The sequence below is a fragment of the Natrix helvetica genome, assembly GCF_964273705.1.
Source record: "Natrix helvetica genome assembly, chromosome: 1".
NCBI lineage: Eukaryota > Metazoa > Chordata > Lepidosauria > Squamata > Natricidae > Natrix > Natrix helvetica.
Window position 1 is genome coordinate 196,939,038 of NC_138548.1, and position 131,403 is coordinate 197,070,440.

The window sequence follows — 131,403 nt, forward strand, 5'->3', positions numbered from 1 at the left end:
TGAGTGTTCCAATCACATTTCAAATGTGATTGGAACACTCAACAAGGTGACCACAGTGTGTGTGTGTGTGTGTGTGTGTGTGTGAGAATGAGACAGACAGACAGAGAGAGGAACAGAGAGGGAGTGAGGGAGGGAATCAGAGAGAGACTGACAGACACACACACACACACACACAGAGGGGGAGGGAGGGAGAGAAAGATAGACAGACAGAGAGAGAGACGCACACAGAGTGAGTGATTAAGTGAATGAGTGAGAGACAGACACACCCACATACACAGAGTGACAGAGAGAGAGGGAGGGGAGAGAGACAGAGGGAGAGACAGAGACAGACACACACACACACAGAGTGAGTGAGAGACAGACACACACACACACACACACACACACACACACAGAGTGACAGAGATGGGGGAAGGAGGAGAGACAGAGATACAGAGAGAGAGAGACAGACAGATAGACACCCAGAGAAAATGACAGAGGGAGACAGAGAGGGAGGGAGGGAGAGAGAGACAAAGAGCCGGAGAGAGAGAGAGAAAGAAAAAGAAAAAAAGAAAGAAAGTGGGAGAGGGAGATGAAATTAAAAGCAACAACATACAAACCTGACTTACTCAAACTATCCAAGGAAATGCAAGGCCAATGTTCACATTAGTGGTTGTGACTTTGTCAGTCATTGTCAGGATGTAATTTTCTCTACATTGTAAGGCAAATTTTACGGAATTTAACGTTATCGATAAATAATATCGTTCTAAAGTTTTTATTTTATTAGTTGTGTTATTTGTATCCTCCCCACCTATGTGGATACTTGCATGCGGAATATTCTCAATAAAAACTTATTGAAACTAAAAACAGTGTACCATCCTATGTATTTTCGGTTTTAAAAATGCGGCTCTCCAAATAAATTTCAATCGTGGTTTTGGCGAGATTTGGCTCAGTTGAAAAAAAAGGTTGCCCACCACTGGTCTAGATCATGGGTGTCAAACTCGATCACGTCATGTGACGTATGACCTTTGCAGGGGGGCATTAAATTATGGGGGTGGGCACGGGAGTGAGTGCGACAGCACGCACAGGTGTGTTTTTGGCATCCGAGGCAAAAAAAGGTTTGCCATCAATGGTCTAGATATTGGTTACTTGTGTTCACTGATCAAAGAAATTTATCCTGCTAGTTTCAGTATCGATCGTTGGTATAGCTGCCATTATTAGATATCAAACTGATCGATTTAATTCAGTTTTTAACTTCTGTCATTTCCCTTTTCCTCAAAGATGATACGACAATAAGGATATTATAATTTCTGGAAGGGCTGAAATGGGTACCAGACAATTAGTGATTCCCTACCTTATGAACAGCATTCCGTCTGCCTCATCATATAGGTAGGCTGGCCACATGACCCAGAGACAACTCTGGCTCCCTCTACTATGAAACGGAGATGAGCATTGCCGTAGGGCCGGACACGAAAGGACAGAGGAAACCTTTACGTTATGAACAAATAGAGGCTCAGTTTCATGCGAAATAGCAGGGTTCATATTTCGAAATGCTCCCATTCAGATGGAATTGTAATAATGGTAGCTGGCTGTGCCTAGGTGCTTTACCATCTAGAATAGCTTTCTTTAAACATGACATTTATGATATGTTTGACTTTTGTGACAAAAGTGCTTGAGACACAGAACCCTCCTTTTAATAAAAGAAAGAGGGCAAGTGTGCGTTCACACAAATATGAAATGATGTGTGCAGTGAACCAAAAAAAGTCTGTAAAATGCAAGAGGCAGCAGTCAGGTTGCTAGGCTCAGGAATTTATTTCTTCCTAAGTAAATCTGCCCTCTGTACCTAATGGCATACTGAGTGGCCATCAGATAGAAATGTCTTACAGCCCATGAAGCCTGCACTACAATATATTTGTTAGCTTTCTGGTGCTTCATGGTTTTGTTTTTAATTACACAATTCTCCCCCCCCCCCCCCATTTTTAACTTTAAAAAAAATATCCTCCAGAATGGGCTTTTCACTCCCCTCTTTCCTGCCCTACCTCTTCACAGCTATTAACATCTGAAGCACAAAGTCTTGAACAGTGGGAGATGATAAGATGCCACTAAAGGAGCTGCCTGCATTTGTTTTATGAATATTCTCGTTTGCAGGAGCTGCAAGGCCTGGCCCAGGTTACAAAAACCTCAGAATGCATTATGGCGACAGTGCAACGGAGACATGAACAGCAAAAGTTCTGGAATGAAAGCACTCTAGCCACGTTACGTAAGTCTTTTTGGCCCGTTCTTTCCTACAAATGTCAGCTCCTCTTCCTATACTGCTTTTTGTGAAACTCCCTTTCTGGTCTTTAAACGTTGAGTTGTGGCAACTGGACCGAACTTCGTTTATCTGAGGCGTTTCGTTGCTCATCCCAGCAACTTCATCAGTCAGAGGAAAATTAGTGGGGCAGGTGTTCAGAGAGCATCTGATTTTTCTGACTTATGAGTTGGGTGCTTTCTTAAGTGACCTACCTTAATCCTGGGGATGGGGGAGGTCTTTTCTTCAGGGAGTGAAATTTAGGGATGATGAGTAGCTAGGAAAGAAGGGCATGTAAATGTGTAGAGAGAATTTGGTTTAGCTTGAGCATGTTAATGAAAGGCCGAAAGGCTCTCACCTTTCGCTCTAGCAAACTGATCTTTTACTTTTTCAGCCTCAAAGCTTGAAGAATTGCAGCAGAAATACAAAACCATCTATGCCACCCTTAAGGGCTGCCAGAGATCCTAAAGATGAAAGGACTGCAAATTGTAAAGTATTTTTGGATGAAGGAAAAAAATGCTTCTTCCTGGGATGTAAATGAGAACTGATTTATTTATTTATTTTCCAAATGTAAATATATTTTCTGAAGTCGTCTGTGAAAATTTTAAAAATAAAGTCCTTTAGCATGAATATTCTCACTCACACTTCTTGGTTGTTACTGTTTTTTCATCTTAAACTTTTCAACAAGTTTACATCTCCTTTAATTCCTAGTTTCCAAATAGCACAAGTTGGATCAGAAAGGCACTTCTCCCTTTTTTGTACATCTCCATCCCTATATCTAGCATCTTGTGAAATAGACTTCTATCTCTCTCTCTTTAAAACTACATGCCAGGTATTTCCGTATGGCTGAAGACCCCTTTTTTTTTTTTTTTGCCAAATCCCTTGAAGGACAATTTTTAAAATTTCCAATCTGCTCTAAAGAGATCATTACCTCCTAATGTTTTGATTTGTTGAGAACTTTGCAGGATTAAAACAGTGCAGTTAATGGATTGAAAAGCATTTCAAATATCTCTGGAGAATTTTCCTGCTTCTGGAGTATCATTCTGTTGAAACTCCAGTTGAACTGTAGAATAGGGAGATTACTTGGACAATTGACATAATTGCTCCTAATTGCCTTCTCTTGGATGGATGAGAGTTCTCTTGGTTTTCTGTGATCTAGACTTAGAGCAATGAAGCATTTGGGTAAATGACTCCAAGGATGGTGAATATCATGGGGCCAATGTGATCAAACACAGAGCCCATTTGAATGTGAGAGGACAATAAATTGTTGCTCTCTTCTTTTTCCTTCCTATCAATATATCAGGCTAGTGGCAATGTTCTAGGTCAGGGGTGTTAAACTTGAGATGTCACGTTGCCATCACATGGTGTATCTTGACTTTTCCCCCTTTACTAAACCAGGAGTGGGCATGGCCAGAACATGACACACCCAGCCCCTGGGCCGTGAGTGTGTGACACCCCTGCTCTAGGTGATTAAAAGGCTAAGGTTGATTGTAGAAAGCCTCTAAAATTCTGATTTATTTTCCATACTCTAATTTTTATGAACGTTTTAGCTTTCTCAGCCAAAGAATAGAGCATGTTTGGAGTGCGTTTTTCTAAGCAATTTGTTTTGAGTTGTATCCATCTGGGTTTGTTAGAATTGTAAACATGGTTTATAAATCTTGGTTTAAATGCAGCTGGAAGAATTGGTGGTGTGGTTTAGAAACACTTTGTGCAAGAGGAAAATGATCTTAAGATTTTTTAAGATATGCTAGTCTTTAGGAAGCCTTCAGTGGTGTGATACTGTTTATATTTTCATCTTATAGAATGCCCATAAAGAGTTGCAGTGAAAACGTATCATGGCTTCCATAATGCCCTCCCTAAATGTAGGTTGCTGCTTTTTATCTTATCTCATAGCAACTGTCAGCCTCTAGGATTTTTTTCCCATTAAAGGAATCACTACTTTTAAATACAGTTTCTGCAATTAATAGGTTACAGGGAGTGTGCAAGATGCTGTGAAATCTGCTCCAAAGTATTCTTCCTGCTAAGGAAAATAGCCGTGTAATAACCTCACATAAAAATATTACCAATATATCCTTTCTCTTATTTGCCATTAAAGATCATCTTACTGACATATTCTGCAGACATGACTTTACCTTTAAGATTTTAAATGCTCCACATACTACAGAGCACTCCTCAAGACAGGATTGTTAATTGAATAATATGGGTCCCGATTTGGACAATGAGTTACTGGATCTTGGGGGATGGGGTGAGGCTGGGATTTGCTAGGTTGTTATAATTCATCTTTAAATGTTCCAGAATTAATTCAATATTATAAGGGGGGGACAGGGACGGTGCTCGCTTAGCAGGCAGGGTAATTTTTTCTAGAAGCAATATTTTTGATTGGTTGGGTGTATACAGGACGATTGATATTTGTACTGCTGTAACTTTGCAGTTTAACAAAGTAGAAAACTCTTCAGAAAAATCTTATGAATGGCAGCGCAACCTATGTATTAAATTATATGCCTCTTTCCATTCAGTAACTTCAAAGTAGGGCAGATAGGTCTTGCAACCCCACTTTTTTATTAGCAATATTATGATATTCTCATAGTCAAGTATCTACACTTTGTGTAAAAAATCTCTGCCCTCCTTGACCCCACACTTCAATTACACAATTTTCAACTATACTGACTTTATTCCCAAAATCTTTTCTTAAATATGCACAATCAGTGTATTCCCCATTTTCCTTTTTGGATTCTTTTCTGTACGATTGTATGAAAATGACTTGCCCATCAGCCAAAAAATTACTTTAATGTGCCAAATTTTAAATTACATGTCTTTCAACAAATATCCAAATAAACAAGAGCTAGCAAATAATACAAATACATATATTCTGAGTGTGATGTGTGAATTAACAGAATCTTCAAAGCCCTTACAACCCCATGGATCTCTAACATTTCAGGGAGGATGGAGGATGGCAGCAAACTGAAGAAGAGCGTAGAGTATGCAGGTTTGTTGTGAAGATGTCTCTCTCCTGAGCATAAACTACAATCTGGAGAAAAGGATATAATTGATTAGACATAGGAAAATGGATAATAATGATGGACTTTATGTTACAACTAAGCTACTGCCTAGGTTGATTGCATAGGTTCTTCAGGTAGGTGGAATCTATATAAAGAAATAAATAAAAGCTCTAGAGTGAGCTAGCTCTACTCTGAGCTGTATTTCATTCCCCACTAATTTTGAGTAGGGCAAATGCAGGATACTCCTGTAGAAATTATGACACAGAAAAACGTGGTAAGTGCTTTAGCTTTTTCTACCGGTAACAACAAAAAGGGTCCCAAATTAGCTTATGGCCTTCAATGGTGGACATCTAAGAACAGAGGTATATGATTCTTTCACAGATTTCCCAGGAATATTGCATAGCATAACCTCTGATTATGCTCTGAAGTCTGAGCACAGACTTCTAGATTTTGATTTCTAAAGGAGTCGCAAATACATATGGATGCTTGGGATTCAAGGATATTGTAATGTTGTTTCATGTAGCTTAATAAATTATGATACCATTTTTAGCCAATGATCAAAACTGAAAATAGGACATTGGTAATAGTCCTCAAGTAGAGCCCCCATTATCTTCATAAATTGCTGTGCTAATTACTAGGCAAACAGAAAGCTGGCTGATAGCCCAAAGCTTAAGACAGGTCCCCCAAACCCTGGGCCACAGCCCACTACCAGCCTATTCACAACAGGGCTGTGGACCAATGCACACGCACTCACACCAAAGTCAGGCAAGTGGCGGGTCTGCGGCACAGGTGCACGCAGCTCAACTCATGCAAGTGGGGTGGCACACATGTCCTTGTGCACACAGCTCAACTTGCAGTCGAGTTAGTATGTGTGTATATGTGTCCCGGCCCACCACTTGTGTGGCTCGGTTTCCCTCTCCAGCCGGGCCACCAAGTTGCAAAGATTGTGGACTGTTGGTTTAAGACATAGAACATTCTAAGGATGAAGTTTATAATCAAAACGTGCTAGATGTAAAATGTATTTCGTATTAGTGGCTAAAATTCCAGCATAGAAAGGAAATCACGAGAATGAAGAATTGGGTGTGGAGGAATTTGGAGAAGTACTCCTGGGTGTGGGGAAAATATTTAGGGTCAGGGTTTATAAGAATCCTCTACTTACAAGCAATATGTGCTGTATACACTAATACTTGCAGAATATAAATTTCACACATCTATATGTTACTGTGAAAGTCCGAAATCTGGTGAATGTCGACATTCACCGGTGAATGAAAGTCCGAAATCTGGTGAATGTCAACATTCACCGGTGAATGTCGACATTCACATAGTCGCTTGGTGTATGTCCTTATCCTCTCGACACCCTTACCCTAATACCCTTAACCTAATACCTCGGCTCCTCGCTTCCTTTTAAGCGTCTTCTATTCGCGGACTTTTTTTAAAAAAAACCTGCGATCCTGCGCGGTTAGAACACCGCTGTTAGAACGCCGCGAATTGAAAAGCAAAAGTAAAGCGTTACGCTGACTCGTTATATATGTCACCGTGAAAGACCGAAATTGGTATGTGTCGACATTCACCGGTGAATGTCGACATTCACCAATTTCGGTCTTTCACGGTGACATATATACATGTCTCATTTGGCACAGAATTTTCCAAGGGGAAGACAAGGTACAATCCCACCAACTGCAGAAAAGAAGGAATGGACATAATTTAGTCTTAATTTAAAAATCTGAAATATGGGGGATGGTGCAATTTTGTTCGTATGTATGCCCTTTTACCTACTGAATGGGTCTCATTGAGGAAGAACAGGTTGGCAGTCGTCTTAATTTGGTGTATTATGAATGAACAATAGGATTCAAAAGGTGGCTTGTTTCACATTTTCTCCCGTGTTCTTTTTTTTTTTTTAGCCTATGCAATAATTGTTTGCTATAAGCAAATATCTTGTGTTGTTTTGGATAGAGTAAATGCAAAATATAGCCTCAAAGTTATAAAAATGGGTGAAATAATACAAACATAAAGCATAATCATGAATATAAAATGCAGTACAATTGCATTTTAAAAAACCTTTGTGAAACAATAGACAGGACACTGTCTTTCAGAAAATCTGAAACTGACGCATCAGATAAGAATGTAGTGTATATCTTATCGTTCAATAGAAGCAGCAAGGAAAGCAACTTCTCAGATTGAGCCAGCAGAGGGCGCCGAGACACTGAGAATTTGTTTTGCATTGCAACTTATGCAGTAAAAATATCCCTTGTACCCTGAACTCTTTCCTAGGTCATCAAGTTATAAGATATTTCTCCTTGGCTCTTCATTCTTTCTCTCTCCCTTAAAAAAAAAAAAACAATGGTGGTTGACTGTTTTTGGAAGCCCACTCCTCTGATTCCCTTTAAAGCTTTTCAACTCAAGACTTCCCCGTCTCATCCACCCCATTTAAGAGTTCAGGAATGCAGGCCTGGAGCTGAGTCACCTAGGCTGAGTGTAAACACAGCCCTAAAGTGGAGTGGTAACCTTATAGGGGAGAGATTCCAGTGCCCGCCCTCCCTGCTTCCATCAGCCAGGAACAGGTCTGAATAGATCTGGACCTACCCCACCCCCATTCTGGCTTCACACTCCTGTTCCTATCTTAAGAGCTGGGGGGGGGGGGGAACCTACCTCCCTTTTCTGTAAAACCAGGAATTAGGCAATGATGCCCTTGTGTAGGAGGCAAGTCTATGTGTAACTGATAACTAAAAGGCTTTTAACTCCCTTAGTTGTGTACAATTTATGGCTGTTTATTTCTTCCTAGTTTTGCTGCATTTTTGAATGCCAGCTAACGGCCTAGGATCTCTAACCCCATCACGCAAGCAAGCGAGAGCACAAGCACAGCTGACTGGCTGCCTCACCCTTCCTTTCCAAGTGCCCATTGCTCAACCACCCTTCTTGACCCCAAGGCAACAACCCATCCCATTAATAGGAAGTCTCTTCTATTGATGCTGCAATCTTCCGAGCAAGAAAGAAAGCCATTCAGGGACAAGAGGAGTTGGCAGGCATTCTTACAATACATCTGTCCCTGAAGTCATGCTTGCCTGCCTTTCTTTTCAGAGCCAGAAGTGCTGCTTCTGTTGGCTTTGATGTAATGCTCTTTCTGCAATAAGGGGAAAGAAATCTTGAAGTCTAGCCAACCCCCCAACTTTACTTCAACAAGACCACCCCGCTGTATCCCTCCCTCACCCCAGCAGCCCTAGAGAACGGATCCTAGAGAAGCTCTGTCTCGCAAGCCTCCCGTTCTAAGGAAGAGACGCCCTCTCCCACCCAGCTGGGAATTCTCAAGGACTCCTGGGTCTATCTCCATCCCTCTCTCATTCCCCCCCACCCCCAGCCTCCCGCCCCCAGCTTTCATCCTTGCAAGGCCAGATTCCTGAGGGGCTGAGGTAATGGCTCTGGGTGGGAGGCGAGGGAGTGGGAGGGCCTGGCTGCCCTGCTCACCCCGTTGTTGCTATCATCATCCGGCAATAAGCCAAGCCTGGTCTTCAGCATCCGGCTCTCAGTTCCTCTGGGCCAAAGCCAACGCCCTAGGCCTGCAAGAGACCCAACAACTCTTCAAGCTGCTCGGCAGGCTCTGTGTTAGCGGTGAAGGAGAACTGGGGGGGGGGGGAAACGGAGCCTCTTCATGCTCTCCAGCCTATTCTTTCACTCAGAGGAATCCACTTCCCTTTCTTACAATTGCACTTAAGAAGGGCTGTTGTCAAACTTGCTTTGGCCAACTTGTTGGAGGCCTGTCGGGAGCACCTCCCCTCCTTCACAGTTTTAAGAACCGACAGGAGAACAGGTCAATGGTAAGACTCATGGGCAGCAAACTGTTCCTTTGCTTCAGAATTTTCTACTCGGATTACTCGTGCAAGCTAGCCAATCTGTACCACTCGCTAAACCAGCATTTATGAATTACCAACATTCTGCCTGCTATACAAGGGCTGTCGTTCTCTAGAGCAGTGTTTCCCAACCTTGGCGACTTTAAGTCCTGTGGACTTCAACTCCCAGAATCCCCCAGCCAGCATAGCTGGCTGGGGAATTCTGGGAGTTGAAGTCCACAGGACTTAAAGTCGCCAAGGTTGGGAAACACTGCTCTAGAATCACTGCCTTGTCTAGCTGCTTCTTACATTTTTCAGTGGGTCTCCTTGCTCAAGGGCCCTAATTATCCAATTTCCCCAAGGCCAGCACTGCCATTTGTAGAAAAAGCAGCTACATCTGTCAGGGCATACCCTACGCCAGTAAAGAAAACGCAGGGGCCGATCTCTCAGGGCTGCTGTGAAATTACAATATGGATGAGAAAAGTGGAAGACCATGAATGCCGGGTTAAACCTCTGGAGAAAAGGTGAACTACCACTGTAACCAGGGTGTAAATAAAATAAGACCATGGCTAGTTTGATGCAAGGAATAGGCAGGGCGAAGGAAAGCATGATTCCTATTGCCTAAGGCTGCAAAGGGAGCAAAAAAGAGGCGGCCCCTCCCACCATTCAAGTTTGAGGTGAGTCAGTTTCCAGCCTTTCTAAGATGAGCTGGCCTTCTTTAGCTCCCGCTTGTTACCAAAGGCTGATGACGAAAACGGAAAGCGTTGCTGTTTGCTCAAATTGAGAACTCCCCTATTGCAGCGTCACTGCAGCTGTAAGTAGAACCGGAGTCAGCCCCTTTTTCCAGCCACCTTCAACCCTGATGAACTTTGCTGGAAAGTGCAGCCGTCTGTAGGCCATGCGATGAACTCCCAGCCTCATTGGACTGCTCTGTACGGGCCCAGCCACAAGACCTGTATGGAAAGCTGGAACCAAACCTCCAATAACAGAGAAAGAAGGCCCTTCGGCCATTTGTAGTAGGAGAGGCTGCAGGATTTGGGGGGGGGGGGGTCAGGGGGGGTCAGGGAGCAATAGGGGTGCACGCACAAAATGTATCTTTCCCTCAGTCAGTTGCAGCAGGGTGTGCCCTTGACGTCTCCTTCCCCGCTTCGCCCTCCCACCCCTTGCAATCTGCTTCCTCCAGGGCAAAGGAACATTATTTATTTATTTTTTTAGCCTTTCAATCTAGACATTCAACCGCAGGTCAGCCTTTGTGTGACACGTCTCTTAACAAGAAGCCCTGACATCCTGTCCGGACATGGGGTACAAATGAACTGCTCTTTCCCTTCCTCCCTAGCCCTGCGGTTAACAATATTCTCCAGAGTCAGAGAAGGGAAGTATGCAGGGCCTCCAAGGATTGAGACAAACCCAAAGGATCGCTGTATGGCTAGGCTCGTAGGGAGGTTATTTAACAGCCATTGGGGGTGGGTGCGGGTGGGGAGTTGACCTTCCGCTGGAATTGTCTGGATTGATTTTTATTCTTATTTTATTTTCAGAATCATCTAAACTACTGTTTCCCAACCTTGGCAATTCTCAAATTTTGTGGACTTCCTGTCCCAGAATTCCATAGCCGTCATGGCCATAGATCCAGGATGGCGAACCTATGGCCATGGAGACATTTGTCAGGGCATGCGAGGCGTTTCCCTGTCAGCTGGCCAGCGCACGCATGCTGAGTTCAGCCTTTTTTAAAGCCATTTTTCACTCTTCCCCAGGCTCCAGAGGCTTTATAGGAGCCCGGGGAGGGCCAAAAGACCCCCCCCCCCGCCCCCCTGGAGGCTTCAAACAAAAAAAGTTGGGAACGGACTTCTGGTTTGCTCATAGTGTCGGTTTAAGCCCTCCGGAGGCTTCAGGGACCTAAACCGGCCCTACGAGCAAACCGGAAGTGACTTCCGGTTTGCTCGTAGGGTCCTTTTTAGTCCTCCGGAGGCTTCAGGGAAGCCTCCTGAAGGTCCCTGAAGCCCCCGGAGGGCCTCCGGGGGGGGGAGGCTCTGGAGCCTGGGGAGGGCGAATAAAGCATGCAAAAAATGGGAGCACCTCTCACACGTGCATGCGCACTGGGGGGATATCACATGTTGCATTATGGGTGCGGCACACACACCCGCGCACGACCCCCCTGCGCTCCACCCACTTATGGCATGCGGGCCAAAAAAGTTTCGCTATCACTGCCTCAGGAGCCTGGGAGGGCAAAAAACAGGCCCAACGGGGCAACCGGAAGTTCGGCAACAAACTTCAGGTTGACCCGTTGGGCCTGTTTTTCGCTTTCTCTAGGCTCTGGAGGCTTTCCTGAAGCCAGGGGAGGGCGAAAACAGCCTCCCTCAGCCCTCCGGAAGTCCTAAAATCAGCTGGAGTTCATGGCTGCCAAGGGCTGCCATGCCAGCAAATATGGCTCCACGTGTCACCTGTGGCACGCGTGCTATAGGTTCGCCATCACAGACCTAGAAGTTGCCAAAGTCATATAACATTGATCTTCATGCACCATAATGCCAAAACAGTTAAATTCATTGAAGCAAGCTATTGTTTTCTTTCTGTGGGTTGCTGAGCAGATTACAATGGGCCAAGTTCACACAATGGGATGCATTGCATTATCTGAAGGACCGTCTCTTGCGGGTCACATCCACCTGACCCACTAGAGTGGGGAGGCAAGGAATGTTGCAGGTCCCACCCCCTGAGGAGATACATCATTCCACAGTGTGCAGTTAGTACCATGCAATGTGATTATGCAAGGCTTACATCACAGACTGCTAGCTGTGTTAAGCTCTTTTAGCATTAGCTGATTTGCTGTGTTAGCAGTATTAAAGGATTCACCACCACTTTACCGAAAACAATAGTAAAATCAATGTTTTAAGTTACAAAAACAAAAGGAACACACGCAATGGTTGGATCACTGCTATGTCCAAACACGAGAAACATTCAAAACTGTTTTAAGTTTTTATCATCTTGAAAATCAGCTTAGTTGAAACATAGATAATATAGTATTAAATTATAAATGAAGGGGAATTAAGGAGTAACATTTGGAATGAAATAAGGGTAGTCCTCAACTTACAACAGGTCGCTTAGGGACTAATCAAAGTTACAACAGCACTGAAAAAGTGACTTATGACCATTTTTCACACTTAGGATCGATGCAATATCCCCATGGTCATATGATTTACATTCAGATGCCTCATAACTGAGTCACCTTTATGATGCTTGCCTGGTCTCTGGGTCATATGATCCCCTTTCGAGACATTAAGACAAGCCAAGGCAACAGAGAAGCCAGATTCACTTAACAACCGTGTTACTAATTCAACAACTGCAGTGACTCACTTAACAAATGTGGAAAGAAAAGTCTAGAAATGGGGCAAAACTCACTTAACAGATTTCTCACTTAGAAACATAAATTTTGAGCTCAATTGTGGCTGTAAGTTGAGGACTACCTGTTAGATATTAACATATATAGGAGGAAGTCTCCTCTCTGGTCCGCTGCTACAGCGGGAAACAGGTATTACTCTGATTGGTCGAGAGGCGTACCCGAGTACTATAAAAGGGGAACCCTCCGACCACAGAGCAAGCTGGATCACTACTACTACTAATAAAGAGCTGTTAAGTCACTTCGTGTCCGCAGTCTGTTCTCTTGCTGCCCAGATCTAACATTGGCGACGAGGATGGGATTGAGAGACAGATAGGACGAAGAACGCTACCTCCAGAATCTCCGGTTTTGATCCAGCCCAGGAATTCGGCAGAAATTCCGGCAGCCATCTCAAGCCACCGCAGCGCGGCAAATTCAAACGAGAGAAGATGGCGATGCATGCTCCCCCCGCTCCATTCGACCCAGCGAATGACGAATGGGAAGCCTTCATGATTCGTTTCGAGCGTTTTCTCGAAGCGAATGAATACACGGGAATCACCGACGCCCGGAAGAAAAACATTTTCCTCGGCTACTGCGGAAAAGAAGTATTCAACACGGCCAGAGACCTCACCGCGCCTACTCCAATACAGGCAGTATCATGGGCGGCGTTGCAACAGGCTCTACAGACTCATTACGCGCCAAAACCTTCCCGCCATGTTTGCCGCCAAGCGTTCAACACGAGGAACCAGAAGGCGGGAGAATCTATCAACCAATATGTTGCAGCCCTACATAAAGCAGCCACACATTGTGGATTCAGAGACCTGGATGAGCAGATTATGGATCGACTCGTTAGCGGGCTGAGAGACATTTCCCTACAAAAGCGGCTGTTAGCAAAAACCAATTTAAGCCTACAGATTGTACCCGAGGAGGCAAGAGCTTCAGAAGCAGCAGACAGATCAGCGGAGACAATTCAACGCGGGTTCAACACTGGCCAGCCAGCGCCAAGACACACCAAAGTTCACTATGAGGACACAAGCCCCGACTACGAGGATCCCGAGTTCGAGGACAGTCACCTGATGCGGAGCAGTCACGTGAGGCCTGGGGGGAGACCCGGATTCCGTTTGCCGCCCTGCGCAAGCTGCGGAGGGAATCACCCCAGGTCTACTTGTAGGTTCAGGAACGTTGTTTGTTCGCACTGCAACAAACTTGGGCACATCGCACGAGTGTGCCGGAGCGAAGTCCCTGCCTCACGGCAGCCACCCATGTACCGCCAACAGAAGCCCAACCCAGGGGCTTGGCGAAACCAAAAAGGGCGCCCAGAGAGAAATCCACAAGTGTTTACCCAGAGAGAAAATTCCCAAAGAGCTGAGCGAGCGTATCCCCAGAGAGATTACACACAAGGAGCTGAGCGAGCGTATCCCCAGAGAGATTACTCACAAAGAGCTGAAAGAGCGTTCTATCAAGACGCTCAACGAGAGTATTTTCAGGATACAGATACTGAGATAGAGTTGACCCAGAGAGAGGAGTTGCGAACGTATCTCACCACGATAAGTCAGGTCCGCCCCAAGCGGCCAAAAAGGCTGAGAGTCACAGTCCTCTTGGAGGGCTCACCTTGCGAGCTAGATGTTGACACAGGATCGACCCTGACGATCATTTCATGGGCATCCATGAAACAGGCTATCCCTAGCCTCAGAAAGAGCCAACTACGCGTTCCAGACGTCCTGCTGCGAGACTACCAGGGGAACCAAGTCCCCATCGTGGGCCAAGGCACATTCCAAATCCGTTTCAAGGACATCGTAGCCCAGCTGCCCGTGACCATCGCCAGCGCGCCATTACAGAACCTTCTGGGGCTTGATTGGTTTGAAGCCCTGGGGTTAGAAGTCGCCGGAATCAACGCCGTGGAAAACAGCAGCGCTGAACAGATTTTTAAGGAGTTCGAGGATGTGTTCAGCCCCGGTCTTGGTAAGTATGTGGGTAAACCAATATCATTTAATTTAGACCCCAAAGTGGCGCCAATCCGACTTAAGCCGAGACGAGTGCCTTTTGCACTCCGCCCAAAAATAGACAAGGAAATAGATAAATTAGTAGAGCAAGGAGTCCTTGAGCCGGTGGATCACGCGCGTTGGGAAACTCCCATTGTGACCCCAGTCAAACCAGACGGATCAGTCCTCATCTGCGCGGACTATAAATGCACAATTAATGTCGCGCTACAACAAAGCGCGTATCCTGTGCCTGTAGTACAGCACTTATTGCACTCGTTGGGGCCAGGAAAGGTATTTGCTAAATTAGACATGGCACAAGCTTACCAGCAGCTGCCCGTAGATAGCGCCACAGCGGAGGCCCAAACTATAGTGACGCATAGAGGGGCATTCAAATGCAACCGGCTGCAATTCGGTGTGAGTGTTGCTCCAGGTTTGTTCCAGAGCGTCAAGGGATACCGGGAGTCGTCCCCTATTTCGACGACATCTTGGTGTCCGCTGCAAACAAGGAGCAATTAAATAAAAGAGTCAGAACTGTTTTGGCCAGAATCAGAGAGAAGGGTCTCCGCCTTAAAAAGGAAAAATGCCAAATTAACGTGCCTAGCGTAGAATTCCTGGGATATAGAATCGATGGTCAGGGAATACACTCCACTTCAAAGAAAATTAAGGCGATCCAGGACGCCCCCACACCACGTAACCAGACCGAGCTGCAGGCCTTCCTTGGACTACTTAACTTCTACAGCGTTTTTCTGAGACAGAAGGCGACCGTTGCTGAGCCGCTACATCGACTACTCCAGCGAAACGCACCATGGAGATGGGGACGATCCGAAGCAGCAGCTTTTGCCGGGGTAAAGCGCCTGCTCACCACTGACTCGCTGTTAGTCCAATACAGCCAGACACTACCGCTAGTATTGACCTGCGACGCATCACCTTTTGGAGTCGGCGCAGTCCTTAGCCACAGGATGCCAGACAGAAAAGAAGCACCCATCGCGTTCTACTCTAGAACTCTTTCATCGGCCGAGAGGAACTACAGCCAGATGGACAGGGAAGCGTTAGCTGCAGTAGCTGGAGTAAAACGTTTCCATGAATACCTCTACGGCCGCGATTTTGAACTAATTACTGATCACAAACCGCTGTTGGGACTTTTGGCGGGAAACCGCCCCACCCCGGTCTCCCTTTCTCCACGCATGACCAGGTGGACTGTTTTCCTGGCTGCGTACTCCTACAAGTTAATTCATCGACCGGGCTCCACTCTAGGACACGCAGATGCACTCAGCCGTTGCCCACTACCGGACCTTTTGCCAGACCCCACTCCCGAAGTACCGGTGTTGCTCATTGACTGTTTGGACTCAGGACCGGTTTCTTCCTGCGACGTTGCAAGGTTCTCCTCTAAAGACAGTTTAATAAAGCAAGTTCAAACTTGGGTTTGGAGGGGGTGGCCGAAGGGAAACGTGGGCCCAGAATTCAAAGTGTTCTGGTCAAAACGGGACGAACTCTCAGTGTTACAAGGTTGTTTATTGTGGGGGGATCGAGTTGTTATTCCTTATGCTTTACAAAAAAATGTGTTAGATGCATTACATGTCGGGCATCCGGGGATCGTTAGAATGAAGGCTTTAGCGAGAAGTTACGTTTGGTGGCCAAACATGGACAAAGAGATAGAGGAGTGGGTGGCCACTTGCGATCCATGCCAAGAATCGAGACCAGCACCCCCGGAAGCACCCGCCACGGAATGGGAAAAGCCGAAAGCACCCTGGTCGAGAATACACATCGACTTCGCAGGGCCAGTTCAAGGTCAGACTTTCCTTATAGTTGTGGATGCATATTCCAAATGGCTAGAGGTAGTCCTAATGACTTCAACCACGGCAGAGGCAGTCATTAAGGTTCTACGGCGACTTTTCGCCACTCATGGCCTGCCCGACCTCCTAGTCTCCGATAACGGGCCCCAATTCACGGCCATGCATTTCGAAACGTTTTTAGCAGGTCAGGGAATTCGGCATGCCCTCGTCACGCCATTCCATCCGGCATCAAACAGACAGGCGGAGAGAATGGTGCGATTCGCAAAAGAGGCCCTCGCTAGGATGGGTCCAGGTGATTGGCAAACACGCATTGACCATTACCTCTTAATTCAGCATATTACCCCAAGCGCAACGACGGGTAGGAGCCCCGCTGAACTACTCATGGGCCACCGTCTACGGTCTCACCTGGACCGTCTTCACCCAAATTACTCTGCCACAGCTCCCCCAGACTCCACAAGCAAAATTCGGTCTTTCAGCATAGGGGATTCAGTATACGCCCACAACTATGCAGGGGGAACATTGTGGATGCCGGCCAAGGTCATTGGCATCACGGGTCCACGATCGTATCTGCTGGAGCTGGAAGATGGGCGGAACTGGAAAAGGCACATCGATCAACTTCGGGGTCGCCTAGCACATTCAGACCTTCGAACCGAAGACGAGAGTTTCCAGCCAACGGAAAGTCAGCCGCTCAAGAGCCCCGTCATAGAGAACTACGACACCTGCGAACCCAGGTCGGAACAAGAGAGCGAGCACGAAGCAGAGCAAACCCCAGACAACGCAACCGAGCAGACTCCGGAACGCCCTAGCAACGAAGGCACAAAACCTCCCGAACGTGAAACAGGAAAAGCACCCGATCCTGCAACCACTTCTAACCAACCCGAACTACGACGCTCCTCCCGAGCAAGACAAACACCAACGTATCTAAAGGACTATGTTACTAACCGCAACGTTCCATCTAGGAGGGGAGGGGTGTTAGATATTAACATATATAGGAGGAAGTCTCCTCTCTGGTCCGCTGCTACAGCGGGAAACAGGTATTACTCTGATTGGTCGAGAGGCGTACCCGAGTACTATAAAAGGGGAACCCTCCGACCACAGAGCAAGTTGGATCACTACTACTACTAATAAAGAGCTGTTAAGTCACTTCATGTCCGCAGTCTGTTCTCTCGCTGCCCAGATCTAACACTACCTGTAGAGACTCCTAATGTCAAATTCAATGAGAGAAGAAACTGTGTCTGTGTTGGTATTGTTTTTTTTCCTGCTAGATGGCAAAAATACAATTTTGATCACTACTGGCCATCTCGAGTGGCCATATGGGTGCAATTATAATATTGCAAACAGGTCAGACAGTTGTAATTCTGTATTTGCAGCCTCCCACAGGGCAATATTTGGCTTTTCCTTCTATCTAGAGTTCCCATTGAAGCCTCAAAACATCTGTTAGAACTCTTATAGAAAAGGACCTTATTTCTTAGATGAAAGGTGAGACATAAATCTAATATACATCTGGAGGCATGAAGAAAACCTGTTTGGTCTGGTGATTAAGGCACCGGGCGAGAAACTGGGAGACAGTGTGTTCTAATTCTGTCTTAGGTATGAAAGCTGGGTGACTTTGAGTTGGTCACTTTCTCTCAGCCCAACTCACCTTACAGGATTATTGTTGTAGGGAAAATAGGAGGAGAAAGGTATATTAGTTATGTTAGCCACCTTGAGATACTTATAAAAACAATAAACATGAGAAATAAAAACAGACAGAGAAAAGTTTCTAAAAGTTTCTGCCATATGACAAGGGGAGTAACATTCCTTTGTTGGCAGCCAACATTCAACCCTACAGCAAAAAGAAGAAATAAAGTAGATGGAATTATTTTGACAATAACTTTTTTTGCAGAAGTAGCTGAAACCCATCAGTTCTGGGTTGGTGGAAAGCAGAAATCCACAGAAGAAATAGCAAGAAGGAATAGGAAATTAAAAGTAAAAAGCAGTAACTCCAGCATCTTTCATTTGGCATTAAGGTAAATACTGCAATTGCCTCATGGGGGAAAAACCAACAAAAAAGTTTTTTTGGCTTCAGGTATTTCATTAAGTCATGGGTTTTTTTTTTTGAATAAATCCCAACTGATTAGCTTCCACTTTTCTCTGGTCTGCTGGCTTTTCTTCCTGATCCTGCCCCAGAGAACAGTTCCTGACACAAAGCACTAATGAACAAGTCCCTCGGCCTCAAAATAGTGATTCACTCTTGTGTTACATATTGGCAACCCAGAAAAAAAATACTGCACATTGACATCAGCAAATAGCAGGTCAGTAACCGACAGAATTGTGCATGTTTCTTGTGGCTATTCTTTTGCGCTTTTTATATGCTTTTCACTTTATTAGTTTTGATTACTTTGTGATTCAGCAAGATGAGATCAAGATCCACAGCAGAATATCAAGTCTCACCCCCTAACCACACCCTTTATTTTGTGTAAATTGTGGACTCTGGAGGCCTTGAAGTCTTGGCCACAATTCTGTGCACTTGGTTGGTTAGTTAACTTTAGATCATTCTCTTTCTATGGAGATTCTTCTCTAATTTCTTCCACACACCTTAAAAGGCTGTAGGTTTGGGGCGAAAACTACTGGCAGTGTTCCCTCTGCTGGGCCGAACACCCTTGGCAGTTTCTCAGGCAGTTAAGGCCATCCCTGCAGAGGCCTGGGATTTGATTGGCTCCCCCATCTCCAAGCAATTTAAGTTAGAGATCTAACTCTGTGTGCATGGGAAGAAAGTTGACTTATGCACAATTGATACAGTCTGAATATGATCCATCAGCCTTTACTTGCTCTGCTCTCTTCTCAGTGTCCTATTCCATGGAGCTGTCAAGTACATAAACAAGGGGTCCCCAAACTTGGCCAGCATAGCTGGCTGGAGAATTCTGGGAGTTGAAGTCCACAAGTCTTAAAGTTGCCAAGTTTGAAGACCTGTGACATAAACTATTGCCTTTGGCCCAGCCCAGGCAAATAAAGTACCTGTTAGCATGCCACAATGTGAAATAATGACAGGCCGACACCATTGCACTATGGTTATAAACTTGATGTAGCAGAGAAATGGATGTATAAGATCTTTCTCCACACCATGAATTTCTGCCTCTTTTCCATTCAGGTCACAATATACTACCTCCAGTCCTCACTCTAGATTATTAGAAAGGGTGTGGCGGGCTGTGTTGTTTCCCTTAATAGTTCTGAAAGTTAACCTTAAATTCCTCACTTAACATTCCTTTTTTTCCTTCTCATTACCAAAATGGAGCCCTTCCTCATTTTAGTAAAAGATACCATGTATGAAACTGGGAGAAGCCCTATTCATGTATTTCTTCAGGCTCTGATGTATAGAGGTAGAATATAGACTAACAGAGTTGGAAGGGACCTTGGAGGTCTTCTAGTCCAACCTCCTGCTTTGGCAGGAAACCCTGCACCACTTCAGACAAATGGTTATCCAACATCTTCTTAAAGACTTCCAGTGGTGGGGCATTCACAACTTCTGGAGGCAACTTCTGTTCCACTGATTAATTGTTCTAACTGTCAGAAAAATTCTCCTCAGTTCTAGGTTGCTTCTCTCCTTAATTAGTTTCCACCCATTGCTTCTTGTTCTGCCCTCAGGTGCCTTGGGGAATAGTTTGACTCCCTCTTCTTTGTGGCAACCCCTGAGATACTGGAACACTGCTATCATGTCTCCCCTAGTCCTTCTTTCTATTAAACTAGACATACCCAGTTCCTGCAACCATTCTTCATATGTTTTAGTCTCCAGTCCCCTAATCATCTTTGTTGCTCTTCTCTGCACTCTTTCTAGAATCTCCACATCTTTTCTACATCGTGGAAACCAAAACTGAGTGCAGTATTCCAAGTGTGGCCTTACCAAGGCGTTATAAAGAGGTATTAGCACTTCACGTGATCTTGATTCTATCCCTCTGTTGATGCAGCCTAGAACTGTGTTGGCTTTTTTGGCAGCTGCTGCACACTGCTGGCTCATATTTAAATGATTGTTAAATGATGCAAAACAGTCTGATTCGCATCCTCAGTGGGATGAAAGCTGGGCTCAGGTAGATGCTAAGGTGTCTCCAAATCCTCTTTTAGAAATGTCAAACTGGCAGCCTTGCTCTAATGTCTTTACTGTCATTGCTATTTATACTAGAAGAATGTACGAGGGGATTTCAGAGGTGTATGGATGACCAAGACACAGTTTAGCAATAGCACTTAGACTTGTATATCTCTTCCTAGTGCTTTATGGCCCTCTCAAAGTCAGCATATTGCCCCCAACAATCTGGGTCCTCCTTTTACGGACCTTGGAAGGATGGAGTCACCTTGAGCCGGGGGAAATCGATGTTTGGGGTTTATGCTCACTACTGTGAAAAACAAGAGTTTTTCAGTTGCTGCAGCTCCATTAAATTCATTGCTGCTTTTATCCAGAACTAAAATATGTGATTATCTTTAAATTATTTATCCACATAATTCCAAAGAGAAAGCAATTTGGGGGTAGAACATCACTTACCTGAACTGGGTGTCCATCTGCCAAATGCAGCCTCCTTTTTCTCCTTTCCTCCTTTGGGGCCATCTTTTCCATTCTCAAACTGGCTGTGACATAGAGAGAAGCTTAAGGGTAGCTTAAGCTGAATGACTCAGGCAAGCCATCCCAAAGTGATTTATGTAGGCAATAATGTGGGACTACAGTAAAGGCTGCCAGTGTGACCCTAAAATATTATTCAAGCCATTCCCAGCATGCAAATATGGTAATGCTGGTGATGGCAAAGAATGTTACCAATCACACTTTGTACCATTTACGTTCTTGCATGCCTACATTCCTTTAAACTGACTGGTAAACTATTAAGCCTTCAGTTGGATTTGCAGCTTATAGTCTGAGATTCAGAACCCCATTTAACTATGCAATTCTTGACAGCCTTGGGGCAAGTAACTCTAGCTCAGTGACTTTGCCTGTGATATCCATACTAACATATTGCCACTACAGGTAGTCCTCAATTTACAACCGCTATTGGGACCAGAACATCCATTGCTAGCTAGTTGGTCATTAAGTGAGTTGTGCCTGGTTTTAATTTGCTGCTATTGTTAAGCAAATGGAAGCATTTATTAACCAAACCACACAGTCACTGAACAAATCCAGCTCTCCTCATTGACTATGCTTGCTGGAAGCTGGCTGGAAAAGTCACAAATGGCAATCACATGACTCTAGGACACCACAACCATTGTAAATCCATGCTGGTTGCCAAATTTTTATTATGTGACCAGAAGGACACTGCAACGGTCATAAGTGCGAGGACTGGTAGTAAGTTACTTTTTTCAGTGCTGTCATAACTTCAAACTGTCATTAGTTGAATGGCTGTAAGCAGGGGTGGGCTTCAAAAATTTCAGCAACGGGTTCTCTGACCGGTTGTTGAAACCGCTGAGCAGATGCGCACCAGCCAGCTGGTCTTTGGGTTTCCGGCATGTGCATGCACGCTGGCCAGCTGGTATTCGCACATGCCGGAGCACCAGAAACCCGAAGACCAGGTGGCTGGCGCGCGTATGCCCACAAAGAGGGCTCTGTGTGCCACCTCTAATATGCATATCATAGGTTCGTCACAGTGGTGGGTTTCAAATTTTTTTAGGTGTGGCCTGCTTTGTGGGAGTGGCTTGCCAGCCACGTGATTGGGTGGGAGGGGCTTGCCAGTCATGTGACTGGGTGGGCATGGCCAACTTGTAAAATGTGGTGAAACTCACTTAACAATGCTCTTGCTTAGCAACCAAAATGTTGGCTCAGAAACTCTGGCATTTGAAACACGCAAGTCTTATAGCTGTCAAGTTACAAGATCCTTGCACCCCTAACCCTTTAGAAAAAAAAAAACCCAGGGGTGTTCAAAATTGGCAGCTTTCAGACTTGTGGACTTCAACTCCCAGAATTCCTCCTCTCGCTCATCATCATAAACGGCACTGTAGATTTGTGGAACCTCTTCTATAGAAGAGGTTAGAACTGGCAGGAACCTATCCCTGGTTCGTCATCACAGACCTAGGCCAAGGTAGAGTTTTCAACCCTGTTCCCATGTCTCCCAAGTAAATGCAGGTAATCCTCACAATTGGCAACTCTAAGTTCCCCAGTCACAGAAGATCACATGATGTCACTTCCCATTCAGTCATTAAGCGAGAGATTGTATGACTGTGACTTGCAATGTTACTTTCGCAGTCTCCGCTAATTCTGCTTGTTGTAAGTTGGTTGTGAAGCAAATGGTGATTAGGTGACCACGGGACATTGTGATGGTTGTAAGTGCAAGGATTGGTTGCAAATGTGTGTTCTTTTACATTATTATAACTCTGAATTAAATGAGTTAAATGAGGGAATTGGTAAGCTAGGACTACTTGTAAGTACGGCAAGAAAATAGCAATCTGCCAGCGAGTGTTTGTATTTTCTATTTATTGATGTCTTTTTATTTGACTGTACACTGCCCCGAGTCCCTTTGGGGAGAGGGGGCGGTATAAAAATCTAAATAAAAGTTTAAAAAAAAGTAAAGTAAAAGAGTGGCTGTGATAACCAGCATCAAGATGTAGCCCGTGTAGCACCCCAAACGGCATGGGAATTTTAAGAAAAAAATGACATCAACCACTGGTAATCAATAGATAGTACAGCCAGAAAGAAGCAGTGGGAAACTAGCAAGTATATTCATTAAGAAATATCAATAAACACTTGGCAGAATCTACCACTCTCTCCTACTTTAAATCTGATTGATTTAAAGTAAATGTTTAAATTAAATGTTCTTGTATTAGTGTATTTTTGAAGACAGAACTGGTGCTCTTGCAGAAGGCCAGTAAAATTGTGCCTCTAAGGAACCTGGGTAATATTGAGAGACACATTATGCAGGCAACTGGGTCTCTCAGGCAGCATGAGCTAGCATGGGCATGGAGAGCAGTGGCCGTCTAGCAGAAAGAAAGGGACCATGCTTGCCGCAGCCTAAAATGGCAGGGCAGATGCCAGCTACATCATCTTCAGCATCATTAATGAGCTGTTGTAGTTCATTTATATGGTGTGATATGTCAGAGGATGAGGGGGAACACTACTTTAAAACAGGAACTGGTAAAGATGGATTTAACTGATTCTGTAGTAGCTGACTAGGGATATATGTCTTGTAAAAAAAAGTTAGAGACACTCTTTTTGCCATGGATAATGGGATGTCAGGATGAGCCACAGATACAATGATGGGCTGCTGCTGGTTCGGACCGGTTTGGCCGAACCGGTAGCTCCAAGCACTATCCCTGCCCACCCAACACTATTCAGTCCTAGATATCTTACTTTCCTGCTCGCGCTCCCCACCCCACAGCCTAGTTGTGCGCCTCTCCTATTCTACTAACAGTTGCTGTCCTCAGAGATGTGCAGGTAGCCCCCATCAAGAAAGCCTTGTTTTAGGTGTTGCACGCTAGCTCAAATGGGCACACATTTTCAGCGACCCAGTTGTTAAAGTATGTGCAGCCCACCTCTGCACAGATAACTAGATGACTTATCCTGCCACTAATATTGAAATCAGATTCAGATATCAGTCTGTCACCTTCCATATTGGACACTTCTTTTTATGTATAAGAAAGCTTCATTTTATTGTTCACCTCCAGTGACAAAATCAATGGAATTTCAGATGGGAATGGCAGATTGGAAACCTGACACATGCGGTGGGCACAGTCCGTTGGAATTGAGTGGATTTATCACACACTCAGTTAGGAAGCTGTTTCATTCGGAACCAGATCATGGGTTTCTCTAGAGTCTAGTTCATTGTTTCTCAACCTTGATCACTTAAAGATGGGTGGACTTCAACTCCCAGAAATCCTCAAATAGCTTGCCTGGCTGGGGAATTCTGGGAGTTGATGTCTACCCATCTTCAAGTGACCAAGGTTGAGAAGCACTGTTCTAACCTTATAGGGGTACCATAGGAGGGGTTTTTGAAGATGCCCAGAGTATTATTTTGTGAGAAGATGGAATGAAAATTTAATGAATAAATAAAAGTCATTCACCTAAATTGTAATCTGAAATACTAACCAGTGTGCATGCATACATAATGCTCTCTGGCAATGGCATAAACTCAAGCATGCTGACTTCAGAATATGCGTGCTCAACGATGTATGTATGGTAAGGCTAGTTTCACCCATTTAACGTGCAATGGCTGTTTTTCTGATATCAATATTGTTGCCTTATTTGGTACAAACAGTATTAAAACCAACAGAGGTTCTGTGCCAAGCCTTTATCAACCAAGACAGCACTCAACAGCTCTGGTTATGGTTGCCTCAGTGGCAACTTATCATCCACCTCACAACCCCACTTCCTATTACTTATTTTTGGTCTCTGAATTCCTACCCTGGGTTCCGCATTTCTCATCTGTTGGTCTTCTCACCCCCTTCTTGTGCAAATGAGTCATCCCAAGGCAAGAATATTGGGGACATCATGATTAAGTCAAAGAATTCTTGAGTTCATAGTGGCCAAGTGGGGCAATCAAACTGTACTCTTGCCCTTTTCATGGTCAATGGGGAGATTATAAACTTTCCCAATATCAAGGAAGAAGGTCTGTAGACTGGAGTCTTCTCATCCAAGGTATCTGGGTGCTTGATGTAGATAACATCATCCTATTCATGAACTGAACTGACAGGGCTGGTCCACGTCCACAGAGCAGTTGTCCCATGCAAGCTTGGTCGAAATGAAAGGAGCTGAGCTGTTCAAGACCTGACCAGCTCCTTGCAGTTCCTGCCCCAGGATCTGAACTTTTCTGCTCTTCTGGCCTTTCAGGAGCATTCAGAAAACCATAAGTTGGAGGTGGCCACCTTACCTGGTGTCACCTTTGCTATCCGCCACCAACCGTGTATCCCCAGTTCCTGTGAAGTTTGTCCTGGGTGGAGCTGGTGTGGTTAATTTACTACCTTGTCCAGTCTCTAATTGGAGTTGGCGCCCCTGGAAGGATTGTCGCAACTCCCCGCCCCTATTACTTCGGATCAGGGGCCGCACCTCTACGGGAGGGAGGTTTTCTACCCCGGATTTGTCTTGCTCTGAGCTCATCCCGGGGGCGGCGTCTGTCTCCCTCCTCCCTGCGACTCCCTCCATTTGTTGCCGTCGCCCCCTCCCTGCTCTCTCTTTCCTCCAGCCGACTCTGCTCTTTACCAATTAAGGCTTGCTGAGCCGCCCGCCCGGCCGGTGTCCTCCCGCCACCCCCCATCGCTCGGCCATTCCGTGCCGAACTCCGGCCCGAGACGTACCGTCCGTCCGCTCCTCCATCCGTCCGTGGCGGCGGGGCAGACGCCTAAGCCACAATCCCTGAGGATCCGTCGATCCGAAGAGGTGAGGAGGCACCACGGGACGGAAGGCGGGGGAAGGCGGAGGGACGAGGGAACTGGGGATCGCCGCAAGGTTGGGGATGTAGCAAGGCAGACGGCGCGGGAAGAGGAAGCAGAGCAGGGATGGACGGAGGGGAGCGAGAAGCAGAATGGGAAGGAAAGCGCAGGGGCGAGAAAGGCAGGGACTGGATGGCGGACCGAAGGGAAAGGATGGGGCGAACGCGGGCCGGGCAGAAAAAAGACGGGCATCCAAACGGAGCAGAAGAAGGAAGGAAGGAAGGCGAGAAGGAAGGAAGGAAGGGAGATGGTAATGAGGGGACAGCAGAATAACTAGCATATCTAGGCAGAGAGGATGTGGGAGTTCTGGGAAGAGTGAATGTGGAAAGAGGATAAGAAGCTATTCCAGCTTCTAACTCAAATTTAAAAGATTGGAGCTATATTGCCTCTCTTCCTGGACACTCTGCGCACAGTTGTATGGTCCCTACTGGAGAGAGCAGGATCCCAGAACTTGATATGTATGCACATTGGCAGATGTCTTTCCCCTCTTTATGGGCAAATGTAAGCATTGGAAAGTGCAATTCAAGACCATGGCAATATAAAAGTTCTTGCACACATTGTTCCATCTGTATCATTTTGCCAAGGGGCTAGAAAATCACATCATAAGTAAGTCAGAACTTGTGGTCAACCCCACATATTGAGTCTCCTGCTGAATGTGGTAGCACGTCACAATTGCCATAGCCACTTGAAAGGAAGATATGGTTAATCGGGTGATTAAGCACACATTCCCTGATAAATCAAAGATTCTCTTCTCGTCATGGATAGCCAGCCTGGAACTGTATGTGTATCTGTTTAGAAAAACAAGTCAGGAAGACTAGCTGGGCATTTGGGAGCCTGTAATTGTTGTAATGCGGTTGCAAGATTGCTCTCTGAATTAGTAGCTGAGAATATTGCTCAACAGACAAAGTTAGCAATCGGCAAAGGAGGTTACAGTTTTTACCTCACTGGATAAGCATGGCTTTGAAATCAGACAACGCTAAGAGATGTTGATGCTGAACAAGTAAAATGAAAATAGCTGCTCCACCACTATCACCATAGCCTTAGGTTAGATGCAATCTGCCAAGAAACTCTTCTCCCAAAATTCAGTTGAAACTGTACTCTTGTCCATCAGAGCTTGTAGAGAATTCCCTAAAGGCTTGTGAATTCCTGGGTCAATACTGTCTATTGCTTATCTTCACTGTCCTTGATGGACCCCTTAGGTTTTCCAGATAGGAGAAATAAATATTTGGAATAGTTTCTAGACTACAAAAGGAGTGTTAAAATATATCAAACTAAACTTATTTGTCATAAGTAATTTCTAATAATGTGTCCATTGTGCTTGACTGCATGACATAAAGCCCAAATTTCTGGTTGCTTTTTCTTATATGGCCATACATTTTCTCCTGAGAAAATTTCTGAGACTGAAGAAATGTCACCCACAATGTCACAATATTAGTCATAAAGTGCCACTTATCAAGTGTCAGCTACAAATGTGTGGAGATGGTGAAGACAAGGGTGAGGAACATATTTCAAAGCAAATTCACTCTCGGTGAACATCTTGCTATACCATTTGAGAAATTCTTCACCTTTCTTACCCTCATAACAACCCCTAGCAATAAGGATAGGCTGAGAGACCAAAATCTATAAACAGCCAGTAAACATTGCTCAGAATCCAAGAAGCCATAATTCCAGCAAACATGAAATGCTTGAACAGCCAAGTGAAAATCCTAATGCACCTTAGCAAATGTACCTAAAGCATGTGTGGTTATGAAAGAAAAAACGGAAGTGTTTTATGTATGGCATGAGATATGAATGCCTATCATTTAGAGCCTGTACTTATGGACAAATTAGTCCTTACTTTTTCCAGTTCTCCAAATGCCATATTCAAGTTACCATACAAGGAAAACCAGTGGCTCTGATGCATATGTATTCAAAATCAAATCCTACTGCAATTCAAACATGATTACCTCACACTAAGTCCCATTAAAGTGAATGATGGCTGAGAACTGTGGAAACAGTAGTAACTATGTACCTGGAAGTTAGCACGTTTTAAAAGGGTGTATTAAGTCTTTTGAACACCATTAGCCCTAAGTGACATAGCCGGGTACCCATAGAATAGAGAAGCAGGAAGATGATAGAGATTCTCCCCCTCCCCTTCACACATACACATCAATTAGAAAGAAATGAATTTCATAGTTGGGTTGAGACCTTAAAACTCAAGAAATCTAATCAGTCCAGCTACGTTAAATTATTTCAAGGAAGTCCACCTCCTAAGCCTTACATGCATTGAATGACAATTCTCACCACTCCTAATGAACATGGTATCTCTAGTCCATTCTGAATTATATGATCCAGGGCATCCTAATTTTTTGCTGATGCTCTTCAGGAATAAAGATGGATCCACCCTCGGTTTTGGTTATTTGTGGTGAAGGTAAAGCTTTATTGACCACATTAATAGGCCTGAGAAATGTAACTCAGTGACAAAAACTGGTCTTTGATGATACCTTCTGGTGAACATCCTGGCAGTTTGGATGCATTTTTATCTTTTATTCTCTCTCCCCTCCCTCCCCTCCTCAGAGAGGAGACAAAGTGTCACTGTGAAGTAAGGCAGTTTCCCCTATTTGGTGCCTTCCAGAACTCTCCGAATGACAGCTTCCAGAATCCCCAGCCAACATTCGGGAGAAGCAGGCTTAAGATGTCTTTGCTTAGATCACTGAAGCCAAAATTCAAATCCCCATTCAGACAGGAAGCTGATTAGGTGTCTCTGATCAGTGGCTACCTCTCAGGCCTGCTTTAAAAAACAAACGGTAAGGCAGACCCTACATGCTGCTCTGAACTGGCTGGAGATAAAGTCAGATTAAAGTATAATAAGAAAGGTGGGTCTGACTTTCTATACCATTATGCAGGGAATTGCAGATGGAAGGAGTGACTTTTTTTTGTGCCCAAAACAAGACCCCAATTCATTCTAGATGATCCACCTGCCATGACTATGGGCAGAATTCCATTACAAAACCTGAACAGAGATGATCCAAGATTTATGGAATCATGCAAGTGCTCTGTAATGGATCCTCCCTGACATCCTAACTTTGTCCTTTGAGGCACTTTCCTGAAATAACTTTAGGGTTCATCCTTCCTGCAATTTTAATCACTGTTCCGCCATTCTACTGTAGGCAAAGGTAAACCATATCTTGTTTTGGCTTTGGGAAATACCACCAGAGTGGCTCAAGAAACTGAACCAAGCTAACCCACCTAAAATGGATAAGGCAGCAGTCAGTTTTATATATCAAGCAACCTCATTGTAGTGTGAGAGAAAGTCGCTTTGAGAAACTTAAAATCATGGCTATCACAGGTTCAGAATGCTTGTGTAAATAGTCCTTTAGCTTTATCTGTGGCAGGGAAAAATGTAGAATGCTTAATCATTTCTCTCTAGGGAATGTTATTTTTCAAGGCTATCAGTTGCCCTTTAATACCCATAAGCTATATTATTATATCCACATGCCTGGAAATTAAAAGTAAAGCAATGCATTCCCAGCACAGCCATTTCCCCCACCCTTCTATTTTATGCTTATAAATGGAGAGTCCTAACATGGAATTAAATACAGAATCAGAAGCTGTGAATTATTCCAGGTTAAATTAACTAGAAATTTGGAAATTGTTTTTTCCTTTCTTAAACTTTGAGGACTAGCTCACCATCTTTGACCCACCCTTCACGCACACCATCCCTCCCCATCATAGCTGTTAAAAATCTCCCCTTTCTTAGCTGTAACCACACATACATTTTGTATCTACACACACAATTTGATTGTGCCTCCTTCTTCTGTGGAGGCCCTTCAGTCTTGCCTTCTTGCCCACTGCTACATCTCCAACCCCAACCCCCAGGCCCCTGGGGAGGGTCTGTCTAGTTATTTTAAAAACCAAAAGAAATGAAACTCTCCAAATAAGGGGAAAATATGAAGACGGGTCCCTAAGCTTGGAGCTCTAGAAGGAGGGGGGCACATTGAGAAAGGAGGCAAGCCTACCACCTATTGATGAAACCTTGGAACTGCAGGCATCTGTTTTATAACACACCCTCCCAATCACACACAGACACACCTTTTTTAAAAGAATCCAATTGCTGGGCTGCCACTGCCTCCAAACACAATAGTCCTGGAGGAGGGAGAAATGAAAACTCCTCTTTGTTTATTTTCTGTAGCATAACAAGTCCATATTTTCCCCTCACTCATCATGAATGACGGACACTCCCAATTGCTGAGGAGGCTGCGTGGCAATCAGACAGAGGGAAAGAGTCACAATTTCATGTGTTATTACTGAATTCCCACTATTGGAGTGGGATCCTTGTGTCTTTCTGATATACTAAATAAAGAAATTTGGCTCCCGGGAGCAGAGCAAGAATGACAGCCTGCTCTCCCACGAGCTACCACAGCCAAGGTCTGCAAAAAATGCTGCAAACTGAGGCAGGAAATCTAGTGAAAAAGAAAAAGCAGCACTAATTAATTAAATGTGCTGCCCTTCCTTAATTGCATTAAACCTGATGTTGAGGGGAAAAAACCTCTGCTCTGCTTCCACCTCTATGCTTAGCTGAGAATATCCTACTCGCAGTATCCACTCGTGCTCCAGCTGCAAGAATAACTTCAGCTGGTGTTTTTTATTTTATTTTTTGGTTAGCAGACTTCTTAAGAGTTACAAAAAGTCACTCTGTCTCTGAGAGGGCAGCTCACACTCTTTTGGAATAATAGGAAGGATGTTAGACTCTAAATCTCAATATTGCAGAAGCTTCACACAGCCTAAATGTGGACCCCCAGTGGCCTCTGCATTTCTTAACAATTCTGCAATTGTTGGAGACAGCAAAATGTCTCTGGATGCTGTTGCATATTTTAGATATTTGCCTGGAACTCACTTTTCCCAGAGTTTCACAATCTCGGCAACTTTAAGATGTGTGGACTTCAACTCCCAGAGTTCCCTGGCCTATATGCCACAATTTCCCAGCCAGCAGAATTTGGGGAATTGGAAGTCCACTCATCTCAAGGTTTCTAAGGGTGAGAAAGATTATCCTAGACCTTTATGAGAACTCCAACGAGACCTCAGTGTGTAACTTCTCTAATACAAGTAGGTAGCAGGAAAAGCTTCCATGCAAAGAAAAACAGCTTTTTAAACGATGGCATAATTTGAAGGGCATGTTTCAAGGGCAAGACAAGCTGTCAGATTTTTTGCTTTATAGATAGGATACTACAAATGTCAGGGAGCAGAATCCATCAGAAAGTTCTCCAATTTAGACTGATAGTTGATTAGAGTAAATAATACATGGGATGCTTGGAATCATTAGAGTGGTGTATAGTGGAAGTCAGGGGGGGGGTTGAGTGGGAGGTGGGGGTGGGTTAGGGTGGAGGGTGGGGTAATATATATGTATAAATATACTAGAAGATGGGATTAATGAAATATTATTTTAAGAGAAATTTATATTATGATTTATATATGTTAAATTAGTTTAGAAGAAGGGATTGATGGGTTATTATTATTCCAAGAGAAATTTATATTGTGATTGTTGGGAAGAGAGGGGGTACAATATGTGTATGAGTAATCTACTTTTAGACAGGGGGAGGGGAGGGGGTAAAATAATTGGTATAATATTTGAATTTCCTTTCTTTAGGGGGGGCTGGGGGGAGGGGAGGGGTATAGTATCTGTATGGGATTTATACTGTATGGTGGGGGGTTTAAAGGGGGAAAATATGTTTGAATAAAACTTTTTCAATAAAAAAAAAAAAGAAAGTTCTCCAATTAAAGTTACTCATTTCAATGAGACTGATACAAAAAAAACTTTATGAGAAAATTATTCATATGATCTTGAGTGGTCATAGCATTGGTGGAACTAATTTTATTTATTATAATTTAAATTATGAACTAGCTTTGTGCAGTGGTTAAGGCATCAGGCTAGAAACCAGTAATCCGTGAGTTCTATCCCCCCTTAGGCATGAAGCCAGCCTGCGTGACCTTGGGCCAGTCCCTCCCTCCTAGGAAGTAGGCAAGGACAAACCACTTCCAAAAGACCTTGCCAAGAAAATTGCAGGGATTGGTTCATGCAGTTGCCAGGAGTCAACCCTATCTTGAAGGCACCAAAAAAACAAAGTGCCACTTTCTCCCGAAGCTCCCAAAAGCTTGCCATAGTTTAATGATTGGCCTTTAGCAGATTGATCTAAAAGTATGTGACAATAAGAGCAAGGTGCTGCTATCATCTTCTGGATGGAATCTCTTTAGTGAACAAATAAATAGATGAGCTGTTTTAAAATATAGCAGTGTAATAATTGTTTTCCACAGTGTGCTGCTTGGGAATGATCATTCAAAGGCACTAGTTTCATAAAGGTTAAAGGCTACTGCAAGGCATTTTTTTGCTTCTTGAGAAAAAGAGATTTTCAGGACTTCTAGATTATTTTCTTCATTAAAAAGAATGGATTGGATGGAGATATGCACATGAAAGGGTAGAATTATACTGATAGGGAATGCTTGATTCCTGAAGGCTTCCATTTAGTTCTTTGAAGAATATAAAAGACTTAAGAAAGAAAGTAGATTGCAGTTGGGAATATATGTGTTGCTCTGTTAAATCTACTTCAGATTCTATAGATTTATATTCTGTTCCATAGGCAGAGCTTTTTTGCACCATCGCTTAAAATGGCAGCCATGCCATTGATATCCAAGCAATGCTACTTTCCATACATTTCAGTCCTTCTATTCAAATATTCACAGAAAGGACAATGTGTTATTTAGGTAAAATTCACACATAGCTCTACATGCAGTATGGATACTGTAAAAAAGGAGTGTCAAACTTGCATCATCATGACGGCATCATGTGACAGTGTCACGTGACGTATTGGGACTTCCCCCCCCTTTGGTAAACTGGGTGGGGGAGGAGCCAGCATGTGACACATCCGGCCCACAGCCCATGAGTTTGACACCCCTGCCTTAAATCCAGACAAATGACTGTGTGCATGGGGAATTGCCTAATCCAATATATTTGTGTAGCAGTCTCTATGGGGAATGGTACACATTTATGGCAATGGCTACATAGGTGTTTCAGGTGTATTCAGTATAGAAATTGAATCTTTCCTTTATTGGATCATTACTTCCACATTGATTGGAAGGAACAATTCTTTAACCATATCTGAACTATTCACAACTGCAACGGTGGTGGGTTGCAGGTGGTACGCCCCGGTACGGGCGTACTGGAGCCTGCCCGGAGCACCAGATACCGTTCCGATATGATCCTCCGGAGGGCCCATCCGCCTGCCTGAGTTCCTTACAGGTCTTTTAAGTCTTTGGCGCTTCTGCGCACGTGCATGCACATGGCACATACAGCACCTGCGCGATGCTCCACTGACCAGCTGGATCGTCATGGAGGCTCACAGAAGCGGTAAGACGCATGCTGCATGTGGATGACACCAGGCCCGTTCCAACCATACCGGTTGGAACAGGATCTGGAACCCACCACTGAACTGCAAGCGCTATGTGTATGCTGTTACTTAGCCTGTCATTTAATATGTGCTTACTTGGCAGTAAGTCCCAAAGAACTCAGGGAAGTGTGAACATTTTTACAGTATTGCCCTGCTGTACAGAATATTTGGCCCCACAATAATACACCCAGTCTCTCATAAACAGAAAAAAGCATTTGAATCTGTATAGTGGGAGACAGGAAAACAAACTTGCTTTTCTTTTGGTGTGATGCATGTATATTCATTCCACCTCCCTCATTATAACCAGGTGCTATAATAATCATAATGTTTTTGCAGCAGGCTTATAATCTGTTAAAAGGGACCTGCCAAATGTAAGACTCCCCCCCCCCAGTACTGTAGCCTCTGTTACTTTGCTAAACTAGTGGTTTTAGCGACTATGACCTCCTATCCCAAGTATATTTTGATAGTTGGTATAGTATGATTAACTGTTGAACAGAGGTAAACATTCAGTTATTTGGTTGTACTGCATTGTGTCTTATCAATAATTTTACCAAGAAAATTACTTTATATTTATCTTTGATTTACAACCAGCATTTCTTAATGGGCAATAGTATATTATGAGAAGCTGTGTCGCTTCCTTTTCTGGAGCCATCTTGACTCCAATACAGGTGGTCCTCTACTTACAACAGTTCATTTAGTGATGCTCAAAGTTATAATGGCACTGAAAAAAGTGACCTATGACTGTTTTTCACACTTACAGCCATTGCAGCATCCCCATAGTCGCATGATCAAAATTCAAACACTTGACAACTGACTTACATGATGGTTGCAGTGTCCTGGGGTCATGTGATCACCTTTTGCAAACTTATGAAAATAGCAATAGCACTTAAGACTTATGTACCGCTTCACAATGCTCTGAGCGGTTTACCGAGTCAGCCTATTTCCCCCAACAATCTGGGTCCTCATTTTACCCAATTCGGAAGGAGGGAAGGCTGAGTCAACCTTGATCCTGGGGAGATTTGAACTGCCAAATTGCAGGCAGCTGGCAGTCAGCAGAAGTAGCCTGCAGTACTGCATTCTAACCACTGTGCCACCACAGCTCTTCAAGCAAAGTCAATGGGCAAGCCAGATTCACTTAACAACCATGTTACTAACCTAACAACTGCAGAGATTCACTTAACAAAAGGGGCAAGCAAGGTCGTAAAATGGTTGTATAATGTCTCACTTTAACAACAGAAATTTTGGGCTCAATTGTGGTTGTAAGTCGAGGACTACCTGTAGCTGGAGTAAGGAGGAGGAACTATCACCTAGAAAAGCAAGATGCACAGCTTGTATAACCCCAGTTGGAGTGTCAAAACAGCCTGCTTCACCTTCTTCAGCTGCTTAGTGTCAAGAGGAGTAGCCTCTGAGCATGCAAAGTCAGTAAATGAGTTGCTTTAGTGCAGGAGAGTGATTCCAATGTGGTGTCTAGAAGCAGAAGCCACAATAAAAGAGTACTTCTAAAGGTTTGGCTAACCCAGGGTTTCTCAACCATAGCAACTTTAAGACAGGTGGACTTCATCTCCCAGAATTCTTCAGTTAGCCAATTCTGGGAGTTGAAGTCTACTCGTCTGAAAGTTGTAAAGCATTATTTGAGGTTTCACCTACAGCTAACAAGCAAATCACTAATACTTTAGTGTAGGGGTGTCAAACTCGCAGAGTCACATTGTCAACACATGATGTATCGTAACTTTTTTCCCCTTCACTAAAGGAGGTGGGTGGGCAGGCGTGGCCATCATGTGCCACATCCAGCCCGTGGGCCATGAGTTTGACACCCCTCCCTTAGTGTCACTTCCATCTTATGCACGAACACGTATCTCCATACATAGTTGCAGGATAGGAATAATAGTATCTTACAAGACTGCAATCCTGTGAAAACATTAACACTTGATTACTTAAAATATGGTCTGTAAGCACTAAATAGTAATGAAAGACCAGTGGAATTTGGAGTCATTGTCTGCAAAGACATTGCTGGGTGTGGGTTTTATGTCTCAGGCCTTTGGGAGGGGGGAGGGGGGAGGCATGCATAAAGATATTCACTCACGTTTGCGCAGCACATCCCTGAGTGAACCGGCAGTAGCGGCTGCTGGAACCCACCACTGGTTTGCTGCCTTGAGTTATTGTGTGGGTAATCTACAATTATATTGACAGCCTAATAGTGGTGAAGACTTAATTCAAGAAAACTTAATTAAGAGTGAATTATTAAGATAGCGTCTAAGAATATAGGCAGAGCTGAGCAGGATGAATTCGTTTTGTAGAATTAGGATGTTCAGTTCTGATAAATTCAATATTTCCAGATATCGAAAGGGTCATTTAGATATTATTCTGAGATTTCCAATCATGATTGGTGTAATAACAGATTTCTTTTTCCATAAACATTCAGCTTCATCTGCAATTCCCAGTATTTTGTAATTTTTTTCCTCAATCCTAGCATCACTTCATATAGAATAGAATAACAGAGTTGGAAGGGATCTTGGAGGTCTTCTAGTCCAACCCCCTCCTCAGGCAGGAAACCCTACACCACTTCAGACAAACGGTTATCCAACATCTTCCTAAAAATTTCCAGTGTTGGAGCATTTACAACTTCTGGAGGCAAGTTGTTCCACTGATTAATTGTTTTAACTGTCAGGAGATTTCTCCTTAGCTTTAAGTTGCTTCTCTCCTTGATTAGTTTCCACCCATTGCTTCTTGTTCTACCCACAGATGCCTTGGAAAATAGTTTGACTCCCTCTTCTTTGGGGCAACCCCTGGGATATTGGAAGACTGCTATCATGTCTCCCCTAGTCCTTCTTTTCATTAAACTAGACATACCCAGTTCCTGCAACCGTTCTTCATATGTTTCATATGTATACATTCTATATGTGTATACATGATGATGATGATGATGATGATAGTAATAATAATGATTGTCAGTCTAGCATTGAAGGTAGAGCAAAGTTTGCCAGGGTCTATTTTCCTAGTAACCAGACATCTGAAAATTATAAAAATGTCACTGGGTGACCACTTATTTCTGTGTCTGTTACTCCACTGAGTAACATCTCTAATGGCAGAGATGCCATAATCCAAAGTTTAGAGCAGAGATGGGGACTTTGTGGCCTTCTAGATGCCTTAGATTAAAATAAACCTATTTTGTCAACTCCAGCTAATATAGCCAGTATCTGGAAGAATTGGAAAGCTACAAGGTCTCACTCCTACTTTAGAAGGTCTCACTTTTGTGTCTGATTATATTGAATCAAGATTTTTCTATATTAATTTGTGTGCTTTGCTTTGCCCACCACCCACCCTTCAATATAGTCCTTTCACTTAAAGGAAGTGCCAGGATGAAATGGGGAAAGGCAAGGCTGCAACCCAAAATTAAGACATTCCGAAACTCATCTCAGAGTTGGGTGTGGTTTCTATCAACCCAACGCAGCCGCTTTGCTGAATCATGACTATATAAAGAATAAGTAGAAGAACCAAATAGATGCCAGTAGAGGGCATTCCTGGGCAGCACTTCATTCTTTCTTCAAAAATCTCGCTGATTCAACAATGAGTTCTTGTACTTTCTTGCCAACTAACAATTTGTTGGCTGTCAAAATCCTGCCAAAGTTCTGGAAATATTCTATCAGTAATATGTTGAGTTGAAGCTGGTATCTCCTAGGCATTTCTTTGTCCTCCAAAGAACATCATTCCATTCTGGTGGACACAGGTTCAGACATGTTTTGGTGGAAAATGCTAATCCCTCCATATGTTCAACAAATTAACATGAACACAATCTACCAGAAAAGCTTTAATCTTTGGCAGCCTAGAAATAAGGGACAGGCCTGGGCCTCAGGCATCAACCATTAGCAATAGAGCGGCAGGTTTTTTTTTTTTTTTGCAAGCAATAGCGCCTGTACATGCAAATCAAGACATTGTTACAGCTTGGATGTTCTAATCCAGTCGTTCCCCCCTCTCAAAAGTTGGTACCTTCAATGTGTTAAAACTACAATAACCAGAATTCCTTTGGCCCTGATTTTTGAGAATGCAGGAGATGATCATTCATCACATCTGCAGGGGATCAGCATGTGCAGGCTGCCCTAATCTGTGCATGTCTGGGTGTGTGCTTTAAAGGACTGCACACATTCAGAGGCGCCCTGTTGCACAATTAGAGCTTTGAACAAAACCAGATACTTCTTCCGAGAGGTTCCTTAGTCATTGCCCTTAGCTACACAAGTCTTCCGGCCTGCTTGCAGATTAATTGTATACATTTGTGTGTCTAAGTGAGAGAAAGCCTCCAGAAGGGTGGTGATGACAAGACGAGACTGGCCCTGTTGCAGTTTTGTGGAAAGAGGGAGGAGGGCAAGGCAGAAAGACAGCTACTTCTTCTTACTCAGGTATATTCGACTCAGCTGAAGGAGACACACAGCCAGACTGAGACAGGTAGATTCTTCAGCTCACACCTGAATTGGGTTTTCATTGCTGGGGGGGGGGGAAACAGGTGGGGACAGGAATCATGTTTGGTGAGGAAAAAATGAGGTAGCTCCTATTTGGTCAGTTAGTATATAGGAATTTGGGAGAGGCACTACCGGTAGCACAGAAGGGTTCCTCCAAGCACTTTTCTTGGTTTGGGGTAGGAAATGGTCTGCCCCAAACCCACCTAAATGCTTAATCTCTTGGCTTCAAGCCTGTCTCCCTAGCTGGCAAGTTCGGGTATCAATGTACCATGGTCACAGATCGCAGATGCTGTGTTTCATCTCTGTTTCGTAGTTGAACAATAGAACAAGCTTTTCTGGTAGACTGTTCTGCCATATTCCTTGGTATTTGATCCCCCTCTTCTCCCTTCCCCTCCCCCCTATCTCCCGGCCTTCAAAAATCCCCGGATCATTTGAAGGGTGGGGGAAGATGACTAAATTTGCTATTCCTTCCCCATCCCGCCCCCTCCCACCCTCTTTCCCCCTGCCCTTTCAGTTGTTTCCCAGAGTGCAAGAAAAAGTGAAGGTGGGGTGGCTGGATTGCGTCTGGCTCGTTGAGTCACCTTGTCTGGCTCAGGCTGGAATTCCCGCCACTCTTCCTCGTCCCCCACTACCCCAGCATACTTTGCCCCCCCCCCAAAAAAAAAACCTCCACAAACCTTAATGTTACAGAAGGGGCTTGTTCGGCTTCTCCCAAAACTTTACAGCATTGTCTTCCTAATCTATACTATAGCCGGCTGTCCCGCCCACTCGTTTTCAGAACACCTTTTAAGTTATCCCGTCCAACTTCTTGCTGCTGCTCCCCCCCCCCCCCAGAGGCCAGCTTTCGGGGGTTCTCAAAGAAGAGGGCCATGGTGCCTTGTTGGCCAGTTTATTCTGTTCAGAGGTACAATGCCTTGGAATATAGAAGTTCAGTTCAAGATTGCCAGCCAGCCGACAATTTAGCGGTAACTCGGTCCTCTTACTGTACTCCTTTTTCAGCCCACTTGGTGAGGGAGTGGAAGCGTATAGCCCTCCCCAATCGGGCGCCTTCCAAAATCCCCCATCCCGAGCGATCTGTGGTCATTCGTGCTAGAAATTAAAGGCGCTATAGGGAAGATAACAACATGGAAAGGGCTGATACGTTTAACAAAAGTACCCGCTTGATTTTCATAGAATTTACTTCCAAGTGAGGGCGTGCAGGATTGGGGGAAAAATCTTTGCTTTCGACTTTCTCTGCATCCCAAGTCGGACGCTTGCAGCTTTTTCTTACGCTGCTGCGTGATCCGATATCGAGATAACAATCTCCCCCCACCCCCGCGCGCCTCCCCTTGCAGTTCTAGGTTTATGAGCTTTCCAGCCTGTTTCTCTTTGTCTTTACTTGCCTGGGGGCAGTAACTTGTTCGAGGAGGGGGCTGTACCTTTCCAGCACACGCCCCCCCTCCTATAAATCTCGCCTGACCCCGCCCGGCTTAATTATGTCCCGCTCCTCTTGTGTTTCCATCTGCAGGATCCTGCGCCTTTAAACCCGGACCCAACCCACCCAAGCGCCGGGGTCCCACCCACCCTCAAGCCCAGTTAAAATGAGCGGGTCTCAAGCGCGACTCCATCAGGCCGCAGGAGCGGGTGCAGTCAGTGGCGGAGGCGCCGGCGGTGCCCAGGGGGAGGTCGCTGCCGAGATGCCGGCCACCGAGAAGGACCTGGCGGAGGATGCGCCCTGGAAGAAAATCCAGCAGAACACCTTCACGCGCTGGTGCAACGAGCACCTGAAATGCGTCAACAAGCGCATCGCCAACTTGCAGACGGATTTGGGCGACGGGCTGCGCCTCATTGCCCTGCTCGAAGTGCTGAGCCAGAAAAAGATGGGACGCAAATACAACACGCGTCCCACCTTCCGGCAGATGCAGCTGGAGAACGTGTCAGTGGCGCTGGAGTTCCTGGAGAGAGAGAACATCAAGCTGGTCTCTATCGGTAAGTCCTGAGGTGGGCGGGGCGGAAGAGTTTTGCCCGGGAGAGCGTTAAGTATCACGGGTGGGGAGTATGGAGGCCGGCTCTGAATAAATGTGGCTGCAGTGTAAGGGGCTTTGGAAACATCCGGAAAAAAGTTTTCCCAGTAAAAGTGCGGCGAAGACTGGAAAAGCGGGTGGGGGGACACGCAGTGCTTGCAAACTGGGTGCTGCGGCTTTCTGGAGAAATGATTCGGTCGGCCGGGGCCTGTTGGAGGGTGGGGTTGGCGTTACGACGGCGCATCTGGGCGTGGTGAGAGCGCAGTGGCCGACTCCGTTTCTGTCTGTTTTTTTTTAAAGGCGGCCTCCTTCCTTCCCACCACCCCCGGGGCCTCGTTACCTCCGGAGGTGATGAGTCTGTTCCCGGCCCGGCCTCCGTTTGCTTTGGGAACTCGGACAGTCTAATAATAATACATCACTGTGTGTTTCTAACCTTTTCTGGCCTGGCGCACCTCGGTTCTGTCCGCTCGGGAAAGGCCCGTTAACTTCTTGGAGGGGGGCGGAGAGAGGTTTGGGAGGGAGGGTTCCACGCTTCATCTGCTTTTGATTCCAGAACCGTGGTCGGTTTCCCCTTGCGCTGCCCCCTCTTTTCTTTTCCAGCCCCCCCTTTCCCTTTGATCTTCCCTCCTGCCAGACGGCGGGGTGGTGGTGGAGTGGGGAGGGGGAACAAAGTTAGAAACTTGCAGCCACAGAGAAAGGGCGGGTCGGGGAGAAAAGATGTGCCTGAGCCACTAAGTTTGGAGGCTGCACTTGGGAGCCTCTGGAAAGGTCTTTAGTAGACTCTGTGGACCTGCAATGCCTTTGTCTTTTCAACCAGGTCGGTACTCCAGTTTGGCCCGATGCAGCCCTCCGAGGCCTGCTTGCTGCTCTCTTTCAGCCACAATAGAATCTCAGCCTGTAATATTGGCATGGCTGCATTCCAGGGAAGGAACCAGTTGGCTTGCAGCATGTTTTTTTTCTTTCTTTCTTTAACATTGGACCTAACTCCAGGGTGGGAGCCTGTGGTCCATCCTATGCTGCTGGACCGCAATTCCATTGAGTCTTAGCTAGTGTGGGAAAGAATGACGACTCTTTCGCCCACTAATATTTGGCAAGCTACTGATTTCCTATCTTGTCATATCAAAGAAGCTAGAAGCTGTAGCTTAAAATAGATCCCCAACTACTCTGGGCCACTGGGAGAGACTATGCCTAAAACTACTGACAACTTCCTATAAACCTTATATGGAGAAGGAAATGGGGCCAAACTGCACTCAGAGTGCCTGTTTGTCCTGCACTTCTAGGTTACATGGGGCGGGCAAACTAGTTTATGGTAACTTGTAGGTAAAAGTTGATATAAAAAGGGGTGTGTTTCTGTCTGCCATCTGCAGGTGGGTACACTTTCTCTACCTTCTGCTGGACTTGGTTTCTGGGTGATGCTGAATTTTGCCAAGGACTTAAAGGAGGCAAAGTTTGGCTCATTGATCATTTAGTGTTTGGGCTGTGCCCATGTTCAGCAGTGTGGAGGAGGTGTGTCATGAGCAGCTTTGCTCTGGCCCAGGCTGTAGAAGAAGTACAGATTCTGAACTTAGTTGGACAAAAGAGCTAACAAGCAGCTTATTAACATAGGTGCCCTTGAATAGACTGTTTCTCCAAGAAACAAGTTTGTTATCTATATGTTGTGCTTTCTTCTATGTATCCAGCATTTTTTTAAGTTAAGAGGGTCAGCCAGGTCTATACTCCATGGTCAAGGATGGTCTCCTTGATTACTATCTATTCTGATAAAAGAAATATGGAAGATTGCTGAAAGTGCCCTTGACACATCACACTTTCTTATCAAACATTACCCTTATCTAGAGTTAATGATGAGCAAGGTCTATAGAGCCTCCACTTCACCATGACACAGAGGAAGGGGCTTAATGTGGCTTTACATGGGCACTTGGGCCACATTTCGGTGACCATAATGTTTAGGAAGCCTGGAAATTCAATAACATTTGGAAGATTTTTTCCCCATTTCTAGTCTACGGCAGCCTAACCTGAAATGTGATGGAGCTATACCACCCATATCTTCAAAGTCCATAGTTAGTAGTTAGGAAGTACAATTGAACATAGCTGGAGGCAATTAAGTCAAGAGCGGGTGTAGTGTCTAGTTTGGGGGGGGGGGAGGCTCCACAATGTATCTAGGAAACTTTGAGCTTCCCATAAATTGCACAAATAGCATCTTGCCAGGCTGAGGCTCACATGAAGAGAACTTGATTTTATAGGGCTTCTCTTATCTTGACATGGCATAGCTGTACTGCTACAATCTCAATTCTACACTGCCATAACCTATCCAGTGATTCTCTGTCCACAATCTCAGTTCTGTATGAGACCAAACCTGGGCCAGAGTTTGCGGCTCTCTTAACAGATTTTTGAAGTTCATGGTGAAATTGGGTGTGTGGATATAGCACTAGTGATAAAAAGGTTGAGTTGTCAAATGCCTTTTTTGGTAATTGCTCAAGCCTGGGATAATTTCTGTGTTATTTTTTCTTTGTACTGTTCCTTTTCCTATTTTTCTAACATTTTCCCTTCTATATTTTAACTTTATGTTTTTAAAAATAATGGGATAAAGTCCCTGTGTGATTAAGAGCCTGACTTTGCAAATAACATGAAATTGAGTAATACGGGGTTAGCTCTGAAAGACACTGATTTGTAATTCTTAAGAAATGATATAAAGAGGAACAAAACCAGGCAATTCTTAGACTTGCATGGATGTCTGGTTGAACTACTGGCTGCTGGTGGGTGAGAATGAAACTTGCAATTTGAAGGCAGGCTTATGATAAATATACAAAGCATTCTTGAAAGAACATACTTGGTAGACAACTCTGAAACCGTTTGCATCTGCATTTGAGCTTGCCCAACAATCCTAGAGAGCGGTTGTAGTAAATTTTCTACATACTGCACAACACAGTACAAGTTAGGGGCACCAGCTCTAAAGTAGTATTCAGTTTGAATAGAGAGGGGGAAGGAAAAATCCATCTTTTCTCCCAAATTAGGATACTTAGTGGGAAACATTTCTAACTGGCCCTGGTCCTGCTAAAAGTTCTACCCTGAGACTTAAGGGAAGTTGAGTACTGCAGTTTGATGCACTGAATCACTGGACTGCAGACGCTGACTCAACCTCACTGTGGCTGAGAAGTGGAGGCAAAAAGTGTGTCTCCAGGCTGTAAAAAGTGAAGCTTAGGTCTGGTATACATGTGGGTGCACGTATGCACGCCTGTCTGCTGGTGGGTAGGGTGGATAGGAAGGAAGGAAGGAAGCAAGCAGTGAATGGGCAGGCGGGATTGGCCTCCATCCTTCCTTACTAATGTATGTAGACTGGCTATTGCATTTGCTCCAGTTCTTCCTCCTTGGATTTGGACACACAGATGGGTGGGCTAGGAAGCCCTTTCCTCCTCCTCTTTGGGAGGCAGGAAGGATGGGGGGAGGGGGAGCAAGCCAGACGGGAGGGGCTGAACCTAGCCTGCAGAAGGGTTATTCTTTCCCCTCCCCCTGGAAGGAGGATCCTGTTGGGATGGAGAAGCCGCTGCCTGCCGGCCATTCCATATAAGGCTAAAAAATGCTGGAGCAGCCTGCGCAGGGTTGTGTGTGTGGCTGGGTGGGCGGTGCAGTGCTGGGTGGGGAGACGGTTTCTTCGCTTGCCTTCTTCCTATTTGGTCCCCCTCCCCCAAATTAGTGAAGAAGGCATGGGTTGCTTAGCCCTGCCCAGTGTGTGAATCTGCAGCAGAAGTCGTCATTAAAGCTTAAAAGCCGTGGGCTATGCATCTCCTGGAGACCTCTTAGAAGGGGTTCCCATCCCAGCATTTTTCTGAGCAGGGCAGAATCAGATGCTTGGGACTTTACACCTGCAGAGGATTTGTACTTGGGAAAGTGAAGTTGGGCTTGCAAATCTCACTGTCTTTTCCGTTGCATGCTGACTTCTGAGTCTTCTCTGTCCTCCTGGCCTTTTGTTAAATGCTTACTTGACTTAGTGCTGGGTGTTCTCCGAATATACTCAAGCTCTGATTTCCTGTTGAACAGCACATAAGGCTGCATGGGTAGGGGTGGCTGGAAGGGAAAGTTCAGTTTGGTCAGGGGCTTATTCACATTCTCTCAAGAAGGATACGAGAGGGCTATGTATATTCTCATATAGTTTCTGACGATCCAGATGGTCTACAGGTATATGTGAATTGTAGAGACAAACACACGTTTTTACACTAGTTAGCTGGATTTTAGTTCAAGGCACTCTGTGAGAACACAGGGGAAGAAATCCAGAATCCATTAAAACTTTATGGTGCCACAAGACTCCTTCAACAGAATAACTCTGCTGCTGGAAATGGTCCTTATAAGGATGGCATGATAGTCTGCTTTTAATTGGAAACCTCTATGTGGACCTTGGCCATACTTTCCCAATGAGCATCCTTAAGATATGTCACACTGCAAATTCCAACCATCCCTAATCAATGACTGGGCTATTAGTTATTTATTCAATTTGTATAGTTGCCCCAACTCAGTGATTCTGCTCATTCATAAAAACTATTAGATGAAGATGAAGGAAAATGTATTCTGAGTGGGTACTTGCTGATTGGGCTTGCTGTTGTATAATACTATTCATGTTGGACCCAAATACTATTGCCACACCATATATATATGTAGATACTATGTAAGATTTATGTCTCATGAACTAAGAATATATATGCTTGATCTAAGTCCAGGCCCCTTGTACTTCATGGAATGCGTGTGGAATGTGAGATCTGTGACTCCCTCAAAAACCATAAAACAAAACTGGGGAGTTGCCTAAATGAAAATCGAGCCCTCTCAGCAAATGATTAATTTGGAAGCTTAATGAGAATAGGGAAGGTCTCCCCTGTATGCATTTTATTCAACAAAAATAAACGCACTGATTTATGACTTAATTCTGCAGATTTGGGGCCATTTACTGTTCTTTCTCTTAAGATCTGCCAGTAACAGCAGCCTCAAGCTTGTGTTGCATTGCCAGATCAGGGCTGTGAGTGATAGCAATCAAGAAAAATGGTGTGCTGAGGTAGCTCTTTCCTCTTTCCATGCCGTGCTTAAAAACAGTTACGGTGCCCCTCTGAGTCCAGAATAAAAATCGTGCAAGCCTTCCAAATGAATTTAGCAGTTCCATCTCTTTTGCTTTGTCTCTTAAGGCGCAATTTCTTTCATCATGCACCTAGGATGTAGCTGTTGCTTTGCACTCCAGAATCAGGATATGAGACATGCTCCCTCTAAGTAGCTCTTTATGAATAAAAATGTGTGGCAGAAAATTAATATGGTATACAGGTAGTCATCATTTAGTGACCAAAAAATTGGAATGTCAATTTGGTCATTAAACTAAATGGTCACTAAGTGAAATAAGGATGGTACTTATTATCTTACTTCAGCTCTCCTTTGTATTACAGTCCTGTGAAGGTTGTAAATGTGAGGATTGGTCACAAATTTACTCTTATCATTGTAACTGCAAATGGTGGTTAAACATGGATTACTGATGGGAGTACTTATGACCCGGATTCAAAGTTACGACAGTCAGGCCTCCTCCATGATCACATAACCACACTTCAGGCTCTGGGCAACAGCAATAACACTAAGCAATAACAATAACACTAAGACTTATATACTGCTTCACAGTGCTTTACTGCCCTCTCTTAAGTGGTTTACAGAGTCAGTAGATTGCCCCTAACAACCTGGGTCCTCATTTTACCCACCTGGGAAGGATGGAAAGCTGAATCAACCTCGAACCTGGTGAGATTTCAGCTGCCAAATTGCAGGCACACGGCAGGCAGCAGAAGTAGCCTGCAGTACTGCACTCTCACCACTGCGCCACCACAGTTCTCTTTACAGCCATTTGCGGTATCCTGTGGTCACGTGACCATATTTTATGGCAGTTTTTCCAGCATTTACTTCCAGTTTTCAGCAAAATTGTACCCATAATAAACCATTGATTTGCTTAAATGACTGGTGATTTGCTTAATGGCCATGATTTCTGCATATAAGGTCATAAAATGTGATTTTTATGACTATCATGACAACCATAATGGGCAGGCTCCCATTACGATTACTAACGCAAGGACTCTATACAGCAGGGGTGTCCAAACTTGGCAACTTTAAGACTTGTGGACTTCAACTCCCAGAATCCCCCAGCCAGCCAGCTGGCTGGGGAATTCTGGGAGTTGAAGTCCACAAGTCTTAAAGTTGCCAAGTTTGGACACCCCTGCTATACAGTATATGCATTATGTCATTTAATTAGATTTGGAAGAACCCCAAATGGAGATTTACAAAGAAAAAAGAGAAAAGAATATGCATCCCCATGGTACAGGGGTGATCCTCAGCTTACAACCACAGTTGAGCTCAAAATCTCCATTCCTAGGTGAGGCAGTTGTTAAGGGAGTTTGAGAAAGTTACAAATAGAGATCGCATGTCATAAATACATGCCAATTACCAAGCGTCCGAAGTTTGATCATGTGACACTCCAGGTGCTGCAAGTGTGAAAAGTGGTAATAAGTTACTATTTTCAAGACCGTTTTAACTTTGAACAGCCATCATACGAAAGATTGTAAGTCAAGGGCTACCTATACTATTATTTTGCATATAGACATCCATAAATAAGCAGTACAATTTTGCTTCTAAAACACCTTTCCCTAACAGGTCAGCAAAGCACCACATTGGGGAGGGGTGTTCTGAAAATTTCTGGAAATAAAATAAAAACATCCCTGTCACTTGAAAGACAGGTAGTCCTTCAGTCATAAAGATCTGGCCAATCATTATCTGAGGAGGTTCTAGAGCAGGGGTGTCAAACTTGCAGCCTGTGGGCCGGATGCGTCACATGCTGGCCACACCCATGCCCGGTTTAGCGAAGTGGAAAAAAAGTCACGCTATGTCACCTGATGACACAAATTTGCCACTCCTGTTCTAGAGCCTGGGAACTGCATGCAGGTAAATGCAATTCTGTGAATATTATGCAATCTCTCTTTGGAAAGTTCTGTTCCCAATATTCTATGCCAGTGATGGCGGACCTTTTCGACACTGAGTGCCCAAACAGGGACAATGCGTGCATGTGAGCGTGTGGGAGCACCGGAAACCCAAAGACCAGCTGGCTGGTGCGCATGCGCGCGCCAGCCAGCTGTCTTCCGGTTTCCGGTATATGCATGCCTGGTTTTGGGGCATTGTTTGGGCTGTTTTCAGGTCATTTTTCCGACCAAAAATGGCATGAAAATTGCCCCCAAAACGGCTCAAAAAAGGCTCGAAAATGGCCTGGTTTTGGGGCATTTTTCAGGCTGTTCACAGGCCATTTTCTGGTGCTCTGGAGCCCATGAAGTCCAGCTGGCTGGCGCACATGTACGCATTGGAAATCAGAAGAGCAGCTGGTGACGGTGCAGGTGCCCACAGAGAGGGCTCTGGGTGCCACCCGTGGCACATGTGCCATAGGTTTGCCATCACAGTTCTATGCTATGGTATTTTAAGAGTCTACTAAAGACCCATCTCATTATTGAAGCCAACTTAAATTTTTCTTCTTCCCTTCTTTTAAATATTCCTGTACTGAATGGTGTATACACCATTGTTTCTCAACCTTGGCAACATAAAGCAGTGACTCAGAGCTCAGGTCCATACGTCTTACAGTTGCCAATTTTGAGAAAAACCGGTATACATCAGAAGTACTGTATATTTATAGTGTACAGTATATTTCTACTTTGCAGTTGAATTATCTGTTTTCAGAAAATTTCAAATCTCAGCATTCCTAGCCAGAATGATTAAGCTAACATTAGCACATCTGTGGGACACTAGGTTGGTTTTTATCTTTTGGATTATTAGGGTGAAAAACCAAGGTCTTGAATGAGTTAAACAAGGCATTCAAGATCTTGGATTTTCACCACAATGAGAACCAGTTAGTGTTTTCTCCAGTCCTCCAGCTCACATTACTGGAGAAACTGAGGTTTCATTTTACTTGTTGCATATTTAAATGCTTGCATTCCTTTGCATAGCTTTATTAAGCAATTCCTGGTAGCCATTTTACTTCATCTATACGTTGTCTCCTCAAATGTTTGGGGCATCCTCTAAGGAAACTATAGCTCAGTGTATCAGTTCTGGTTAGAGCTGTGATGGCGAACATGGCACATGTGCCACAGGTGGCACGTGGAGCAAGGCGTTGCTCTTGTCAGCTCCAGCGCGCAGGGACATGTTGGCCAGCTGATATTTGGCCATTTTTCGCCCTCCGGAGGCTTCCGGCTTCCCTGAAGTTCCCCTTTGGAACTTCCGGTTTGTATGTTGGGCTATTTTTCGCCCTCCCCAGGCTCCTAGAAAGCCTCTGGAGCCTGGGGAGGGCGAAAAGCAGACCTACCGGGCAAACAGAAAGTCAGAAAATGGGCATTTTCCAGCCTCCAGAGGCCTTCTGCAGGGGGGGGAGAGGAGTCTGCTTTTGCCCTCCCCATACTCCAAGAAAGCCATACATGCATGCACGGGGCAGCGGTGTGTGTGTATATTCATGCGCACATGCGCAGGGGGCACGGCGCGGGGGGCATTAAGTAATGGGGGTGATGCAAGCATGCACGACAGTGTGCATGCGCATACTTTTGGCACCCGAGGCGAAAAGGGTTCGCCATCACTGGGTTAGAGGATCAGACATAATAATGAAGTCACAGATGACAATAAGATCTTTGTTCTTGCTAGTTTGGTTGATCCCATTTGCAAAACCAAACATATAGGAAAAGTTCCCAAGCACGCCAATATTCTAGAAAATTACAGCCTGCAATCTTGTGTGTATGTGGTCTATGTATATTTGTAACAGTGACTTTCATCTGAGCAGGTGAATTGTCTGTGCAACTACTCTGTTTGTCCAGGGCATTTGGATAGGGCATATGATGATGTGAAAATCTAGCCACTATGTTTTGTAAATATGACCTACGATTTAGTACGTTGTGTGAATCTTCCAGATGTATTTCATTAAACATGGCTTAATTTAAACTATGGACCTGCTTTTAGGTGGCCGTTCTATGGTGGTGGTGGTGGGGAAACAAGAAGAATTGTGAAGCCCACCACACCTGGGAGGCTGGACTGTTCTCTCTCTTACTCTGTTATTAAACAGGAACTGAAGCTTTAATGAAAAAAAATTAAGATTTTCTTGAAATAGAACAGGATCATGGTTGGGACTGGGATTTTCTGTGGTTAATTCTCTAGAAGTGGAAATGTTGGTGAATCTCTTCTGATGCGAATGCTGATCTGTATTTCCGAATTTCTCAGACAGTAAAGCTATTGTGGATGGGAACCTGAAGCTGATTCTGGGCTTGATTTGGACTTTGATCCTGCATTATTCCATCTCCATGCCCATGTGGGATGAGGAAGATGATGAAGAAGCCAAGAAACAAACTCCCAAGCAGCGATTGCTAGGCTGGATCCAAAACAAACTGCCCCAATTGCCCATCACAAACTTCAGCAAGGATTGGCAGAGTGGCCGGGCTCTTGGAGCTCTGGTTGACAGCTGTGCCCCAGGTAGGTAGGGAAGGGTGTATTGTCTTCTTTTGGTGCTTGGGGAATGCAAATGAATGATGTCTACCTGGGTTTTCCCGAAAATAAGACCTCCCCGGATAATAAGCCCAATCGGGCTTTTGAGTGCATGCGCTGAAATAAGCCCTCCCCTGAAAATATTGCAACACAAGCAGCAGCCATGAGGTGACCATGCTCGCCACCGCTAAGACCTCCCTGGAAATAAGGCCAAGCACTTATTTTTTGGGGGGGGGGGGTCAAATGAAAATAAGACCCTGTCTTATTTTCAGAGAAAGACGGTACATAGATATTATTTCACTCATTTCTGTATTTATTGTACTACTGATATCTAAAACTGCTAACAAGTTGAGCTTTTCCCATCTGACACATTTCCTGAACTACAGTTGGTTTGGCAATGAATGTTGGAGATGATGGGAGATGCAACAGTGCTCCTCTTGGAGAGTCCTAGGACGAGGAAGACTGAATTGACCAATATCATTTAAAATCTCCTTTTCAAGGAGGAATAGGAACCAATCACTGGCAAGAGACATTTTAGCTCAGAATATAATAATTCATGCAATTTTTGACCAATGTTCCCTCTAATTTTTTTTTCAATGTGAGCAGAAAAGTATAGTGTTTGAGCGGCACATTTTCATGCCTGAGCACCTGAATTTTTTTCACAGATGTTACCTAAGACAACAACGAAATCAGTATTATTTGAAACTCAAAGTTACATTTCTTCAAGGTACCTGCTTAATTAAAAGTGTTATATAATATCAGTATCACTTAACAACGCTCCTGCTTAGCAACCAAAATGTTGGCTCAAAAACTCTGGCATTTGAAGCATGCAAGTCTTAAAGCTGTCAAGTTACAAGACCCTTCCACCCCTAACCCTTTAGAAAAAAAAAACCCCAGGGGTGTTCAAACCTGACAGCTTTAAGACTCCTCCTCCAGTCATGTTGGCTCAGGAACTCTGGCATTGAAGTGTCTTAAAGCTGTCAAGTTACAAGACCCTTGCACCCCTAACCCATTAGAAAAAAAACCCCAGGGGTATTCAAACGTGACAGCTTTAAAACTTGTGGACTTCAACTCCCAGAATTCCTCCTCCAGTCATGTTGGCTCAGGAAGTCTGGCATTGAAGTGCGCAAGTCTTAAAGCTGTCAAGTTACAAGACCCTTGCACCCGTAACCCTTTAGGAAAAAAAAAACGCAGGGGTCTTCAAACCTGACAGCTTGAAGACTTGTGGGCTTCAACTCCCAGAATTCCTCCTCCAGTCATGTTGCAGCGACGTCATCTGCATGGATCTGCTCCATCTTTGGTTTCTTCATCGTGGGCAGGGCTGCCACAGAAGATGCCAACGAGCCCTTGCTGCCACCAGAATAACTGCTGCCTCCTCCTCCTGCACCACCACATTTGCTGCCCGGCGCTGCGGCTGAGGTGAAGCCGGCAAAGCTCCCACTGGCGCCCCCACCCGTGGCAGTGGCATCTCCCCCTCCGCTCAGAGCACCTGAGCTCAGGCTCGCGTTACCCTGCCGCCTCCTCTGCCGTGCTTTTGAGGAGCCATGAGGTTTTTTTTCCCCTGCTCCCCCCCCCCGCCTTCCTACTGGCTCCCGCAGCCTCATGGCTCCTCAAAAGCACGGCGGAGGAGGAGGGGGCAGGGGTGACTTGGGGCTCAGCTCAGGTGCTCCGAGCGGAGGGGGAGGCGCTGCTGACACGCGCGGGGATGCCGACTGGAGCTTTGGCGGCTTCACCTCAGCCGCAGCGCTGGGGGGCAAATCCGGCAGTGTTGTTAGAGGAGGAGGAGGTGGCAGCAGTTATTCCTGTAGCGGCGGGGGCTTTGGGGCTTCACAACTGTCCGGGGAGGTCCTTTGCGGGCGGCCAGTTCTAGCTGCCTGCAAAGGACCTCCCCAGCTTCTGGAGCCTGTGGCAGTAGAAATCACTGTGCGGCAGTTGAAAACTGCTGCGCAATGTTTTCTTGCCACGTGCGCGGCTGCGCAGCCACACACCTTAGAGGGAACATTGTTTTTTACTTCTGAGCAAGATGAATGTAACATGCTGTATTTTTCTCAGCGTTCAGCTATTGCTGTTCTTAAGAGTTAGTAGGATGTGTAGCTAGCTGGCTACTTTGCATAATTTACAGCTCTTGTGAGATGGGCAGCCATATAAATATGATAAATAAATGCCTTTTTTATATAGTACATCATGTGACTTGTGCTCTTCTTTCTGTGAACTTTCTGAATTGGAAATGGCCTGTTTGCTAAAATAGAGGAGCAGATAAAATAATTCACCCTGCTCAAAATCTCTGTAGGAAAATATTTTTACTGTCTGTATTTAATGAACTCATGGGGCCTCTCTCAAAACAGGCTTGTGCCCTGACTGGGATTCGTGGGATGCTAGCAAACCTGCCAACAATGCTCGTGAAGCTATGCAGCAAGCTGATGATTGGCTGGGCATCCCACAGGTAAGCAAAAAATACTTATTCTGTCCCCTGCAGAACTCGGCGCAAAGCAGGGCGTGACAATGGATAATGTTGATAGGGCTGCTGATGTGTATTTTTGTATTTGATCCAAAATAAACTGCTGCACCTTGAGGTGCACATACTTGGGGTTGGATTTCTGCAGCAATTCTGTATTCTCTGTAGGTGATCACTCCAGAAGAAATTGTAGATCCCAACGTGGATGAGCACTCGGTGATGACATACCTCTCTCAGTTCCCTAAAGCCAAGCTAAAGCCAGGTGCTCCTCTCAGACCAAAGCTCAATCCCAAGAAAGCCAGAGCTTACGGGCCAGGTGAGTCACGAATCAAAGATAAGAGAGCTTAGTGTGTCTGTCGCTTACGTATCTTGGAGACTGGTGACTGAATGGGTTGGCTGTTAAAGTAAGAATTTTGGATGACTAATTGGTTGAGCTTACATTACACTTAAGACGTAAATCATTCCGTTCCATTCACCTTATATGGTGTATAAGAACTCAACCGCTGTCCTCTGCAAGCAATGGTTTATGACAGCGATGGCGAACCTTTTTTGGCTCGCGTGCCATAAGTGGGGGGAGTGCAAGGGGCTGGTGTGCGGGTGTGCCACACCCGTAATGCAATGCACGACCCCCCCCAGTGCGTATGCATGCACTATAGGCACTCCCCCCATTTTCTGCATGCTTTTTTGCCCTCCCCAGGCTCCAGAGGCTTTATAGGAGCCTGGGGAGGGTGAAAAGAGCCTCCCCCGCCCCCCCGGAAGCCCTCTGGAGGCTTGAGGAACCTTCAGGACGCTTCCCTGAAGCCTCCAGACCAGTCAAAACAACCCTCCGAGCAAACTGGAAGTCCATTCCTGAACTTCCGGTTTGCCCGTAGAGCCAGTTTTTTGCACTCCGGAGGCTTCAGGGAAGCTCATGAAGCCTCCGGAGGGCCTTCAGATGGGTGGGGGAGGCTCTTTTCGCCCTCCCCAGGTTCCTATAAAGCCTCTGGAGCCTGGGCAGGGCGAAAAATGGCTTTAAATGCGCGCTGGCCAGCTGACAGGGCAACACCTCGCGTGCCCTGACAAATGGCTCTGCGTGCCACCTGTGGCACACGTGCCATAGGTTCGCCATCACTGGTTTATGACTTGGAGCTAACCCAGTGATCAGACTTCTCTAACTTTGTCCTCTGGAAGTGTTGGGGTGGATGGGAAATGAACCTGTACATAGCTGGAAAGCAGCTAATTAGAGACAGCTTGGCATAGATAACTTGAAAATGCACAGGAAGAAATTTTTCAGGGGTGCTTCCTGTTTTGCCCAAAGTGCTACCCTGGCACCATTGACAGCAGGAATCCAGGACTGATCAACATCCTCTGTGTCCTTGTTAATTTTAGGCATTGAACCCACGGGTAACATGGTGAAGAAGAAGGCCGAGTTCACAGTAGAAACCATCAGTGCTGGTCATGGAGAGGTGCTGGTTTATGTAGAGGATCCAGCTGGCCATCGTGAAGAAGTAAGTATTTTCAGAAGCATACTGGGAAGAGTGGATGAGATCTGAGGTGGGAAGTTGAACCGTTTTGGTCTACCTCGGTGATGGCTAACCTTTTTGGCACGATGTGCCGAAAGCGCCTGCGTGCACACCCATAATGCAATGGGTCTGTGACACACACACACACACACCGTGTGCGCCCCCTCCCCGTGCAGCACATGCATCTCCCGCATGTGCCCCACACATGCACGGCAGAGACCCGAAAACCAGCTGGCCGGTGTGAAGCATGCACCGCAAAGCTGAGCTGGGGTGACAGCTCATGTGCCTGCAGAGAGGGCTCTGCGTGCCATCACAGGTCTACGTAATGACTGCTCAACTTGTCCTATTTGTCTCCTAGGCTAAGGTCATCGCTAACAATGACAAGAATCGGACATTCTCAGTGTGGTACGTGCCTAAGGTGACAGGTGTCCACAAGGTAAGCATGAATATAGTGGCAGTGAGTGGAAGAACACTTAGAAGTGTCCTGAATGCCCCCCCTGCCCTCCCCCACTTTCCTCTGACCTACTTCCTTTTTTGTTCCAGGTAACGGTATTGTTTGCTGGGCAGCACATTGCCAAGAGCCCTTTTGAGGTGAATGTGGACAAATCCCACGGTGATGCCAGCAAGGTCACTGCTCAAGGCCCTGGCCTGGAACCCACAGGCAACATAGCCAACAAGACTACCTACTTTGAGATCTTTACTGCTGGTCAGTGAAGGGGGTGGATCCTAGGCAGATAGCAGCCTGGATGGGAAATTGTACCAGTGAAAATGTACTTTGTTGAAAGTTTATAAGAATTCTGTGTCTCTGTCAGGCCTTCAGGGCTTCTCTCAGAGGCTTGATTACCAAAAGGAATAGTAAATGTTTCCTAGTTTCAAGCTAATTGCCAGGTTGTTTGAGTTTGAGTTTGAGTTTATTAAATTTATAAACCGCCCCCTCTCCCTGCAGGGACTCAGGGCGGTGTACAGACATCGCATATATAAAAACAACAAAGCACAACACGAAAACCCAGACAAACAACGTAAACATACAGTCTGTATATTAGCCCAAACTAATTAATAGTTAAAAACTATTCTAAAACCAATTAAAACCCCAAAATTTAAAATTTAAAAAGCCAGCTATTAAAAGTTGTAATAGTTGAAGCTGATGAAAACAGTTAAAAGGACTCTGTTCAAGGATTTTATTGTCCTTTCATGGATTTCAGAGAACGCCAGCAAGTATATCATGAGCGAATAGCTTCTCTTGTAGGTCCGAATTTGGGGCTTCGCATTTGGAAGTATGATTCCTCTATAATAACTCACTAGCTTCAGGGTCAAGGGTGTGGCTCAAGGAATGGCTGCCCAGACATTGATTTAGAATAACTCATTTTATTCTTGTATACTGTTGAGTGAGGTGTATGCATACCGTGTAGGGGGGAGATAGAGACTACTAATGGTAGAACTGCACATTATACATGTTTCTTTCAAGAATATGAATAATTGTAGCCTTTAAGTCACTGAGTATCTTAAGCTGCTCAGCCTGTTCTTATTGAACTTGGCATGATATAAAATCAAACAATGATGTAGGGCTTGGATGATACCAGTTGTTCTGAAACACTCAATTTAACCGTAATCCAAAAATATCAACCTCTTGGAAAGGTTTTTTTCTTTCACTTGCCCTTCCTGAAACAGATTGTGCTTGCTGTACAAAGAAAAATTATTTCTCCTAGTTGTGGTTTGCAAAGCAAGACATCTCTCATTGTTGCTTTTTGTACATATAGTTAGGGAGCTAATAGCTTTAAGTCTTCAGACATTAAACATTAAGCAGCTGCTGGTAAGCAGTTTACTTGCATTGCTTACTGTATCTAGCGCTCATGAAATTCTTGCTAAATCCCAATTGATGTTCTAGAGCATTTATATTCTAATTTTATCAGAACTCTTCCCTTTTTATTTTCCTTTGTGGTTTGTATCTGTGAGCCCTGAGCAAAGTCTGAAGCAAAATATTTATTTATTTATTTATTTATTTTTATTCTTCGTATTTCTAAACCGCCCCCTCTCCCAAAAAGGGACTATAAATATACAGAGACATAGAACAAAACGTTTTCTGATATCTAGTGAAAACCTTTTGAAAAACTAACTTACATAAGAATGCCATACTGTATACAGAGGAAGCAGTATAAGTACACTATACATTGAATTCTGCTCTAAGAAATTAGATCTTCCACCTGCATGAATAGGGTTTGATAGTTCGTTCAATTGCTAGAATTCAAATTTAAACTACGCTTTGGGTCAAATAGCACTTCTAGCTATCCTCTTTCTCCAAATCGGTCTTGTTTGTTGAGATTTTAAGATTGCATTTGACAACTGAGTGCCCTCCAAATAAGATGGCAATCTAACTACCGTTCTGATTGATAATTCTGGGCAATGCACTGTAGTCCCAATAGATCTAAGGGCACCAATTAAGGAAGACTAACTTTAAAAAGCAAAATGGTTTTGTAATGAGGGAGTAGAATGCATTTAATGGAAATTCTGATTGCCTAAAGTAATAATTGCTAATGGAGAAAGTGTTTACATAATTTTGATGCTTTCAAGAACCACAGGCTTGGAATGTTGGTGAAAAATGTTCGAGCAATAATACTTGATGAAAACTTGATCTGTAGAGAATGGAAACCTGAGTATTTACCATTTCTGTGATTTCAAATGGCAAATGGGTATGGGAGGCAAGGAAGTCTACTTTGAGGAGCAGGGTTTCCCAGGGGCATATCTCCACAGAAATCATTCATATGGAAAGAATGAAAGTGCCTTTAGAGTTGGTCTATTTGCATATATTGTCCAGGCCTGTTTGCTTTGATAAATTGCTACTGATAAAACAGATTTTCCCCACCATGCAGTGCAACATTGAAGGATTAAACAAGATGTGGGGCATGTGGTATTTAACTTGTCTTATTACTGTCCCAGGTGCTGGGGTTGGAGAGCTTGAGGTAATCATCCAAGATCCCACTGGCAAGAAAGGAACAGTTGAGCAGCAACTGGAAGACAAAGGCAATAGCACCTATCGCTGCTCCTACAAGCCCACTTTGGAGGGCACTTACACCATCTACATTACCTTTGGCGGGATTCCCATCCCTCGCAGCCCATACACGGTCACTGTGGGACAAGGTGAGTCTCCTGGGCTTGACAGTGGGCCTTATATTGTCCTTATTATCACTCACTCTGCTTGGGTTCCTCTTTCTGGCCAGAAGAGGGTAAAGCTCTACTCTATGCTAACCTCTGTCCTCTCCTTTCTGCCTACCTTCTCCTATGCTGGCCAGCTCTCCTCTCTTCTGTCCTCTCTTCTCTGAGGAGCCATCTCCCTGGATCTCTGCTGACCCTCATCTCCTCCCAGCTGCTGCGCGCCTGGACCCAGGGCTCATGGTATTTCACATGGCAAACGAGGGTGGAGGGAATGTGACAGAAGTGCATGTCAGTTGTGTCTGTGGGGCAGCCTATAACTTTAAAATCCCATTCCCTTGTTATCATGAGGGTATCCAGCATATTAATGACGGAAAGAATCTGTATATTTAGGTAGTGGAATGTTGTCTGATTCTAGAATTGCATCCTACTGAACTCTCGTTTCTCCTCCTTTGTTTGTTTTTTTGTTGTTGCTGCTGCTGCTGCAGCTTGCAACCCCAATGCTTGCCGAGCGGTGGGTCGAGGCCTGCAACCCAAGGGGGTCCGAGTAAAAGAGATTGCAGACTTCAAGGTGTACACCAAGGGTGCTGGCAGCGGTGAGCTCAAGGTGACAATCAAAGGCCCAAGTAAGTCCCCTACATGTATTCTTCACGGTTGTGTGTAGCGATTACTGGCCTGGATTGAAGCTACAAGATTTCTTGTAAATGTTCAGGAATAGAAACTTATAGAAGAACGAAACTTATCTTCTACTTGGGCCTAGCTTCAATCCAGGCCAGTAATCGCTACAGTTGTGGGTTTGCATTTTACAAGGGTGGGGTGGGGTGGGGTTTGAGGGTAGGGGGATGGGTGGAGTTAGATTTTATATAAAGGAACCTGTTTGATTTCATCCGATGTCTGGTGTTAAGCTCCTTATTGCACTTTCCCAGGGTTCAAAGTCACGCTGGAGTTGTTTTTGTTCAAAGACTTGTACTTTCTTGTCTCTTTGGTTGATGTTTGGTACTAATCACTAAGAATAGCTAGTAAGTGGCCACAATGGAACTATAGGTAGCCCTTGACTTATAACAGTTCCTTTAGTGACTGTTTAACATTAAAACATCACTGAAAAAAGTCACATGACAATCTTTCACACTTTCAACTGATCACGTGATCAAAATTCAGATGCTTGGCAACTGACTTATGTTTAATGACGGTTGCCGTGTCCTGGGGTCATGTCATCACCTTTTGCGACCTTCTGACAAGCAAAGTCAATGGGGAAGCCAGATTCACTTAACAACCGTGTTACTAATTTAAGTGCATTGATCCACTTAACAACTGTGGCAAGAAAAGCCGTTAAATGGGGCAAAACTCACTTAACAAGTGTTTCACTTAGCAACAGAAATGTTGGGCACAATTGTGGACATAGGTCAAGGACTACCTATATTGCACAGAGTTATTGCCCATGAAATTAAAGTTGATGAGAATCTGTTGTGTTTTGCTGTTGATGTTAGGTAGGTAGATAAAGTTTCTGGTTCTTATCTAGGCTTTCAATTTCTGTGTCTAGTAGTCTCTTTTTTTCTAACATAGCAGGCTAGTATATCCAAAATAGAGAAATAAACTTTATAGAAAGATTCGCTGACTGAAGCTTAATTCACTCGTCTCTTGTCTGGAGCCATCCTGACATTGGGCATTAATTCTAGGGATCATAGTTCTCTCCTAGCATGTCTGGGAGGCCCAATGGAGAGGAAGCTAAAACTTTATCCTTTGTAAGTAGAGCTTCCCTTTGAAAGACACCTCCTGGCTTGATGCTTCTAATCCTGAAATGTCTCAAAATTAGTGAAACAGTTTGGACCTAGTAAACAAAGGAGAAAATGTCTAATGTCAACATACTCTCACCTTAAGCAAGTCTCAGCTTGGCCATTGCATGTTTTGGAGTGGGTGCAAAGGTTAGACATGGAGACAGACTAACTTATTATGAAAGAGAATCCAGTGAGGGCAAAATTTAGCTTTTGGAGAATGAAGTAAGATGTAGCTACTGAACATTAGTGGTTGAAATATGCTTCTTGAGGTGTTTTCTTTTTTTGTCATTAATACCCAGTCTCAATAAATGCATTCAACTCTTCTAAAACTACAGTGTCAGGGAGCCTCATTTCTTTTGCCTATGGACGTGTTAAATTCTTGGGCCTCCTAGAAGGCAAGTGTACGTGGGATTTGAAAGCGGTAATCCTCATTTTAAGCCTCAAACAGGGTTGGGCAACTCTGCTTAAAGCAACCTTTAAAAACCTGAGCCAGGAAGATAAAAATCTTGAGAGCGTGGCTGCTTCAGTTTATTCCCTTGGGGGCTCCTATCTACAAAGATCCCAGAGATACATTGGGGAATGTTAATGACTTCCGGAATTTTGCTGTTGCCAAATAGTAGATTATACTCAAGATCAGAGATGAGCTGGGCCAGGCCTGTTTGATCCAGGCCATTTGTGAGGCTGGAGAAAGAGCTAAGATCTCAGTTTGTATAGTAAGAAAATAAGACTATTTATGAAAACACGTGTTCAGCATTGAAAGACAGGATGGGTTTTATGCTCAGCAGTCTCACCTCTTCTATTACGGTGAGAAGACAAAAAAGGTGACAGAATAGGATTCACACCTCACATGGCGTCTACTGGGACTCTTATATAAATGGGGCATAGTATCCTCCCCTCAGTGTGACTGTGGGGTCCCATGTCAAACTGTAGATCACATCATGACCAACTGTAAGCTGGGGGCATATAGCAGTCCAGAATCTGATTTTTTAAAATATAAACAATGCTGTGCTCCAGTGGTTAGATGGCCTAGACCAGTGGCTCTCAACCTGTGGGTCGGGACCCCTTTGGTCGCCTAAGACCATCGGAAAACACATATTTTCAATGGTCTTAGGAACCAAGACACCAGTTTTATGGTTGGGTGTCACCACAACATGAGGAATTGTATTAGAGGGTCACAGCATTGGGAAGGTTGAGAACCACTGGCCTAGATATTGGTGTTTCAACATAGATTTTTTGTCATTTATATTTTGTTGGGTTTTACTAATCTAGTTGAAATGTTCATTCATATTGCTAGTCCGTGTATATTATACCATATGCTAAATAAATAAGGGTAAGATGATTGCATTGCTCAATGACAATTTGTAGTACAGATGGCCCTGGACTTACGAAGATAATTGAGTCTGGAATTACAGTTGTAGTGGTAGTCATTAAGCACCGAATAATTACCTTCTTTTGCAACAGTTGTTAAGCAAACGCTGCAGTTGTTAAGCAAACACTGTAGTCATTAAATGAGTCTGTTTTCCCCAATGGGCATTTTTTGCCAGAAATTGGAAGTAAACACTGGAAACTAGCAAAAAATGCCCCCCAAAAAAGCTGTCACATGGCTGCGGGACACTGTAAACAGCTGTAAATGTGAACTGGTTGCCAAGTGCCTAAAATGTGATTGTGTGACCATTGGGGTGCGAGGGTGGAGCACAGCCCCAAAATAGTACTGGTGGGAGGCCCATTGTCATTTTGCATAGTTGCTAAGTAACTGGACATTAAGTGACGACCACCCAAATGCTTCCTTCTTTTACATTCCACTCTTTCTTTCCCAAGAAATGCGAAGGTTTAATTTCAGGTTAAACTGGAGAAAGGCGTGGTCAGTTGTCAAGGCAACTTAATCAACTCCATGGTCACACAGGCATTGAGATTCAAACCTCCAAGTATTGTATTGGGCTTACTCTTATGCAGTGTGCAGTAAGCTGCGAGGTTCTGTTTCATGACATGGGATACAAGCGTGTAGTCCATATGAGTAGCTTGCAACTGTAAATATTATTATTTCTTGGATATTGCTTTACCCCCCCGTACAACGGGGAGTTTAGTTGCTGTGATCAGGGAGCTGACCCAAGGCATTGTCAAATTCTCCCCCTCCTCCGAAATCAAATTTATAAGACCTAGGATAGAAAAATGCAGAGATGCTTCTCACTTTCTACAAAAACCCCACAACAATCCCTTGGGGATTTTTTCCCCCCCAGCCACTACAAATTAGCTCTCTGAGGAAGCTGCCTCATTGTGACTAATTATAGGGCTGGCTTGATTTGATCACTGCGACAGTCTCTCTCTCTCTTTGCAGAAGGATTAGAAGAACGTATCAAGCAGAAGGACCTGGGTGATGGAGTATATGGTTTTGAATACTACCCAACCGTACCTGGCAATTATACTGTCACAATAACTTGGGGAGGGCAGCACATCCCTCGCAGGTGAGATGGAGGGCAAAAGCCAGATGGGGGCAAGAAAGATACGACTATTATTGAAGGGTCTGTTCAGGCTCCTGTAGAACATAAGCATGATTTTAGGTGAAGATACTTTGGGTGTCATGGGACGCGGTGGCTCAGTGGCTAAGACACTGAACTTGTCAATCAGAAAGGTCAGCAATTCGAATCCCTAACGCCGCGTAATGGAGTGAGCTCCCGTTACTTATCCCAGCTTCTGCCAACCTAGCAGTTCGAATGCATGTAAAAATGCAAGTAGAAAAATATGGACCACTTTGGTGGGAAGATAACAGCGTTCCGTGCGCCTTTGGGGTTTAGTCATGTCAGCCACATGACCACGGAGACGTCTTCGGACAGCGCTGGCTCTTTAGGTTTTAAATAGATATGAGCACCACCCGTCAGGTACTACTAGCACATATGTGCAAGGGGAACCTTTTCCTTTACCTTACTTTGGGTGTAAGTAGTGTTCAGTTTTGGAATTTGCTGACCAAAATGAGGCAAATAGAAGAATTCAGTAATTCTCTTGTTCTACATCTTGATGGAAGATTGCGTTAGGTTAATTTCCACTGAGTGTATCCATAGAACAAGTCTGAACAAACAGCGTTCAGGTGCATTGAGCTTCACTTCCTAGAAAGAAGAAGTCTGGTTGGGAAAGACCGTGATAGAGTCTCTTTACAAGGATAACTATTACAGAAGCAGAACATAAAACTTTTACCCTCTTAACTTGTAGCCCCTTTGAAGTGAGAGTTGGGACAGAATGCACAAACCAGAAGGTGCGAGCCTGGGGACCAGGTTTGGAAGGAGGTGTCGTGGGCAAGTCGGCAGATTTTGTAGTAGAAGCCATTGGGGATGATGTTGGCACATTAGGTAAGTCATCTTCTATCTTGCATTTCCATATTCATGCAATTTATTTATATAATTTACATCCTCTCACTTTCCACATGTGGGCAGTTAAAAGGATTAAAAACCCTAATATATCCCTAATCTGGGAAATCCATCCAAATGTCTGTTGACAACTTTCCGCTCTCGTAGGGGAAAAGGAACTGCTTTGCCCTGTTTTCTCAGTTCTTTTTTCTCATCCAGCCTGCACAATGGTTTTGCCCCCTTCAGTCTCTTCAACAGGCACATTTGGATAATTTCAATATTGGGGGCGATCATCTTAAATTATTCCACATATGGAGTTGCCTTGAGGATGGTTGATTTTCATGAGAATCAAAATGAGCCAAAAATTCCTGACGTAGGGGAGGCACCCAGTTCTCCTGCCTCATAGTAGAGGGCGCTCGTTTGGGCGGGGCTTCTTCAGAGACTCTTTGTGTGTGTGTGTGTGTGTTTGAGAGAGTTTGTTGGAGTGAGAGAGGGGAAGGGGGTAGGAGAGGCAGGGAGGGCAGCCCGCCATATCCGGCCGGAGGGACATCATCTCCGGCTCCAGTCCAGCCTGCGGCACTTGCAGCCCCCGCCAGCTCCTCCAGGGACTCCCAGGCTCGGCGCCGGAGAGCTGCCGCAAGAGAAGCCGGCCAGGTTGCCCGGGCGGCGGCAGAGTTTCCCTTTGTTCTTTCGGGCAAGGGAAGTGGGGGGGGGAGAGGCTTCCTCCGCTCCGTCCGCGCCCCACCTGCGCTACCCTCGCCCGACAAGCGCGCCCCAGATGCCGCGCAGCTCTGGCCGAATCCCGGGGTGGAGGGCGGCAGGGAGGCTGGGCCGGACTCTTCATGGGGTGGCTGGCCTCCTCCGAGCCGGACCGGCCTTGGTTGATCCCGACCGGAGGGCTCGGGTGCCGAGGGCACAGTCGGGGGAGCCTGGCCGGCGCCGCTTGGCTCTTCTCTGTGGAGCGAAAAGCGGGTGGCGGCAGGTGGATGCTCAGAGCCCTGGGAGCCCTTCTGCCTAGCACGGCGCTCCCTCACAGCTCCCGTCGCCCCGTCTGGCAGGCACTGCCGGCCCGGGAAGCAGCTGAGCTGGGGAGTCCCGGCCGGTAGTTCGGCTTCCAGAGCGGGTGGTGCGGGCGCCGGTGGGCTCCTCTGGGCTCCGACCTTCCCAAAGCGCATCCCTGTTTTTGCAGAAAGCAAAAGAATGGAGAAGAAACGGGGAAGCTTCGGGTGTGAAATGAGGCCATGGAGGAGAGTTTTGCCCTTTGCTGGTGAACGTGGCCTCATTTCACACCCGAAGCTTCCCCGTTTCTTCTCCATTCTTTTGCTTTCTGCAAAAACAGGGACGCGCTTTGGGAAGGCGGGAGCCCGGAGGAGCCCACCGGCGCCCGCACCGCCCGCTCTGGAAGCTGAACTTACGCCCATCCTGGAGGGATCCTACCCCGGGCTGGCTTTCAGTGACGTGAAAGGCTCTTTCCTCAGGCGGGCATCTTTTCCAATGAAACAGATTGAGACAGGAAGATCATTTTATTACATTTGAATGTTCTGACTAAAACGGATTGTCTCATTCAAAGCGGGAACCCAAAGACCATCTTTCTGTCCCTTTTATCAAAGAAAATGCAAGAGAAAAGCTGATTGGACAGGGCAAAAATAAATCCTCCTTTGCACTGTAAATCAGCTACATGGAATTAAACACTACAATCCAACTTGTGTGTGTGTGTGTTTGAGAGAGGGGGGAGGGAGGGAAAGAGGGAGGAAGGAGGGGAAGGGAGAAGAAAAAGAAAAAGAAAGAAGGAAAACAAATGCTGTCCCTTTAAATCGGAACTGGGCATGCGTGGCTGTGGAATTCTGGGAGTTGAAGTCCACAAGCCTAAAAAAATTGCTGCCTCACCAGCCATAAACCTCACCGCACGTCACTGGTGTGTAGAGCAGGGGTATCAAACTCACGTTGTCATGGCATCATGTGACATATCAGGATTCCCCCCACACACACACCTTCGCTAAACCGGGCGTGGGCGTGGCCAGCGCATGGCACATTCAGCCCATGGGCCAGGAGTTTGACACCCCTGCTCTAGAGAATGATCCTTTTACCTTTCCAATTTTTTGGGGGTAAATTTTTTATTTTATTTTTAATTTTCAAAACAAACACAACGCAAAGAATCCTCCTTTTTTACATACTGTAGAAACTGTATCAGTTGGTTACAAAAATCTTTCGTGCATCTCTTCCACAGTCATCAAACATAATTCATATTAACTCAAGTATTTTAACTACAATATTTATACATATTACCATCATCATACCTCCATTTTCATTTGACTACAATTGTTTAAACGTCCTTCATAAAATATATCAAGATTTAAAACATAACCACATACTGGCATTTCATTTGCTATTTCTAAAATCCTCCAATAACACTGAATCCTTATGGCCTATTCTAGCTAAACATCCATAATATTTAATAACAAAGTTTTCTAATCTTCCTTACCAAATCACTGTTTACCATTTACATCCAGTTCCTTATGTTGTACCCATACATATATATTTTCCTTTGTATCATTATCCCCCTTTTATTTGACTGTATCCTGTATCATAACAATTTCTCCCCTTATAATAAAAACTTAACTAAATTTAACAGTTCTTTTTTATTAGCCTTTATATATAACCAAAAAGATTTCTAATCTTCCTTTCATGGGTACCATACAAATATTTATATCCAATTATTACTTATCATAACAATACATATTATTATCATTATCAATTATTTATTTGACTATATCTATTGTCACTAAATTCCACTAAGTTTAACTAGTTTTAAATTATGCACTTCCATCTATCAACCTGTATCTTTCCAGTAGCAAAACAGTCTCATGTCTTCTGCCATTTGTGGTATCAGTCCTCTAATCATCTCCTTAATCAAGTTTGTATGGACTCCTCTTAGCAACTCATTGCTTATTAAGTCTCTCATGTAATTTCGATGCCCTTCTTCTGTTTCCCTAATCAACTTATCTTTAATTGTCGGTGGTGTTATCAATGATGTTGCTAATAAAATTTCTCTCTTTAAATCCATAAATTCTTTTGTTTTTTCTTCTTCTGTATCTTGCCATCTGGGGTAGATTTCCCCTCCATTTAATTCCTCTTTCAATGTTCCAATCTTTCCATTTCCAGACACAAACCAATCACCATAGATATCAGCGGATTTAATTTCTTTATGATCATTTTCCTCTTCTGTTTTTAGGACTCTAACCTCCACTTCTTCCACTTGATAAACATCTCCAACTTCATCATATTTTACTGTTAGATGCTATAAGTTTTCCAACTTCTCTGTTCTCTCAAATGTATTTGATAATTTCTGAATTTCTAACAATATCTTTTGCAGGCTTAAAATTTCTTTCTGCTGTTGAAGTTGTGCCATTATCTCCAGCTGACAAACACTGCTGCTCTGGGTTAGAAGGTTTTTACAGGATTAAACATAAATTCACAATAAGATCTTATTTTCACTTTTCTCTGGTTAAAGATATACTTCAAAAGAACATCTGTATGCTTTTCCTCTTATCACTCTCTATAAACAAACAGTGAGATCTTGAAGTGCCAAGCCAGAATAATCAGTGAGGAAAGTAAGAGTGTTTGTTTCCAATACACAAACCTCCAGCTGCCAAGCCTCAGCGTTTTTCTTTCCCTCTGTTGTAACCATTTTCTTTGTTTAAACAAAAGTCAAATTCTTGAATGGGTTAGAGAAGAAAAGAGGAAAAAACCCCACAGTAGTGAAGAAGTAGAATTTTAGTCCATAGGTTACAAAGAATAAAAATAGCAGGAAAAAAAATAGAAAAAGAAAACTTAATCCATTCATTTTAAAAGGCTTGCATAAATTCCATCCATGAACGTAGCATTTAAAAACTAAGATAACCCACTGTCCAAAACAATTCAAAGCTTAATTCCGCCGCTTGTTTCTTCTGTTCTCAAATTTAAATTAACTTTAAGTTTTTTATAGGCAGTCTCTTTTAAAACGGCAAAAACTCCTCACCAGCTGGAAACACTTTCTCTTTCCATATCCTTCTGTTTTCGAGCTGCCCCGACTTCATCAGCCGAATGGCTGGATTTTTTGTCGCCGGCTTGAAGAACTTCTCTTGGATCCATCAGGGGCTTTGCGATATCCCTGAGATCAGCAAGACGTATTCTTCCTGTTCACCATCTCTGCGGGATGGTTTAGGTCCGATTGGACCACCCAGCGGCAAAAGTATCTGCTGCGGTCTCGGAGCATTGAGACCGCACGTCCGTATTGTCGCGATGTTGGATCCTCCCTCTACCTTTCCAATTTTTATTCCATCCCTTGCCTCTTTCTCCTTTCCCTTTCCCTTAGCTGTCTGTACTGCCTTATTTACATGGAATTGTCCAATTAACCCTTGACTTTCTTTTACTGCAAAGCATTTCATTTCACCACATTCCCTTTTAAGGACATGAGGCTTGTAGCATTTTTTTGTCATTAGTTTATAGATTTGGAGAATCTTGGTTTGTATGATCCAACTTTCCCCAACCTTATGGTTTCTAGGCATGTTGCATTTCAGTGATGTTGTGAAATTAGAGAAATCTTAGCCTAAAACACCTGGAAGGCATCAGAGGGATGGCTGGATTAGTGTCACATGAAATACGTTATCTTCAGAATATTGTTCCTTGTATTCTTTGCTTGCCATTTAAAAGGGGTATATCTCATAAATGATCTTCCTTGTCTATTCTATGTAAGCGCCTGATTCATTCCCTCTCTGTTCCTTGAAGGCTTCTCAGTGGAGGGTCCCTCACAGGCAAAGATCGAGTGTGATGACAAGGGAGATGGCTCCTGTGATGTGCGCTACTGGCCCCAGGAGCCAGGGGAATATGCAGTCCATGTGCTCTGCAACAATGAAGACATCAAACTCAGTCCCTTCATGGCAGAAATCAAGGCTGCTCCCAAGGACTTCTATCCTGAGAAGGCAAGTACCTCTTTGCCAAAGAGGTGTGCTCACTTTGGGTTACTGTATTTTTTGAAGTATAAGACACACCTTTTTCCCTCAAAAAAGGGGGTGAAAATCTGGGTGGGTCTTATACACTGAATGCAGCATTTTTGGCCTCCCTAAGTCCCTCCCCCTTTGCAAAAATGTACATACAGAGGCTTTGGGAGGCTTGCAAAGCGCTCCTGAGGGCTGGGGTGGGCAAAAATGAGCAAAAAACTGCAGTTTTTGCTCATTTTTGCTCCCCCTCCCAGCCCCCAGGAGCGCTCTACAAGCCTCCGAAAGCCTCTGCATCCCCCCCCCCCTTTTTGTTGTTGCAAAAAACGAGGCGTCCTGAGAGTTTGGGACTGCAAAACATTTTTTAAAAATTTACCTCTTCAAAATCATGGTGCGTCTTATACTCTGGTGCGTCCTATAGTCCGAAAAATATGGTATGTTCGTTTTTGTTTTTTGTGCATCCTGGCTTTAGTTTTGTGTGCAGATGCTTCTGTGGTAGAAGAACAGTTAATAGTCAGTCATTTGGCCATCTGCGGCTGGCTGGTGTGTGTGTTTCAGATCATGTCTTTACGAATGTCTTTTTAAAGCTGTGTCTTGTGAAGTTTAAAGCTATTGTTTCCTTGAGAAAATAATATCAATCAATGTTTCTTGCTATCGTGATTGGGGAAATCTGCAAAGGGAATTTCAAGCAGGTCTCCCAAATGAAAACAACGAAATGGGAAGGTCTTATGTCTGCCAGTTGTTCAGGACTTTATGCAACTTTAATTCTGGTTCTCTGGCTGATCCTACCTTCTCTCAGCAAAATTGATTGGGGTGTGTGTGTGTTGTGATGGTCAGCAGAGATACTTAAGTTAACAGTTCTCTTCCAACTCCTTTCAAGGTAAAAGCACATGGCCCAGGCCTAGAGAAGACTGGTGTTGCAATCAACAAGCCTACAGAGTTCACAGTTGATGCAAGGAGTGGTGGAAAGGCACCTCTCAAGGTGCAAGTACAGGTGAGATCAGCAATGGGCACAGGATTCTCCACATATAAATGGTGTATCTGTCTAGATTGGGATTTTAACTGTTAGACATGAGTGGGAAGTGTAAGGAATTGAGCACTTTTTGAAAATTCTGCCTCTGTTAGCCCCAGTGCATCTGCAGGACATCTGGTTAGAAAGTTGCTCCAAAGGAATTGGAGAAGTGCTTTCTCCATGATGGGGTGTGTGTGTGTGTGTGTGAAGAAATTGTGGTGAATGACATTGACCTGCAGAAAGATGACTTTTTTATTTTTCTACCTCAGGATTCTGAAGGATCGCCGGTAGATGTCTCAGTGAAGGATAACGGCAATGGCACCTATAACTGTTCCTATTTGCCCAAGAAGCCATTGAAGCACACAGCAATGGTGTCGTGGGGAGGAGTCAATATTCCCAACAGTCCTTTCAGGGTTAGTGTTCCTTGCAGTAGCAAGCAAAATTATTAGGGCAAAATGGGACTTAATTCATCTTGGTCCCAGGAAGCAAAAGGCTGCCCAGAGTGCACTACAAAAACCCCTGAAGCCGGATATGTCTTTTCACTAGTAGGTTTCCTTCCCAAACAACAACAACAGTAACAGCTACTTTATTATTATGATCAGTCAGTCAGTCAATCAGTCAGATATTTAGACTGGATTTTTGCCCACCCATTGAGTCCTTCCCAAGGGCCTAGGATAGGCAAATGTTGTTTAATAATATATCAAAGGTATTGTTGCAGGATGTAAGCTGTTTTAAGTAAAACTGCCTTTTGCAATTGACTGATGGTGATTTTGTCAATACCAATGGTGTTCAGGTGGTATTACAGATGTTTTGGAATTGTACCCAATATTTCTATTGGTACTACCTTTGCTTTCTTTCGCCACAGTGGTTCCAGAGGGCCTTCGGGGGGGGGGGGCGGGGGAGGCTCTCTTCGCCCTCCCCAGGCTCCTATAAAGCCTCTGGAGCCTGGGGAGGGCGAAAAATGGCTTTAAAAAGGGTGAACTCAGCTGTCCAGCGTGCACATGCGCGCTGGCCAGCTGACAGGGCAGCACCTCGCGTGCCCTGACAAATGGCTCCGTGTGCCACCTGTGGCACGCGTGCCTTAGGTTCGCCATCACTGACCTAGGAGATCACCTTGTATCAGGATTATATGTGTGTGTGGATCCAAGTACTTGGCAATATGCAGATTTTTAAAGTATCGACCAAGTTTCTTTGGTGTATGGCACCTAATGTCCTGATAACCACTGGGACCTGCACAGTTAGTTTTGCCACAATCTTTCAAATTCATTTTTCACATTTTTCTGGTATTGCCACCTCAATTATCACCCTTTCTTTGTTTTAACAACAATTAACTCTGGTGCACCAGGACTTGATCAGTTTATATTCCGAAATCTTGCAATATTTTAATCAGTACATTTTCAATCACCCTTTTCTATTTGTCCACCAATTTTTCATTCTGGTGCATAATTTTTATGCATATTCCAGTGAATTGTTTTGGCAATTGTGTTGGGTCATTCTTTATAATCACTTTGTGATTTTCTTCCATGAGCTGAGTATATGATGTACTCTTTCTTCTGCTTCTTTGCATAGTCTGCACTTCGAACCATTTGGTAATTTTTATTTTTCAGTTTTGGCCTTGGTTGCATTAGTTCAAAACACTTGCTCTTTTGGGTAGTCAAAGTAAACCTTCGGTTTCTATTTTTTAAATGTTAGACTTGTAAGCCATTGTTATTACTTAGATGTAACAGAATAGAAATCAGTTTTCCCTTGTGAACAAATCTGCTTTGGCTGCAACATGGCTGAGCTCCTGTTAGATTTCCTTCCTTCCTTTTTTTATGTTGATGGCCTGTGCCCTCACCCTCTTCAGACGTGACAAGACAAATCCCCAAACACCAGCACTAAAAAAGTTACCATCTTGCTGTGTTGACTCCAGGAACTTTTCTAAGATGCATATTCCACTTGTTGGGCGGGGCACATCTTCTCCTGTCTCTCCAGCCCGAAGTTCAAAGACAGAATTTTGCATTCTTGTGTCCCTAGGTAAACATTGGAGCTGGCAGCCATCCCAACAAAGTGAAAGTCTATGGTCCTGGTGTGGCAAAGACGGGCTTAAAGGCTCATGAACCGACCTACTTTACAGTGGATTGCACAGAAGCTGGGCAGGGTGAGTTGAGCCCTTTCTATCCTTGATGCCTCGGAATGCCTGGCATTGCTGGAATGGAGGAAGAGGAGGAGTGGGCCACCCCCGTCCCCAGTCCACCCCACCTGCCAGTCCATTGTAAGCCAGGCTGAGAGTTAGCTCTGAGAAGCTAGTCTTCTGAAGTACACCAACCTTGATCTGATTAAGCATTGGGGAAGGTGGGGACATTTCAGGCTCATTCTTAATTTGGGAACCATGAATAAATGCTTGTGTTGTAAATTGCTCTAAGAAGCACTTAATGCTGAAGGGCAGCACGTAAGAAGTGACTTTTGTTTCCTGCTCCCCCTCCCTTTCGCCTCCTGGCAGCCAAGGGGAACAAAAGACAAGTCTGTACAATCTTTCTAGCCTTTTCATTTAGACTGGCTTCTCCACTTCTGATGCCCAGTTCTGAAGCCTTTTGTATCCTAACCGCTGCTGTCCATTGCCTTGTTTGTGTTGAGAAGTTTGCGTCTTTGGAATCCCTTTAATTAGCTTTTCCCTCCCCTGCTCCCTCCCGTGGTTAGGCGTCTCACAAAGCTGGTGGTGGAAGTAAGAGGGGGAGAGAGAAATTTGTGCTGCTTCAGATGTTGCCAAGGTGTAGGCTCCCATCAGCTCCAGCCACCATGGCCAGCCGTTGATATAATGGGATTTAATCCCATAGCACCTGGTTTCCAAATGGACAAGCCAACCCATGGCTGGAAAATGCTCGTCCTTTCTCGCGGCTCATTTTTAAGTGCAGTGGACTACAGAGACAGGGCAGTGCTAATTTGTATTCTGTGGCAAACGGTGACTAAACTTCCTCCCCAATTGCTTGGCAAATTGCCTTAATTGCTCTGCTCTGTTCGTACTGTACCTTGTGTCCTTGAGCAAGTTGCAGAAAGGAATTAGCAATCAAGTGAAGCCATTTCTGGCCTTGCTTTCCCGTGCCGTAGAACTTTGCTATTCTTCGTTCTTCATTTCTTCTAATGCGATAAGGATGTAGAGGTAGATTATAAAAAAGTATCCTGAATTTTATGCACACTTCACGCGTGGATCAATGCCTTGCCTCTTTGCCTTTATTTTACCATCATGGCTACTCCAGAAAAGACCAGAATTGCCCATTGGAGAAATGATCCTCCCCAATTAAATCTTTAGAGTGAAAGATTGAAGCTAGAGGTTGATAGACTTCAGGGGCTGCACCAGGGGTGAAAATCAGCAGGCTCTGACAGGTTCTGGAGAACCGGTAGCGGAAATTTTGAGTTGTTTGGAGAACTGGAAAATGCAGCCGTTGGCTGGCCCCAGAGTGGGCTGGGAATGGAGATTTTGCAGTATCCTTCCCCTGCCAATTAGCTGGCCTGGCCCAATCACAATTAAAATCATGATCTAATCCCGACCTTCCTGGCCAGTATTTTAAAATTTTAAATTCTGGGGTATTTTAATTGGTTTTAATTGGTTTTAATCATTAGTTAATTTATGACTATTGTACAGACTTGTGCTTAATTTGTCTGTCTGGGGTTTTATATTTTTGTTGTTTATTGTATATTTTTTCTGTCTGTACACCGCCCCGAGTCCCCTCGGGGAGAGGGGGCGGTTTATAAATTTAATAAACTGAAACTGAAACTGAAACTGCCATGTCCACCAAGCCACGCCCACAGAACCGGTAGTTAAAAAAAATTGAATTTCACCACTGGGCTGCACTATATTGGGACATCTTGGCCCACTTGCGGGATTTGGAATTTGGGTCACAATTGCAGGTTTTAATAGTGCACTTAGTTGCCTCTCACGGACTGGTCTCTTCTTAAAGGTGATGTGAGCATTGGCATCAAGTGTGCCCCTGGTGTGGTGGGTCCAGCCGAGGCTGACATCGATTTTGACATTATTCGGAATGATAATGACACCTTCACAGTCAAGTATACCCCCCGGGGTGCTGGAAGCTACACCATCATGGTGCTGTTTGCTGACCAGGTGAGGGCCATTTCTCAGAGGAAGCACTGAAAAATTTTCGGGTGTGTGTGTGTGCGAGAGAGTCACCCGGAGGCCGCTCTCCTTTTCACCTGCTTCCTCTTCATCTCTAGGCCACCCCTACCAGCCCCATCAGAATCAAAGTGGAACCCTCGCATGATGCCAGCAAAGTCAAAGCTGAGGGACCTGGCCTCAACAGAACTGGTGAGTTGGGGATGTGCTTTGCAAGGGGCTGTATGTTACAAATAAGAGCCGGGAGCTTAGACGTTGTGTCTGGAACTCCTGATCCAGCAACCTGAAGAAGGAGCAGAACTCAAACCCTATTGAATGTGGATAAAAACAAACGATATTAGAATTAAGCAGCAATTTCCCGGACGAGCTTTTAACTTGTTTTGATAAGATGCATAATTTCCTTGTCTGTGCTTGGGTGAGCTTCCTGAGGTTCTCGAGATGCAGCCATTAGTGCAACCCAACTGCACTATTGAAATGGGTCAAGGAGGGTGGGTGCCAGTTTTAGAATGCATTTTAATCATGTGAGCTTAACATCAGTTTACCATACAACACAACCGCCCCAAATGCCTGGGAAAAATAAACTTGTGTTTGACCCCCATGGAAGTTCTTGGTACAAAAATCAATAAAGCAGAAAGCATGCTTACCAGCCTGGAAAGTTTGCCTGCCCTTCTGAAAGTTTCTCCCGCTGCTTCCTCAGGTGTAGAGTTGGGGAAGCCAACTCACTTCACAGTTAACACTAAGCCAGCTGGCAAGGCCAAGCTGGATGTGCAGTTCACAGGCCCAGCCAAGGGAGACGCCGTAAGAGACTCTGAAATAATTGATCACCACGATAACACCTATACCGTCAGATATACCCCTGTGCAGCAGGTGAGTTATGAGAAGGAGAGGGTGGTTTTCTGAGATGTGACTGAAACATGGTGTCTTGTTAAATAGCAAACTGCTGGAGACTTTGTACAGATTTATCATCTTAGGAAAGCAAGACTTTTGATTGAAATCTTGCTAGTCAGCCGGGGTGGGGATGGGACGGGACTTGGCCTTCTTTCCTTCAATAAGGGACTCCTGGGAAAGGGACTTTTGGGAAGAGTCTAGATGGAAAGTCAGTAGGAAGGATGTGGGCATCATAGAAGGGGAAGAATGAATGGCAGGCTGGGGTGCCTACACACACAGTGATAAGTGTACCTCTTGTATTTCAGGGTAACCTTGGAGTAAATGTAACATATGGGGGAGACCACATTCCCAAAAGTCCTTTCAACGTGGGAATAGCTCCCACCCTGGACCTCAGCAAGATCAAGATCTCTGGGCTTGGAGACAGTATGTATCCCAGTAGCTTCAATTCTTTGCTTGCTTTTGCCTCCTAATCACAGAGAAGGATGCTGAGTAACACAAAAGCACCACTCTCTGATTGCTGTCATTGTTTTTTTTTTTTTTTTAATTGGGCACTTCTCAATTTCTGGAAATGTTATTGCATTTGGCTAACGTATTTTTTTAGCTGCCGTAGAAGCTGGACGTTTGGTGTTTCTTTTTTTAAAAGGAAAAACACAATGATATTTCAGAACGCCTAGTTCTGTTGCCGATACAGCATGGATGAAAATTGCAGCTCACAACATCTGGAGGGCTTTGGGTTCCACATCCATTTTTAGACCATGCCTGAATTGAGAGTTCAATAAAAAGCCAGTGTGCACAGCTGTCTAGCATCTGCTAACAGTTGTCTTTTGGGACTGGACCAAGAAGCATGCTTGTTCCAGCTTTCTGTCAGGACCAGATGGCCTCTGGGAAGTTTGCACAGGACATGCTTCGAATGACAAAATAGAACCTAGTATATTTATGGCTTAAAATAAAAGGTGCAGTTCTGCTGGAACATAGACTGCGAGTGCCCAGTCATCCTTGGGGTTTTGCCATCAGTGAAAGCTTGAGAATCTCAAGGCCAAATTATGTTACACAAAATTGTGGGCCAACAAGTTTAGTTCAACTATTTCTCTTGCACATGCATCTCTCATCTGTCAGTCTCCATCAGATTTATCCTGAACTGTGATGGCGATTTTCATCCTAGCCATCCAACTCCTTGTTTCTGATCAATCCAGGGTTGTGAACCCTCTTTTAAAATACATTTGATACAGTGTTGAAGTGTATGGATGAACACAGTTGAGGCAGCATCGAGTTCCATTATTATCTCATCACCTTCCGCCAGTTACACTACGTTTGTTCATGCATGGACAGCAGGGGTCCCCAACCCCTGGGCTGCAGCCCAATCCCAGGCCTTAAACCGTTTGGAACCGGGCCCTCGAAGTGGCGGATGAGCACAGGCACGCACATCCCCACTTGCATGAGCAGCAGGCGTGTGTCAGAGGTGGGTTCCTACTGGTTTGGACCAGTTCAGCCAAGTAGGCAGTAACTTGGCCTGCTACGCTCCCGAACTGATTCTATTGGTGACTCTATAGGCGCTGCCATGTTGTTGTTTTTTGCTTCTTTGCATGCACAGAAGCATTTTTTTTTCCAGTACTGCGTGTCCCTGAGCGAACCAGCAGTGGCAACAGCCGGAACCAACCCCTAGTGTGTGTGCCTGCATTTGCGCAAGTGGCATGAGTGCCCACTGCTTGCACAAATGGAGCTGTGCTCCTGTGTGCCTGCCACTCACCCAGAACCATCTCCTTTCCTCCCTCCCCCTCGGGCCACAAAACCGGAAAGGTTGGGGGACTCTGGTGTGCAGCATGACTGCGTATCCAAACAATTTGCCTCCTTCTGGGTCTGTTCGCTGTCAATGTAAGTTTGAATTATTAGGATGACTCCTAGCCCAAAGCCAAACTCTATAGCCTCACCCACATTGATTATTCCAGCCTGCCCCCTCCCTCAGCTATAGTCCCAGTGTTCCATGGGGGGATGGAAAACATACTTAAAGAACAGGCATGTCTTTAGAAAACCTCCCTAGTGGTTCCTGAATAAAAATTTTCCCTTCCTGGACATTTGCCAGGGCAAAATGGCTGGAAGCACTCCAAGGCTGCCTTTTGTTTTTCCAGGAAATATTAGTCATGCCAACAATATCCTTCTCTCCCCTCAGCTTAACTCCAGCTGCAAAGTACAGTCACCTTCCCCGTGCCTTGGTATAATTGAGGCATATCTAAATGACTACCTAGGAAAAGAAAGGTCAGCTCAGATGTCTGGGCAAAGCATTTGTAAAGGATAGGAGATTTGTGGGTGGAATCCTCTCTTCATTCTGGGGGAAATGGGGCACAGGATGTCCTGTCAGTTCCAGGTTTGATCTTCATAGATGTGCACTTGGTTCTTGCAGAAGTGGAAGTGGGCAAAGACCAGGAGTTCACCGTTAAATCCAAAGGTGCTGGAGGCAAAGGCAAGGTGGCTGCCAAAATCACAGGCCCATCCAGTAAGCTTGTGCCTTGCAAGGTAGAGCCAGGCTTGAGCTCAGACAACAGTGTGGTGAAGTTCATTCCAAGAGAAGAAGGACCCTACGAAGTGGATGTCACCTATGATGGTGTCCCTGTCCCGGGCAGTCCCTTCCCTGTGGAGGCCGTACCTCCCACCAATCCATCCAAGGTAAGATTCCCAGTTCTCGATGGGTGCCTTGGAAAATGATGCCCATTCTCTCCTTCTCATTTAAAGCACTCCTGTTCTGCTAAATTAGATTGCACGGTCTCGCCCTAATTCAGCCAAGAGAATTCTAGTTCGGGAATACGATCCTCAATGTCAAGGGATCACACCTTATTTATTGCCATGAGCCATTCCTAGGTAAGACAAGGGGATTCAGACGAGTAAACATGTGTCTAGTTCTGTGTGTGAGTATGTCACATATTGGAGAGGCAGCTGTAATGTCATAAGTCAGTGTTTCTCAATCTTGGCAACTTGAAGATGTCTGGACTTCAACTCCCAGAATTCCCCAGCCAGCAAATGCTGGCTGGGGAATTCTGGGAGTTGAAGTCCGGACATCTTCAAGTTGCCACGGTTGAGAAACACTGTCATAAATGATAGCAATAGCACTTATATACCACTTTTTAGTGCTTTTACAGCCCTGCCTAAGCGGTTTACAGAGTCAGCCTATTGCCCCCAACAATCTGGGTCCTCATTTTACCCACCTTGGAAGGATGGAAGGTTGAATCAACCTTGAGCCGGTGAGATTTGAACTGCCAAATTTCTGGCAGCTAGCAGTCAGCAGAAGTAGCCTGCTGTACTGCACTCTAACCACTGCGCCACCACAGCTCCTAAATGATCATTCGGAGGTTCAGCCAGTGCTTGAATCTCACTGTATGTGACCAGAGATGCTGGGTCAATTCACAGACAGGTCTCCCAGACTTCTACAGACTTAATTTCTAGATAAGAAAACCTTTGATATTTAGCTGCCTACATAGTAGTGACTCAAAATGTAGTCTGGAGAGTAGAGGGAGACTTAGAGGTTCAGTGCACTGTATTTCCCCCTGCTCACTACAATGACCTCCTTCAGATGTGAGAAATGTATGTGCCTGAAAATGTTGCTTCATCACAGTTCATGGTAGTCGTCCCAGCCGGCACGTTGAGTGGGGAGAGATGCTGCCCAGAGTTTGATACAAGATAAAAGATGTAGATAAAAAAAGATTAAAAAAAGATTTAAAAAGATCTTTTTTTGTAAAAAAGATGTGGAGACTCTAGAAAGAGTGCAGAGAAGAGCAACAAAGATGATTAGGGGACTGGAGACTAAAACATATGAAGAACGGTTGCAGGAACTGGGTATGTTTAGCTTAAGAGAAAGAAGGACTAGGGGAGACATGATAGCAGTGTTCCAATATCTCAGAGGTTGCCACAAAGAAGAGGGAGGCAAACTATTCTCCAAAGCACCTGAGGGTAGAACAAGAAGCAATGGGTGGAAACTAATCAAGGAGAGAAGCAACTTAGAACTGAGGAGAAATTTCCTGACAGTTAGAACAATTAATCAGAGGAACAGCTTGCCTCCAGAAGTTGTGAATGCCCCAACACTGGAAGTCTTTAAGAAGATGTTGGATAGCTATTTGTCTGAAACGGTATAGGGTTTCCTGCCTAGGCAGGGGGTTGGACTAGAAGACCTCCAAGGTCCCTTCCAACTCTACTATTGTATTGTATTGTAAAACATACAAATGTTTTAAATAAATAAATTACTGCAGCTAGTGGGCAACAACATACAAAATGTCACAGCTCGAATTTATATAGACAAATTAATTATAAGTAATAAAGCATTTGTCTTTCTCTCTGGTTGCAGTTTAGCAGCAAAGGATTGTCTTTGGAAGGGGATACAATAGAATGTTTTGTGGGGGATTTTGAAGAAGACTTTGCTAATGAATTAAGTCAACTTATCTTCTCTCTCTCACTCTACCATCCAGGTGAAGGCCTACGGACCCGGCTTGAAGGGTGGCTTGGCTGGCATTCCTGCTCCTTTTACCATTGATACCAAGGGAGCTGGGAACGGAGGCCTCGGCCTGACCGTGGAAGGCCCCTGCGAGGCCAAAATAGAATGCCTGGACAATGGAGACGGCACTTGTTCAGTCTCCTACTTGCCCACTGAACCAGGGGAGTACAACATCAATATCCTCTTTGCGGACACCCATGTGCCAGGCTCTCCTTTCAAAGCCCAAGTGGTGCCTGGCTTTGATCCCTCCAAAGTGAAGTGCTCTGGACCAGGGCTGGAGCACGCCACAGTGGGGCAGGCAGGAGAGTTCAGCGTGGATTGCTCTAGCGCAGGGAGCGCTGAGCTCACCATCGAGATCATCTCTGAAAGTGGCACGCAGGCCGAAGTCCACGTGCGGGACAATGGCGATGGCACTTACACCATCACTTACATCCCACTCTGCCCTGGTATCTACACCATCACCATTAAATACGGGGGGCAGCCTGTACCCAACTTCCCCAGTAAGCTCAACGTGGAACCAGCGGTGGATACATCTGGCGTGAAAGTCTATGGTCCTGGAGTGGAAGGCAAAGGTAAGAATGGCAGGGGGATAATCCAGAGCACTGGGACTCAGGTCCGTATCTTAAGGCCAGAATAGAGAATCTCATGAATGTGCCCCCCTGACTTTCTGTGGCTGCAGAATAAAGGTTAACAGTTGGGAGTGGAATTTCCATCGCTAAGGGATGTGATCCCATAGTGCAACATTACATCATAGCAATAGCATTAGATTTATATACCGCTTTACAGTGCTTTACAGCCTCCTCTAAGCGGTTTTACAGAGTCAGCATATTGCCCCCAACAATTTGCGTCCTCATAACCATGTTACTTATTGATCGTCACCCTTTACTATTTCCTATCGGCTTCCCCACTGACGGCTTATGAGATGCTGGCAGTGAAGGTCACGAATGGTGGCCACATGACCATGGGATGTTGCAATGTCATAATTGCAAGCCAGTCACTGAGCACATGGATCACAATTACGTGACCGTGGGGACATTGTCACGGCCAGAACTTAGAGGACGAGTTGTAAATACTACTTGTTCGGTGTCATTGTTAGTTTGAGGAATACCTATAAAAGCAAATGCTTGAACCCCGCTTAAGTTTTCTGCCTCTGTTTATTGGGGGACTAATTCTGTTTCTTGCATACATAGAGGAAGGCTATTAGGGAACTTTAGCTGTTTTCCTGAAACGTATTCACAGCATATAGACCAGGAGCTAAAATGTATGATGTATACGTGCTTGTTGCTAGTTACACAGGATGTTGGCAAGTCCTTTTAAATAAGCCTCAGGCTTTACTATAAGAGGACTTGAGAATGTACTGAAAAGTTTGCGTAGGAGGATGAAAGCTGTCTGTGTGGAAACCCTCTATGCCTGGTGTTTCCTGGCTGCAGGATTGGTTTTCATCATTATTATTATGCCTTCAAGTAGGTCTTGACTGCTGGAAACTGCCTAGACTGGTCCCTGCAGTTTTCAAGGAAAGATTTTTGGAAGTGGTTTGCCCTTGGCTTGATTCCTAGGGCTGAGAGAGAGAGAGAGAGAGAGAGTGACTGGCCCAAGGTCACCCAGTTTGTTCATGCCTAATACGGGACCACAATTCTGAGTCTCCCAGTTTCTAACCTGGTCCCTTTTAACTACTATACCAAACTGACTCTGATTTTGTTTAATGGTAAACAGGACAGGCTAAGGATGACATTCTCACATTCAATTTGGATCCACCAGTACTAACTTAAAATAGCTTACCTAGCGGTACTGATGTCACAGGGGATCCAAAGTGTTCATAAATCAGATGCAAGTGAGGTGGAAGTTTGGGCAGGCAGTCTAAGGCAGGGGTGTCAAACTTGTGGCGTCATGGCGTCGTCATGTGGCATATCAGGCATTTCCCCCCCTTTGCTGAATTGGGCGTGGCCAGTGCGTGACGCAGTCGGCCCACGGACCGTGAGTTTGACAGCCCTGGCCTAAGGCCTGCCTTACTGATGCTGCTGGTGCTCTCTTCAGGCGTATTCCGTGAAGCCACAACAGAGTTCAGTGTGGATGCCCGAGCCTTGACTAAGTCCGGGGGCCCTCACATCAAAACCAGAGTATCCAATCCTTCAGGAAACCTTACAGAGAGCTATGTGCGTGATAATGGCGACGGTACCTACAATGTGGAGTACACACCCTATGAAGATGGTGAGTTATGGGAAAGAGATATATAAGGTATGGGAGAGGTCCTGGTTGACATGGGTTGGGGCAGAAGGAACTAGTTCTTTTGAGATTGTTTTGCCCACTGGCCCTGCAAGCCTGCTGCTTTTTTTTTTAGATGATGAGAGGATGCCATAGTATGTAGGAATAATTTTGGGAGACAGGAGGAAGAATCACAGCCCAGACAACAACAGTTTGATGAATGGAATCTGAGTCTGAAGGAGCAGTGGAGGTAGAACATCTCAGAAGTTCTCCTTAGTTTTCAGGAATAAAGGAGGAGAAAAGTTACTTTCAGGCTTGCAAGATTCTGTTATTGAAATCCTAGCATAAAGGTAGTGTTAGGAGTCACAGCTTCTTGCCTGAACTGCCTGAACTGCGTTTGTGTTACATCAAGAAGTGTGTCCAGTTGTTTTAACATCCCAAAGTGTTTAGGGGGAGCCCAGCCTTCCATATAACCTTTCTTGTCTCCCTTTAGGTGTCCACTCAGTTGATGTGACCTATGATGGCAGCCCTGTGCCAAGTAGCCCTTTCCGTGTACCGGTAACTGAAGGATGTAACCCCGCAAGGGTGAGAGTGCATGGGCCCGGCATCCAAAGTGGGACTACTAACAAGCCCAATAAATTCACAGTGGAGACGAGGTAAACATTAGAAAGAGAGACTGCAGCAGTATTTGAAAAGGAGGAATGAACAAGAGAAGCTCTTAGTATTGGCTGGCTACTTTTACCCATCCTTCAAAGAGGCATATATTAAAGTTGATCAAGAATATATATTTTTGTTGTATCTAGACCAGGGGTGTCAGGCCAGATGCATCACTCACTGGCCGCGCCCACTCCCAGTTTAGCAAAGGAGGAAAAAGTCATGATACATCACATGACGACAGCGTGATGCCGCAAATTTGACTCCCCTGATCTAGCATTTCAGTGGGGGTTGGGTGGGGAGGAAAGGCAGAGGCATTGAGGGAGTCAAATTAGTCAAGTACAGATAGTGCCATCACTTCCTCCTGCATTTTGCAGTTTGCAAAATTTCCCCCTGTAATCACACTAAAAAAAATTACAGTTTGGCTTCAGTTTTTGGATTTGTTCTGGGAGCCATACCAAAGCCTTTGGGGCACTCTATATGGTGCTGGATCTCGGATTGCACACTCTGCAAGTAAACCGCCTACTTTGATGCTTCCCCCTGAGATTATTGCAAAGCATTTTAGGCTAAGATGCAAGCTTGTGGTGGGTTTTGGAAGGCTCTGAAACGCATAACATTGTTGAGAAGAGAAGTAATAAAGACATTACAGGTATCCCTAAGTAGGCTTTAGAGCAGTGGTTCTCAACCTGTGGGTCGGGACCCCTTTGGGGGTCGAACGACCCTTTCACAGGGGTTGCCTAAGACCATCGGAGAACACCTATTTTCAGTGGTCTTAGGAACCGAGACACCAATTTTATGGTTGGGGGTCACCACAACATGAGGAACTGTTTTAAAGGGTCGCGGCATTGGGAAGGTTGAGAATCACTGCTTTAGAGCCTTAAACAGAAGTGCAGGGCTGTATAGATGAAATCCAAGTAAGATACAGCTACATCCTTCAGGTGTCCATGATTTCTGATTCTGTAAACTTTACAAATACATCGGCTCCAACATAGAAAGTTGGGATTGCCCATCCCTCCAGACTGATGTAGCCCTATTGAAATGTTTTACTTTTTAGATTCCTTCTCTCTCTCTCTTTCTCTCATAGCAGCTGTAATTCCCCATAAATAGAAGGCTTCAAAGCTCAGGGGCCTCTTTGGAATGTGTGACCCAATTGTTCGTTTATTTCTGCTACAGGGGTGCTGGTACTGGGGGCCTGGGCCTAGCAGTTGAAGGTCCCTCTGAAGCAAAAATGTCCTGCACCGACAACAAAGATGGCAGCTGTTCTGTGGAGTACATCCCCTATGAGCCTGGCACCTACAACCTTAATGTCACATACGGTGGTCATCAAGTGCCGGGTATGGCTTGAGCTTGATGTAGTGATAATAGGGATGGCAGTGCTGATTAGAAATTAGAATTTGGTAACTGAACGAGTTTGGTGGTGGCAATCCCTCAAGACTTCAACAGGTCACCTATCTGGGCCACAAGTGCAACATGGCTTAAATGCTATTGACAGCTCGTCATAGTCACTGGCTTGGCAGTTTTTTAGGCTATGATCAGCCTAGGCTGGGGAAACGATTCCGAGATAGAAGAGCGGTTGCCTTTTTATAGGATGATATGTTAACAGTACTTGAGTAGTGGTCTTCCCCTCTTGAAGCCTTATGAGCCTACAGAGTAGTAGTCTCTCTGTGGAGGAGGAGACTCAGTCTCTTTTGAGTGTGGTTGGATGACTCTGGTATAAAGAAAGAGGAAATCACTTTCCTTGCAATACGGGCAGAAAAGTAGTGATGAGTTTGATGATGGAAGAGGTAGCCAGGCCTCCTCCTCCTCCTCAATTCTGGGCATGTAGTTTCTACTGGATTATTTATTATTATTATTATTATTTATTAGCGCTTATAGACCGCCCCCTCTCCCAAAAGGGACTCGGGGCGGTGTACAGTCCGTAGCAAAAATACAACAAGTTAAAATTATTAAATAAATAGATATGTGAGGAGGATAAAAGATATGCCAAACTGTACAGCTGAATAAATAAATCAGGATATACAAAATTTGAAATCCCAATATCCTGTAAAATTAAATTTAAAAGAGACAATCCCTCTAAAAACCAATAAAAGTGTGTATGCCAGGAGGAAAATGTTATAATTATGCCAGACCAGCCAGTCGGAACAGGTGAGTCTTCAATTTCTGTCGGAAGGAGCGGAGGTCAGTAGTGGTTCTAATGTCGGGGGGGAGGTCATTCCAGAGGGTTGGGCCCATCACAGAGAAGGCCCTACTCCTCGGTGTCGCCCGTTGGCATTGCCTAGTGGACGGCACCAGGAGAAGCCCCTCCCTGTGAGAGCGAATTGGCCGCAGGGATGTGTGTGGGATGAAAAACCCTTGTAGGCCCTTTCCAGCCTTTGGCCCAAAGATTATTGCCTCATCATTTATTGCATTTATATCCACTTGCTTCTCTGGGAGCTGAAGAGACAACTTGTGTGGAATCTAATTTTACTAATTAGATTAATTTTATTTGTACAAAAACAATCCCGTGATGTGCAGTGTTTGTGGCTGAACCAGGGACTTGGCTCCGGGCTACCCCAATTCTGAATCTCAATCTCTGCACTGGCTTCCCATCATTTCTATAGGTATAAGCCACTACTGTGGAATGGTTAGTCTTGGCCAAAAAGTTAAGTAAATGGATGTCTTCAGCCTGGTTGCTTCTGAAAAGAGGAGCCCATAAGTTGCGTTTAGGTTTTGGAGCACTTCAGCTGCTCTTATCTAAGCAATAATGGCCAAACCAGGAAGGGTGGAGCAGGAAATACTAACTCCTGGCATAGGATTGGATGGGTACAGTAGGGTATCCTGGGCTGAATACAAGATGTCTGTCCAAGCTATTGTAACACCTTGGTGCTGATAACTAATAGCAGGTATTGTCGTCCTATGGCTGGAGCATGTTCAGAGTCATCAAATTAGTTGGTCACTCGCTAAAGCTCACCCCAAGCTTCCTTAAAAGGCCAGAAAGATAAGCAGGATAGCAAAAGAGGTTGTGAAAATAAGGATTACAAATGTGCCTCTTTCAATGCAATGGATACTGAGATATCAAACAACCTTTTAAAAAAACTCCAAGTTGCAGCTTCTTAACTCAGGTTATGTTTCTTTCTTCTCTGTAGGAAGCCCATTCAAAGTCCCTGTGCATGATGTGGTGGATTCATCCAAGGTAAAATGTTCAGGCCCTGGCCTGACTCCTGGTGTTGTCAGAGCCAATGTTCCCCAGTCCTTTACGGTAGACACCAGCAAGGCAGGTGTGGCACCCCTCGAGGTTAAAGTTCAAGGTCCAAAGGGTAAGTAAATCTGTACCTGACTGGACAAATGATATCTCCCTTGAGCTTGGTTCATCCCTCACCTCTTGCCCTTGTCCTACAGGAGTAGTTGAACCTGTAGATGTAGTGGACAATGCTGATGGTACTCAGACTGCAAATTACGTACCAAGTCGTGAAGGACCGTATAGCATTGCTGTGCGCTATGGAGACGATGAGGTGCCTCACAGGTAGGAATGGATGGGTGGAGGCCAAAGAACAGAAGGCTCTGTGACAGAAATGCAGAAACATAGTGTTCATTGACAGACTTTTAATCCTTGCTATTAACAGACCTCTCTTCGCCCAAAGAACATATTTGAAAAGTGGAAGCTCTCAAAGGGCCTGAGAACAGCTGCTGTAGCATTTGGGATACCTTACATGGTCTTTTCCTGCATTACACTTACTCTAGAGCAGGGGTGTCCAAACTTGGCAACTTTAAGACTTGTGGACTTCAACTCCCAGAATTCCCCAGCCAGCAGAGTTGGCTGGGGAATTCTGGGAGTTGAAGTCCACAAGTCTTAAAGTTGCCAAGTTTGGACATCCCTGCTCTAGAGTGACATAGTAAATAGTTATTTTTGAGGCCTTCAACCATGAAGAAAGGACAGACCTGGTGGTAACAAAATGTCAACTGGGTTTTATTCCATAGTAAACAGAACTTGCAGAAATTGCCTAGTTGTCAACTCTTAAGAGTCACTAGAATGCTTGCTTGAGCTAACACTAAATATTCCTCATTATCTTGGTTGGTAACGTGAGAAAAAAGCCAAAAAAGCTTGCACCACCCATTATTTTTAAGGGCAGAAGATACTCAGGGGAATGTTTCCCCCGTTTATGTACAGTTGCTTCTGCTGAAGCTGCACCAAAAGCTCTCTTATTGAATCTGCCCTTGCCTTTATCTTGAAAAGGGCAGCCCTTAGTCCCTGTTCCAGCTTTTTTTTTCAATCTAATGCATTCTCAATATATTCAGAGTGAACTTCACAAAACTCAATTCAACGTGGCTGATAGGAATTCTGAGGGTACATTCTTATTTCTTGGATGGGTGTCAGTTTGCAAAGACTATAATGTGTTGTAAAATAGGACAATTACAATAATTTCTGATGCTGAGGAGCATTTGTGCACTTTAGAAGTGCAGACGCCCTTAGACTTTTTGATAAACTTGTATATCTACTTAGCCCTCGCATTTCTTCTTGCTTGTATTTCTCCAGCCCATTCAAAGTTAAGGTTCTACCTACTCATGATGCTAGCAAGGTAAAGGCCAGTGGTCCCGGACTAAACACTACAGGTGTTCCAGCCAGTTTGCCAGTAGAATTTACAATTGACGCTAAGGATGCTGGAGAAGGCTTGTTGGCTGTACAGATTACGGTAAGTGGAAATAGGCCACAGAGATGGGATTGCAGGTAGACCAAATGAATTCTTGATACGGGTTATTGTGGATTGCTAAATGTGTGCACAACTGTATCCTTCAGAATGAATAGCAGTTCTCACTCATCAGTAGGCAGACAGCTGCATTCTGCACTGTGAGGTTTATTCAAAGTCCTGAACTAAGGACCATAAACTATAAAGTGATGAATCTGAGCTCTGCAAAGTCTTTGTTGGTCACTATTGTAAGATTCAGTTAGTTATGACCACAGCTCCTCCACAGTCATCCTTTAATTATTTATTTATTACAAACTTATTTCTTCATCCCAAATAAGTGGATGAATTTTTTGTGTTGGTCTCTTTAAAAAGAACAGCTGGTTTTACTAGCAGTATCTAGTGATTGCAGGTAACAGCCTAAACCAGGACTTCCCAAACACTTCACCTCATCAGCCCCTTCAGATTGTTCATTGATTCCAAGACATTTAGTCTTATGAAAATAATGTAATCAATACTACTTTAAATAATAGTTCTATGGGTATAATAATAGTAATAATACCATGGGCTCTGACGGAATCATTATGAAACCATTGGAAAAGTTTACATCCTTCAACAATACCTTTAATACTATCAAGCAACAACATCTCCCTATCCCAGATCCTTGGGAAAAACTTGATAAGTGGATAAAAATGTCAATTCCAGTCTAGACATCTGGTTAACTATGTGACTGCCAACAACAATAATAATAATTAATAGTGATCCCAGTGATTATTGGCACAGTGGATACCCTACCAAAAAGATCACTACAAATCCGCACATTGACAAAATGCCTGTCAGTTACAAAAGACCCCACTTCTTGGATCTGCACATATACTATGTCCATGGATTACCATATCCTAGTTTGCGCACACGTTCTACTGGGTCGTGAACAGGAAGAGGAGCTGCCCAGGGGGCATGCATGCGGCGGAAAATGAACTTCCGGTTTCCAGCACACACATGTGCACTGGCCAGCAGGTCTTCCGGTTACTGCTGCGCATGCACACGGGCCGATCAGCTGGCCGGCACGCATGCTCATGCTGGAAAACGGAAGACCAGCTTTTCCAGTTTCCGGCGCTGCCACATGCACAAAGACCAGCTGATCGTCACATGTGCATGCGTGCCAGAAACCCGGAAGAGAAAAGGGCAATGTGCCAGGTGACATGGCTCCACATGACACTTCGGGAACGCGTGCCATAGGTTTACCATCACGGTCCGAGGTTCTTGGTAAGAATTCGATGGATATTAAGGCCAACATCAACTAAAGAATGGGCAACTGAGATTTCACACTGTTCTGTAGTAACACTGATCCCTTCCGTAGTCTCAAGGACCCTTATGGGTCGATACTGACCACTTTGGGGAACCCTGACCTATAGGTTGGGTGCCTTCCACTGACTCTACATCAGCCCACTTACTTGCCTTGCTCTTTGCTCAGGACCCTGAAGGCAAACCCAAAAAGGCCACCATCCGGGACAACCAAGATGGCACCTACACAGTATCTTACGTTCCCGACATGACTGGCCGCTACACCATTCTCATCAAGTATGGCGGGGATGAGATTCCCTACTCACCCTACCGTATCCGTGCTTTACCAACCGGTGATGCCAGCAAGTGTACGGTGACAGGTGAGAGCTTTTCCGGGCAAGGGGTCTCAGGTCGGGGGGAAGATGCTGGAGGGTGGGTAAGCCACGCTGAACCAATGCCACGCCCCACACAGACTGCTTTTTGCCGGGCACCTCCGGCCCCACTGCGCATCACTGGGGTGGGAAAGGGATTTATGTTTCCTCTGTGTTTTTTTTTAATTGTGCACTGTTTTGTGTGATTTTTGTCTCACTCTGATTACCCTTGCTCTTTGCCCTTTCACCTCAGTGTCGATCGGAGGTCATGGGCTAGGTAAGCAGCTTGCTGATGGCTCCCCCCTCCCCTCCGTCTGCTTGCTCCCTCTGCAGTTTTCCCCTTGCATGGTTCCCCTCTCCTGCATTAGATTCCACCTGTGATTAAGATTGGGCAGCAGGATACCCTTTGAACTGGAAAGAGGCTGTTTTAAAACACACGTCTACTAGAACTAGGCCATCCAATCAGTCTGTTAATGTCGCTGTGCCTTTTGCCAGAAATAATACAGAGCTGCTATTTATTGTTCCTCTTGCCATGTAAAGGAACATCTTAAGTAAAACATTAGGATGGAATGACTTGAACATTTAAGAAAGTAGGCTCTTCAATTGCAATCCTGCTGATCAGTCAGTCAGTCAGCGGTTAAGATTGTCATTTTAAAAACCAATTATCGGAGTATCTTTTTAAAATAGATATAACTCTGGCAGATTAATGGGAACATAAATGGTTTTACTCTACTATAAAAATGCCAGTCTGTAAGAAGGACCCCTAATCAGCTCTCCGGCCTGGAGAAGAGTAGATAACCTTCATGCCCTGATGCAGGGTTCGTTTCTCTCTTCACGCATGACGGACAGAGCCAGGGGGGGATCGTGGTCCGCATGAACATCTGGGCTATCACAATTACATCATATTTTTCATGTACCCATGAAATTCATGAATATTGAGCTGAGATGACTGATGTTTTCCTCCAATAGTTCAGCTAAGGGTTACTTATAACTTTGGCAAGCAGTTCTGCCTGAATGGCAAACCGTACATTCTTTTCCTTGTGAGGTGAAAAAACACCTTGGGCCGCATCCAACTCAGTGAACTGCTGAGAAACAAGCAGGTGGATTTAAATGTCAGGGTAAGATTGCAGCATGGTGGTCCTGGAAACCTCCCCCCCCTTCCCCAGTTCCCCAGGTAGCCCCCTCCTCTCCCTTCCCTGTGCTCTTGAAGTCACCCTCTTGCTTGCACCATGAAGGGTGTGTCTTTATAATCAGAAGTAAATGGATTGGCATCATGCATGTTTCCTAACCTTTCGGGGTAAGGTTTCCTCTCTATAGACAGGGGTGTTGCAAGCTTTGGGGTAGCTAGAGGGGGCCACCTTGTCCTGGAACATGCCTGTTGTCAAGGTGCAGAAGTCTTGAAGCAGGGAACAGATTGTATTTATAGAAGTGACCAGAAAAATCTCCCATGTTAATTGAAGAACTGCTGGAGAATTATTTTCAGACCAGGGAAGTTTATTTTGATGCAAATAACAGTAATGATAATATTTGTTACATTACTCAAATTTTTGTACCTTTAGTGTTAATACATGTTTGTCTTAAAATATAATCCTTCATTATTTAATTATTCAGTTTTTCAATGTGCCATTCTAATGCCAATCACAATATTATTTGAGCATCCATAGTAATACCATCGTTCAACCTCTAATGGAAGATTCAAGATAGTTAAAGGGAACCATAGTAGTCCTTCACAAAACACATATTCAAAATTATAGTAGTTTGCATAATATGTAATGACAACTTCCAACTTTGATGGGTCAGAAAAAAGCACTATGGTAATTCCTGAAAGATAATGCTGTCATAACTGCTAATAACGAAAGTTATATATAGGCAGTTCTCAACATATGACTTGTAATGGAGCCTGCTGATTACAGTCATATGTTATGACTAACCCAATTTAATGACTGTTTTTGCAACAGTCATTAAGCAACTCACTGCAGTGAAGGAAATATGTGCTGGTTTTCTGCAGAAGCGTTGTAGAATACAGTTATATGACCACTGAATGCTGTAAGTGACCATCTTGCTGAGTGCCCAAAGTTTCGTCACATGACTGTGAAGAGGCCCAATTGTTAGAACTTTGAATTTGGGATGCAAGTCCTCTCTTGAGTCAATTATGGTCGCTAAGCAACCAATTGTAAGTCAAGGACTCCTTGAAGTAATCATTACTGGATAACATGAAGCAGAAGTTGCTTCTTCCCTTCTTGTCCATTCTGTGGCTTTCCACTAGTTGGACACTGGAAGAACTGTGTTAAAAGTATATGTTCCTTCACTTGTTCAGGCATAGGAACACAGATCTCTAGGGGCAGGGGGAAATGCGGTGTTCCAGGTGCTTCTGAACTACAATTTCTACCAGTTTTTGCCATTTTGGCCAATGGATACTGGGAATTGTACTTCAGTGACGTGTGTGGAAGCCCAAGTGCTTAAACAGGTAAATTACTGGATTCTCTCAATATGAAAAAGTGGCTGATCTCTGACATCCAAAGAAGAACTATAAATTGCAAGGGATGAACAGGTCTTTAGCATGGACCTAGCTTGCCAGATAGTGAGAGACATATTTTTGGCATTTCTATAACTGATGGAGTTCACAAGTAATCTGAGCAAGGAAAGCACTCACCCAAAGCTTGCTCATGTGTGCCAAATTGGCAATACCGTATATGAATTCAGGCATCTCCCTTGTCAACATACCTTGCCAATACTGAAAAATATTTACCCTGCCAAAATAATACTAATTCTGGATTCCCAAAAAAGGAACATAGGCCACTGTGGAAGTCTTGATGACTTTGCTTAACCTTTGAATTCAATGTCCTGGTAGAAAGCAACAGATACAGAAGAAAATAGCTTAAAACTGAAGCAATTTATCTAATGTATAAAGCCACCTATTTCATGAGCAAGTGACTCTGGGCACAAACCTAAAATAGTAAATATCTAAAACCGTTAACAATATCCTGAACAAATATTAAAATGCCTCACCTCATTCACCTCACTTCAGCACCTTGAGAATTGTAGTTTATAGAGAGTGGGCTGCCAATTGGAATTCCAGCTAAGGTTTTCTCATAATAAAAAAAAAACTAATCACCACATAGAAGTTATTATTCAGAATTCAGAAAAGCACCTTTATGTATGGCACTTTCCATCCTTCCCCTGTTAACTTGGGGCTTATTTTTCAGGGGAAATGAGTCCTCCCAAAAACTTTTGGCATTGATAGATACAGCCACGTGAAACTGTTCCCTTGCTTCAAGAATCTGCTCCTGATAGTGACTGACCATAGCTTTGATAACTGTAATAACGCTAACTATTTGCTCTACTTCTCAATGTGAAGTTGTCTGACTTAGTCCTAGGGGCTGATAAGAAGTGTCAAGTGTGTTTCTGATCTAGTTCTCAGCCATTTGTGTGAGCTTGGTAGGGTTCCTAACTTATATTTTCCCTCCACACCTGTGCAAATAGCAATTGAAGCCCTGCAGTAGCTCTTCTTTGACACCTCAACAGCTTCCTCCTTGCATGAAGTGCATGGACAACTGGGAGCAAGCTACTGAGATGCATAAAGAGGGGCCTGGGCTAAAGCTTCTGGCAGTAAGGAATGGGAAGCATTCTCTCTTTATATGGAACTGAGCTGAGATTGGGCCTAGTTTCAGCCATTTGGTTTTTTGTTCCCTTTTAAACATAGTGATTTTCTAAAAGAGTTTACTGATACACAGTTAGAAGTGTTTGCTGAGTGGCCACGGTTGTTAACAGCCAAGAGGTGAAGGAATTAGTTCTAGTTCTGCTTATATGGAAGGCATTCTGTAGTGAATGTTAGGGAGCCACACTGTTGAAGGGGTTCTCTTCTGATTTGCACTGAGTTATCTCAATTTGATAATTCGTGGTTCTTTTATCTATTTGTGAACCAGCCTTTTGATTCCACCTTCCCTCACGAAATGTGTTGGGGAAATTGGCAATACAGGTTGATCCAACCTTCCTCTGTCAGATATCTTTCAGAGGGACTGTGATGAGAGCTTCCAGAGTTGACCACCAAGCACAATTTGAAGGGCCCCCGTTTTAAGAAACCTGGTTTGCTAAAGAGGCTTAAGAGTTTAGCAGATTCAGAGTGGAGGAGGGGAGGAAAGGTTGGGTGTGGGTTGGGATCAAGTTCTCCCTTTCCCATAATTCATTCTTTTGCTAGGAGCTGGCATTGGTCCCACCATCCAGATTGGTGAAGAGACTGTCATCACTGTGGATGCCAAGGCTGCTGGAAAAGGCAAGGTGACCTGCACGGTGTGCACACCAGATGGCACAGAGGTAGATGTTGACGTGGTAGAAAATGAGGATGGGACCTTTGACATCTTCTACACGGCACCCCAGCCGGGCAAATACGTCATCTGTGTACGCTTTGGAGGGGAGCATATTCCCAACAGCCCGTTCCAGGTTACGGTGAGTTTTACCCTAAGGCGGAAGAAACCTTCATATCAGTGGCCTCCATGGAGCCTGCTGTGGTAGCTTTTGTGGGGAATACACTGCTTCCTGTGTAGACAAAGTGCAATCATCTTTCAGGTTCTTCCAACAGACTACTAGTGCTCACCTGAAAGATGCTGTACAAGTAGAAGCAAGTTGTGTGCAAATTTGTCCAAAGGTTCTGATGAAATGGCTGCCCAGGTTTCCTCCCCCCGCCCATTCCTTTACATGCACCCCCCTACACACACACACACACACACACACCACAATAAATAAAAGGAGGAAGCAGCTGGTGCCTGGATTTAAAAACTCTTTTGAGTGGGAGGTGGGAGAGTATGTAAAGCTAATTGGTTAACAAGTATAATTGGTACAAATCAACTCTTTATTTCTGGGTAGTATAAACATGGAGTAAATGCATTTTCTGTGCAGAGAAAAGCAGGATGTCTGCTGGAATGAATGCCCAGCTGCCTACTTCCCAGAGCAGCAACCACAGTGCTTCCTACCTAATCCAGTTTTGAGACATGATTCCACTTAATTAAAAAAAAGAAGAAGGAGCTATAAATTAGGCAGTCTCTGTATTCTTTGCAGCTGGCTTCTGAAAAAGTTACTTAAACTCATCCAATTTTGCCACACCATGTATCTGAGGACTAGAAACTTGTTTTTTTTTGTTTTTTTAAAATATCAAGATGGGAGACCCATGTTTGCAAGTGCGTTGCTTCAGTTTCTAAGTTTAGGGGTTGCATTTCAGAATGCTTTCTCATGGAAATCACCTGTGGGGAACCAAGGAGGACAGAAGTGACAAAGGGTGTGTATCAGTGGTGGGTTGCAGGCGGTACGCCCTGGTATGGGTGTACTGGAGCCTGCCCGGAGCATCGGGGACCGTTCCGGTACAGTGCTCCGGAGGACCCACCCGCCCGAGCTTCTTACTTGTCCTTTAAGCCTTTGGCGCTTCCACGCATGGCACCTATGGTGCTTACGCGACACTCCGCCGAGCAGCTGGAGCGTTGCGGAGGCTTGCCAAAGCGTTGCAGGCAAGTACGACGCATGCACGCACCGCGCATGTCCATTTGGGTGACGCCGGGCCCATTCCAACCATACCGGTTGGAATGGGATCCGGAACCCACCACTGGTGTGTATGAATAAGAGAGAGCTGTCCCCCACTTGACAGTGGATTCTAAAGGTTAAAAGCAAGTTAGCAACTCAAAACTGTGATGTGCAATTTACCCGTCTTCAACAAGTGACTCATTGTTTGGCTTTTGGACGCAGTGTCTTCCTGTTCAAATATTTGTAACACTTTCCAGTTTCCAACACAAAAGGAGCCTCCTGGCTCACCTCAATGAAGGGAGGGGAAAGGGAGGGGTGCTGAAGCAGGCAAGGCCTTTCCTCTTCCTCCTCCTCTCTTGTGGCTTTAGGAATAACAGGCAAGAAGTCCCGGAATCAAGGAAGCTTGGATTTGCTGGGAAGCAATTAACTGTTTTCCTTTTCCTTCCCCACCTTCCTTAGCAAGCTGGAGGCTCCCCTTTGGATTTTCAATTCCGCAGTTGCAGAAACCTAGGGACTTAATTGTTAATTTTTTCCATCCTTGATGTTGGCTTTTGCAGCGCTTCCTCCAGCACAAACTTTAAATGCGGTGTGATAGCTCTCAGCCACTCCCTGCTAGTTCATGATCTGCACCTTACTGCCAACTTGTGGTGCCAGAATGAGGCAAGTTGACCTGAGATAGCCTTTTCCTGAGCTGATGCTGGCAGATGTGCTGGCCAACAACTCATCCCAGCCAGCATGGCGGATGGTAGGGGTGATGGGAGCTGTTGAAAGCATCTGGCAGGTGCGGGAGAAGGACACACACTGACATCTCCATGTTTTCTGCTTGGCCATTTGACTTCCAGTTGCCAAGGGAGCTCATTACTTTGATGACAACCAGCAGTTCATTAGCCCAATTTGGTTATCCCAACTATAGTGTGATTTGATTGATCCTCTATTGCCTCACCATCAGTCCCCGTCCCCCCGTCCCCGAAGCCACCTCTTTTCATGTTTGTCTACGTTTCCCAACCTTGGCAACTTGAAGATGTCTGGACTTCAACTCCCAGAATTCCCCAGCCAGAGAATGCTGGCTGGTGAATTCTGGGAGTTGAAGTCTGGACTTCTTCAAGTTGCCAAGGTTGTGAAACACTAGTCTACCGCTATGCATTTTGGATTTACACAAGGATGCACTCCTCCCAGAAAAATCCGTATATTAAGCCTACCTGCACAGAAAAGATGCACACGTTTCTTGTCAACCCCCCCCCCCCCAAATTCAGGCAAAGTATTGAAAACCTTTAAAAAGGGGGTGGTGGTGTACTTTTTCTATTTTAATGCCTCTCGGTGCATGAGCAAAGGTAGAAACTCCTCTGCTGAGTTTCTACTATGTAATTTCAGGCAGCCTCTTCTCCCAATGTAAATTGGTACTGTTATTATATAACACATGTTGCAGTGAGATCATTATTTGGGATTGGCAATCAATGAAGGTGTGTGTGTGTGTGTGTGTGTGTGTGTTTGTGATCTAGGTCTTAGAAAAATAAAGGCTCCCTTAAATCAAACTGGATGCCTGGTGACTTCCTGGATATGTCCCAATAAACTTTTTTCCCCTCCTTTTGGCAGCAATATCAAATTAGCTTGCCATTGTTTTCTCCCAATTTTTTTCCAATTTCCAATCTAACACATAGCATTGGAGTTTCCAAGTGGTTCCCCCATACAAGCACTAACCAAGCTTGGCCTTACTTAGGATGCAGAGATCTGCCAAGGTGCCGCCATCATCTTCAGACATTTTTGGTTGCATTGCTCTTTAAATAAAAAGAATGGAAACATCCAGAGGCTTCAGGGGGGCAGAGCAGAGCTCCTCTCTCATGTCCTCCCTCATGTTCCTTGGTTGTCCTCATTTTGTATGCCATTGCTATTGCAGATAGTGGAGTAGTTTTGTTTTTTTAAAAAAAACAAGTTTCTAGCTCTCACTTTGGTAGTGGCTAGATCCAGATCAAACCTGAGTCCTCTGCAATGGGTTTTCTCTATTTCTTTCTTTCTCTCTCTCTCTCTTTCTTTCTTTCCTTCCTTCGTCTTTCTTTCCTTCTTTCCTTTCTTTTTCTTTCTTTTTTCTTTCTTTCCCTCCTTTCTCTTTCTTTCTTTCTTTCTTTTCTTTCTTTCTTTTCTTTCTATTTTTCTTTCTTTCTTTTGAAGAGCAGTGTTATGTTTTGGTTTTGGGGTTGTTGCCTATTGGGAAGAATGGAATCTCAAAGATGAGCATCAACTGAGAGAGGTCCAAACCATGTAATCATTTTATCCTTTGCAAATGAGCAGCAGGTGGTTAAGAGATCTCCGTTGGGGTTGGTTCTCCAGCTCCAAAGGAAAAAAAAAAACTGTTGTCCTTTTTCTGTGTCTGAGCTCTGAAAGGGGAGCGCCGTAATGACGTCATTGGCTTGGAGCCGGCCTTCCCGTCGATCTATTCTAACCATCTTGCCCCGTTCCTGCCACAGGCCCTGGATGGTGAGCGCACGACCCCCCAGCAGATGGCCCAGCCGATGCGTGCCCCACCCTACGCATACGCACCTGGTGCACAGCAGCCCTGGGGACCGACAGTAACAGTTCAGTTTCATAGAGGAAAAGCTAGCCCAGCGCATTCTGGGGGTGGAGAAACTGCCCCATGGAATTCAGATGGCTGCTTCGCTTGCCTTGGCACTGCTTGGGGCTGACATGGTTGCTTGAAATGATGATGTCAGGAGCCAGCCCTTTCCCCAAGACCGGCACCAATGAATTACTCAGGATAACGGTCCTGTTACGGGGAAGGTGGGGGCGGATGCTATGTGGAGCACCATTAGCTACTGTCCCTTGAAACGCCACCAAGCTGCAGAAGCCGTGGGATAGAATTCATGACAGGTGATCCTCGACTTAACAAAAGTTCATTTAGTGACCATTCAAACCAGGGGTGGGTTGCTCCCGGCATTACTGCTGGTTCGGTGTGCACATAGCACACCAGATGCACACTGCATGCAAATGCACGTTTGCACAAAAATAGATCTGCGCATGCACAAAACATTAAAGAAAGAAAATAAATAAATGTGTGCAATTACAATTGTTATGCACATGCGCAGAAGTGAAAATCAAGGTGGCAGCCCCGTAGGAGAACCGGTTCAGGGGTGTGGCAGCCCTGGGTCACCGCCGGTTCCAGCGACCCAGGCCACCAAACCTCTACCGGTTTGGCCGAACCTATAGGAACCCACCTCTGGTTTAAACGTACGAGAGCACCGGAAAAAGTGACTTACGACCGTTTTTCACATTTGCAACCTTTGTAGCCTTCCCCTTTTGCGACCTTCTGATAAGCAAAGTCAATGGGGAAGCCAGATTTCACTTAGCAACCGTGTTACTAGCTTATCAACTGCAGTGATTCACTTAACAGCTGTGGTAAAGAAAGGTTGTAAAATGGGGAAAAACTCACTTAAGAAATGTCTCACTGAGCAACAGAAATTTTGGGCTCCATGGGGGTCGTAAGTCGAGGATTACCTGTATCTCCCTCTTATGGCATAGGGATGATACAGCCTTCAAGAGCAGATGAAGGCTCTGTCATCCCTATGAGATATATACACACACACAGAGATTTAATTCATTTTTTTTTCCCACGAAGAAACTAGGAACAGACCATCTGAAATTTAGAAGTGCAGGATGCATTTGTTCAGCACGTTACTTAAAAACAGAAGAACGAAATTGTCCACTTGCAATTGTCTTTGAGATCTCGGAGAGCCACCATTGGCTGGGCTTTTCTTTTAGTAGCTATTTGATATCTCTACCTGGAGATATCGGGGCTGAATATGGGAGCTTCGCCATGCAAAGCAGCTTCACTGAATGATGGTCTCCCTCCATAGTACGAGCGACAGTCAGAATCGAACTAGATACGGTGATAATGCCAATTGCATAAATAGGGCTTTCTTTTCTTTTAAATGCAACTAGAAAAACAATGACTCTTATCAACAGGATTACACCGATCCTCAAACCAATGAACTGCGGAGCGTTCATTATGTTTTTCCTTTCTCTTTCAAGCTTAAATCAAGAAATTGGGCTGTTTTTAGAGAACCCTAAAGTTTTCAACTGTCCTAAGGGTGCTTTTTTCAAGAGGCAACTGAACTTTCTGGTTTTTCTTTGAAGACATTTCGCTTCTGTTGAATTTAGGGTCACGTCCTCTTAGGTAGCTGATTCTGCTTTGCTAGCTTGGCTATAATCTCTCCTGGCATTCTCTGCAATCATGAAACGTTCTTCCAGCAGCCTGTCTCCTGCACAGATGTTGCCAACTAGCAATTAACTAATTAATTCTGCAAAGTATGGTGAGATATGAAAGTGAAATGGAGACGCCTGGCTATCATAAACTCCTTGATGAGCTTATGCAGAGGGCAGGGCGGCAGGCATGTTGTTCTTGCTGTGGGGCTTTCTCATAGGGCTTGCGAGGAACTCAAAACAGGCCATGTGGCTTTTGAGGACACTTTTCTTTGCACCACCGCACCCCCAAACATACTCCCCTTCACTACATCTGCTCTGCTTAAATTCCAGAGCGGGTAGGAGACCTTCCAGAATGTGGCAGGTTTGGTGCTTTTCCCAGGGTGTCTTTGTCTGAGGTCACCTCCCTCCATCTCTAGATGTCATCCATGCTTTGTGTGTCGTCCTTGTCAAGGCCTCTGCTGGGCAGGGCTTCCAGGTCCTACCCAATCAGGCTAGGTATCATCCTTATTCCAGGGTATGAAGGAATGTGGCTCACCTCTTTGTTTAGGGCGTCTGCAGGAGGCCTGGCTAGCTATAAGTAGAGTCCTCCTTGGCTTGATGCTGGCCTGGCTTTTGGTGGGAGGGGAACTTGCTGATGGGTGGTGTCTGTCTGGTTGCCCATTGGTTGGATCCCAGGACTTAGCATTCCAACTGAATTATAAGCCAGACATAAGCAAGCATGCCAGCCAGCCAACAAGGGCAAGATAGCAGAAAGAAAAACAGAGGTAGAGCATAAGTAAGCAGCAGCTAAGCAAAACCTTTCTGAGGAATATCTAATCTGGCAGCTAAAAGCACAGGGGTCTGGCTTTAACTCTTGGAAAATACGAGGTCTGTAACTCCTTTGAGAAGTAGAACTTGGGGATACAGAAAGAAACCTGGGCAGGAATAGTGATGCTTCTTGGGGATGCTATTGCCAGGTGCTTCTTGAAACAATTTATGGACAAGACAAGCTGAACTAATTTCTCCAGTGCTTTTTAAAACAAAAGGGGAAAAAAGTGATACAGCTGCCCGAATTTCTGATTTTGGGGCCAAACCCTAAAACCCAGTTTTAGAGTTCTAGTCTGACTTTAGAGTTCTAGTTCTTGCCAGCTTGGGAAGTCCTTGAATATTGCAGTTTCCAATTAATTGTTTTGTTAGCTATTGGCATAGAAAGCAATGGAGAGAGAACATTCAGCTTCATAGCAAAAGCTAGTCATGTCCTGGGTTCGAAGCCTTCATCCAAAAGCGAGGAGGGTCTTATTCTTGCAAAATCCAGACTTTGCAACCCTGAACTTTAAAGCAAAGAGAAATTGTCCAGCTCACTTACATTCAGCAGTGCATCTGGTTTGCTAGCCAGTATGCCTGTTCAGATTCCAGCATTTAGGATATTTTAGGAGAAATTAGGGGCTTTTCAGAGTCTGTCTTTGTCAGCTGTGTTCCATTGCTTTTTTATGGATTCTTCTCATCCCTTCTTGTCATCTTTACGTGCCCTTTCTCTTTCAACGTGCCTTCCATGTTTCTCACGCGTCTTGTTGGGATGGTGGGTCACCTCTATTTTCCAGGCCACAGATCGTCCTGTCAATGGGCTGGATGCCGGACTGCGGCCTTTCGACTTGGTTATTCCTTTCACTATCAAAAAAGGAGAGATAACAGGTAATGTGGAAATGTGGCTTAAAGGCAGTTTGTGTGCATTAACAGCCAGGGGGATGCAACACGTAATATGAGGCAGATCCCGATTTTTGTTTTAAATAGCTTGTATTTTACAACTAAGACGTTCATGAGCATGGTCTGCTGAAATTTGTGAGAAATTTGGAAGATTTATGGAGATGTGCGGGTTGGGGGGTTTCAAGTCTGACTTTCGTTTTCCCATTCCTCATAACTAAGAGATGCGGAAAACAATTGTTATGGTTTTTATTTTATGGGAATTGCAGGTGTTCTCGAATTACCTGAATGCAATACATGTGACTTTTCTTCAGGTACTTTGCAGAAAGCGATCTGCATTTTTGCAGCTATTAAGTGTCATTTGACACCAAAACTAAGTCCTCATCTTTAGCCATAACTTTCACTGCATTGGTATCTACCAAATAAGCTGAGTAACAAACCATCTATTGGAAGCTGCAGGGGAGCTGCTAAGGATATCACTTCAAGCACAGATAGCGCGGCTTTTCCTGTCTCTTCCAGATAGATTGGAAAGCAATCAACATCATTCCCAACTTGATAGGACAGAAATTGCAGTCCGGAGGAACTATAAAACCCCAGGATATGGAAAGGGGATTTCAGTGTTTAGCTTCAGGCCTCTGAAACCATCACTGTCCAAAAATGTCCTTGCAAAATTCTTAGGGGATTCTAGCCTAGTGCAGCTAAATGACCTAGCTCCTATCCTGTGAGTTGCTGCATTGGAAAACAGAAGTCAGTTTTTGTTCAAATGTCCTACTGATCCCATACTAGCAGAATAGTATACAAAGCTGCCCCTGCGGCTTACTGCTCAGACTAACCAAAGCTGCTGAACTGTTTTTGTTTCTCTTCCCATCCCCCTTCCAAAGGAGAGGTACGCATGCCCTCCGGTAAGGTGGCCAAGCCAGATATTACTGACAATAAGGATGGCACAGTGACAGTGCGTTATGCCCCCACCGAGGCTGGCTTGCATGAGATGGACATCCGTTACGACAATATGCATATCCCAGGTAACATTGCAGACTGTGGAGTTTCCTGGTGATCCTGGAGGGTCTGGTTTGTGAGTTCTGAGTAATATCTAAATGACATCACAACCACTTTCTGATTCAATAGGAAGCCCCCTTCAGTTCTATGTGGATTATGTTAACAGTGGCCATGTGACAGCCTATGGCCCTGGACTCACCCATGGTGTGGTCAACAAACCAGCTGTCTTCACAGTCAACACAAAAGATGCTGGAGAAGGTAAGTTGTGACATATGCTCCTCCCACCAGAACTGTTCTTACCTCTGTTTGTGTCTTTCCCTTAATGTAACAAATACATCCATAAACTATACAAATTGGTCATTGGGGTTCCTTCATACAACTTAGATATTGAGCTTGTCAGGGCTAACTTCAGTGTTTGGCCTTCTGATGTTTGCAGGTGGCCTCTCCTTGGCCATTGAAGGCCCTTCTAAGGCAGAAATTGGATGTACTGATAACCAGGATGGCACCTGTACAGTGTCCTATCTCCCAGTTCTACCCGGAGACTACAATATACTGGTGAAATACAATGACAAGCACATCCCAGGAAGTCCTTTCACTGCCAAGATTACTGGTGAGATGTGAGGCTGCTCTGATGTGAAGTGGGCTAGCCAGCCAGTTGACTTACGCTGAAGGCCTCTTGTCTGCCTCTGCTTCAACAGGTGATGATACAATGCGCATGTCCCACCTGAAAGTGGGCTCATCAGCTGATATTCCCTTGAACATCACTGAGACAGACTTGAGCCAGCTGACAGCCACAGTGATCCCACCTTCTGGTCGCGAGGAACCTTGTCTGCTCAAACGCCTACGCAATGGACATGTTGGTGAGTGCCCCTTTTTTTAGCCTACCTCTGAGCCAATGGGCAGAATTCATGGGTAGGACAAGATAGTTGGAGAGGTTTAACGAATTGTCTCCTCCTTCCGCCTCTTGCAAATGTCTCTGTAGGAATTTCATTTGTCCCCAAAGAGATTGGAGAGCACATTGTGAACATCAAGAAAAATGGGCTGCACATCCCCAACAGCCCTATCACGGTGATGATCAGCCAGTCAGAAATTGGAGATGCCAGCCGCGTCAGGGTCTCTGGCCCAGGACTCAGTGAGGGCCGGACCTTTGAACCTTCAGAGTTCATCATTGACACCAGGGATGCAGGTACACAAATGAAGTTTTAATACAACCTTTGAAATGTCTTAAGTTACATCGTTAGATTTATTTATTTTTTGAATTTGATGTTCACAACTCTTGTCGCTATGCTGTCTGGAAATGATGGTAGGTGGTAATCCAGCACATCTGAAGGGTACCAGATTGGGGTAGGCTAGTCTAAAGAGCAGCCTACCCCAAGGGGAAAAGTGAATATGATGAAGTTCCTGAGGTAAATGGGGCAGATTTCATTTTCAGGGCTTCTAAGATAGGACAGAAGGTTCCGGAAAGCTACTGTGCCACTTTCCCTCCTTTAGCTCTGTGAGGATTGGAATGGTTAAGAAGGTCTTATACAGGTAATCCTTGACTTACGGCCACAATTGAGCTCAAAATTTCTGTTGCTGGACTTTGCTTGCTATAGTTGTGAAGTAAATCACTACAGTGGCTACGTTAGTAACACAGTTGTTAACAGAATTCGGCTTCCCCGGTGACTTTGCTTGTCAGACAGTTGCAAAAGTGACCTTGGGATACTGCAACCGTTGTAAATATGAGCCAGTTGCCAAGCATCTGAATTTTGATCATGTGCTCATGGGAATGCTGCAACAGTTGTAAGTGTGAAAAACCATAAGTCATTTTTTTCAGTGCCGTTGTCATTTTGAACAGTCACTGTTGTAAGTCAGGGACTACCTGTATGGCATTCCGACTAAAAAGAAGGGTTAGACTGAACTAAGAACAGCCCTAGCTTAGTGTTCTGTTGCTAGAATTAAGTGCTAATGCCTGAAAGGTAGAAAAGAAGATTATCTCAGTGAAGTATTCCCAGGAAAGGAAAGGTTTCATGCAGACAAGGATAAAGTGGCCTGCACATTTCTCTTTTATGAGTAACTAGCTCATAACTCGGCGTTGCCCGAGTATTTATTTATTTATAGGGGGAAAATGTCTGGACCAAACATAATTTCTAATGTTGGATTTTCCCCCTTACCAGAGTACTGTGGAGTACTGTGAAGCCATTACCATGGCAACTCCACTGTGCTGTACAGTAGAAGCCATTTTATGGCAGTACAGTAGAAGCCATTTTAAGGCACAACAGGCTGTATCTTAACAGACCACTCACACCAAGGGGTGTTAGGGGTGTCTTACCCCCACAGTGTTTCTTTTCCAAAGAGTAAGTCATCTGTGTACCAAATTGGGTTGAAATTGCCTGAGGTGTTCAAGAGTGATGCTGGAATGAACCCACACACACACACACAGAGCCATTTATATAGAGAGAGATTGGAGGGAAATTATGTAGCATTAGCATAAATTGTACATACAACTTGCTGTATTATTCTTAAACGTGCATATATTTATACCACAATGATGAGGTGCTCAAAAGCTTCTCATAATAAATGGATCTTTCATTAGGCTACGGTGGTCTGAGCTTGTCCATCGAAGGCCCCAGTAAAGTTGATATCAATACAGAAGACCTGGAAGACGGTACTTGCAAAGTCACCTATTGTCCTACTGAGCCTGGCAACTACATCATCAACATTAAGTTTGCAGATCAGCATGTGCCCGGTGAGTGCATTTGTCCTTGCTGTGTCACCTGGGACCAATGGTGGGTCCAAAAAGTGTTCAGGGTGCCCCAAAAGGTGGTTCCAATAAGGGACAGGCAGGCATGTCTTTAAAACCTGGATTGTTGAACAAGCTGTTGTAAGACTTGGTTCCCAGAGTGATAAAGCCATTATGTGAAAGTCAATAGGGAGGTTTCCCATTGTCAGAGGAGTGCAAAAATATTATTTGGAAAATAATCACTTCATTTAGGCAAGTTTCCCCAACTTTTCCAGCTTTGCAGACCAGCGGTGTGAATGGGAGGGAGGGGAGAGGATTGTTCCATGCAAGCTGTCAGCAAGCGTGCTTGGGCAAATGGAGCTACGCTCACACACCATTTGCATCACCCGGTATCAGGCCAGGACCCAGGAGTTGGGGACTCCTGGTTTATGAAGCTGCCGAAGAGCCTCACAGTTGCCAGTATCATTCTTCTTCTTGTCTGCTAGGCTCTTTCCTTAAGTCAGTATTTCCCAAACTAGCTGAAATATGGGGGTTGTAGCCCAGCTCATTTAGACGGTACGAATCCATTCCAAGATTCATGCTATGCTGTAAAACACAGGTTTCAAACTCGATTGCGTCTCGTGTTGTATCATGATGTATCGTAGCGGGTTTTTGCCTTTTCGGAGATGGGGTGGGTGTGGCCTGCGTGTGATGCATCCAGCCCACGGGCTGCCAGTTTGACAGGCCTTGCTGTAAAGGGTAATAACAATAGCTGAAAGTTAAAAGTGGACATTATTTTCCAGTGTTTGCTTTTGGATTAAGTAGAGAAATATGAATCCAAAAGGATGGGGGAAGGACATTCCTTACACACCTGTAAAACACATCTGGTTTTGAACATCTTCATCCAAAAATTGCACGAGCATGTGGGACTAAGTGTCTCAGTTTTTGTGACACCAATGAAAGAGATTATTGTGTCTTAGTGTTGAACTGTGGAGTCCTTGGTGTTCTTTGAGCTTTGATGGTTTTCTTGTAGAGATTTCATTATCAAACTAGGGTTACACCTGGCTTAGTAACGAAACGTCTGCAAGAAAACCACCAATCTCAGAGAGCACCAAGGACTCCACAATTTGTATATTTCCAGTCCTCTTTCCCCAGTCTGCTGCCTTTTAGATTTAGGCCAGATTAACTCCCATCTCTCCTATCTTTCCTTCCCTTTGGTGAGGGCACCAGAATAGAGAAAGCTGCTTTAGGGGCAGCTAGGCACATAGTTGAGATGCTACATTGTGAAAAGTAGCATAGCTGGCTTCCTTAAGGACATTCTTTTCTGCTGCAAATTTTTTTTGGTGGAGTTTGTTGAAATATTTAATTCTCCTAATGAATATTGCAATTTGCGCATGGTCATTCAACTTAGCAAGGTTGAGTGCCAAAAGAAAAGCTGTGGCTACTCTAGAGAGCCAGACATTCACCCAACATCTCCAAAGTTGTTGTAGGACAGCTAATGCTTCTGGTGCTGTATAGCCTTGATACCCTCCTGCTTCTGCCCAAATCTTATCAATTTCTCCCCTGAAAGGATAAATGAGATCTGACTGGACTGCGAAGAGTTTGGGAGCTGTTTAAAAACTACCATTAGCAGGTAGGTTTTGCTTCCCTTTTGACCAAAAAACGTCTGGTTTTCTGATGCAGGGAGCCCTTTCTCTGTGAAGGTGACGGGAGAGGGAAGAATGAAACAGATGATTACGCGCTGCCGCAAAGCCCCATCCGTCTCCAATATTGGCAGCCAGTGTGACCTGAGTCTGAAAATCCCAGGTAAGCGAAGTCCAGGGGGAAGAAGTGAACTAAGTAGGGGGTTGAGCAACTTTTTGTGCCTGAGACTAATCCAGCGATAATGGAGAGCTATTGTGAAAGCACCACGCCATCTCTGAGGACAAAGTAAGCATTGTAACAGTTCCACCTATCCCTGCTTGCTTGAGCAAATGCTAAATTTGTTATGGAATTAAGTGCTTACTCTAGGACAGTTTCAAGCAGCTGTCTAGGTCTTAGCAGCAAGGGACTGAGCATAGCAAAAGCACTTAGACTTATATACCGCTTCACAGTGGTTTTACAGCCCTCTCTGAGCGGTTTACAGAGCATATTACCCCCAACAATCTGGGTCCTCATTTTACCCACCTCGGAAGGATGGAAGGCTGAGTCAACCTTGAGCCTGGTGAGATTTGATTTGCCAAATTGCAGGCAGCCGGCAGGCAGCAGAAATATCCTGCAGTACTGCACTCTCACCACTGCGCCATCACGGCTCTTGAATGTTAAGTGGATTCAACCGTTCCGGCTTCCAAACCCTGGTTTGTGCTAAGCATTATCTAGCCAATGGGTTGATTTAATGTGGTTGGTTGATTTAATAAACTGTGGCTTAACGTCTATCCAGCATATATTCCATGTTCTGTAGTAAGAAGTAGTAGAAAAACCAGTATTTCATGTAGCAAAATTTGTAGCCATGCAGTTCTGTATCCTTTTCATTCTTGTGCCGTGGTCCCCAGAAATCAACATCAGGGACATGACTGCCCAGGTGACCAGCCCGTCAGGCAAATCTCATGATGCAGAGATCTTGGAGGCCGAAAACAACACCTACTGCATCCGCTTTGTGCCCACTGAGACAGGCATCCACTCAGTCAGTGTCAAGTATAAAGGACAGCACGTGCCCGGAAGCCCCTTCCAGTTCACAGTGGGCCCTCTTGGTGAAGGTGGTGCACACAAAGTCCGGGCAGGTGGCCCAGGCTTGGAGAGAGCTGAAGCTGGTGTGCCAGGTATGGTTGTCAGTTGGGGGAAGAGCTTTAAATTGTGAGTGAGTACCTTGGGAAAGCAGGTTAATGTAATACTCACCCTTACATCGTGTTTAATGCATCAAGTATAAAATGGCAGGTGGTGATGGATGGTGGGTTAAAGATTGAGTGGAGGATCTCTGTGTGGTCTCTAGATCAGCATAAAATGCTGTCTTCTGCTTGTCCTGATTTTGCACTCGAATCAGAAGCACCAAGGCACTTCCGGGTTGAAAGGATTAGCCAGTGACATCACCATTGCCATGGGGACACCCAATTGGGGGCTTCTTTCATGTCCCTGGCAGGAGCTGGAGAGAATGACGAGAACTCAACCCCACCCCAGGCAGCTCTTGGGTCTCAAATGCAAGGTAGCTAAGCTCCTGGCCAGCATTCCAACCAGTTCAGCACTGTACTCCTTTCGCTTGTCCTGATGGTACCACTATTTCAAGCCTATATTGTATACAAATTAATGCCCATGAATGGCACTTCAATCATGCTGGCATTGAAACAGATGAAAATCAATTTTCCAGAACAGTTTTAGATCTAGCATGGTTCCTCTGATTTGTATCCCTGAACTCACAGATAAATAGTTAGGCTTCAAATAGATGCAAAGCTACGTGGGATATACAAGTTACCAGAACTAATTTTCCACTCCAGTGAGGAAGTGTCAGCCCTTCGAGAAAGACCAGAGAAGGAAGCCAAAGTTATAAACACTTTTTTTTTAATTATAGGATTACAGCAACGGAATCTTGCCAGTCTAAATGTGCCTCCTCCCTGCCAGCTTTTATTCTAACGAGAACTAAGAAGGGAGGAGTCAGAGATGCTTTCTCAAACTGCATTTTTTGTTTTGGATTGGGATTTCTTTTACGGGACTTCTTTGTCTTGACTTCGGCTCTTCCTCATGTTCCTCGAGGGTTATTCTCCCCTCCCATTATGGGAAGCATGGAAGGGGAAATGGCCTGGCCAGAGAGTGGGATTGCCATATAGGAGCTTCAGATCTGATGAAGACTTTCCAGGCAACTCTGCTTTTTTTTTTTTTTACACTTTTTGAATTATTTTGTAAAGACTACACGATGTATCTTAAATGTATCTACGTCATGTGGATTTACATATCCATAATGGTTTTGTAATAAGAACTATTTGCCTTGTTCCCCAGCTGACTTCAGCATCTGGACAAGGGAGGCAGGAGCCGGTGGCCTCTCCATTGCTGTGGAGGGTCCCAGTAAGGCAGAGATTGCTTTTGAGGACCGGAAAGATGGTTCGTGTGGAGTTTCATATATTGTGCAAGAGCCTGGTAAGCAAGTGGCAGGGGGGGGAGTGAACAGTCATCTTCTGAGCTAGAACCGATTGCAATAGAGCTAAACATTTAACTATAGATTAAAGAGAAAGTCAGCTTCAACTTCAGTGGGGCAGAGATCTGATTTGTGTATTGATGAGAGGTAAATTTAACTATTTAAAATTTAACTAAATTTAACCATAAATTTAACTATTTAAAATTTAACTAAATTTAACCATAATTATAATCTCTTCTGGGAGATTATAATTATGGTTTCTGGTAGGTTTGTTGTAAAATGTTGACCTCTTCTCTTAAATCCTGGCCAAGCAGATGAGGGGGGAAAAAGGACTGTGACTTTTTTGAAGCAGGATAGAAAAATCATGGCCTTCAAGTATTTCTGGACTGTCCATTGTGAACGTTGATTGTGCTCTTTATACAAAATCCATTTGGAGTCCAGTGCTTAGATTCCAGCATTTGAAGATACATAGGCTTGACTGCTTTAAAGTAATCAGTATTATTCTGAATAAGATAACCTTTATTGTCACTTTTTCCTATGAACACATTGACACACATTAAAAATGAAATTCGGAGGCCCGTTCTCAAAAGAACTCTCTCTCTCCGTGTCTGTCTGTCTGTCTCGCTCTCTCACTCACACACCACACACACACAATTTTGACTCCATAGTGGGAAAAACAGAGTCTTGAGAATTAACAAGGTTGATACTATAGGGTACAAAGCTATTACAGAATCTAGCTGTTCTGCTTCAGATACCACAAAGCCTCCATCCAGAAGGTAAAGATTTGTGAATATTTATAGGAGAGCCAGCTATAGGGGAGGGACCATATGCCAAGTCAAGGAGTGGAAAGGACAAGAATTGAGCAAGATGGCCACAGACCTGTAGGGAGAGTGACGACTTTAGAATGGGATGCAGTTGGAATGGAATGGCTTTTTCAGATGGTAGAAAAATAAAGCTGAATAAAGGGAGTGGTTTATTGGGGCAGGGGTCTCCCAAAGGAAATCAGTATTAATTCTCACTACAGTTCAGGGATGGCTGCCCTTAATAAGCAGTAGTGTCATAGCACACTTGCCAGAGAGGCTCTGAGGGTCTTAAGCCTTTTTTTCTAAATTTTATTTTAGCATTTACACAATACTTTTTCAAGTGCCTCTACATCAAATTGCAGACAGCTGTGTTCCAAAATAACATCCAGAAGGTCCTGAAAACTGAAAAGAGGAGCCCCATCCAACTCTTGAGACCACAGATTGTCACCCTTGCAATAGCATGATCTGGGATGTTTTAGAGCAGGGGCCCCCAACCTGTGGGCCATGGCGCACTACTGGGCTGCAGCCTATTCAGAACCAGGCTGTTGCGAGTGGCCGGCTGGTGCACGGGCATGGGCGCGCGCGCACAGCCCCACTCGCATGAGCGTTGAGGGCGCTCATGGCCCCATTCACACAAGCAACTGGTGCTTGTGCGTGCTTGCACCTGCCCCTCCCACAAAACCATCCCCTCTTTACACACACACACACACACCGGGCCATCAACCCAGAATGGTTGGGGAACTGTGTTCCAGAGTTCATGGGAGAAAGTGGTGTCTAAGTTGACTATAACTTGTGATGCAGCATATTCCCAAGTCAGGGCTGGAGAAGGAAGGATGTGGGAGCTCCTTTCCAGCACCTTCTCTTGGAATTGGAATAAGCTCTGGCAAACCCCTCCATGAACTGCAGAGTAGCCAGATTCTGCACTCCAACTGGGCAACGTTTCGTCCAAAGTTGAGAAGAACTTTCTGTTTGGTAGGGAGGCTGGCAGCTGTTCAGCGCAGCAACCATCTGGAACCACAAGCTGGCTGATTTGCTAAGGGGAAGAGAAACCCAGAGATGGTAACACCCCCTCCCTTCCCCAAAGAGCTTGCCTTAAATCAAAATACTGTGTCTGGAAGCAGCATTGTTCTAATCCCACCGTAAATCTTGTCAAGGTAGCATTGAAGAACATACTACGGGTGTGATCCGCCATGTGCTGGAGCTTCAAAAATGCCTTTTAAATGGAGAAATCTAATTTGTTAGAGACCTTGTGTTGAAATGTTTTTGGCAGTGGTCGAAATGCATTATCTCAACCAAACCCATTAAATGCCAAATGCTGCTGTTAGTTCTGCACCCAGGGCTGCCAAATAATACATATGTGACAGTTTCTCCATATGGACACACAGAGCAAATCTGGGAGGAAGTTTCAATTCCAAGCCTCCCAAAAAGCACACTCTTCCCTTTGAAGCATTTACTTTGTTCTGTTTTATTACAAGATTTTTTTTAAATTAAAAAAAAAAAAAACTGCTGCTGATTTAAAAAGGACGATGAGTTAAGAGTTAAAAATACGACATCTTTAAAGTGTTAAATGTAAACATTTTCCGAAACAGTTCTTCATGCAGCAGCCATTGCGGCACAAGCTTTCCTTTTCTTCCTACTGGCTAAACCAGGGGTGTCCAAACTTGGGAACTTTAAGACTTGTAGACTTCAACTCCCAGAATTCCCCAGCCAGCCATGCTGGCTAGGGAATTCTGGGAGTTGAAGTCTACAAGTCTTAAAGTTCCCAAGTTTGGACACCCCTGGGCTAAACTAAACATCACATTTAATTCATCTTCATCTTTAATTCATCTTAATTCATCTTTAATTCATCTTAATTCATCTTCAGGAGCTTGTACCCTTTTGAATCTGAATTCGTGCCTGACAGGTTATTCTTCTCCCTGTGTTCCCCTTTCCTGGCAGGTGATTATGAAGTTTCTGTGAAGTTCAATGACGACCACATCCCAGACAGTCCCTTTATAGTACCCGCCACCTCCACCTCTGATGATGCTCGCCGACTCACTGTTTCTAGTCTTCAGGTGAGGCACTGGGAGAAACCGCCCTCTTGCTCCCCCTGCTGGTTGGATAGAGTTGGCACTGTCGCTCTCCTGAGTTGGGTTTCACCACAAAGAAGAGAGAGTAGATCCAGGCTGAGGAGGAATCTGCCCTGCAGACGTCGAGCAGAGGGGTGGCTTGCTTTTGAATGCCTGATCAGTCGCGGAGGGAAGGAGAGATCCACAAGTCAGCCTCACTCAGGATAGTCATGGTGCCAACTTCCTGGCCACACAGGGATCTGCTCTGGGGTTTTTCTCGTGTCTCGTTTAAAGGCTGCTAACAGTCCTGCACTCCGTGCCAAGGTTTAAAGATGGAGAGCTCCCCTGGGCATGCTGCATCTGCTGATTTGCTGCCATGCTGAAAAGGCTACCCAGCCGTCCTCTTGTTTAAACTAGTACCCCTTTGCTTGCCCGCCTGCCGCTTGTGCTGTGCCCAGCTTCCAGGGGAGCCCTCCCTCTCTAAGCCACCTGGCTCAGGTAAGTGGAAGCTTGTCTTGTGTCTGTCGGGGGGGAGGGGGATACAGGGCCCTGGAGCTGGATGCGGCTGCCCTCTTGGCCCTTTCTGCTGTCTCACACGCTCTGTGCTTCCAGGAGTCAGGGCTAAAAGTGAACCAGCCAGCCTCATTCGCTGTCAGCTTGAACGGGGCCAAGGGTGTGATTGATGCCAAGGTGCACAGCCCCTCGGGGGCTTTGGAGGAGTGCCATGTCACTGAAATTGATGAAGGTAGGTCCTCTGATGTATTATTATTATTATTATTATTATTATTATTATTATTATTATTATTATTATTATTATTATTATTATTATTATTATTATTATTATTATTATACGATTGTATCACAGCGGCTGGTTGTTTTGCCAGATTTGGCATTGATTACTAGTGGGGCCCCACCCAGGGGCCTGGGACATCATAACGTATTTTCGTAATATACATGCGGATCCAAGCAGTGCAGATGATGATGATGATGATGATGATGATTATTATTATTACTTTATTCATTAAACATGAAACTCAGCCAACTGAACATTCAAAAATGCATCACAAATACCAATGACTGGTGCTAATGGTTGATACGGGTTGCTGCCAGTGTCCTAGGTATCAACCAAGTACCTTCTTACAATATAAGATGTTATATTATGTTAAAATTAAAATTATAGTAAAATATAAGATGTTATATCATCTATTATTATTTAGTTAGTTAGTTAGTTAGTTAGTTAGTTAGTTAGTTAGTTAGTTATTTGCAAAGTGACCTGTTAGGCTTGCTGCATGAAAGGGCTGTTTGACCCATCTATCTCCCCTCCAGCTCTAGAGCAAAGGATAAGGCTACCAAAGTCTCTTTCTCCAGCTCCAAAAAGTAGAGTCTAGAAATGCCAGTTTGCGCCAAAAGTAGAATCAGACTATTCAGTGACCAGATCCCAGGCCTTTGTTCTTTGTATAAATAGACATCGTGGTTCCTGGGAGACTCATTTAACAATGGTCTGCGGAGATTCTCAATCATCCAAGTTTATGGTTGTCTCAAAGGTGCTTTTCCCAGAAAGCAACTGGGCTTTCTTTTTCTGAACTGAAGACGTTTGTTGGATGAGAAACAAAACATTTTCAAAGGAAAGAAGAAAAAAACCAAGGAAAATCCAGTTGCTTTTTGGAACACATGCTACAATATTAATGTAGAAGCATTTTTAAACCTAAATTGCTTTCTTGGTCAACATTGGAAATACTTTTTTTCCATGTACTTGGAAAAAAGTAAACTGCTTCCTGGTGAAAACAACTGTGTATTGTAGTGTGGTGTGGTGTGTAGCAGCACCACGGAGTAATTGTGCTCAGTTGTAGCTCGGCCCACACCATACTAGACTTTCTGACGAAACGGCCTGCATTGAATGTGGCTTGGAAGCGGTGGAGAGCTTTGTAAATGAAGGTTATAGTTGCTGTAATGTAAATCCTTCATTCAGCTAAGTTACACTGGAGTCACCAGTCTTTATTATTAATTCTGTCAGAAACACATTGCTCTAATCAGTTGTCACATTGTAGGTATTAGAAAACAGCTGTACCCCTTCAAAACTTGTTCCGATAAGAGGTCTCCTGCCCACTGTGGCAGCCCAAGGCCTCCAAGGCCGCTAAGTACTGTACATTCTCTTGAGTCCAAAGGCAACAAGTCAAATCCAGAGAAAAGGCATTTGTTTACCTTCCTCCAGTCTTGTAACAGCAATGGCTCAGCTGGAGCAAGAGAGATGAGTTGGGCTGACCCAGCCTTCCAGAGAGGCAGACAAAACTATTGGCAGTATCTTCAAGCTACTTTACCAAAGTCCCATGATGGGCAGAGCAACAAAATGTCTCCCACACTGTTAGTTCTCCAGTGCACATTTGCTGCTTCAGGAGGCGAGAACAGAAACGGGCCCAGAGCCAAAACAAAGGCAGATTCTTGGCTACGGGCCACTTCCTGCTTACTTAAGGACTTCAACAGACAGATCCTCATTCTGGAGCCTGAACTGTCCAGGATAAGAAACAATGCTTCTGCCCCAATTCTAATTATAGGGTAGCCAACACTGTCAAACTCCATCTGTCACAATTCCCATCTGGTCAGCATTCCCCAAGTATGCTTACTAAGGCTTCATTATTTTAAGCAGCAAGCACATCTGCTCACAACCACCTACAAGTTGTAAGTCAACATAGGTCAGCTCACTCGTGGCGGTGTAAAACAAGTGCTGGCAACACAAATAGTTAACACCTGCAAATTCCCCAAACTTAAAAGGAAATGGCTGAAACTTTTTAAGAACTTGCAAAGGGATATGGAGATTTTGTAAGATTGTAGCCATTATTTTGGTGTGTACACACACAAGTAATTGCTAAAAGTTGATGCTAACTATATATATCATTGATTTCTGTGCTTGCTGTAACCGATGGCCACAATATGAAAAATCATGCCATATTGTTAGCTGTCCAAGCCCTGATTTAGCCAATGCTGAACTGGGGCTTTTGCAATCCAAAACAACTTCCCAAAGCAAAGCTTTGTTCTTCGATTCTTTGCTGTGTATTCTTCATACTCAGCCTTCAGGAAAACAACATCTGTAGTCACCAGGAGGCAAACTCCACTCCATGGAGTCATTACTTTTACTGAGAAGATTGTGTGAACTCTGTACATAGCTTTTTTTTCCTCTTTGTTTTTTTTCTCTATGAACTGAGGAGGGACGGATTATGACCTACTAACACTCCTTTGAAGTTATGGTCCCCAGAGATCCCCGCTCACTTGCAGTTTTATGGATTCTTATGTCAAATGAAGTTGAATCTATCCATCTTTTAGAGTGGGGAGATGCAGAACTTGCTACTTCTCCCGTACAGAATTTCCTGCCATGTAACTTGCAAGCTGCAGCATGGTTGAGAATCTATTGTTGAATAGTATGACTGCATGTGAAGGGAGACCCAATGACAATTGCAGAGCAATGCTAAAATAAGACAACTGTGGCTTTTGTGTGAAGTCCCTGCCTTCTCTGCAGATTACTTTCAAGGCCATGAAAGGAGAGCCTTCACCTCTGATCCAACCTCTGTTTGCACTGAATGATCCAATCCCAATAAGTGGCAGCTCCAAAGAAGCAGTTAATAAGGACAAATTAAATCAGCTGGTGCCCTTCGGAAATGTTAGGACTATAGTTCTTACAATTCTGTGGTCAGGAAGACATCAGTTTAAATTTGTCAGTTCTATTTGCATATTAAGCAAGTACTGTTGTTTTCTGAACTATAAGATGCACTGGAATATAAGACGCACCCAGGTTTTGAAGAGGAAAACAAGAAAAAAATAGTTTTTGCCCTCCCCAGCCCCCAGGAGCACTCTGCAGGCCTCCCCAAAGCTGTGTGCGCCCCATAAATGCCAAAAACAGGCCTGTTTTTGGCAAAAACAGGACACATGGGGCAGGGTTTCAGGAGGCCAAAAATGGCTGTATTTGGTGTATAAGTGGGGGGAAATGTGTGTCTTATACTCCGAAAAGTACAGTAGTCTTTTTTGCAAAGGTTGGGGACCTGTAAAGACATAGAGAATGGGGAGAGCTGAATTGCCTGTAAACCCCTTTTACTTCTAATCAGTAACACACATCTAATTTGTTAATATATTTGTGCAAGCCTGAACCTGTTCCAAACATGTTTGTTGTGTCTTGCTCTTAAATTAACATTTTAAAGATTTTTACTCATACAGTACATAGGCACATCTTCCTTTATACTGTCTTACATACTGCTCAGGTTTGATGTGATATACTTGTCTACAGGTAGTCCTTGACTTACAACAGTTCATTTAGTGACCGTTCAAACCTACAATGGCATTGAAAAAAGTGACTTATGACTGTTTCTCACACAACCATTGCAGCATCCCTATGGTCATATGATCAAAATTCAGATGCTTCACAACTGGTTCATATGTATGATGGTTGCAGTGTGCTGGGGTCATGTGATCAGTTTTTGCAACAAGGAAAATCCAGATTCATTTAGCAACCATGTTACTATGTAATGATCCACTTAAGTGTGGCAAGAAAAGTCACAAAATGGGGCAAAACTCACTTAACAAATGTTTCACTTAGCAACCTAAATTTTGGGCTCAATTATGGTTGTAACTCAAAGACTACCTGTATATTGTATGATTTTCACACGGAGAGTAGTGTTAACATCAGATTCAGAAGAGAGAGCAAAAAATTAGTTATCTGTCCTTTCATTTTCCTGTGTAAGGTAATCATTTTAAGATTCACGTCTCTTTAAGATGCTCATTTCTCCACCTTTGTGTTGCTACAGACAAGTATGCAGTGCGCTTCATTCCCCGTGAGAATGGCATCTACTCAGTTGATGTCAAGTTCAATGGAAGCCACATACCTGGCAGTCCCTTCAAGATTCGCGTTGGGGAAATAGGCCAAGCTGGAGACCCAGGAATGGTATCCGCCTATGGCCCTGGCTTGGAAGGTGGTGTGACAGGTAAAAAGGAACCTCGACTAAAGCCAAAGACTACTGTGAGATTTTGGTAAAAGCTACCTGTTCTGAAACACACACACACACACACCTCTCCCACGCCTGTGAATAAACCAGAAACAGGCTTGGCTGTTTGCCACTGTTTAATTACTGAGATAACTAATCCTTTGGCTGAGGGCCCAGACAACTCACGTTCAATAGAGCAGCTCTGCAGCAACTCAGATAATTCAAATGAAGCAACGCAGATAGTCCAAATGAACAGACACGGCTAGAATACAGAGATAGATTTTCTTAACTACTAATTCGAACGGTTGTTTCCTGCAAATGTCCCCTCCCAACGCCTCACCTATAATCTCTCTTGGGAGGGGCCAATCCACAACCACCTGTGCTTAGTCAACTTCTGTGAGTCTGCCTACGGAGTTGCTGCTTCCGTTTCTCAGCCCTTCTCAATCTAGCATCAGGAACAAACTGCCTTTGATCCTCCCCACTGCTCCATGCCTCAGGCGCCTCCTGGCGGCCAACCAGCCTCTCTTGTCCCTGTTCTGAATCTGAACCCTGCACAGGGTCCTCCATATCATCCAGGGCAGACTCATATGGTTCCTCGCTATCTGAGTCCATCAGCAGCTCAACCGGATCCTGCTGGGCCACAACAGCTACCTATCTGGTTTCATGTGTTCTTTGTCTCCCTCCCTCTGGTCTGTAGGAAACCCTGCTGAATTCATAGTCAACACTACAAACGCTGGGCCTGGGGCGCTGTCTGTCACTATTGATGGTCCCTCAAAGGTGAAGATGGACTGCCAAGAGTGCTCAGAGGGCTACAAAGTCATTTACACACCCATGGCACCTGGCAGCTACCTCATCTCCATCAAATTCGGTGGTCCATATCACATTGCTGGCAGTCCTTTCAAAGCTAAAATCACAGGTAAGCACACAATGGGAGAAAAAAAACTTGCCTGTGATCTTAATTTCTAATTTTATGTCTGTATTTTTCAATTTTTCCCCTCTTCACTGTTGAAGTCCCATCATCTCTAGAAGAAGCCCTCAACCATTTGAAGGGACATAGGCTGGGGAAACCGGTGACGTTTTGTAGAAATACAACTGGTGTCACCTTGCATTCTGCTAAAGCCTGGAGCTTTCATCTAAGAAGTGATGATGGAGAACAAATGGCACGTTGCCTTGACATGACTGGATGTGTTGTAATTCCCAAGGTTAACTTCCTCTCTTCTTCCTGGCAGGGGCCCGCCTCGTTCCCAGCCACAGCCTCCATGAGACTTCCTCGGTCTTCATGGATGGAGTAGCCAAACCTGATGGCGCAGCACCCAAATTTGCTTCAGATGCCAGCAAAGTGGTTGCCAAAGGGTTGGGCCTCAACAAGGGTTTTCTAGGCCAAAAGAACTCTTTCACAGTCGATTGCAGCAAAGCAGGTGGGTGTAAATGACTCTGTAGGGCGGGGAGGCTGCATAGAAAATCCCATACCTCCAGTCATCAGATATACTGATACTTTACAGCTTCTTAGAAAGCCACACCCCAATGGTATGGTTAGCTTTTGAGGGCTCAGTTGAGCAGTGACTAGGGACCTGGTGACTAGTTGGATTGATCTGTTCAAGGCTGCCTATTAATCTGAAATATCTAAATACATAGCTGGCCGCATCCTCCTTCAGACCTTCAGAGTAACAATGGATGAAAATCCAGATCATGTTCTGGATGTATTCCACCTTAGTAAAACTATATAGCAAGAAGAATTCTAGCTATCACACCCAACCCAAATACAAACATTTGCCACACTCCAAATGGGCATTGGGATTCATGTTCTTGAAAGGAAAAGATTGGAGAAACTTGCATCAGTCCTCCAGTGCTTTATTTCTTAATGCCTCAAATTAACATGCTGGTTCTGAACAGCAGAAGATGAAGCAGTTTCCATTGAGGGTCCTTCAGTAGAAACATTAGTCAAAACTAAAGCTATATTTAAACCACACATTTTGATGGGGGGGGGGGGGGGGGACAAAGTAGGGACATGCTCAAATTCTTGTGGCAAAGGTTAACTGCTGAACTCCTTCGATGTTGGAGTTAATCCCTCAGGACTCAGGCTGATTAATCATTTCCCTACTTTGTGATTGAAAAAGCCACTTAGGAAATTTTATTCAAAGATTGGGGAAGCAGTAGGAGACTCCAGTGTGCAACCAAGTTCATGGGCCATACAACAAAGCTAGCAGGACTGCTCCATCCTATGCATTCATCTGTGAACAGGGGCATCCAATTACATTTTAATATGCTTAAAAGGGAGGTCAATTCAAGTGTGATAATGTTGCACAATTGATGGAAAAGAAAGAAGAAAAATAAAGAAGTGGGGGGGGGAAATAACTCCTACATATTTTGGGGAGGAGAGGGAGGAAGGAAAGAAAGGAAGGAAGATTATTGTACTAGCTAGGCTATTATGTGATTGGGTTGATTTTGGCTTAATGGTTTGCGTGAACCTAGTTATTGTGATTTGTGAGACATAGTTTATTCATAACGTGTGAATCCAGGGAGATGCACCAAGCCAATTGTTTTAAACACTCTAATTAAGTGGGTGATCCACTCAGCCCAACCGTTACTAGTTCTCTCCTTCTTTCTCTCCAGGGAACAACATGTTGCTGGTGGGTGTACATGGCCCAAAGACCCCATGTGAGGAGATCGTGGTGAAGCACTTGGGCAACCGGTTGTACAACGTCACCTACCTGTTGAAGGACAGAGGCGACTACATCCTGGTGGTGAAATGGGGAGATGAGCACATCCCCGGCAGCCCCTTCCATATCTCCGTGCCTTAAAGCTCTTCCCTCTGCCTGAGTGTAACACTGCCCCTCCTGAACTCCCTTTGTAATGCTTCTGCCTCTTACTAATTGGCAGGGGTGATGCCAAAGAGGTTGGCTTATGGGGTGGGAGGGATGAGTGCGGGTGGGTTGCCCTCGGAAGGAAGAGATTCCTGTGGATCTGTTTACATGCAGCAATAATGATTTCCAACCATTTTTTCCCCTCCCGTGTCTTTCTTTCCTTGGCGGGAGGCTCGATTGATTTTCTCACCAGCATGCCAGCTTCATGCTCATGAACTGAACTTGTGCCCTCCCCCAGAGTTGCCAGAAAGGCCGCCTTCCCTACCGACAAAATATATGGCACATGGATACTGCCGGTGCATATTGTTGCCATCCACTGCTGGAGAAACCGCTGCTTCTCCTGGAGTGCAGACGGGCTGGTCTCTTTCGTCTCTTTGTCCTTTAATGGCTTGAGATGGAAGTTTTGTGGGCAATCAATAACTAGTGGCAGGAGCTGCTCCTTGCTTTGCCAGTTTATAGCCAAATCTTTGTTTAGTCCTTCCAAGATTTAAATTGTGGTTGTGCACAACTGCCAGAACCTTTTCTTTGATAAGGGAAGGGAATAAAAGTTCTGCTTCAAATGCCTGTTGGTGGTTTCTGACTGTTTTTCCCCCCTTTTCGTATTCTATGCCCTATTCAGCCATTGTCGGTTGAGATTCTGGGTTATGTCCAATGATCTCCTACTTAGTTCATTGAAATGGCTCACCCTCCTTGTTCAGATCAGCTGACCTTTGTAACCATCCATCATCTCTCAGTAGCTCCCCGGTTACAAGGGAAAGCTGATAGACAGTCTATATCAGAGAAGTCTCCTTGAATTTTACCAATCTTCTGAGGAGGTTCAGAGATTACTAGGAATCATAATTGTATTCTGAGCTGGAAATTGTTTTGAGATTTATCTGAGCAAAAAAGTAGGTACTGACTCTACTCTTGAATTTCCTAGGATTGTTCTGTCAGACTGAATTGAATTCTTGCAATCACATTTGCCCATCAAAACATATACCAGGTGTAGGCCTTTAACTGACCTAACAGAGAAAGTGTCATAGTAGACATTTATTCAAGTATGGAAGCTTGTCTTAGACTTATGTTCTGAGAAGATGTCTAGAATGTATTAAGTCTAAAGAACTGTCTTATTAAGGCAGCGGTTCTCAAATAGTGGGGCGCGCCCCCCTGGGGGGGCGCGAGGCTCCGTAAAGGGGGGCGCGAAGGCTCCCTTTCCATCTGGGTGCAACGGCGGCGAAGGCGTGGGCGAGGCATAATATATCCCGCCTGGAAGTGGCAGCACTTCGGACTGTGGATTTTCATTGGAGCCGCGGGCTGGAGCTGTGCAAGAAGCCTGCTCGGGCGGGGGTGGGAGGGAGGGAAGCATGGGACCGCCCGTCTTTGCCACCGCGTAGCTCGCCTCCCCGCCAGCAGCTCCACTGCCAGCATTCCGTCTGGAAGCGGAAGCGCAACAGCCGCTGTTGGGGAAGGGACAAAGGGGCGGTGGTCGCCCGATCTTGCCACCGCCACCCCTTCGCCCCTGGTAACGGCGACTGTTGTGCTGCTGCTTCCAGCTGGGATGCTGGAGGAGCTGCTGGCAGGGAGGGAGGGAAGAAGGGCAGAAGGAAGGTGGAAGGAAGGAAAGAAAAGCAGACACGCCGGAGGGAAAGAGGAAAGAAGGCAAGCAGGCAGGAAGGAGGCAGAAGGAAGGAGGGAAGAATGGAACTGGAAGGGAGGCAGGGAAGGAGGGAGGGAGAAAGGAAGGATAGGAGGATAGGGAAAGAGGAAAGAAGGCAGGCAGGCAGAAGGGAGGGAGGTGCAAGGAAGGAAGGAAGCATAGATAAGCAGGAGGGAAAGAAGGCAGGCAGGCAGGGGGAAAGAGGAAGGAGGGAACTGGAAGGGAGGCAGGAAGGAAGGGAAGGAGGAAGGGAGGGTGGAAGGAAGGATAGACAAGTAAGAGGGAAAGAGGAAAGAAAGCATGTGACTATGGTGGGAGACGAGGAAAGACCGGTGTGCTATGTTATGCAGAGGTGTACTTATTTATTTATTTATTTATTTATATTTGGTGCTTCTAGACCGCCCCCTCTCCCAAAAGGGACTCGGGGCGGTGTACAGTCCATAGAAAATATCACAAAATACAATAAAAAAGTTAAATATGTACAGTTTGGAGGAGGTTAAAATGCAATTAAAAGAACTGTACAAAGCTATATAAATACTTATAACAATTTTATAGACAAATGATACTATTTACAGTCGCGCGGGGGGGGGGCGAAATGTTTTCTTCTTCCTAGGGGGGGCATGACAGAAAATAATTGAGAAGCACTGTATTAAGGTAAGAAAATCCACATTGGATCAGAGAAGGAATCTAGCTAGGACTGGATTCACTTCCCCGAGCAATTAACCAGATGCCAGTGGGGAGTCCATATTCAGGAACAAATAACCCAGCAATTACCTGTTTCCTAGCAACTGGCATTTATAGGCAATTAGTTTATTGATACTGGAGGCAATAACCAACCATCATAAGTAGCCATGGCTAGTCTTACTCTTCATAATTAGTTGAGAGCCAGCATATTATAATGGTTAAGGTGTTGCATTCACATTGGGGAAACCAAGTTTCTAGTCCCTGCTCAGAAAGAGCAGCTGACTGGATGACTTTGAACCAGCCCAACTCACCTCACAGGGTGATTGGAGAGGAAAAAATGGGAGGAGGAAGAGTTATGTACTGCATGTCACCTTGAGCTTTAGAGCAAAAAAAGAAAAAAAGAGGGATATAAATTTAGCAAACTCTGCCTAGTAGACGAGAGGACAATACAGATTATGTTGGCTAGTTTTTTGCCACACTCATTTGGACTTATAAAATAGCAGGAGTGACTATGGTATATAATATTTCACCTTTATAATGTCATAATGGTTAAATGCAGAATCATGCAAACCCGACTTTTCCAAGAAGAAATGATGCATCTTTAATTTTGTTGTCAAGGCAACACGTGGAATGGCATCCGACTGTATTTGCTTCCTTTATACAGTAAAAAATTGAGTCCCCTCCTAGTTCTTGGCAAGCAGTGACTGTCAGCGTTCCAAATATCATGCAGAATTAAATCAGAGTCCAAGGCAGAGCTATCCTTAAAGTTCCAATTTAATAAGACAGACATGTTGGCACATCTGTGGAATCCCAAATCTAAAAGCTTCCTGGGATTCCACCCAGTTGAAAGTTCATGATCTTATCTCCACACCCATATATCCATCACATGGTCCAATCTTCTTCGGCCACGCTGGCATCTCCACCCAGCTGGTTCCGGTCAGGTGCAGAGGTGCGGAGACAAAAGATGACCTTGGGCTTCTAGAAAGGAATGACAACAACACATTCCACAATTCTACTCCTTTCTATTCCCCCTCCCAATTACTATACTAATGAAACAGCATAATGAAATAATAAGAGTGTGCGACAGGCCAAAGATCCTAAAAAGGAATATAACTGCAGGCCTGACAGACTCTTCCCTCCTCCTTTTTTTATTCTTTGCATGTTGTCAGTGATGCCTAATAGGCCTGAAAACTAATGTTTAAAGAGACCAATTGAGAGTTTCCTAAACAAATCTGTATGAATGGACAAGAACACTTTGCTTGGGCCAACTTGACTAATTGTCCATTGTTCCCGTTTCCACTGAAAAATATTTGGCATTCTTGGAGCCTTAGAAAGTTTTCAAGAGCTAGGGTTGTAATTACTCTTTTAAGTGATCCTTGCTTTAAAAAGAACACCCCTCGGGTGGAGCTGCAGCAATTAACTGGCTGCAGACGACTTCATAAAGTTATGTGGATAGACTACAATTCTGTGGAAGAGACTAAAGCAGGTGTCAAACTCACATCATCACGTAATATATCGGGACTCCCCCCCCCCAAACTGCGAGTTTCGCAGCCCTGGTCTAAAACTTCAGAAATGTAGTAGTTGGCAGAAAATGGAGTTTCTTAAGACCATGTCCATCTTTAGAAAAGCACATTTTAGAGCACTTACCTGCTGCAAAGAGTAGTTCTAGAAAGGGTGCGTCCAAACTCCCAGGGCTCTCCGTTTTAGGGCTAAATTTCGTTTTCTCAAAATAAGTGGATGGAGCTCAGGGTTTACCCAGGTACTCATAATGAGCAATGTCCCACAAGATAAAATGTTGGCATATCTGAATAAGCTACTTGGAAGTTATGATTATCTAAATGGCAGCGTTACTTATCCACTCCTGTTACACACTTCTTCAAGTTCTGAAACAACTACATTTACAAGACATCTGTTAAATTGCTACATCTACAAATGAGCAGATTGCAGAGTGGAAAAACTTTTGGAACAAAGCTCCAATCCTCAAGTGCTCCAGCCAATTCCAAACACAAACTATCCTTTGGGATGTTGCCTAAGTATTTGCCCAGTGGAACTTCCTCCTTCTTCCCATTCACTTGACTAATTGGACGGGAAAAAGATCCTGAATTGTGGCTACCCACTGGAGGCTAGCACTTCACTTTGACACTTTGAGCCTCAGAATGTCTGAGTGTCACTAGCTGGTTTCCATTCTTCACACATTGACAACTTTTATGTATAGTCAAGCCAATTCAAATTACAAGATTTACTACAAATACAGGTAGTCCTCGACTTACAACCATAATTGCTGGTGGAACCTCCACCTCTAACTGAGGTAGTCATTAAGTAAATCACGGTCGTTATATTGATGTTGCTTGTTGGAAGCCAGCTGAAAGATGCTGAGTGGCAATCATGTTGACCACAGGACACTGCAACCCTCATAAATGCATGTCAGTTACCAAATCCCAGATTTTTAATCTGATGAGATATTTTAACAATCATAAGTGTGAAGACAGATGATAAGCTTATCATCTTAACTAAACAATTGCTAAACAAATGATTGTAAGTCAAACTACCTGTATATTATAGATCTGGTGCAGGTTGCTGATGTAGAAATTAAAACTTCTCCCAGTTGTTCTTACTTGCATTAACTTGCAGTTGGGGACAAAAAAAGTAAAGAGAAAATCCAGAAAGCTTTGTTGTCATTCCATCATGGTATTGGATATTAATTTGGCTGGTTCCTTCCGCAAACAATTGGCTCAAGTAACCACATTTGGTTCCTACAATTCCAAAGTGGCACCAATTTTGCACTCCCCTCCCCCACCCCTGGTCACATGCAGAATATTAACCAGGCTTCCCGTTTTGTCAAAACTCCACATGGCAGCCACACATTAGTTAAATGGATAAGAGTATTCTATCGCTTTCATGGGGTCTTTATAAATGAGAGTCTAAATTAGATGTGATCATTTTTATATTAAAAGTGCAGTCCCCCCAAATGCCAGATGCTACTTTGATGAGAAGAGAGGCAAGATTATCATTTAAATCCTTCAAAACTATAAATAACCAGCTGAGTGGCATTGCTCATCTTTTTCTCATAAATTCTTTGCCGAAGGCAATAATAAGAATGGTACAGAATTAGGAAAATGACCTTGACGAAGATAAGCAGAGTGGTCTCAGATTCATTGAAATATGAGGAGGAGGAGGAAGGACCTGCCAGATTCTGCATATCGAGGCTCAATAAAAGTTCAGTAGTGTTACCTTTCTGTGAACTGGATGGATTTGCTGGTCTGGCCTATAGGACTTCAGCTTTGAAATCTAAAGTAAAACACTGATTTACATTTGGAAGAGACAAAAATTAAATGGCCACCTGACACCCAGAAGGCAGAATTATTATTATTATTATTATTATTATTATTATTATTATTATTATTATTATTATTATTATTATTATTATTATTATTTATTAAATTTATAAACCGCTCCCTCTCCCCGAAGGGACTCAGGGCGGTGTACAGACAAAGGTTAAAATACCATATACATAGAAAGACATCAGAACCCCGTAAAAACAAATTAAATAAAATCTGTACAATAATAATAAAAATTAAGACAACTTAAAAATCTACCCCAGGAATTTAAAATACTAGCCAGGAGGATTGAAGATTAAAACTATGATTGGGCCAGGCCAGCAAATCCATCCAGCCAGCTGGATGGTAGGATTGTAATGCAATGAGGCTTCTAGCCCAACATGAGCATTGCCAACTTTCATTTGTGAATACTACATGATTAGCCACTGTGATGGCACAACAGGGAAGCTGTAGGAACAAGCATGCTGACCCACATCACCTCCCACATCACCTCTCAAGCAATGTGAAATTGACCAGGATGCTTGTGGGAAACAAGTCCCACCCGGTTGGCAGTGAACAAACCATCAAGGCTCTCCGATATACAGAGGAAGTAAAAAGTCATTGCAGAGCAGACAAAAGGGGGAGGGGAGGGAATCTGTTGCTGGCACTGAAAAGAAATTGGGGGAGAATTGGCTGGAGACGGTTTCTTCCATGCCCTCTGCTGCCCCCTACCCAGAATGTGTCAATAGGCCCTGGCTGGCCGGATCTATGCTGGCAGCATTATTTATTTATTTGGTTGGTTAAATTTGTTTTCCACTTATCTCACCAGCGGGGCTATTCTTGGCTGCATTAGAGTTAATAGAGCCTTTGGTGTGGTTCCTGTTTTAACATACTGCTACTCTTCTTTTAATCACAACATAGTGTGTTTAACAGGAATGCTCCCAGAACTTTCCTGACAGCCTTTAAAAAAAAAGGCAGAGACAATAAACCAAAATCATTCTAAAGCAGATCTATTTATTACATTGTATTCCTTTTCCACATGCTGGGCAATTCTACCATGCCCTAATGCAGGGGTGTCAAACTCAAGGCCAAACCCAGCCCAAGGGGTACTTAGATCTGGCCCGCGGGGCCACCCTGGAAACAATGAAGGACCAGCCCACAGTGCCTCTGCCAACCAAAACGGGCTCCCGAGCTCTGTTTTCACCGGCAAAGGGTTGCAGGAGGCTGTTGCAGCCAAAAACAGAGCTCGAGAGCCCATTTTGGCTGGCAGAACACTCAGGCCACCACAGCTGTCCCCGACACGAGTGATGTTGATCTGGCCATGCCCCCCCACCACCACCACCACACACCCTGGCAGCTCCAAGCTGAAACACAACCCTGATTTGGCTCTCAATGAAATCGAGTTTGACACCTCTGCCCTAATGTGATGGAGAATATAAGACCATTGCAGGAAAGATATCAGGATCCTGAGAAACCTTGACTGGTGGTTAGATATACTGTAAGTTGAAATAGAAAAGAGCTTTGATAGATTTCCAGCATTCTTTTACAATCCCTTAATCACATTCAGTACATTCCAAGACTCCTAACAACAGCCGTATCTTGACTTTGCCTATCTCAAAAAAACTGACACTTGAAGTGGAAATGGGATTTTTGCCTTTGGAAATCCTTTCTGTGCATATTTATTTAAAATATTTATATGGCTGCCCATTTGTGAGATACCAACTCTGGGTAGCTAACACCAATAACAAAACCACAGCAATAAACCAATTCAACAAATAAATGACAAAAACCTGATGTGCAAGTCGATAACATTTATCGAACTTCAAAGTCCTCAGGCTTCCAATGTCTGGACAAAAGTCAACTCTAAGCAACTTTCCAGAAAGCTAAGAGGTTGTGGACCTGCTGGATCTCTGGAGGAAAATGTTCTATAGGACAGGAGTCACAATAGAAAAGACATACTTCCTGATCCACTAGATCACAGCTCACAGTCTTTGGGGCAACAAGGACCGGTTTTGTGGAGAGAGGTTTTTCTGCCACTGGAGGGGGCATGGTTTGGTGGCTGCCAGCATCCCAGGAATGAGGCTTCGCTTGTTTGCACGGTCCAGTTTCTGGCATGCAGTGGACCAATGTCGGTCCATGGACCAGGGGGTCGGGGATCCCTACACTAGATATTAACATTTGAGAGAAGGGCTACTCCAATCTATCTGGGAAGGGCAGATATTCCCAGTGAGAAGTGGTCTCACACATAACCTGGCCTATTCAGGGACAATTTCAGGCAATCCAAGGGCTCTGCTCCCAAAAATAGATTCTGAAGAACTGGCTTACAGTAAGTACCATATGCATAGAGCTTCATATAATAAGTAAGAGGGCACATCAAAGTAAACTCTCAAAAGAGACATAAGTACACAGGTGGGAAGTAATGTTTTCATAAAGTATATCATCCAGCCCTAGTTAATTATGTAAGCAAACTCACAGTAGGATGAAAATATAATCTTGTTTACAGCCCTTTCCCTCAACTTAGTAAATCCAGATACCGTATATTGGATTCCAATTCTCATTATCCCATCTTGTTAGCTGGCACTTTAGAAAACTGTAATTCTGCTTAATCAGAAAAGTGCTGCAGTTGCAGAGGGTAGTTTAAGATGTGAGCTGCAGCTGCTGGACTCCAGAAAGACAAGCTGAGTTTAAGGTTCATATCTCCTGGGATTCCTAGGAGGGTTGCATATTTCTTTCAAGCAGGCACATTATGGGTGCTGGTATGCAGGGCAGAATCTCAGGACTATCCCAGAGAGTGAAGCTCTGCAGTCAAATTTTCCCTTCTTTGGGCATTGCTCCTTCTGGCAAGCATAACAGTTGGCAGAGAAAGCAGAACTTCTTGCCTGGCTTCCCAGTTGCATTTCACACTGACAAGGATGTTCCACTGTGTTAGGCCTGAGCTTTTATTCTTATAACCTGATGCCACCAGCTGGACAAGTCTGTTCTTCTATTGATTTTTTTCTCTCTCTTAGATGCATGGACACACACTCCTGCTGAACGTCCCAACCAATGTGTTCTGATTTTTTCCAAACAGCTGGAAAACGTCAACTAAATTTGAGGAAATGTAGGGATAAAATACTTCCTCTTGACAATCTTTTGCAGACTGTAGCCATTAATAATTCATTATCTGCTCTGCTGGTTACCAATTTTAGTACAGAAGGTTGTTGGATGTGATGGACTTTCTCTGAACTCCCAGCAGAAGGAGGTGTATTTTGCTGAAATTCTTCTGTCAATACTACCATTAAAGAGCTAAAGTCTAATTCAGGCTTAAATTCCATAAACCAACTTAACCTGGTGTTTTCTAAGACCCCATTGTTGCTGAGAATGTTAAATTACTTGGGCCATGAAATGCCCAGCTTTAAACTATTTGTGGCTAACCTGATGGCAGGGAGCTGGAGAAGCTGAAAGCTGGATCCAGCATTATGCTGGTCTTATATTGCTGCCTGATGTTTCAGCACTGAATTGCATAGTTTTCTGCTCTTTAGTTTGGTATACTCAAATCAAACTATTTTGAGTTCCAGTATTTTCTAATCTGGCTATTAGCACCCCACCAATTCTCCCCGAGGCCTTTTCCATTGATTGTTGCCTGCTCTTTTTAAGATGGAGATCTTGAACCCTGGGCCCTCTACATGCAAAGCATATATTCTGCTACTGAATGATGCTCTTGTAGCAATAAAACCCTTCTGGTTCTTCCCAAAACAGCCTTGCCTTTTAACAGGATATTCTATGATATTCCATTTCTTTCCCTGTAAGTCAAGATTCACATCCCAGGAGGTATGTGTCACTCCTTGTTGAATTGTTTGATTTTCCCCTTGTAGAATGAGGGGTGGTTGGGTTTGGTTGAAAGCCTCATCTTTATTCCAAGTGTGCTAGCCATTCCCTCAGATGCATAAATACTGTTACTTTAGACTAAATCAGACCCAGCAGCCCCTAGCCAAATTTGGCTGATTTAAAACAAGCTTAGCCAGCTCTGGTCCAGTTATTACAGGATCCAGAAAGGTCCAGAGCTACGGAATAAAATGAAAAATGTAAAGAAAAAAAGATTCTGAAAGAAGGTAATGGCAGGAAAATAATATATAGACGTGCCTATGCAATCCTCAGGCGTCAAACTTAGGTTGATTTTATAGTGTTTTTAATTGTTTGTGAGCTGTCCAGAATACAATATAAGGGCAGCTATGTACATGTGATAAACAAACATACAAACAAATCATAAGACTTTTAGTCCATATTTGGAGGATTCCAAATTGGGCAGCTTCAGTTTAAGGGAGAACAGAACTGACGAACAGGACTAGGTAACTTTTTGACGGTGAAGCAGTATGAGTGTATGGATCACAGCAGACATGACAATAAAATAGATGACAATACATAGTCAAGATCAGCCAGGAATTTGTATTCTTGCAGTTTGTTTTGGGGGGAGGGAGAGGAGGAAGGTGTTTTTTTTTCTTTGTTTTTTTTTAAATTAAAATGTGCATAGACACATATATTTAGGTTTCACACTAGGTTTAATGCTTCCACACTAAAAAGGTAGGAATTTGGATTTGGTGGTAGTGGGGTTGGGTTTTTTTTGGGGGGGGGTGCAATTCTATCCTCAAAATCTAGCAGAAATGTTAAGTGTCACACAGATATTTAGAAGATGGTTGTTCCTTCTGCAAAAGAATCAAACACAGTCCCAGGAGACTGGATGTTAGGTTATGCATTTTACAGTTGGAAGATAAAGGCCTAAATGCTAGCACGCTGGGCAAATTCTCAAGCACATTTGTAGGTTTATTACTGAAGTGAAGTCTGAGCTGGAATGGCTGAATCCTCCAAGCAGCCTCCAGCATCACAGTCAAGCCTCACTCCCACTTCTCTGCTATAATATATAAAAATGGCAGCATTGTTTCTAACACAGGAAGAAATACACATATAGAAATACATTTCCCCCCCAAGTCATTCATAATAGGTTATTGTAGTAAAAGTAGGAAAATAGTCCTGTGGCATCTTATATCTTTCTAAGCAAAAGCTTTTTTTCTTTAAAGACAGACAAAAGCTGCATGAAAGCAATGGATTTTTCCTTCAATTCCTAAACACTTCAAGAAAGATAGAGGGGGGAAGGGGGAAATTAATGTCTTAAGAAACATGAAGCAAAATTAATCTGTAATGAAAATCAAGCTCAGCACTTAATGATTCAAAATCTAAAAAAAAGAAAATATAATTCAGACAAAGACATCCAAGATTGGCAATCCTTTACATGTGGGGGAGAATAATTTTAGCCTGAAAGGACGCTCCTGAACTTGCCCCCTCTCTCAATCCTTACTTTCTTTGGATTGCATAGACCCAGCCCATCATAAGCCATAAAAGTCCATTTTCAGGAACGAAGCCTGTGATTTATTACTCTTCTCATAAATAAAAATGCAGGATGACTCAAAGGATTAAGGAAAAGGAGACCTATTCAGGGAATACTGGGTTTGAACAAAATACCAGACATAAAAAGGGACTGAAAGCAGTTAGTAGATTAGTTACAAGTTTTATTTATTTTAAACTAGCTTTAGTTGGGTGCATAGTTGGAGTGCGTTTTTAAGGATCAGAACACCATACTCCTTCCATTTTTATTGCTTGTTTGGGAATATTCTATTCTCCACCGAATGTCCTTGGAAAGAGAACTTTCAACAAAATTTCACACCCCACGTATTTCAATGCACTCAAGGTCACATTCCTAGCAACAAGCATTAGATCTAAATAACCGTAGCAGATCGTGGTGGTGGTGGGGAAAAGCTGAAAGCTGCAGTTTGGGAGACTCAAGGATTAGAGTTTGATAGAAAGTACGTGTTAATTATCACAAAACAACACTTAAACCACCAATTAATTCAGTTCGCTCACTGATTTTTTTAGTTCTTTGCTGACTCCCAAACATAAATTCAACATTGACGTTTTCAGTCAAACTAAGACTTGGTGACATCCATTCCTGGTATAAATACAAGTTAAGCCCATTTACTGTGCAAAAAAAGGCTGCAGTTCCAGTCGACTGTGATACCCATGGCTCCATATGACTGAGGGACAAGAAATGTTTGTTCCAGGCACTTGATTTTTGGATGCTACTGTAATTGGAGGGAACTGGCTACCTCCTAAACATACACCCACAGCATCAACATAAGAGTTTTCTTCAACAGTCCAAGATGCCTCATCTGTCCATTCTTTTTGATTTGACAGAGACCTCTAGTGGTGATAATGAAGGCCTATCCTACTTGCTTTCTTCTAGTCATTGCCAATATTTGCAACGGGGTTCTTCAAACTGTTTGAACGATAGGAGATATTAGGAAATAAATGCAAGCATAACAATTTATGCTCACATTTATATGCCCCTATAAGCCACCCAGATTTGCCTAGTGATAAAGATGGGCAGCAAATAAATTTAATAAATATATAAAGAAATTTAGAGTTTAGGATACGGGAAAGTCTGCGCACATAATGCAAAGATGGAGAACTTGTTTTCATGCTGGCTTTTAGATCCTATGGCCCACAGGTTAAAGGCAGGTTTCAAATATCACAGGTATAGAGCCCCAAGTCAGGATCTCTTAACAGCGATATTCTTTAAAGTGAACACGGGCAGTTTCATCAAAATTCTTCTTTTCAGTTAGAGAACAAGGGAGACTCACGACACAGGATTTTGTATCATGCCAGGGTACACTTTTTGGCAAAAATTAACTCAAAAATATTTAATGTATTTTAACATTCAGATTTTAATATACCAAAGTGACTGCTTTTCTCTACTTTGACTGTTATTTATCCACAGGAGAGGATTAATGGGTTGTTTGTAGCTTGAGAGGTAACACACCCACACCCACTCCTGCACAAATCTATTCTTCATGCACAGCAGGATTTTGCAGGGGAAAACAGCAGAGTCAGGAGCAGGAAGATTTAGTGGCTCTTTAGTGCTAAAGAATTAATGCAAAACCTGAAACAGCCTTGAAGCATTTCAGATTAGAAACAATCTTAAATGAACTGTAGGAAGTTATCACCCAGCCCTCTCCCAGAGAAATGAAATATCCTAGGAAATATTGAAAAGGCGGAATATTACATTTCCCTGGATGTGAAAAGAAAGAAACATGTTTAAAGAGAGAATAGCTCCTTGTAGCTTCCTGCCTCCACCCACTTTGTCAATGGGCCATTAAGGTGGCCAAGCCAGTCCCTTTACATAATAAAGAGTTCTCCCCTTCAGCTCCAGGGGGATGGGATTAAGGCATGATAATATTGGCCCTTTACCCAAATCCCCATATGGCATCTGAGAACTCAACCAAACCTGGATTCAAAACGCAGCCTAGAGAGTTGTCCCTGCATGGCCCCATGGGAGTCTGACAACCAATCAGAATACAAGCTCAAGATCAAAGGCCAGAGAGGGCATAAAACCAGGGACTCAGCTTCTCTTCCCCCCTTCTCTTTTTCTCCACCAACATTGAAGCATGTGATCACCTTTTCTGTTCAGGACTCAAGCCATGTGGTCCTGTCCACCATTAAAACCATCTTTCCAAGCAGCCTCCATGTCTCCAGTGTCTTTTTCCCCACTTGGAGCCAAACCCAGAAGGACATTTCTTTCAACACACCTAGAGTTTCTGTTTTGTTTGACTGCACCACAACATATTGCCTTTCTGGGAACAGGGATGGACAAATGCCAGAAACAGCAGTATTTGCATCTTTTCACTCAAAAATTGCTGTACACACTAAACCTCAGTGAATCTACATTCTCCCTCCTCTTCCAACAAATGCTAGAAGAAAAATCAATTCCTCCCATTTTGGTTCATTAAGCAGCCATGAATGTAAGGCACACACTCTTTCGCTACATTGGAGAAATGGAGCAAATATGTTTCCTGTTATGAAAGCTGGTTAACAATTCTTTCATCTGCAGGACTATTTGGCGACGAGTGCCTTGTAATTCTACATCTGCTTTGTGGTTAGTGACTCAATCAAAATTATGTTCACAATTTCAATCAGTGCCTTTTCTGGGAAGGTTATTTTTAAAATGAAACACTTTTTTTCATTCATGCTTCGCATATTTGGCAGCATCTACGAGAACTGCAAATATTTTCAAGATATGCTCCTCTTTAACTTGTAGAAGGCTCTCCACTTTTTCCAGCCCTGGAGTAACAATCTGCACCTCCTGATCAAGGGAAACCATCTCAACCCAGCCACAAAGGTCAGTGGGTTAGTCACTATTTCTCAACCTTTCTCAACCATTTCACAAGATTATTATTGTAAGGTTTGTTGATATGATTAGGTCAACAATGAGCCAAAAGAAGAACTTAAGCGGAAGCTGGAGAAAGAATCAGCGTTTATGTTTATCAAAGCAAAAGGCTGGGTAGACCATTCCATGAACATACAGACAAGGCGCATGTAAGGAAGGCCACACCTTGGGGAAGGTATGGCGTCCTTTTATACCTTCAGAGACATCAGCTTACTACCCAATTCTAGCCCCCTGGCCCATGCCTTCCTTGTAGCCCTGCATTAGCTGTGCAGCAAGGAACAGGCGGGCTGAGTGCTTGGCACTCAGGTATTTGCCCCGTGTAACCCTGCCAGGCCATGACATATCCTGCACCAGGCACTGAGTTGTACACAAAAACAAGATAGCAGGAGTTAGGTCATTGGTAGAAGCAAATGGCAGAGGCAATTCTAATTCTTATAGGAGCGAAATAGCAAGTTATTATTATGTCCCTTCATTATGTATACTAAAAGGAACACAACTGCCCTCAATTCTTTGGGGAAAGGATAAGAGAGATGTGTGCTTGAAAAAAATAAATACCAATTTACTTTATCCAATGCGATTCATTGCAGAAAGCACCCTCAAAACCGTTAGCAGTCCATTAATAGCACTTCAGGACTTTTCACTTGCGTTTAACCCTAGCACAAGTATGACCCACTAACCTCTTTTTTGAGCTAGGTCTTCATGAGGACACCTTCTTCTGGTTCCCAGGCCATGCCAGAGATAAATTTAATTCATTCTCAATTATTCCAATTTTAAAGCAGCTTTTTCTTACCAGATATAATGTGGATGTAAACTGCATGCTTCACCAACTCTTGGGTTGCTGATGTGATCCAAACACTCCTAAGTTGTGTTTAGTCCAGCTTCTAATGGCCACTGAGCCAACAAGCATGTTTCTTCCCAAATCCCCAGAAACTGTCCTTCAGCCCATTTTCCTTCAGGCAGTGAGTTCTCCCCTTAAATCTGTCACGTTTATGGCTTGAAGACCTCAATGAGAACAAACAGCTGACCAGGAGTAGAAGTGAGAAGGAGCTGCATAATAAAGTGGAAGACAACCAGATTTTTCTCTGCCTTCATGGAGCAACTCTTCCCGAACAGGCAACTGTTGTTTGAGCTGACCCACATGAAAGACTTACACCAAGATCAGAGTGAGTTTTGACAGATGTCTAAACTTGTTTACCTTGCTATCTGTCAAAACCTGCTTCTTCCGTGTCACCATCCTGCATCAATGGGACCAGTGGGTGTTTTACTGCTGACCAGTGATGTGAAGTGGGAACAGAGGGAAAGAACGTCGGGGAACACACCAATTCTTGTCCTTAACATGCCCTACACATTATAAAGAACAGCATCATGCCCTTTGACAGGCACACACATGCAACTTTTACACTATATCAATGTAGTTTTGTACCAGCTCAAGGTGGATAGCATTTCAGCCATCAGAAAAACACCCAATAATCACCATGTAGTTTCACTGAATTTGCTTGCACACTAAGTCAGATATGAACTATTTTTCATTTCAAGGGAAACTAATAATACAAGTATGATGGAATTAATTTGGAGTTTCTAATTAAGAATGTTATCCTTTTTTGGCTGGAAAACTTGGCAATGTTGTCTTTTAATTACCCTATTTGATTTACTACTACAACCATGTGTACTTAGTTGTAAACATATGCCGAAGACAACAGTGACGTGCGGTGAGGTTCATGGCTGGTGAGGCACTGACACAGTGGTGGGTTTCAAATATTATAAGATTTGTGGACTTCAACTCCCAGAATTCCACAGTGAGG

General features: G+C 44.3%; 2 protein-coding genes across 6 annotated transcripts in view; both read left to right on the forward strand.

Annotated features, from left to right (window-relative positions):
• Window positions 1–2,899, forward strand: part of HAUS7 (HAUS augmin like complex subunit 7) — a 21,884-nt gene extending 18,985 nt beyond the window's left edge. Inside the window, exons 9-10 of one of the 2 annotated variants that reach the window (XR_014175243.1) lie at window positions 1,261–1,368; window positions 2,128–2,239. Coding sequence is in view for 1 of the 2 variants with exons in the window: in XM_081951393.1 (XP_081807519.1) it covers window positions 2,128–2,239; window positions 2,664–2,737 (186 nt within the window). In the remaining variant the exon portion in view is untranslated. Of the gene's footprint in view, window positions 1–1,260; window positions 1,369–2,127; window positions 2,240–2,663 lie in introns of those variants that run through there. The other variant, XM_081951393.1, reaches the window with a different exon arrangement.
• Window positions 2,900–25,392: 22,493 nt separating this feature from the next.
• FLNA (filamin A) lies at window positions 25,393–116,274 on the forward strand. 4 transcript variants are annotated; one of them, XM_081948551.1, is made up of 48 exons: window positions 25,393–25,553; window positions 38,989–39,449; window positions 48,734–48,982; window positions 51,340–51,437; window positions 51,618–51,765; window positions 52,818–52,936; window positions 53,310–53,387; window positions 53,495–53,657; window positions 55,886–56,086; window positions 56,587–56,724; window positions 60,209–60,335; window positions 61,078–61,214; window positions 65,979–66,172; window positions 67,068–67,181; window positions 67,469–67,612; window positions 69,216–69,339; window positions 71,138–71,298; window positions 71,409–71,499; window positions 72,005–72,174; window positions 72,501–72,618; window positions 74,594–74,856; window positions 76,647–77,244; window positions 78,707–78,880; window positions 79,368–79,530; window positions 80,702–80,862; window positions 82,654–82,824; window positions 82,907–83,030; window positions 84,042–84,198; window positions 85,664–85,853; window positions 86,098–86,121; window positions 90,043–90,290; window positions 93,818–93,925; window positions 97,130–97,220; window positions 98,111–98,251; window positions 98,355–98,483; window positions 98,662–98,835; window positions 98,924–99,085; window positions 99,208–99,411; window positions 100,801–100,953; window positions 102,610–102,732; window positions 103,458–103,724; window positions 104,893–105,030; window positions 107,770–107,885; window positions 108,492–108,624; window positions 112,670–112,846; window positions 113,544–113,762; window positions 114,076–114,264; window positions 115,460–116,274. In XM_081948551.1, exons 2-48 carry the CDS (start codon window positions 39,062–39,064, stop codon window positions 115,645–115,647), a joined length of 7,947 nt encoding a protein of 2,648 aa, XP_081804677.1. In that variant the 5' UTR covers window positions 25,393–25,553; window positions 38,989–39,061; the 3' UTR covers window positions 115,648–116,274. The 4 variants fall into 4 exon arrangements, with proteins under 4 accessions (XP_081804677.1, XP_081804679.1, XP_081804678.1 ...); XM_081948553.1 differs by lacking the exon at window positions 93,818–93,925 and having other exon boundaries at window positions 25,394–25,553; XM_081948552.1 differs by lacking the exon at window positions 86,098–86,121 and having other exon boundaries at window positions 25,394–25,553.
• The last annotated feature ends 15,129 nt before the right edge of the window (window positions 116,275–131,403 follow it).

Coding starts and splice junctions, on each gene's coding strand:
- FLNA (XM_081948551.1), top strand. CDS start 39,062: ATGAGCGGGTCTCAAGCGCGACTCCATCAGGCCGCAGGAGCGGGTGCA. Junction 52,937..53,309: donor CAGCTGGCCATCGTGAAGAA/GTAAGTATTTTC, acceptor TTTGTCTCCTAG/GCTAAGGTCATCGCTAACAA. Junction 112,847..113,543: donor CTTGGAAGGTGGTGTGACAG/GTAAAAAGGAAC, acceptor TCTGGTCTGTAG/GAAACCCTGCTGAATTCATA.